The sequence below is a fragment of the Lycorma delicatula genome, chromosome 1, assembly GCF_047948215.1.
Source record: "Lycorma delicatula isolate Av1 chromosome 1, ASM4794821v1, whole genome shotgun sequence".
Lineage (NCBI taxonomy): Eukaryota > Metazoa > Arthropoda > Insecta > Hemiptera > Fulgoridae > Lycorma > Lycorma delicatula.
This window is the reverse complement of record NC_134455.1, coordinates 342,735,007-342,879,185: the sequence shown is the minus strand read 5'-3', so window position 1 is coordinate 342,879,185 and position 144,179 is coordinate 342,735,007. Positions and strand designations below refer to the sequence as shown.

General features: G+C 30.1%; 3 protein-coding genes across 7 annotated transcripts in view; 2 read left to right on the top strand and 1 right to left on the bottom strand.

Annotated features, from left to right (window-relative positions):
* The window catches only part of Sec31 (COPII coat complex component secretory 31), a 147,517-nt gene extending 124,249 nt beyond the window's left edge, over positions 1-23,268 (top strand). For 3 of the 5 annotated variants that reach the window (XM_075382318.1, XM_075382320.1, XM_075382317.1), the window contains 5 exons: positions 384-440; positions 10,430-10,522; positions 18,898-19,167; positions 21,904-21,975; positions 22,841-23,268. In XM_075382318.1, coding sequence (XP_075238433.1) covers positions 384-440; positions 10,430-10,522; positions 18,898-19,167; positions 21,904-21,975; positions 22,841-23,029 — 681 coding nt within the window. In that variant the 3' untranslated portion in view covers positions 23,030-23,268. The remainder of the gene's footprint in view (positions 1-383; positions 441-10,429; positions 10,523-18,897; positions 19,168-21,903; positions 21,976-22,840) is intronic. The other 2 variants (XM_075382321.1, XM_075382319.1) reach the window with 1 other exon arrangement.
* Positions 23,269-32,977: 9,709 nt separating this feature from the next.
* Positions 32,978-131,108, bottom strand: Upf1 (Upf1 RNA helicase). The gene is made up of 18 exons (XM_075382316.1): positions 130,782-131,108; positions 107,739-107,849; positions 106,291-106,440; positions 102,780-102,952; positions 100,878-101,090; positions 98,802-98,974; positions 93,229-93,436; positions 86,200-86,359; positions 81,845-82,039; positions 76,246-76,334; positions 73,313-73,571; positions 68,117-68,330; positions 63,971-64,197; positions 59,689-59,922; positions 58,189-58,609; positions 50,432-50,595; positions 44,681-44,851; positions 32,978-36,400 (listed from the first exon to the last, which is right to left on the bottom strand). The coding sequence occupies exons 1-18, from the start codon at positions 130,956-130,958 to the stop codon at positions 36,392-36,394; spliced, it is 3,348 nt and encodes a 1,115-aa protein (XP_075238431.1). The 5' UTR covers positions 130,959-131,108; the 3' UTR covers positions 32,978-36,391.
* An 11,128-nt stretch (positions 131,109-142,236) lies between these two features.
* mRpL34 (mitochondrial ribosomal protein L34) overlaps positions 142,237-144,179 on the top strand; it is a 3,008-nt gene continuing 1,065 nt past the window's right edge. The window contains exon 1 of the mRNA XM_075382315.1: positions 142,237-142,474. Within this exon, the coding sequence (XP_075238430.1) occupies positions 142,431-142,474 (44 nt within the window). The 5' untranslated portion in view covers positions 142,237-142,430. The remainder of the gene's footprint in view (positions 142,475-144,179) is intronic.

The window sequence follows — 144,179 nt, the reverse complement described above, 5'->3', positions numbered from 1 at the left end:
AAAATTTTTAATTCTTTTTATATTTAGGAAGTTTAGATGAATCATTCTAAATTATTAAGATGAATTTATTGTATTTTATAGCTTTGTTTCTTCACAAAGTATGCCTTCATGGATAACATTCAGGGAAAAAATTATTTAGTGTGGTTTTCTTAACTTTTTTATTCCATATCATAGAATACCATCAGGATTTTGTTACTTACTTTAGAAACTGTTAAGTGAAGTTGATCTCTCAGATATGTGATGTTTAAGTTAATATGTACTTTCCCTTCAAGGTTTATTACAGGAAAGTATAAGAAATGTGACATTTCATGATCTATCGTTTTAAAATATTGACTAATAAATGTCATTGAAATTATTTACATAATTTATTATTTTTCTCACAGTCAGATTATGAGAGCATGTCTGCTGTACATGCTGGAACTCGTTGCTGGAATCAGAAGGTACAATTTCATGCATTGGCATTGGCATTAGTAGCATGCTTAGTAAATTCCTAGCAAATTCACTAAAATTGTTTTGAAACTAGTTCAAATACAGTTGGACTCAATGACAGTACAAAGCCTATGATGTGGGTAGTGAATTTTTTTTTATCAATTAAATTTTCTTGTTTCTTTACTAACAATTAATTTTTTCATTAAAAAAAAATGTTTTTGTTCTCATTTTAATTTTAATTCATTAACATCAAGGTGTATTATATTAAAGATTTGTTTCCCTATAACATGTTCAAAGTAATTGTTGCTATTACTTTAATTAAACGTTTACAATTACCTGGGATTTAATAAATTTTCAAACAATATGTTTTAAAAGATTCAACAGTCATCTAACAGCTGCTTGTTTTAGGGTAATAATGTTAATGTATATGTGCACTACTGTGTGTTTATGTATGTGCGTGTCATATAGTTAATTTTTCAGTTATAACAATATTTGTTTCCTTAAATTCCTTTTTATTTTTCATATTTTTTACTAACCTTTTTTCATTTGTTTTAAATATTAAATAAAGATTCAAAATTTAAGTTAATGTGTGTATATGATGTTTTCTACTAATTTAGCACTTTAAAAATCCTAGATTTTTAAAATAAATATACTGAATATTACCATGATTACTAAATATTACTGATCAGTAATATTTATTTTACTTGTAATTATTATTGTACACACAAAAAAATTAGAAAAATTGATATTAGATTATTTTATTGCTTATATTTTTTATTAGAAATAAATGAAATCAAGTTAAGTATGAATTGTGTTTTTCATTTCTTTGAAAATTAAAAAAAAATTTTTAAATATACATCTAAGAACGTAATTGATTAATGTATTTGTAACCCTTGAACATAATGTGATTTAATGAAAGATCCTATTGACTGTTCAGATCAAATTGTAGAGTGAAGTCGTTCATAAGATATTTGTATGTGCTATGAAAGGTGTAATTAATTATTTCGTTTTTTTTAAAGATACATGGTTCTAAAAGATGTGTTACTTGTATTCTGTTAAATTAAACCGTTTTTACATGTATTAAACTAAATTATAAATCACTATAATAAATTCATTGATTAGTTAATTGAAACGATTTGTACCAATACGTAAATAAAAATTGTTATTTTTATTACCCATCACTATGTATAAGCTACTTATTAAATGGTGTTTACTAAATTTTAAAACTAGAAAACGCTTTAAAACCGATTATAAAAAATTATGTGAAACCTAAACTAAATGGTTTTTGAGAATTTTCTAGTTTATGTAATCATTTCAGTAACTATTTAACTCAGTCCTTTCTTTGTATTTATTATTAACTTATTTTATTTCTTTTAGTTTATGTTTCTTGTCATACCAATTTTTTCAAGCTTTTGTAACCTACTAATTTCAATGAATTTGTTTTTGGGATTTTATCGCCAAAAAATATTACTGGTATTACACCCTGTTAAATTATCCCTTTACTTACCTTCATACTATTTGTTAGATTATTCTGATCGACCAAATCCTGCTTGATAACAGCTTAATCAGCCCAATTAAATTTTGATATTTGATCTTGCTTAGTTCAGGTTAATAGTTCCTGAGAATATTCAACTAATTTAACCTAAACTGATAAGTGCCTTTAATAACAGTTACTTCTAAATGGGATTTGAATCTGGCTCTGTAACATCATAGAATACTACGCTAAAAATGGATTGTCAATATTTTCTGGCTTTTATAAATTTTCTAGTTGTTCAGTCTGCAAGTGAACATGAGGTGTAGTTTAAAAAATCTGTGACATTCATATCTCTTTTTGTTGACCTCCCATCCATTACTTTTTAGACTTAATACTTTTTTATGTGCTTTCTGAATTGAATTTAAGTAGTTTTTACTTTCTTAAAATCACTGCCATTCATTACCTTTATATTTAAAACCCCAGTTCTTTCACACAGCCCTGTTTTCTATGCAATTTGTTTAGTGTGCTGTATAAAGCACTTTTCAAAGTTTTCTCATTATAGTATTAAAGCAGTTTTTATTTATTGATTTTACAACAGCTTTTTTGAACCTTTTTTCTTCTTAGCATCATTTTCCTTGCTTTATAAATTTATTTTGTGTATAATTTAATTTACTAACTAGCACTCTCAGTTTAAATCTTAAAAGCATTATTGATTTCATTTCAAACGTAAAATAATCTTGATATTGTCAACTTACCTTATGTATATATATATAGGGTTTTTAGTTAAGATGTTTGTGATTATTTTATAAACTAATTTATCTTGATATTTCTTTAATACAGAAATTTTTATTGAAGTACTTTGATATCATTATTGATGGACTTTTGTGCACTTACTATTCATAAAAATTCTTTGAACTTGTTTCCTATTTCTTGTTTTGTATTTATTTTCATATTAAGTTGTGATAGAATGTAAGTTAGTTTTATTAATTTCAAGCTCTCCAAATCGTACACTGCTAAGCATGTAAATATTAACAATATTTTAAATAGGGATTAGCAATGTATTCTTGAAGTAGAATTCACAGACCGGCTACATAATTTCTTGTATAATTATAATATTGTTGAATTTCCCCAGAACTTAATGCCATAGTCAGCCTACTTTGGAAGGTAAACATGTATGCCAAATATTGAACCTCATCATTCTCCAGACACTTTTGATGAGAAACATACTGAAAATGGATACGCAATACCTGCTGCTTTTTGTAATTCTTCCATGAAACGGTGTATTCAGAAATTAGGCATAGTAGTTTTCCATGTGGAATTTTATACAATGAACAGTGAAATATTTCTCATTATATAATCTCCTTCTATTGAATAAAATGTATTCAATAGAAGTTCTTTGTCTTTAGTTTCATTTAAACGCATTCCATTTGCACAGAATCTAGTGAGTTTGTTATAAATTGCTCTCTTGCCAATTTGTACCCTCCTATTGGAGAATATAAATTGACATCTGTTTGTAAGAAAGAAACCTCTTATTCCCTAAAAGTAAAAAATTAAAGTAATATTTTCTGAATCAAACATATATAAGAGATTACAAAGTTTGATTAGAACATGATACCTGGGAGTTTCAGAATCTTTAAAATGTTATTTATTACTTTGTGTAGGGGATGCACAGTAATTAAGTTGTTTCTAAAGCAAAATTATTTGTTTGAAATTATGTATAATGAAGTTTATTAATCTTCTTTAAAGTAAACACAAGAATAATATTAAGTAAAATAATGGCTTTAACAACTCTTAAGTTTCATCAAATTAGTCCCATTAGCAATCTCATTTTTTGTATAAAATTATAAAGACTAAATTATGAAAGTGCTTCAGAGAAAGTCGGACATTATAGAAAAACTTAAAATCATTATGAAAACTAAATTAAAACCATTGTGAGGTTATTTTCATAAAAGTGTATATATTCATTTTCACTGCTAGTAACTGAAATCATTTCTGTGACCAAATAAGTTACTAAAAAGTACCCTATGTATATATAGGGTACTTAACAGGAAGATTTTCCCTGTACATTCATGTTTTTAATCCAACGCTCTGACTATAATTTTAATATTTATCTTTGCTCTGATTTTAATATACGTAATGTTTCTGAGGTATTAGGTTTAGTTAGTTATCCTTTCACCTAGAGTACTAAAGATGCACATATTTTCCAGCTAGTACTGTAGTAGATATATCTCTCAAAGTAGTAAGCAATAAATATTGTAAAATCAACTAATTTTTTTTACTTATCTAATATTAATGTAATTTTTATTTTTTGTTATAAATATTTTATTTATGTGGTTGTTAATTTCTTAAGACTTGAATAGTCATTAATAGTGCTTAAGTTGTCAACTTTTTACCTAGGAAAAAATTTGTTTTCTACTCGATCCTCTTAACATTAGCATGCTAAAAATTAGTATCATTAAATTTAAAGGAAACAAAGTTTAAACTTCAATCGACAACTGTATAAATCACAACTTTTAGTAGTTTTAGTATAAAAAGTTTTTTCTGTATTCTTCAAAATGTACAGCTGGTCGTATTATTATACAATGTATCCATAAAATAATAGTGGGGTTTTAAATGGCTATAGCTTTGGAACAAAGCACTGTAGAGAGATGAACTGTACTTAAATGAAAAAGAAACTCAGAGTTTATGTGTGCAAAAGCTAGAGCATGTGCATAGTGTTTCCAGTATTCGCAAACAGCAAGTGCTCATTAGTCATCATGTTTGTGGTGCAGAGGAAGGTTCAATATGTGTTACAGCTTGCTACGTTTTAGTCAGTTACATGTGTTAGGCATGAATATTGTCATGTGTACAGTGAAGACCCTGTATAAAAAATACATTTGGTGATAGGAGAAACAACTGAAAGAAACAGACAGCTTAGTGAAGCAAACATGTTCAGGATAGCCATCAGTTTCTAATGAAACAATTGAAATGAAGCAAACAAAGTTTCTTGCATAGCCTGAAGAAATCCATTTGGAAATGTTCTAGATAGTTCACATTCCTAAAACAACTGTTCACAATGTGTTAAAAAGATGGTTATGTTTCACTCTGAACAAAATTCAGGTGTTATAACAACTTTATCCACGGCAAAGTGAAACGATTTGATTTCACTGTAAACATTCTGGATAGGCTAGAGCAGGTTGATGATTTTTTAAAAAGTTCTTTTTCAGTGGTGAAGCAACACCACTGAAACTTTCTGTTGTACTGCCTTTCTGGACAAGTACATTGGCATAATGGCATAATGACAACTTCCTGAATATGTTAGAAGGGTATGCAGCACCCCAAATACCAGAGAATTCCATTTTCCATTTAGAGCTCCTCCACATTTTGCCTCAATTGTGCAAGATTTTCTTTAAAAAAAAATTTCCTCAGCAATGGGTTGGACGAGAAGGGTGGATTGCCTGGCCCCCACAGTTTCCAGATCTTACCCCCATGAATTTCTATTTTTGGGGTTATGTAAAAACATAAGTGTATTCCATTCAGGTTCAAAATCTGGACCATTTAAAGGAAAGGTTCACCAAAGCTGTTTACCAAAACATCATGCTGGATGTTTTCTGCCATGTATGGCAAGGGATTGAATACGGTCTTGACATCTGCAGGCCAACTAAGGGAGCACACATCAAAATCTGTTGAACAAGAAACTTGGAGTGTTTCTCTTTCATTTAACATATAGTTATCTCTTTAGAATGCTTTGTTCTAAAGCTATAACCATTTAAAACCCCACTATTATTTTACTGACATTCTGTATTACAAGTTATAGAATAACATAAGTTATTTTTTAAGATTTATATATACTTCAAAGTATTTGTTGATCAAAATTTAATTTCTCATGGAATGATTATCTACAGGCTTGTTGTTTACAGACGAAATCTATTGGGAATTACATTTATCATCAGTTGTATAGTGACATATAAATTGATTATTTGGTTACGATATCAACACGATTAACTATATTTTATTATTAATGATATCAACAAGAGATTTTACAGTATTGAAAATCAAACTTTTTTATACCGTATTAGTTGTACAAAATTTATTGAAAAAGAAAATATTTTTAATTTATTAGGTTTATAGTTTTATGAAGACCATCATCCTTTTAAATCTGGAAAAATGTTAACTAAATAATAAATAAATTCAAGAAAATGTTTTTAAAGATTGGTAAATCTTTGAAATTTAATAAAATTGATATCAACATTGCCAGTATGAACTACGGGTTCAGCACCCAAATAACCTACAAAGTTATTTATTTTTGGCCATACACACAGTGATAGCTTCATATTACAAAAAAAAAATTGAGAGATGCTAGTGTCTGAAAAGTGTTTATATATATATATATATATATATATAGTTAACAACATTTATAGTGTATTTGAAATTTTTGCCCATCTTGGATTCACCACATTGAATTTTGCCTCCATTTATGTGAAATAAATTCTTTACATTGATCATACAGATTCTTTGTCAATTCAATATAAAATTCAATGTTCAGAGTCCATACAAAATATTTAATATAATTTTTTCAAGTAAATCACAGTTACCTTCTACCACCAAACTAACTAAAATTCATTATATTGGAAACAAAATAATAGACTGCATTTGTAGATAACATGATTGAAATAACACTTCAAATTTCTTTTCATTTTCATTATATATGTTCATTTCAAAATGTAGGAATTTTTGTTATCAGTTAAATAGAATAATTGCTTTTAGGAAATGTAAGAAGTGAAATTTACTGCCGAGGTTCATGAATAATTTGATAATTACATGATATTTGAATAATTTTCAAGAGCCAGTTTTCTCCTGATTTACAATGTGTAACAATTATGTGTTAACAACAGTAATGATTATTATTCACAACTGCTAATTTGATAAATGCCATAAAGCATAGGATTTTTCCCCATATATTTCTTAGTTATTCAGTAGAGAGTAGTGGTGTTGTATGTTTATATTCTAGTGTTTATATTTCTATATTGTCTTAATTCCCATAGCTTCAAGATCTGATGTTTCTGAAAGTTTCTGTTCTTCAAGGAATACATACATGGAATACATACATGGCAGAAAACTACTTATTATCCCTGTAACAATTTTAACAAGTATTACAACCAAGTAACAAACTTTTTTTTTTCTTATGAATCTTGCTGTTATTTCAGAATATGAATGAAATATCTAGATATTAAATATTGCCTAAATTTTAGAACAAAAGACAGATTTTATGTTGTTAGTTAATCTTAATAATGTACAATTTCTTTTTTTTTTTAAGAACACAAAAATACTGTAGTTTCTCCTTTCACACTGAGAATTCCAAATCATAAATTTTGTTTAGTAATTTGGTGATTGCAACCATGAACTTGTTAGTTTAGCTTGTCTATCCAAAAGTCCATTATTCAGAGTGTTCAACATAAAAGAGGCCCCATCACTCTGTAGTTTACATTAAATGCATATTTTTATTAAACTACATATGCTGGTGTGAGATGGGTAAAATAATGTGGAAGATGTTGGAATGACTGGAGCTGTTGTGGAGAGGACTGTTTTGCCTGCACATTTGAGTATTGCCAGTCTGTGTCAAGCATTGGCTTTTGAACAAGGTTGCTTAATCATATATTGTTATTTGTTAAAATGCGCTTAACCATTGAAAAATGTGTATTCGTGATGGAAACTTATTTAGAGACAAAATCTCATGTTGTGTGTTGGCAAAGGTTAGGGAATCCACCTTTGTGGGTATAGTAATAGTTCAAACCCTGAAAACCCACACATTTTCTTTGAATCTCCCCTTTGAATAGGCATATGGGTTTGCAGTTTCAAGGCGATAAGTAATGGGCTCTAGTTTTCTGAAAAAAACTGTGGATGCTAGTTTCAGCAGGACAGCGGCACTTCCTGTGCTCACTTTACTACAGAGATGCTACAGAGTTTTTTCACTGGAGGAGTCATTTCTAAAGGATTTTGGCCATCACCAAGATCCCCTGATGCATTCTTTTATTTTATGTTGACACGTTTCAGAATAACTCCATTGTCTAAACTTTTTGTACTGGTACTTTCAAATTTCTGTTACTCTTTATACAACATTTAGTTAACATTCCTTTCTTTATTTGACATCATGCCTTATCTGGTCTTCTTGTTTATTTGTTATTAATAGTTATACTTGCCTATTTCCTGTTTTCAGTAAATTGAGGTTCTTAAGAAGGACATCCACTTGATTGCTGGCCTATTCATTTATGATCATTTTATTGTTATTTAATTTCAATTAATATAATTGTGAATTAATGTCATTGATTCTTCCATTTTCATTAGGGTATTATAAGGATGATGTTATCTGTATGATTTTAATCACCCAATAGATAATAATTAGCAGCTTTTAGATACATAATAGATAGACTACATAAATTACCATTAAGGCATGTAAAAAAGAATTAAAAACTATTTTCAAAAACGAATAAAAATAGAAATAAAAGAAATAAAATTAAAACAACAAAGACTTGATTTATGGGAAAAGAGATTCACCCAATTAATTCTTTATTAAATATAATATAAAAATGGCTATAAATACAAATAATAGACTAAAAGATATTTTTAATAGTAATATAATATTGAAGAAAAAATATTTGTAACAGTAATTGTATATACAAAATAAAATGTAAATGCATTGCAACATATACTGGACAAACGGAAAGAAAACTAAAGTTAATTAAGATATAGCGAACACATGACATCTTTTAAAAATCAAAAACAAGATTCTAATTATACATCGCATTTAAATAATAAAAGAAAGACAGACCCCCAATGAAAATGGAAGAATCAGTGAAATTAATTCACGATTGTACTAAAGAAAGAAGAATGAACATTTTAGAAAATTGAGATATTTTCAAATTAAAAAGTAACAATAAAATGAACAGGTCAACAATCAAGTGGATGTTCTTTTCAAGAACCTTAATTGGAAATTAAAATAAGAATTAATTAATTGAAAACAGGAAATAAATAAGTAAAATTAAAAGATAAGTACCATTAATAACAAATAAACAAGAAGAAGGGCAGATAAAGGCGTAACATCAAATGAAGGGACATTGACTATTGTTATATAAGACTAACAGAAATTTAAAAGTACCAGTACAAGTTTTTGACAATGGAGTTATTCTGAAACACGTCAACATATATTAAAAAAATGAAGCTAAGAAAGGTAAACATAGAAATTTTTTCTGTGAAGTTACTTAAAAGAAATTGTTTATAGGAGCAATCCACACACCTGCAGGACAAACATTACCTATACCATTCAAGAAATAGACAGGATACGGATGACGAGTAGCCGGGAACATGGTCAAATCTGTTAAAAAGTACATAAAGTGGATGGATATCATTTTCAATGCCTACTTATTATATAAGTGTTGACCAGTAAACTGTTATTTATAGAATAAACTAAGTGATGGGGCCTCTTAAGTTGAACACTTGTATTTGGGTATGTACTACTCCATTCAGTAAATATAATATTTGAGGCATATTGGAAAGTAAGTATTGTTTTGTTATTAGAAAATAAGCATAACTTTCAACAAAGTAATTTTATTATTACATGAAGGAGCACCAATTAACCTAGTTTTCTACATAATTAACACCATTTTCTTTATCATGTTTGGTAATTAGTTTTTTGTTACTTCTTCAAAGAACAGTTGCCAATGAAAATATAACCATTACTGTAGAGCATTTTTCCTATTGTGTAAGAAAAGAAAATCCTTACTTTAGTTTTAATATTGGATAAGAAAAGACAGTCTAATCACTAGCTTTTGTGAACCCCAACAAGAACAGAGTTTGTTATAGCTTTTTTGTGTCACGATTTTATATAAAACTTTTCATGAAATTTCACAAGATCTCATAATGAAGAAATTGTAAACCATCTATTTTCCTTTAATTTTTTCATCCACTCACATAATCAAATTGTTATTCATGATGGAAGGAAGCTCACTTACTTTGCTCGACATGCACATTTCATTGTCATTGAAGTGCCACACTCACTTTCTAACCATTCCATCCCTTGTAGCTTTTTAAAAATAAACCTCACTAATTTTCTTATGAATATGTGCTGGTTTGCTATTTCTCACATGTAAAAATCAGGTAACTGTCACAGTTGGCAGGATTCTTAATTGATGAACATTTTAGACAATGTTTATTAGACTGTAAACAAGCATTGCTGTACTTGTAATTGCACTTATCGAAAGTCTACGAATGAGACTGTGTGGCCCATACAGCACTGCAGCGATTATAGAAGGAAATGGTATTTACTTTCCAGATATGCCTCATATATTCTATTTGAATGGAAAAAAGTTAAATGATTTAATTTTCTTTATTCTACTTTTCTATGCAAATAATTACATTTTTTAAATCTTCATTAAGAATTTTTTCATTTATTTACAAAGACTTTTTTCTTGAGTGAGTCACATTAACTGTTTACATAATGATTTTTTATCTGTATTGTTTATAATATGATTTTTCCTCTTAATGTTATAGCCAAAGGTTGAAATGCCTCCACAAAATCCAATTACTCACCCGTTATACGGAGCTGTAACAGACACTAGTCAAGTGAACACTTTTCAGTCTCAGGTAAGAATGACTGCTATTCAGGTATTGAATTTTTATTATAAGAAGGATCCATTTTAATGTTACATTATTTAAAGGCTCCTTCAATTAACCAGTGTCGTCTCACAGGCAACTAAGATTGATCTTTATTAAAAAATCAATATAAACAATTTTTTAATATTTTAGATGCATTAATTTTTTTTGTCACTGAGGAAGACTGAAAGCAATTGAAATTACGATAAGCAGAAAAAATTGTTAATGGCCATGTAAACGAAGGAAGGAAAAACTTTAAAGATTTAGCATCAACATATTTTGCGGCCTTCTTCACAATCAGTTGGTTGGACTGTTCATATTAACTGGCCACTTAAATGCTGAGGTCTACTTGTTCTTAAGAAGAATTGCCGCAGCTGCTTCTAGATGTTCCTCTAGCGCTGAGATGTAAAGTATACTTTCAGCACGATGACACGCCCTCCCACTTCTCTTGTGCCTCTTCCACTCACTTAAATCAACCTTTCCTTGAGAAATGGATCAGTCGTTGATATCCACATACATACCTTTCTTTTTCTTTTTCCTGTTTAGCCTCTGGTAACTACCGTTTAGATAATTCTTCAGAGGATGAATGAGGATGATATGTATGAGTGTAAATGAAGTGTATGTAGTCTTGTACATTCTCAGTTCGACCATTCCTGAGATATCCACATACCTGGCCAAGATCACCTGATTTAGCACCTTCAGATTTTTGCGTCTGGGGATGGATGAAAAATATTGCATAGAAAAAAAAATTTGTGAGGAATTAATTATCTCCAGTATGGATGCAGCTGAGCAACTTAAGGACAGCCCTGAAGAACTATAAAGAGCAATAAAAGCAGAACAGAAGTATGCCAAGAATTGTTTTGAAAATGGCAGGCTCATTTTTGAACATTTATTATAAATTGGTATGTATAATGTACTTTGCTCTAAGGTACTGTTTCTAAATAAAATTCTAATTTTTCTTTGTTTTATTCAACTTATCTTACATCATTTTGCTCAGAAATAAATCCGCTACAAGTTTTGTTTAAATTTTTATTTTTATTTAACAGTTATTGTTTGTTAAAAAACAGAGTTTTAATCCAGATTTATTGGTTTTCACCCCAGATTTCTCAAAGAATACTGCAAATGTGGTTCTGGAACCTATTTTATTACATTTTCAGGTCAAAAACCATGAGAAATCACTAATTCTGCTCCTTAATTAACATTCCAAAAATTTCAGTACAACCTCATTTTATATATATATACATACATACATATATACATACATACATACATACATACATACATACATACATACATACATACATACATACACACACACACACACACACACACACACACACACACACACACCAGGTGGTGAAAAAGTATGGAAACAGCTTTATACTGCATATTTGAGAGGTATTTGGAGGCAGAAAGAAATGGGGTTCTACATAGTTACAAATATCTAGATTATGGTAGAGTTTTAATTTTTGTCTGCCATATTGAATTTTTTAAGTAGGAGCTGACACAATATGACACATGATTTCAATTTAAAATTTTACAGAAAATCAGTGGTGAAACTCGTTTTTCTGTTAATGCCTTCATTAATGAGTTTTTTTGTTGTCTTCAGTCATTTGACTGGTTTGATGCAGCTCTCCAAGATTCCCTATCTAGTGGTAGTCGTTTCATTTCAGTATAACCCCCTTCATCCTACATTCCTAACAATTATCAAGTTATAACCATTCAAAGTTTCAATGATGAAAAAATCATATTAACAATAAAACAAAACCGCACTGCACAAAGAATTTTTTTTCTATATTACATTAGTAATGCACATAATTACAAACTTTAAACAGTGCTATAATATTGATAATAATAAACAATAAGTAATAGTTAACAACACAACAAATAAAATGGCTAATCAACTGATATTATTTACTTTAAATACTATTATTTGAGAATAAAGCAAGGTGAAATAGATATTCACGCAATAAGTTATAACTTGTGTTTATTGAAATTATATAACATATATACAGTATATAAAACAGCATGTCGTTTAAGTTTACGTTTAGATTTAAGAAATACGTTTAAATTTACGTTTAGAATACTTTTAGTAACAGCGCTGGACTGTCCGAGTCGGCAACTGGAACGCGACTGGCAATAGACTGCCCCCACTCACTATTGAACAGTTAGCAGAGAGGTCGATCCGATAGAAACACTTAACTAATATAATATTTATTTGTAAATTTTAAATAAATGTTTTTGACCATAAATTACTAATGAAATAAATTTTGAAAACATATCATTGTACAGTAAATGTTCAAAATGCTTCCGCTCTACAGCTTGGCAGTATGCTAACCTCAAATAATATCTGTTTATAATTTGTTGTGTCATGTCTGGTGGTACACAAAAATAATTTTGTTTTTCTTCTTTTCAATTCATCAATGTCTCCAGGTCTTATTTTGTAAACATTATGTTTCAGGTACCCCAAAAAAAAGTAATTTAGAGGGATAGGTCTGGGGACCTGGCAGTCCATTCTATGGCTCCTCTATGACCTATCCAGCGATTTGGAAATTGTTCATTTAAAATTTGTCGTGCCCTTAGATGATAATGAGGTGGTGCGCCATCTTGCTGAAACCAAACTTATTTTTTAATTCTCAACCAACATTTTCCTGGATATTTGGTAAAATCCTACTGATTAACAAGTTGCAGTAAGCATCTCCTGTAAGACTGTCATCTAAAATAAAAGGCCCTGCAATACAGTGACCAACGATTCAGACCCAGATGTTCACTTTCTGAGGGTGCTGTGTTTAAGCTTTCAAGATCCATCTGGGATTATTATCGCTCCAATACCAACAGTTTTGCTTATTCACATGGCCATTTAACATAAAAGTTGCTTCATCAGTAAATATTATTGAATTAGAAAAATTTGCGTTGTCTAATTTTTGCATTATAATATCACAATATTCAACTCTATGATCAAAATCATCTTTTGAAAGTTCTTGTACCAGTTTAGCTTATGAGGGTGAAATTTATTTGTTTTAAGAATTTGTACTGAAAAATAACTGATGTCATATTGGACAACAGCTTTCCAAATCAATGAATGAGGAGGGTCTTCAACAAAGGTCTGCAATACATCGACTGCATGAGTTGTGACAGTTCTTGGTCTATCGGTGCAAAGATAATTCTTTACAATACCAGTTTCTTCATATCACTGTACTTTCTTAATCACAGTTGATTGGTTCTCTGTTTAGAAATCTATTATTAAATAAAACATACACCTCTTGTAAAGGCTGAACTGTGTCGCCATACATCATCAACAGAGTTATTTTTTCGGTTTCTCTAAAGAAGGCATTATTATTTGAAGATTTAATAAAACTAAATAAATGAACAAGGAAACTAATAAAACTTTCACCAAAAATCAAATTTGAACCACTAGGCCTACAACTTATTTTTACTAACACTATCAAATTTTACCATTACAAATGTTGATGTAAAAAGGTGAAATAAGTTACACTGAACTAATAAGGTGAAGTAAGGTTAATAAGTTGCTCTGTTTCAATGTAATACAAATTGTATTGTTGTAAATTAACAGCTGATTACTTATTTTACATGCATTATGAATGTAAGATGCAAAAAATTGTTCATGCAGCACAATTTACCTTGTTTTATTGTTAACAAGATTTTTCCATCATTGCAACTTTCAATGCTAACTTGATAACAAAGGCATTAACAGAAAAAGAGGTTTCACCATTGTTTTTCTGGTAAAATTTTAAATAAAATCATGTGTCATATGTCCATCTTCCTATTTAAAAAAATTAAATTTGATTCAATATGGCAGACAAAAATTAAAAACCCACCGTAATGCAGATTTTTTTTAACTATGTAGAACTACGTTTCTTTCTGCCTTCAAGTACCAGTCAGATGTGCAATATAAAGCTGTTTCCATACTTAAATATCATTCTGTACACTTATATTTTATGCAAATAGGCCAACTTAGAACCATGCAAATATCACTTCTTTTTAGCCTCTTTTCTTTTTTCTATGCATTTCTCATTTGTTTGGCATGGCTTCACTTTTCCTCATCTGTCCACTTCCTGTTTTCATTTTTCGTCATAAGAACCTTGTGTTGCAGATTATTCTTCTGAAGTTATTTCTATTGTTACAGCCCTCTTCTTTTAAGCCAATCCTTAGGAGGTCCTCTTCCATCTATTTAAGGTTATTTGACTTACTTTTCTTGTTCCACAGCTTGTCAAAGATTTGTTTATTTAGCCTGTCTGTATTCATCATGATCATATGTCCCAAGAAATTTAACCTCTTCCTTACTTCTGTTTCCAGGTCTTCTTGATTTTGTTAGATCTCCTTGTTATATTTCAGTCTATCCTTCCTCTGTTACTCTCAGTTCATGAATTTGCCTTAATATGTTTCTTTTGAACCTGAGTAATTTTTTGGGATTGGTTAGGTTTAATGTTTCAGTCCCATACAGGATTACTGCTCTTAGTATAGTTGTATAATGTCTCAGTTTCGTGCCCTTGGATTGATTCTTCTTATTAAATATCTTTGATAAATCTAAGCTTCTCCAGTTTTGATGTTCTATCTTTATTGATTTTTGTATTTATTCCTCTCCTACTTACAACCTCTCCAAAATATTTAAAGTGGTTGGTGACTTATCTTTCCGTACTTAGTCTACTGTCTTGTGTGTGATTGATTTTATGTTTGTCATGATTTCTTTTTTGATAAAGGATAACTGTAGGCTTGCTTTCTGGCTATTTCTGTTAAATGTTCTATTTCTTCTTTCGATTCAGCCAAAAGAGCCAGGTCATCGACAAAAGCTAGGCATCGTATTTTGATTTTTAGATCCAATCTCCACACCCTTATCATTCATTTGCCAAAAGGTTTTCATCATTTTGTCCAAAACCAAGTTAAACAAGATTGGTGATAGTCAATCATCCTGTCTAAACCCCGTTTTGACTAGAAAGGTTTGCTTATTTCTCCCATAAACTTAACTTTAGAGACTGTGTTTGGGAGAGTAAGTTAATCAGGTTCAAATTTTTCTGGTCAACCCCATGTTCTCTCAAAGTTTGGAAAAGCATCTCTCTGTCTACAGAATCATAAGTCTATGAAAGATACAAAGATGGGTTTGTTCCTGGATGCGTAATATTTAAAAATCAATTTCAGACATGATCATCCTTTTCGAAAGTCTCCTTGGTATTTTCTTATTTTATGATCTCTTTGGGGTTCTAATCTATTCAATAGTATTTTCGACTGTATTGTATAAGTTACTGGTAACAATGAAATACTTCTATAGTTGTTGACATCAATCTTAGAGTTTATCTTCTGCAGTGGGTGTATTAGGGCTACCTTCCATTATTTCAGAATTTTTTCCTCTTCCCAAATTTTCTGAAACATTCCTTTAGTCTTTTGTACAAAGTCTTCGTCTACCAACTTCTACAACTCCACAAATACTCCATCTTTATTATTTTATCTGACCACTTCGAAGCTTTATTATTTTTTAATGATTTGAGGGTTTCCAGTGTTTCTTGTTTGGTAGGGGGGCTGGCTAGATTCTGGGTTTTGTGGTTCATTGTTTTGAAACTCTAGTTTTATTAACTGTGTTTCACAGTTGAGGAAATTCTTGAAGTATTCCACAAGTATTTTGCAATTCTCTTTATTATTCAATGCTAAAGTACCATTTTTCCTCTTGAAGCTTATGCTAGGTACTGAGTATGAATTGATTTGAAAGCTTTGTAAAAGGTCCTTGTATTATTTCGTTTAAAGTTCTCTTCCATTTCTGTGACGTGATTTCGAATAAATCCTCTACTTTCCCATCTCAAGATTTTTTGCATTTCGTTCCTTAAATTTTGGTTTATGATCAGTTTTTCTATAGATTTATTGAAGTTGCTGATTTTTCATACATCATGTCTTCTTTTGACCACTTCTTCATGCTTTCCATTCCACCAAGCATGTTTCTTCTTAATGTTGAGGGGGGCTAATTCTTGTACTGTTTCTACCAAATTCTGCATTGTTTCTTCCCAATTTTGTGGCTTCTTTAATTTAGACCAAAATTCTTGTTGTTTCTTTTTTAAAAGTTCTATGTTAACTTTCAAATTTATTTATTTATTTTAATGGTTTTGTTTGATTTTAATCTGTTTGTTTTCTATTTGTTAATGCTTCATTCCCCATCTTATCAAATATTCATAGTTTTTTTTTTTAACTCTTATAAATTACGTTCCTATAAATACTACATAAAAATGGCAACCATGGTTAAGTATGAAAGTAAAGACATAGAGATTCAATCTTAAGACCTCTCGATTATGAGACTGGAACACTTATCACTCTTTAAATTGAGTTTACTCAGAAACAGAGCCAAGTTAGAAGCTTCCATTTTGGATTTAAAGTAGTGACCCCTGCTCTTACCACCCTACAAAGGGTATCAATAAAGTCCGTTGTAAGCTGACTGCCTGCTCTTTTCAGAATTATGTAGACTCTAATCATGCTAGACACAATATGTACTCTTAGCTTTGTTTTTAATCTGTTCCTAAAAATAACAGTGGAATAGTTGCAGATAATAATAATAATAGTAATAATGAATAATTTCTGGAGAACTCGTTATTCCCTTACTGACAACATGTTACAGCATGCCAAACCACTACCTTTTAAGTAATTACGAGGCATATTCATAAAGTAAGAACTGTCTGCTTATATTTAAATGTTAGCAGGTCTGAACACAGTTTCACACATGCAGGGCCACCTATCGGCTATTTACGAAGCCACTGCAGTTGTTTTGATTTTGTAGTTGTTTGCCTGCCGGTGAATGCAGATCGCAATGTCTGCAACAATTGTTTCTCCTGCCAGTTGTGAAGTGCGCACTGTGGTTTGATTTTTGTGTGCAAAAGGATATTCAGCTGCTGAAATTCATTAGAAGTTGTGCCTAGTGTATGGATCTACAGTAATGAGTGAAGGAAAGGGTTAGAGAATGATGTTGAGACTTTAAAAAGTGCCGCACAAATGCGCATGATGAGTGGACTAACAGGTCCAGTATTCAGACCAACAAAATCGTTAAACAAGTGAACCGAATACTGCGATGTGATTGATGATTGACAATTAGTGCTCTGGCCGATGAATTTACACATGTTGGATGCACCTCTGTTTACACAGTTGTCACAGAAAAGCTTGGATTTCACAAATTGTGTGCAAGGTGGGTAGGCGAAAATGCTCACCGACCAACACAAGAGCGAAGAATGTGTAGTAGACAAGCATTTTTGGACCGCTATCGACAAGATGAAGATGATTTGTTTTCCCACATTTTTACGGGCGATGAGATGTGATTATCTTAAACCAACACAACAATAGTCAATGCAGTGGCGCCATTCAAGTTTCCGAAAACCGAAAAAATTTTAGGAATCTCCACACTTGAGTCAAAAAATGTTGCTACCATTTTTTGGGACAAAAATGGCATCATTTTGGTTGATTTCATGGAACATGGATCAACAAACATCTGATATTTACTGCAAAATGCTCACCAAACTGAGACGTGCAATCCAAAATCGACGATGAGAAAACTATCATCCAGCGTAATCCTTTTTCATGACAACACCCATCATCAAACCGCTGCCTTAACCAAGAAGACTCAAGATTTTAGTTGGGAACTTTCTGACCATCCTCCATATAGTCCCGACCTTGCACCTAGCGACTACATCCTCTTCTTGCATTTGAAAAAGTGGCTTGGTGGACAACGATCTGAAAATGACAAGGAACTCAAAACTGTCATTGTCAATTGGTTTAGTTCCCAGGTGGCAAACTACTATACAGAGGAGTTAAAAAAACTGATGCAACATTATGAAAAGTGCTTAGAAGTGAATGACGATTATATGAAAAAGTGAAGTAGATATGTAGGTAAACTGAAACTGTAAGTAAAAACCTTTTCTCACAAGTTAATTGTTTTTAATCACCAAACACCCCTTAACTTTATGAATATGCCTCGTAAAATCTACACATGAAGCATTCATAAGAAAGTTATTTGACATTAATTTTTTCAAAATTGTTAAAAATTTTATATAATCAGTCGAAACATCCATACACTTGAACTCTGCAAAAAGGTTTTTCTTGAGCTTCATATAAATCTGTCATGAAGATTGTGAAATTGCCACTAACTAGAAAATATAATTTTTGAAAAGAAATATGTCAGTGTTCTGTTTTTAGGCACATTTTTAGATGAACGGACAGTTATACTTCAAAATAAAGTCTATATCAATCTTAAAAGAATCATTTGATTTACATAATATTATAAATATTATGTACATCTAATTAAACATAACAGTATATGTACATTTAATATTTGGTTTGTAGACTCAAATTATATAATAATAATTAATTTCATTCATTAGGTAGCAGGTGGTTCGTTTAATGGAAGTTATGGGGATCCTTCAAGTCTACAGCATCAGCAGCAGCAGCAGCAACAGTACCAACATGTGGGTTACAACCAACCACCAAAACCAATGCAGCAGACTATAGCACCAGCTGCTAGTGTAGCACCTGTTTTAACTAAACCATCTGAACCACCACGGCCAAAACTTCCTATACCTGAAGAACATGTCCATTTACAGACTGTGTTTGATGAACTTCGAAATCGATGCACATGTGCAGCCAATAATCCTGTAAGTTTTTATTTGGCAACATATTTTTACACTTTTTGCAAATAGCTTGAAATTCATTGTATTCTAGGTGAAAAGTTATTACAGCCGGAGTAAAGCAATGGTATTGTATTGAATTATTTCACATTATATATCAGTTTGAAAAAATAGTTTGTTTCTTTTTTTTCTTGTTTCTTAAGTTATTATTTGAAATATATATTTCTTTAACTCAGGAATTTTGTCAAAGCCAAGTTGAAAAGAACCTTTAATTTGGAAATCTCAATTTTGAAATCTCAAATCTGAATTCAAAAATGCAGTCAATATTTTTTCATCACCCACAGTTTTTGTGCGATAACATTTTAGAAGTACTGCTTGTACAGAATTCTATTTATTATTTTAGGGATGTACATAAAAAAATATTTTGAATGGTTTCTAAACATACAATGAGATACAAACATAACATTGTGAATGTAATATTATCAATGTACCAAGAAAGTTTATTAATCATCCAGATAACTTTTGTTACATGTGTTAAGGTTTGGTGTTAAAGAACAATAATGAAATTTCACTCCACAAGTTAAAAAAATATTATGAAATTATTTTGGCTGTAAAGTTGGGGATTAGAATAAGAACTAGGGGCCACTCACATCTGCTGTTCGACTTTTGTAAAACATCTGATTAATCAACACATGATCTGAGTAATCAGCACGAGTTTTGTCATACCAGTGGTATGGCATGAACTATAAGACCGTTTGTTGGGCTATTATTATTTATGTTACCGAAATAAAAGGGATAAGTAGTGAAAGGACTTATCTGTACTACATCCTCTAACATAAAAATGAAATGTAATTGGAATATGAGATGCCACTGAAATTCATCATAAGAACTGTAGATGATACCATTTGTCATACAAATTTTGGTATATAATATCTAAAAATTCATTTCTTGGATTCACTCCTGGATATCTTTTTGGACAATCTCGGTGCCAGCTGCACAGGAACCGCTTCCACAAACATATTTCAGTTATGGAAAACCAGTACCAGGAACACGAGTGAAAAAAATGCTCACAGATTATTGTTAAATATTGAAGAGGAATGTTCCAGGTGCCAAACACAAACGGAAAACAATTTTTAGGTAAATTGAATAGTGTCCTGCATGTATGTAAATTCTTACATTTCTTTCATTGTTACATAAAAAAAAAATGGTTGATAGAGAAAATTTATTTAATATTTGAAATCAGCATGAAAAGTTTATTAGGATACATAGGTTCCTGATGTAAAAAAAATTTCATACTTTAGAAAGTTTTTTTATTTTTTTATTGATTTTACAGATTTACATGTATTATCACTTGAAAGTATAAACACTGGAAGGTCTATGCTATAAGGCTCTTGAGTAAACTGACTGTTATAAGCATGCGATATATTTTTGAAACAAAGAAACTTTGTTAGCTTATAAGTGAAATTAATGTACAAAAAATAAAAATTCCACTAATAAGAGAAAATTATATAAAATCATTTAAGCACTGTAAAGAAAAATACTATTACTCTTAGAGCTAGTTTATGATGTTCTTATTGACTATTTTCAGTATTTTTAATTTAATAAATTTGAATTGAATATTTTTTTAATATTAGTTATTGCATGATGATTCTTTAGCAGAAGTACATTGCTTGTAATTAATATATCTGAAGGCATGTTTTATATTTTCTTCAGTCATTGTTTGGTTTCTACTTGTAGTCCTCTTTTTATTTTAAGCAAAGCAAATATGTAATTCTTGCACAAAAATATTAAGTAGATAAGTAATAGTTAATAAGATCACATTCATATTATCCAAAGCACAGTAAAAGTACTACATTGTACAATGTTATTTATATCTTAAGATCATTGTCATATACTTTCTATCTTTCTTACCTGGGGGGATAGCACACTTTAAAATGCACTTTGAATAAGTAATCATCTCCACCATGTCATTCAATATTTACACAATCTTAGATTAACATTACCATCAAGTATGATAGCTCTACTGAGAGCAACAGATACAAAGATCCCAATTTTAGCAGTTCAAGATGAAATAGATGACCAATTAGGTCGATGAGAATCCCAGGTTTAAAACTGCAACCTTCTTGACTGCTGCTCCCTCAGTCTACACTATATCAGCAGTCACATTGGATATAACATGATGTCCACATTTCATTAGAGTCTGTAGTACTTATGGGTAGAGAAGCTTCGAGTAATAAAAAGTGCCAGAAGAAGAGATATAAAATGAACAGAAATTGATAAAAAGAAAAAGCAAAGAAATTCTTTCTAGTTTCTTAGAAGATACAGTTGCGGACAATAGTATCGCTTGAATGAGCAAAAGTATGGGCAGCTGTACTGTGTGTATATTCGAAGTGAGTGTTTAGCAACAAAAAAGTGAAGAATGTGTCATGAAAATTCTACAGTTAAGTATGAGAAGGTGTTTGGTGAGTACATTGTGAACAGGAAACAAAGTGGCATTTAAAGTTTCTACAAATTGTAAACAGTAAAAGTAAATTGTGAAAATTATTATTACCTTGTGTTACCTCTCTTTTAATAATTTTCTATTAATTTATATTAGCTACAGTAAGGTTTATAATAAAATCATTACAATAAAACTGAATTGCTTTTTCTCAATATCCTTGTCGAACTGCAAACACACGACTTTCTAGGAAAATGTTTTTCCTAGAATAGAATAAGTCAGAAATTAATTTTATACTGCTACTTTTTATTTTTTAATGTTCACAGCAATCTAAAAGAAAACTTGAAGAGGTGGCAAGAAAGTTAGAAATGTTGTATGATGCTTTGAGAGAGTCTAAGGTAATTAAACTTAATTTATTTAATTTGTATATTTATTTATATATTAAAAAACCACCATTTCTGTCCACACATCTCATCAGTATTCTCTGCCCTTTTCTGTATTTATTGTTTTAAATATTTTTGAATAAACTGTAAAGTACATAAATATGACTTCTAATATTTGTCTCTATTGTAATTTATGTTTTCATAGAATAGTTTTCATTTTATTTAGTATTAATATTTAAATTGTTTATTTTGTTTAGAAAGTATTTTATTACATAATTAAAGTTATGAAAATTTTTTTGGACTCAACAACAGTTGAGTAAAGTGAAGTTTTTGAAGTTAGTTGCAATATCCAATTTATTAATTATATTAGATTGTTACAAATTTTGGTCAAACTAATAAAAACTGGCAGTAATTCCAGTCCTTCACACGAAAATGTTATCTGTTACAGCAAAGTTGTAAATCAAATCAAATTTGTAAAGAGTTGTATCAAAGTTGTAAATCAAATTGATGAGGCCATTTATCTAATGAAGATATTTGGGAAATGTTTATAATATTGAAATCATTAACGAATTAGTACACAGACTCGGACAGAGATGCCTGATTAATAATATATGTAAATTTAAAAAAATTAACTCTCAAGATAATCCTTGGATCATCATAACATTGATTTTTAGAAAGATCTTTTTTGGTGAATCTGTTATTATCAATTATGAATAAAAAACAGGATGTGATGTAGATCTCATGTTGATAGATGTGATAAACTAAGCAGAATGTAATTTTTTTAAAAACTAATAAACTTCTTTTTGTGTAAAATAAAAATAAAAAAAAATTATTCCCGAGTTAAAAAAACTGATAATTGTTCTGTATTACTTTCTTTCAGTTGTCACCTGGAACTCTTGCTGGTTTACATCAGTTGGTACAACTTGTTCAGACCGGTGATTATACTGGAGGTCTTGCATTACATACTCAGCTCATCTCGGGACCTGATTTTTCTCAAATAGCATCATTCATGCCAGGATTGAAAGTTCTTCTTCAGTCTGCTTTACAGCTTGGTGTTTATTTACAGTGATGTGTGTAAGCAGGTCAAGGAGGAGTTTAAAGAATTTTAATAATTTTATATCAGTAAAAATATTACTAAAAACAAATATATAAACACATGTAAAATACAGTATTGCTTATTAAGAAGTGTATTTTAATATTTAAAAAGAAAAGTATTTTTTGATCTAGTACTGTGATTTTATTTTTATAAATTTACATGTATACTGTTTTAATGGGAAGAAAAGTGGAATAAAAAATACAAGAAGTTTATTTAATTTAGTGATTTAACTTGGTCCTTACAAGTTGAATGTTATAAAACTTATATATTATTATAAAACTTTATATCATAATCTGAAGATTATCACGGAAAACAAACTATTTGTTTATTTGAAATTGAATTATTAAATTGAAAATTTAATTACATAGCTGTGAAATTTAATTATTTAGTCTTGGCATTTTGTACAGAGGTCTCAGTTAAACATAGCATCTTTTCATACACTGCCAATTTCCAACGGGCTAATAACCATAGCTGTTGATGCCTACTCTTTCATAGCAATTATTAATGTATCAAAGATGTTCAGTTTTCTTCTTAAAAATTTTTTTATTAAAAATTGAAAAATTAAAATTTTAAATTTACAGAATTTTTTAACTGTCAACTAGTGTTATTAAACATAACAAAATTTGTCTCTCTCAATTCAAATTCATCCAACATCAGTCTACAGAACCCAACCCTCGTGGTATCAGCTAGAGTTTATTTTTTTATTACTATGTATTATTAAACTGATTGACATATAAAATATAATCTCCAGCTGTAATTTATATATTACTTTTTACAAGTTTGGTTGCAGACATCTTTATTTTCCAAATTATTTTTTTTTAAATCTGATCAACACCTTTTATTACATGAACAAAATCAAAATATGTTGCTTAAAATATTTAAAAAACATATTAACTTTTCTTCACATTAAGTAATCTTTATTAATCTACACTCTGTATTATCTATTTTTTTCCTAGTTCACTACCTTATTTTTATTTATTCATGTACCCATGTCAATATAACCGAATAATATTGTTTTATACTTGCGAATTCGTAATTCATAACTCTTTCATACTCTTAAAAGAAGGAATTCAAACTCTTAAAAGACCGACTCAGTAAGGTTGTGCATAACCTGCTAGTCGAAATAGTGATAAAGCAAAAATGAACATTCAAAATTTTGCGTAAAACTGTTAAGATGTTATTGAGAAAATTGTCTTCCGTATTTGCAAGCAGTTCCTGACAATTTCAACTCAATTCTGTTTCTAGTCAATAGAAAAAACAAAACAAATTTTGCACTGATGCAATGCATTGCAAGTTTATCAGTCAGAATTTATTGGCAAGATCCTACACTTTTAATGCCAATTTCTTCAGCAACCCCACAGACAGTTACGATGATTTTAACGAATTACAATGCACACATTTAAGATACTGGTGTTAAATGTACATGGAAGGTTGTCCAGTTAACCTTGCGTAGTTACTGCGCAGCGGGTGGGGGGGGAGGATTCCCCACTACACCATGGAAGCAGCTTGGTTTTGAAAAAGCCCAGCTAATACTGAGTAACCTTGACTGATATGAACGATATGTTCACATTCAGATGTTGATAAAACTTTTTTTTTTTTAAAACTGTAAAATATTTTTCAGTACTTTAGTTACGCCTCAACCAAGATATTTTGCTAACTAGGGGCCAGCTGTAGCTTTAAAAAAATATATTGCCAACATTAAAAAAATTCTGAATATTTTGAAAAAAGAATAACCAGAATTAATTAGGCTTCAATTTTGGTCATGAGACATTGAGAAAAATTTTGTTGAGTATGGGTCTCAAAACGTGGAAAAGGATAGATGACAGCAAAAAGTTTTAATAGAAAAATCATGATATACACTTTAAACGTACCATCCATTTTAAAAAATACACAAGTACAGAGGGAGGAAGACCGATAATTTTTGCTGATGAATTGTATATTCATTCCAGACATGTGCAAAGCAAAGCATGGACTGATAACTATTGCAGCGGGTATAAAAGAAATATTAATAAAGGGAAGAGACTAATAATCGTTCATGCAGGCAATGAGACTGGTGGTATTCAAATACAGTGGTATTAAAAATAATTTTTAAATCTGATGCCAAGTGGAGGGATTATACAGACAAAATGTACACAGAAAATTATGAAAAATGGGGGGAAATCAATTGATACCAAACCTTCCAGAACGGTCAGTTTAAAAGTTGTACCCAACTCCAAATTCTAATAGTAGAAAGGCAGGTTTGCTGGACTGGTTACAAAAATGAAACATTCCTTATAATGCAATTATGTTCAATTCTGAATTATATCAGCTCGTAAAATTAAACAAGCCTCGTTATGAAGAGTTTACTCTGGATACTTAGAAAATACGGATACAATATGTTGAGATTGCCACCCTATCATCCAGAGTTAAACCCAATCGAATTAATTTGGGCAAAAGTAAAGAATGATATAGCTGCCATTAATACCTGTAATAAAATCAATATCAAAGAAATGGTTCAACATAAATTGAACCATACTATAACTATAGCTGCTGGCAACATAGTGGAAGAAATGCTACAATCACTCATTGCAATTCGAAAACAATTACTTCGAGGCTGAAAGAGCAGTATTACAGAGGCTGATATGGAGCAAAGAAAATAATAGCGACAGGTAATGACAGTGACAACAATGTGGTTGTAGAGGTGTGCAATGAGGGCAGCTAGACTAATGACAGGGATGGAATTGAGCAATTAAAATAGTTATAATTTTTAAATTCTTACATTTGTAAATAAATGTTTTAAAAGTAAAATAAAATACTGTAAATTATAAAAATTTTACAAACTTATGATTTACCCCAAACAAACAAAAAATAAGTTATTTAAAATAAATAAATGAAAAAATGAAATTTTAAACAAATTGTCATTAGCGACGGCTACTTATACTTCTTTCTGTTTAACCTCTGTAACCACCATAATGTATTACTTTAGAGGATGAATAATGATGATATGTATGAATGTAAATTAAGTGTAGTCTTTTACAGTCTCAGGTTGACCATTCCTGAGATGTGTGGATAATTGAAACCAACCACCAAAGAGTACCAGTATCCATGATACAGTATTCAAATCCATATAAAAGTAACTGCCTTTACTAGGAATTGAACCTTAGAACTCTCAACTTTGAAATCAACTGATTTGCGTTAAGTTCACCTCTAGTCAGTGAAATAGACCAACCTGTGGGTTAGTCTACTTCACTGCAAATGTGTTCATGCATGTCAGTTCAGGTTACCCAGTGTTAACCAGGCTTTTTCAACAACCAACCTGCTTACACGGCATAGTGGGGAATCCCCCACCACCTGCTGCGCAGTAACTACGCAAAGTTAACTTTGTTTTTTTATGCAAAGATATGATGACAGCCACAATCTGCAGATGTTGGCATGCAATTTAAAAAGTTTGGTCATTTTTTACACAAAACTCATGTACATACAGGATTCTTAAATATTATTTTACTTACTTAACCATTTTAAGACCATGGTTCAAAATATTAGAAATATTAGACAAAGTGTACCTATCAAAGTTGCTGATCAATGCGTTATATGGCTTAACTACTTTCATGGATTGAGTATTGTTATTGATTTTTTTAATTTAAGTTAAGAGATTGCTGTTGTTTTTTCTAAAATATTTAATTATAGCATTTGTATATTTAGTTAGTTCTACAAGGTTTTAATTATAGAGTTAATCATTGGTTATTTTTTCAGGTCTTAAAATTATTTTCCTAATACAATTCAAATAATCAATATATGAAGCTGTTACTTAAAAATCCATAAAAAAAGAAAGTAGACAGATATGTTGTTTAATTTTCACAAAAAAATCTTTACAGCTGTTTCAGTGCACAGTACTTTTTTCAGATGATACAAACAGAATACTAAAAGTAAAACAACAAAAAGGTAAGTACCAAAAGAGATAAAACACACAAAGATAAAGAACAACAATGAGTGTACACATGTACACTTTATTGAAGTCTTAGTCCGTTAGCTGCTAAAATTTTGTAAATGATTTAGAAAAAAAAATTTGTGTTCATAGTGTCATTAAATATTTCAAATTTTGGTATAGATACAAAGATGGTATTTTTGGTTGTTTTATGGGTAGCTTGAGACTTAGAAATACAGTGTAGTCTCAATAATCCGGTAGTGGTCAAAATCACGGGGATGCCGAATTACTGGATTTTTGCAATTACATCATTATTGGGTATTATATTTAGTACAATACACTTAGCAAAACAAATCTTTAAAAATACATGAAAAACACATTAGAATTATTAATTATAGTACTGGATTCTTTAAAAAATAATATGTAGGCTAAATATTGTAATAACTATACCACAAAAAAATTTGTTGCAACTAGTATTGTGTGATATTTGGTCGATGAACACAACACTTACAAACAAACAAAACAATAACATTGAATAAGCTACACTCTTACAATAAAACAATATAATACAATCATAATTAACATAGTTTTCAGTTACATGGGCTTGAAAAAAGAATTATGGTTTTTTGTCATGAATAATTCTTGAAAAATCTTCACATAATATATTTAATAAAAGATATTCATCTGCGTCAATGTTTCTTTCTTTAGCCTATTTAATGCTTAACGCTGGCACAGCTTCTTCGCATCATATAGTAATTTTTGGCAAAGTTTGCTCCACAGTTGTTAAAAATGCATTGATTGCCACATTGATCTCCATGACTCAATTATAGTACTTGGAGGTGCTTTTCTCCAAGCGTATGCAAAGTTAAAAACAGCATCTTTCATATTGTAGAAAGAACTTTCTTGGATGGCAGAAAGGTTCCTGGGACGGACAGGATACCTGCAGAATTACTACGCAGTACAAGTGAGGAAATGATAGATAGATTTACGAAAAAGGAGAAGTTCTGTCAAAAAAAAGTGTTATTGTCATGATACCAAAGAAAGCAGAAGTAGATAAATTTAAAGAATACAAAACAATTAGCTTAACTATTCATGCATAAAAAATTTTAACTAGAATTCTGTACAGAAGAACTGAGAGGAGAGCAGAAATGTTAGAAGACCAATTTGGTTTCAGGAACAATATTAGGACAAGGCAAGCGATTTTAGTGCTCAGATTAATAGAAGGAAGATTAAAGAAAAACAAACCAACTTATATACTTAGAATAGGCACGATAACGTAGACTAGAATAAAATCTTCAGCATTTTAGAGTTCAGCAAGTATAGAGATAAAAGAACAATTGCTAGCGTTTACAGAAACCAAACTACAACAGTAATAATCGAAGAGCATAAGAAAGAAGCAGTAATAAAAAAAGGGAGTCAGACAAGTATGCTCCCTATCCCAGTTACATTTTAATTTTTACATAGAGCTAGCAGAAATAGATATACTAATTCTAGCTGCGAGTAAAAAATATTTAGAAGTAACAACGAATGGCAAGAACTACCACTTTGAAATAAACAAGAACAAAATGAAACAGTAGAAATAAAGTAGATTAACAACTGAATAAAAATAGCCCAAGAAAAGACTATGTAGGTAAAAGAATTTTGTTATTTGGGAAGTAGAATTACTAAAGATTGATGAAGCAGGAGCGATATAAAATGCTGAATAGCACAGGCGAAACAAGCTTTAGTCAGAAATATAATTTCTGACTAAATATAACATCAAAAATGAATTTAAACATCAGGAAAACATTTTTCTAAGTATATGTTTGGAGTGTAGCTTTATATGGAAGTGAAACTTGGACAATCTGAGTACCTGAGAAGAAAAGATTAGAAGCTTTTGAAATGTGGTGCTATAGGAGAATGTTAAAAATCAGATGGGTGGATAAAGTTACAAATGAAGAGGTGTTGTGGCAAATTGATGAAGAAAGAAGCATTTGGAAGAATATAGGTAAAAGAAGAGACAGACTTATAGGCCCACATAGCATTCAGGAATAGTCGCTTATATAGAAATGTAACGAGTGGCACTAGATAGGGAATCTTGGAAAGCATCAAACCAGTCAAATAAATGAAGACAAAAAAAATTGTCTGTGATCATCAACAGATCATCTCAGTTGCTGTTACATTTAAACAGGCATGCACATATTACTATTTTTACACAATTTTTTCAAAAGAAGTTTTTCACCTTGTGTGTATGCGTCACGATATTTTTTAGTCCCAGATTACTGAGACTCCACTGTAATTCTATTCTGTTTTTAGATTTGAATATTACTAAAAAATCAGTACCAAATTGGATTTTAGTATACATTACAAACCCTCACACTGGTGTTGTCATTCGTAGTACCCACTATCCATCCATGTGCACATAAATTGGCAGCTTTTAATCGTTATAAGACAAATAGGATAAATTATACAACATTGCAATTAGCAAAGTTAAACTTCAAGAATCTGTTGTTTACAAATTTGAATGTGCTTCGTTAAAGTTTATATTGGATAGACTAGTAGATCTTTTGAAAAACATATAAGGGACCACACATCTTGTTTTTTCAATAATAATATGGTTTCTAATTATGCTCGTCATTTGTTTAATTGATCATGTTTTTAATTGTAATTTCAAAGTACATCATGTTGAGAACAAAGATTTGAAACTGAACCTTTAGTCATGAACTGAACTTATGGATGTGAGGTAGGCTTTTTTTGCATTGACAGGGTTGGGGTTTCTAATTTCTCGCTGGCTCACAACTTCTAAAGTAAGGTCATCTGTGAAAAGTTGAAAGCTTCAGAAACAACTTGTTTAGAATGTAAACAGTCTATCTAAAAAAAAACAAAAGAAACTATAGCACAATCGATATAAAACATATGCTCTATGTACATGAGAATTGATATACATGCTCAAATAGTGACGGACGAGGTCCATCTTTTGTAATTACTCGATGAAAAAAAGATGATTAACTGTGTCTGTCTTTCATAATGAAAGGGTCAAACAAAAATGAAAAAGTGAAAATGATTCCATAATTTACAATGCAATTTCTTGTAAAACAGGATTCATCATAAATTAGAATATTACTTGATCACATTCAATATTGCTTCTTCAGCATTTGCATTTATCACAAAACATTCACGATCAGCATCGAACTGTGGTTTGATGTACCACCCATTATACGACTGACCAAACAATTAACACCACAAACTCCGCTCAAATTAATTTTAAATCCTTCATATTTTAGCATTTGTATGTAAATTATTCTGTTGAGAATTATATAACTTATCTGATCCAGTCTGTGTTTAGTTTTTTATTAAATTTGAACTTCTTATATAATAGATGTTATTTACATCAATTTTCTCTACAAAGTTAACCTGAAACTTCTATTTGTTGTATTTTCCGACATAACTTTTTCATATTTTACCTCTTTTTTTTTTTTCTTGCAACCTACGTGAGATAGAGGTCTGAACGATTTATTCAATTTCTTAAATTAAAAACCATAAGAAAACGCTAAAAAATTTACCCCAAGAATTTTAGTACGGTTTAATTTCACAGAAGGAGCAGAAAATAGGGCTAGTTGTTCTGCTAGCCAAAACTCACCAATCTCCTGAGAGATTGCCCTGAAATTTGTAATCACTTGTAGCCCAAGGCCTCCAAGTGCTTACATTTTCATTTCATTGACAGTAACAAAAGGTTTCCCTTCCATCTGCATTTCATAAAAGGAAAAATAAAATTTTCATAGTACAAGGTTGGATAGTGGTGTAGTATTTAATCACTGATGTTCTACATAATTCATCACTTGCTTTATACATTAAGTAAAAAAAGTAAAATAAAAATTTGGTTGTTTTTCCAGAAGGAGCAAATTGTGCAATATTAATCTTAAAAATTCATTAACATGATCTGAACTGGTTCATTTCATGAACATTGGCTTTACACTTCATTTATATACCGGTAGCACATATCATTTCTGGTTATAATTTTGGAAAAATCAGGGTCGCTTAAAACTTTCTCAAATTCATCTTTTTTTATTCTCTCTGAACAAAGTAGATAAAAGTAGCACAAACAAATTAAAATTTTTACCACTGAATTTTGCTGACTGAAACCTAAGAAAACCTCTCTAAATAATCCAATTATGCTGAAACTTGCATAATTTGGGTTTGGTTGAATATCAACCAGATCTTTGCCAATACAAATGAAATGTGAATACTATTCATACATTTTGCCTAATGCTTCTTTAAGTAAGTTTCCTGAAAAATTTCACACACCCTATGTCACCACCTCACTTAACTCCTCAGAAGTTTTGAAAAATGCCACTACAATAACAAAGATATGCTGCAGATCATTGAGAACTGTGATCGACATGAATAACACACACATTTCAAGTTTCATTAACTATAGATTCAAAGTTCAATCAAGTAAAAAAGTATTTATAGATTCAAAGTTTATTTGATTATTATGATAATTAAATCAAAGTTGATATATTTATTGTTGATAAAAAAGATAGTTTTGTTCAGTACAGATATAGAAGTAGTCTGTGTTTATCATCAATTTTTTTTATGTTAAAAGTTTCATCGTGTATACATGTATGTTAATGTCAATGTTCTATTTGATATTTTTACAAGCATTATATAGGGAAGAGGATAAGAGTATAAGTGATCAGACCAATATGAATTTTCGGAAAACCATTTTGTTTTTGGTACTTGATTATTTTGTTACATTATTTTTTTAATTATCTTATTTTATTTTATACAAGGTAGTATTATAATATGTTTATTTTCGTATGTAATCATGAGCACAAATCAAATCAAAATTATTAACTTTAAATATAATTGTTCATTGTATATTAATTTTATTACTATATAATGAACTTGAATGATTTTAAAAACGTTAACCTAAAAACTAGAAAGTAAGAAAAACAAAGAAAAATAATAAAAAAAATTAATAAATATAAACCCCGATTAATCATATACATACACCTTGGTAAATTTTAATATTCACAACATATTTATAAAGAATAAGGAACAAGTACAAAAAATCAGTAATAAATTGTTAAAAGTTCTGGCTGCTCTTGAATGTAAATACTGTACAATATTACATAAGTATCACCACTTTGAAAAATTGACAAAGAATATTTCATATAAATTTTTGATCTGTATGATTTACCGAAAAACAAGGAATGTGTTTTTTAAAAAAAAAGTTCACAAAAAGGAATAAATAAAATTTTGATTAATGTGGCTCTAAGATGCGTAGTTTTAAGGATGTCTTTAAAAATCAATTATAGTTTATCAATTGATTAAATTTTCAAAAACACAAATATTTGTATATTTAATATTTGTGCAACCAAGCATTCTTCAAACATTCAGTTCAGTAAGTGGAAGCACACAGAAAATAATTAATCAATTTAGTATACTTTATTGCTTTCAACTAATAAGTTACAATGATAAAACAAAATTCTAACAAAAATAACACTAACTTAAATCATGCTATTAAATGATTAAAATAACATAATTGTTCCATAAACTATTAAAAAATAAAAATAGTAGTATAATAATAAAATCAAAGTTCTCAGAACTTTGTAACAGGTTACTTCTCATACAATTGCTTTTAATATTTTAGAACTTAAGTACTTAAAGGATTTAAAATAAAAATTTTTAAAAGGATTTAAAATAAAAATTTACTATTTTACTGATAATTCAATTAATTTAAGGGGTTAATTCTTTACTTCAAATGTCTTTTACATTTAGCAGATTTTACTTTAAAATTCAATATGAATTTTTTAATTTTAGCAAAGCTGAAAAAAATTTATTTTAATATTATTTAACCAATAATAGAATTGTATGAAAAACTACATTATTTTCATTCAGTGAAGAAAAAAAAATATATATATATATAATTCTTGGTTACTTTTATAAAAATACATAAAAATTTAACTTTAACATTCTAAAGAAAGTATGAAAGAATGGACTAATATAATAACCGAATAAAAAGACTAATAGTAATAGTATAATAATTTTAACATTTTCCATGCACCGTCTAATAAAAAAACTTAAAATTGAGTTTTTTCTTTTACCAAAAACCAGTTAAAATAAGAATACTTACACTTAACATTAAAAAAATCACTCACAATAAGCCCGAGAACAACAATAATTAAGGATACTTTCTTTTTTTTTCCCAATAATAGTGAAATATTTTATCAATCCCATACATTGATTGATATTAGTAATAAAGCAAGGGACAATTATTGAATAGAAGTTATATAACATGTGAATTTTTTCTTTTACAGAACAAAGTAATAAAAAAATGACAATGCTATACAATCAATTTTTTAATGAAACTTTTCAGAATATTTGTCAAATAACTATTCTATATATTATCAAGTAACCCATAATTAAAACAATTAGTGAAAAATAAAAATAAAAAAGCTTCCTCCTTGGATAGTAAACATATCAAGAGAAATAATTTTGAATTGCTGATCACCAAAATCAAACTTTTATATGTTGTGTTTCATCTCAAGAATTTTTGTAACAAGGTTACTTCTCACACAATTGCTTCCAATATTTTGAACCTAAATACTTAAAGGATTTAAAATAAAATCCGATATACTATATTAAAAAAAATAATAAATAGATTTGATTCTTCTTGTCTCTCCAAATGTTTACTTTAGCTGTCTGATTTTTAAATAAAGAAACTGCTGTTCTACTCGGATAGTCATTTTTCAGACTGCGAAAACAAAGAGTATAAGATTACATCAGCAGCTCACAATATAAATATCATTATTACAAATATGTTATTACAGATACGATTTATCTACTCCTTTTAAAGTAGATGAAGGGATCAGTAACTCAGCAAATTTCAAGAGTTTTATAGTCACATAATCTTACACTGAACTTCAAAAAAAAGAAATAACTCTTCTTGCTCCATCTGTTGGTGCTGAGTGTAAACCATCTATTAATCTACATTGTTTAATTTTTAGGTAAAGTACAATAAATACATATTATGCTTAACCATAAATTGATGAGGTAACTAAAAAGTAAAATAAAATTAACTAACGAATATAAAAATGGAGAAAAATTGAGTTTGGTGGAAACAAGGACAGTTTATATATTACAATCATGAAAAAAAACTATAAACCCAATATTTAAAAAAAAAAAACAGTAATTTGAAGGAAATTTGATTACAAGTGTTGTATGAGCAACTGAAGCTAAATATTTCTTTAATCAATTAACACTAAAATAAAAATTTATTACAAACTTTCAGCTGCTAACAAGAGCATGGGATTAGAGATGAGAAATGAGAAATCGTTATCCATGAAAAAATTTAAGTGCAGTAAATTGGGGGCTGAATACAAATATTTTGCAATGATGGTTTATAATCTAAAAAAAAAACTTGTCAAGATAAGGTTTTTAGGTCACATTTATTGATATTATGCACCTTTAGTACTGCAAGGAGATAATGAGCTTTTGCAAAGACAAATTTTAAAAATTTACAATCAATTATAAGCACAATTACAAATAAATATGATTGATTCCTGTAGTGTAACAATACCATCATATATGTTGAAATCAGCCTCAAAAGGTTGCTAACACTTATATAGTTCCCTGTGATTTCAGATTTAAATATTGGGATCAAAAAAATTACACAAGATTACCTCTGTTTATTTTAAATATTTAGGCAAATATTGACTCCATTAATTTAACCAATGGATTAATAAAGTGTTTGAACATGATTTATGAAGTTGATCTTGATTGAAAGTTCATAAATTTACTGTTATAAAAAACAGAAAAATGCAGCAGAAATTTTACAGATATGCAAGTAAATAATTCAAAATAAATAAAACCAAAGTGAATTTATGTAAGAAGTTCTAAAACTATTGCATCTAACTTACAGGTGATGAAGCAGGTAAATGTTTAAACGAGAATAAAAATTTGCCTGGCCATAAAGTATATGAATGAATGATAAAAAGAACAATTCATTTCTTTGTAAGGTGAACAGAGCATCTGACCAAGATTATAACATAAGAGACCCATCCGTTGTACCCATAAGTATTCCTATGCTTAGTGACCCTATGCAGGGTCACTATTATCTTCAGCATAAACACAACAGTAGTAATCTTCTTGACTAGCTTACACTGAGGAATCTGTAGAGTACAGTTCAAATTAGGGCTAATTAAACTAATTATTGTAATATTTTAATAAATGAAACAATTACATTGTGATAACTGGTTCTCATTATTTAAGTTAAAATTATTTCATTTTTCTTTATTAAAGAAGATATAACGATAAATATTTTATTTTAACAATTATTTAATTTATTAAATAACAAAAAATATTTTTCCTTGTCAATAATATGAAAATCACTGCCCAGTATAAATAAGTTAAAGGGAGTAAGTAAAGAGAAAATATATGAATCTTGCGTGTGTATATACTCACACAAGATATTAAATAAAATAATTCCAAGTAGAAATATATATTTTCACAGATTAAAGTTAGTTAATTCAATCAAAATATTCCATCAAAACATGTTTTAATTAACATCAATATAACTTAATACATATAAATTAAAAAATAAAATAAAGAAAAAACCAAAACATATAATAATAATTTTGATTGTGCACTTTCCAATTGCAACAGAAAAAAATTAAAAATTCCTTTTCTTTTCTTAGACATATAATTAAACAAGCGTAAAAGTAAACAGTGATGAATAAAAGGTTTAAGGAAGCATCATCATATTCTCAAAAAAAAAAAAAGAAGAAGAAGAAAATTTATTCCTAATTAAACTAAAAACATCTTACAAATTTAATTTGAGCAATTCATGAAACTTTATTTTGACTATAGTTAATAATAATGCATTAACAAATAATTAACCACTTATCTGATTTAACTGATTACAAGAACTGGTAAAATAACCAAATAATTTTTTTAACAGTAAATTGCTTTCACTCGTTACAATAATGATGATCATAATTAAAACAACATTCATTTTATGATTTTTATTATTAGTACATAAAAAAAAAAATTTTCACTATCAGAGCTTAATACAAATGAAATCCATTAAAATAAATATTCACACAAAATTACAAATGATTTTAAATAAAAACATTATATTACCTGCTCTGCTTTTATTAAATGGAAGGTATTGTTTACAACAATTTCAAATAAAGTGGTATCAAAATTGTATATGCAATATTATATAGCATGTGTTTATCTGAATGTCAAATAAAACTCAATAATTGCCCTCAAGTTTAATCGCAAAGGTCGATGTTATCCATGTTTAGCCATTTCCCACGATGCGATCGCTTGTGTCGTGACGTGGCATGTAACTGCTTGGAGTGAAGTCTCGCACCAATTGTGCCACTACCGTTTCACTTCGCCATCAAGCTGCTCCCACAGCCCGAAGACATTCTGGCACATGATCAGTACGGCTGAAAGGAAAAAAATCATTAGCGATAAATTATTAGTGACAATTAAATTACTGGCTGCTAACACCAGATACAACTATTTAGTTCTTTTGGTCATTTTTAAGAAGGGAAAATGTATATAATTTTAGAAGAACACTGTCACTATGAGAAATCTTTTTTCAAACTGAGAAAGACTATAGAACATGATAGAAGGGGATGAATATATGAAACATATGCAGAAAAATTGAAGGAGTGGGGAACAGACTCGAAAGAAATCACCAATGTGAAAGTGATATACCTTCTTTTTTTTTAATAAAGAAAAAATCGATTAAGATATGTATTTTAATAGTAAATAATGTATTTTAAGAAAAAAAAGATAGGGAAAAATCCCTTTTGGCATGCCGGAAGGCAGAGAGGTAGATTTCACCAGTGCTAAGTAGGGGATTTTTCACCTTAAAAGTTAAGCATAATTTCAAATTTACTCAATACAACAATGGTTGCATGTGAAAAAAATTTCACATGTTTAGCATACAACCCCCATCTTGTGACAATTCCAGCAACATTTTGGTCATCCCTTACCGTAAGGGTTGGTCATATCAAATTGTTTCACACTAAAGGTAATGTTTAGAGGACTAATGGACCACTTTAAACCAATTCAATACTGTGCCTATTAATGAGGTGATTTTTTTTTATCTTCGAAACGCACATTTTTTCCACCTCCTGGGTCAATGGTTGGTGATATCAAAAGACTTTACTTAGATAAGTTTTAGGCCCTTATCCAAAGAATAGTAGGAACTTTAAACGAATTTGGTATTTTACTTAATAAGAAAGTTATAGTGATATTTTGTTTTTTCAAAAAAGCCCCCATGGTCCGATTTTGCCCATTAACGAACTTGACCGAGATTTTGGGTCATTATATTCTATGTATCACTTTGAAAGTGATTGGCGCAAACCTCCCCAAAACGTAATCTGACGGGACTGAGTAAGAATTCCATTTTTAAGAGGTTTCATCAATCTTGCGGAGTTATTAAAAATCCAGCTAAGTTTTCATGAGGCCTGTGCTATGAATTATACAAATATAAAATGAAGTTAGACAAGAATAAACATTTGGAATAATCTAGAAATTATACTGCATATAGAAACCATTAACCACTAATTTTAAAAAATTGTTCAGTTACACTAAAAGAGGATATTTATTATTTTTACAAGTTAGTAATTTTTCATTTAAAAGTTACGTTTTATTACAAGACATGTAGTTAGCCTGACACACAACATGATCTACCATTAATTCTAAAATAAAACCATTTTCTAAAATAATCAAGTACAATTTTGCTTCAATAACACCCTTCGAACTTTCATTTAAAATAATTACACACTTCACTTCAAGTATACACTTCAGTAATACAATTAAATAGAGAAAAAATTCACTTAGCCTAAAATACAACATGACCTAAATACTAATTCTAAAATAAAATAATTTTCTAAAATAGTCAGGTACAGTTTTATGTTTCAAATTACTCTTGGAATTTTCATTTTCAATAATATTTATAGCAGTTAACATATTCTGTTGCAAATCATCGCTGTTTATACAAATCACAAATTCTTCCAGCTGTGTGACCATATCCAACGCTTCTCAGAAACAGTTAATTTCATTTTCTGTGTCCTCCTTCCTGTTGTCCTTCTTCTGAACTTTGTTAATCTTGCAAGTTTCAGAAAAAATAATTTCATCTACAGTCTGAAAACCTTCAATTATCCACATAGTCCTCAGCACGGACCAATGTTTGACCAACATTAATTCAACTTATAATATTGTTGTATTGCGCAAAGTACACTATCAGGAACATAATCTTTATCAGTTTCCACGCAGTAACCAGCTTCTTTAAATGCATTTTTAACAGTTATTTGTAATTTGTTTGTATGATGAAGAGAGCCACATTAGTGCATCCAGAACAGCAATTTTATGCATCAGTTCTTGAACAAATGAACATGAATCTATATTGGTGACTAGCAACTGCAGAATATGTTTCCGATAATCAATTTTTATATTTTTAATAACCCCCTGATCCATTGGTCGAGTTACACTAGTTGAAATTTGGAGGAAGGAACACAAGTTTTATGTTAGAATAATTTCCATGAGGGTGACACGACGCATTGTTTAAAAACACTAGAATATATTTTCACTAACTATTTTTTCATTTAATTTATATAGCCATTTTTTCATTATCTTAGATGTCATCCAAGACTTTCTATTTGCATACCAGTCCAGTGGTAACTCAATGACATTTTTGTAACAGCGAGACTTCCAAGACCTATCGCCAATAGTTTGTAACATGTCATCCTCAAAACTGCACATCACAACAGTCAGTCTTTCTTTGGATTGTTTGCTTCCAATACACTTTTCATTTTTGAAACACAGTGTTTTGTTTAGTAAAGCTCAAAAAAATAAATCAGTTTCATCGCAATTACTGATATTTTTAGTTCGTACCTGCAGTTATTTCTTTTATTCTTCCAGTGGATAACTATTTCTTGTGTCTACCTCTTTAGCCTCGCCTGAAATTTGATTTTAAGAAATACAATGCCTCACAAGAAATTTTTCTAGCCATCCATTAGAAGCACTAAATGTAGTAACACCTAACTTAGCTGCAATTTATTTCTCCTGTTGTTGCACGACAGGCCACAAAATAGGAAATTTTCTGATTTTGCATGTGTGAACCCTTTAAATAAAATTGAATTTATTTCTTTATTTTTGCTTTTAGTCTGCCTGCCATCTACAATTAGCATTCCTGTCACCCTTCAACCATTCTTTCTTGATTTTATCTTTATTTTTTAAAATGTCTTAAATTTGTATTTTTCACAATTAAACTTTTCATAAAGTTCTTTAGTGTTTGTTTTAGAAATTTTTATTTACAATTTCAAAAAACCTATATTTTGCCCTTTAAACAAAGTATTTATCTCAGCATAATTATGAACATTTTAAAAGAAAATTGCACGTAACTAAAACTAAAGTTACAGTTAGATTAAACTATATTAAATAAGATAGTGTTAGATTAAACTAAACATAAAAGCAAGTATGTACTGTATTTAAACTCGCAACAGATAAACAGAACGCTAAACAATAACAATTCACTTCTACAACAAAATGGAAACTATACTATGCTTACCACGGTGTTCAAGGCACTGAATAGAATGAATTATTCTCAGAACTGTATAAATTTTATTAATGACAGTTTGCTTATATGCTAGAAGTTTAGAGCCAAGAATGTGACTGCTTATAATTAGATAAATAACAGTTACAGTACTGTATTATTATTATTATTATTATTATTATTATTATTATTATAACAATACGTAATGTAGAGAATGTCTTGTTTAGCTAAACGAATAAAAGTTAGGAGTAATTTTAGTGCTCTACATTAGTTAATGGATTTCAAAAAATTGTGCTACTTTAATGTATAAGCAGACAGTAACTGCAGAACACGTATTTAAATCTTTTGCTACAATTTTATTGTTAATGGGTTATAAAAGAGTCGGGAATTTTCACTTTACCGGTTCAATAAAAATAATCTGTCATGTCATGGTTGAATATTGTCAACAACACTGCATTTGTATACAGGTACAATTTAGGTACAGAAATCAAAAGAATAACTACCTTAAACTCACAAGAGGTGTCCAAAATACTAAATTTAATGTTATTATTTAAAAAAAGAATTTGTAAAAATTACTGTATGTTACTACACATTGTATTATGTTAATACAGTATGTTATAATTTCATTTTATGTAGTTTATTTAAATACATAATTTTATATGTAGTTTTATTTAAATGTCACCGTGCAGTAAAAGAATTTGTAAATTGAGGTTGTTGTAATTCTGAGGTTCGTTAAACTCTCTATATAACAAACTATTGAAGGTATATGACTGTTCTATTGAAGGTTAATACTTGTGTGTTTTATTTACATCATACAGGATGATTTGAAAAATCCACCTGGTTGGTCTAGTGGTGATTGTGTCTTCCCAAGTCAGTTGATTTGTTAATCGAGAGTTCCAGTGTTAGTAAAGTCCTAGTAAAGGAAGTTATTTTTATATGAATTTGAATACTAGATCGTGGATACTGGTGTTCTTTGGTGGTTGGGTTTCAATTAACCACACATCTCAGAAATGGTCGAACTGAGATTGTACAAGACTACACTTCATTTACACTCATACATATCATATCCTCTGAAGTAATACCTCAATGGTTATGCCCGGAGGCTAAACAGGAAAAAGAAAAAAAAGGATGATTTGGAAGCGAATAAATACACTTTAAAATAAAAATTGTACAATTCATATTGTATTGAAATATTTTAATAGTAGGAAACCTAAGGAGTTGGAAGTTTATTTAAACCAAAAATACATTCACATAAAAGAAGATTTTAATACTTCATCAAGATGTTTTAAGCATCCTAAAGATGTTTATTTAGATAACACTGAACAATATAACCATTAGCCAACAGAAAAATGTCAGCAGCATTCAGTGAACTTGAAAAGTTATAGCGATATTTTGTTTTTTCAACACCCCCCCCCCCCACAATTACACCCTCATGGTCCAATTTTGCCCATTAACAAACTCTACTGAGATTTTGGATCATTATATTTTATATATCAATTTGAAAGTGATTGGCCCAAACTACGGCAATTATAGAAAGTGAAACATATATTGATACGTATATATAAACTTTTGAACTGACTATGGTTTCGAGGTCATGGGGATGTGAAATGCAAAGCTTGTCAAAATTTTCTAGAGGTTGAATCGTGGTATCCATTATAACAGGTAGCTTTCTTATGAAATTAACTAACACACGAGAGGGATGAGAATCCAAGATGATGTGCTTACTATTCATCACTTCTCTGTAATTTGTGGCAAAGAATGTAACTAAGCTCTTCAATCATGCCGGAACCAGTGAATTTAGTATTTTTAACACATTAATTTATACATAAAAGGTAAAAAAAACATGATTTTCTCTCTGTGCAGCAACTGTGTGAGTTTTTTCAAACCCTAGTATCTGAAGAAAAGATAACGAAATGATTTAAAGTTATCCTAAACCAAAAATTAATTACTTCATGGAAAAAATCAAACTTAAATAAAAACTTTATTCTTAACAAGCAACAGCAAAAGATTTAAATTTTTTTTGCTTGTGCTACCAAACTTCGTATGAACAACAAAGCCCGCAATGATAAAAAATGTTTTGTGCAAGAAGTGCTATCATTGCACAAACTTATATAAACTCTTATGGTCTGAAAGCCACAAAAACTATTTTAAAATTTTTTTTCATTTTTAATGCCAGTCTGTATTTGTTTCCAGCGAATTAGATAAATACTAAAATATAAAACCAATGCAAACATGTTTATAAGAGCATGTTGATAAAATGTTTAAGATTTTAAACATATCAGCAGACATGTTTAAAATCTGCTGACCGGTAACCAAAATTTTTCTTGGCATAAAGCCAAAAAAGTAAGCACACACAGTTGTGATGATGTTTTTGCTGTTTCTAACATTGATTTTTTAACATCATAATTGGTTACTAAGCTAAGTAATCAGTATCACATCCTTTATTTGTAACATAAGATTTATTATCAAAAAAGGATTTTTTTTATAGTTTCACTTTAAAGATGTTTAGGAAGAAAACAATATTGTAGGTCAATATATTCTTAGTTAAATGTATAAAAGAAACCAGATTTTATTTGGGTTAGCATTTGTTAGTACTTTTCGACTACACTCTATCCAGTTAAAAGTAGACATTTGAATGTTAATCATAGTAAATCAGTTTTGTAATAAATCAGAATATGCTAATTTAATTAGGGAATGAAGTATGTTAAACTGAGAAATTTGTTACTATCGGTAGTTTAACACCTTTCTTTATTGTGATGACTAATTAATTCATTTTGTTTAATGAACATAAAAATTCCTAAAAAAAAAAATATATGTGATGCTCAAAACCGTCAAAAATGATCTTATAGACATCAGAGGAGACAGTGAAATAAACTTTCTCATTTTTATAGTAAGGAAATTGAAATAAACCTGCTATATATATGCTGCACAACCACTATTCATGAAACATGTTTACAATTAAATCAGCATTTCTGGATTTCAAATATCTGATTGAAACTTCTAAATCAGTGATTTTTACGTACATGGCTGATGATGGCTTTACAAACACCAATTCATGAGACTATTAAAAGGCTATTCATTGGTCTATTTAAAGGCAATAAATCGAGGTCCTCACTCAAGCAGCTCTAACACATTAACTGATAAATATATTGACAAAAATCAAGCTGAAAAATGAACATGGCTTAAATGCTTTCTGCATATCAGACATTCATGTACTACAATAAATTAATTTAAAGTATTCCATGTTTATACTATACCTACGTATACTCCACTACATCAAATCACATAAAATTATCTATCAGAAAACATCACATTTTGTCTAAAACATAAATGTATAAATATTAAGGCCTGTTTTTGTAAATTTAAGTGCTTAATATTATTTTTTTGTTTTTTTTTGGAATTAATTTTGAATAATCAAATAAAAATAAAATGACATTACTCATGTAACACTGATGCAGCACCACCTCCAATAATTCAAACACATAAATAAAAATTTTCATTGATTGCAATTAATAAGATTGTCAAATGCCAAAGAAAAATTTTTGATGAAAGCTATTTTAAATAACTACTAGCCACCTTCCCCAAGAGTGATACAGTGAAATAAAAGAAAATTTAACGTATATAAATGTAACCTTAGTCTAGCTAGAGTAAATACATTACTCTACAGTTTTTTATAATTTTCTTTGGAAGACGATAAAAATTGCTACTAGTGCGATAGAAAAATAAAATATTTATGATGAGGTGCAATGCAAAAGGGAAAATGAGATCTGACAAAAGGGAGTGACAAAAAATTAGTGTGTCAAGGCACACAGGCCCCCTTTTTTACTCTTAAAATAAACCTTAAAAATGGCATGTCATATATAATGAAGTTACAAATTGTTATGCTTTTTTTTCAAAGCCTTACACACAGTCTTGATTTCCAAGATCTTTGTCACGTGCACTTCTTTTGATATTCCAAGAAACCTGTTCATCCAGATAACACAACAGGGCACACGAACTTCTTCTGACATCTCACACAATATGGGCTGTCAGTAGAGGAATCCTGCTGAAGTGATCTGACCCGAATAATTGGTACAAACTAGTAACATTTCAAATATAGCCCCACAATGTTTCATTAAACAAACCTTCTAAAGTATACATGAGAAGAGTGGAAACAAATGGATGATTGATACCGTTATTTATCAGGTAAATGCCAAAGGGGGATCTGTGAAACTGCCTACATCATAGACGTGTGTGAGCAGGTAAAGGCATCATGATTGCAAATGAACAAAAAAAATTATCATTAAATCTTTTCTTAAGTATGGCATGAGTAATGTCGTTGATGGAAGTGAGGATCATTTTTTTTTTTGTATATGGGTGATTATGAAGATGAGAAAGAAACAAAATGTCAATCATAATGATGATGAGTCGGGGAGAAGATTCCGATGGCTGTGTCATGAATTTTGCAGGTTTCTAAACGGTTAGAAGCACTGTTCAAAAGCTATTATAGCAAATAGCTAATCCATACTGATTATATAGATTATAATAACTGCAAATTCACAACTGGCTTCACTTGGGTATTTAAATCATTTAAAATTATACTCAAATTGGGAGAATGAGGCTTTAGTGTGTGTATGTATAATTTAAAATTTGGCAAACACTTTTTTCTTTGTTATTAAATGCTAATCATTAGCTCCTGCTAATGAAGGTAGAATTTGTCAAATAATATTTTTTTTTGGCAGTTTTTAAACTATATCTAGATTAATATTAGTTTAAACTCTATTCCCCAAGTTACACTATTACATACCACTGTAGTGGTTGACGTGGCAATTACACTTACCAATATAAATAACTTAATATCTTTTCCATTTTACATGTTTAAACTACCTGCTACCTATTACTTTAAAGCTATTTTTATTCTACTTTACAGCACATCTACTTTTAACTTTATAATCTTTATTATTACGTACTGAAATAAACTTTGTTAACATACCTAGTCCAGTTTTATTAGATTAATATTATTTTTAATTTTAGATACTCCTTGAATCCCCTTGAATTTTAAATTAGCAAGATTTCACTTTACACATTCCAAGAAGTAATTTAATTTTTACTGTCCAGAAGTAGCCAAATACGTTTTTAGACAATATAAAGTAACAAATTAAATTATGTTTTTGAATACCTGAGAAAAGTGAGCAGCAGGGCCCGGATATCTATCACCTTGGTATGTAGAATCCTGAGACAACAGTCCATCCATCTGGGACTGAAACTCACCAACGATGTAACTGTCCTGAGATAACTCAGCCTGGCTCAAACCAGGCTGCGACAAACTTAATCCAGGCTGTGACATACCCTTCAAAAACAAAACAAAACAAAACAAATATGAACAATTTTAAGTCATAAGTTGTTACGAATGGCAGTTGAAAGCAAGTGATCCTTGTAATCACACTAACAGATTATGTAAGGCATTTGCAATAAAAAACTAAAATCTTGAAACATTATACCATAATTTGTACGAGTGTATGGGGGAAAGACTTTTGTATGGTGTATGTTTACAATTATTTACTAACAATATTTTACTCATAGAAGATATTGTATGTGCAATAAAAGAATGCAAACATCATAGTTGATAAGTCTAGGGATTCAGTTTTGGAATTCCATGCTGGGAGCTAATTAGTAACTAATGACAAACTAATAACTGATAAGTTTATTAGAATTTGGACAACTGTTCAAAATTCTTTTGCAAGGAGACATATCAAATGCAAATAAAACACAGGAGGAATTGAGCTACAACAATACTTCTTTAATCTTAGCACTCTATTCTACATACATACTCAAATTTTGTGTATGTAGAATAGAAAATTATATTTCTGAATGAAGGCTCATTTCACCTGTGCTATTCAGCATTTTATATTGCTCTTGCTTTGTCCATCTTTAATAATTCTTCCCAAAAAATAAAATTCTTCCTATTTTTATATTCAGTGGTTCATATTCTTCTTCAGCGAGTTATATATACATATACATGAAACATGTTTACAGTAAATCAGCATTTCTGGATTAAATATTTCAAATATCTGATTGAAACTTCTAAATCAATGATTTTTACGTGCATGGCTGATGATGGCTTTACAAAGACCAATTCATGAGACTATTAAAAGGCTATCATTAGTCTAAAAAAAGAAAAATCAAGAAACAATTACAGAGGTTGAAGGAGGAGGAGGAGGTTGTTTTTTTCTGTTTTATATATATATATATATATATATATATATTAATGTTTATAGCTTCCCATATTTAACAAAAAAAAAAAAAAACAACCCTAAATGTCTGAACATGAGATAGATATAGCTAGTGTTCTTAAGAAAGATTAAATTATAAGGTTTTATTTATCTCAAAATTTTCATTTGTATTCACATCTTAACCAATTAATCCAGCTCACAATGCCGCTACCTAAATTTTCTTCTGCAGAGCCACATTTAAAAACAACAATTTTTTTTTTTTTTTTTAACAATTTTGCTACTATAAATTACTACTACTAATATCTTCCACATAAAAATGTTTAAGAATAAATCAATGATACCAGTAGGCTTTTTCTGTATGAAATCTCTCCCAGCTTAGGCCAGTTTGTCTGACGACTTCCTGACTTCATCATCTTTTTGTTAATGTTTTTTATATATATCCCATTATGTTATCGTATATGCGATAACATACAAAAATTTGCATGGTTAAATTTTCATGCAACTTTTGTTAATTATGGTTTTAAATGCTACTGTAAAAAATTTGTAAATAAAAATCTTCTCTTTTTCATAAATCTTTGCTGAGAAAATATGATATCTCTTACATTCCTACAATAACAATCACTTGAGAAAGCTTTTCTTTAATGAAATGTAAAGTCAAATGCTTATGACAAATTTTTTTTCTTTTTTTTGTCATCAGTCATTTGACTGGTTTGATGCATCTCTCCAAAATTCCCTATCTAGTGCCAGTTGTTTCATTTCAGTACAACTCCCAACATCCTACATCCCTAATTGTTTTATATATTCCGAACATTGCCTGCCTGCACAATTTTTCCCTCCTACCTGTCCCTCCAAATATTAAAGCGATTATTCCAGGATGCCTTAATATGTGGCCTATAAGTAAGTCTCTCTTCTTTTAACTATATTTTTCCAAATGCTTCTTTCTTCATCAATTTGCCGCAACACCTCTTCATTCGTCACTTTATCCACACATTTGATTTTTAACATAGTACCACATTTCAAAAGTTCCTAATCTTTTCTTCTCAGGTGCTCAGATCATCCAAGTTTCACTTCCATATAAAGCTACACTCCAAACATATACTTTCAAAAATGTTTTCCTAACATTTAAATTAATTTTTGATGTAAACAAATTATTATATTTCTGAATGAAGGCTCATTTCATCTGTGCTATTTAGCATTTTATATCTCTCCTGCTTTGTCCATCTTTAGTAATTCTACTTCCCAAATAATAAAATTCTTCAACCTCCTTAATCTTTTCTCTTCCTATTTTTACATTCAGTGGTCCATCCATATTATTTCTACTACATTTCATTACTTTCGTTTGGTCTTGTTTATTTTCATGCGATAGTTCTTGCGTAGGATTTCATTCATGTCGTTCATTGTTTCTTCTAAATCTTTTTTGCTCTAAGCTAGAATTACTTTTCTTCCACTCTCCTCTAAATTCTGTACAGAATTCTAGTTAAGATTTTTGATGCATAAGCAGATAAGATAACTGTCCTGTATTCTTTATATTTATCTACTCCTGCTTTCTTTGGTATCATGACAATAACACTCTTTTTGAAGTCTGACAGAAACTTTCCCTTTTTTGTAAATAATAAACACCAGTTTATTGGTGTTTATTGCTGTATCTATCTATCGCTTCCTCACCTGCACTGAGCAGTAATTCTGCAGGTATCCTGTCTATCCCAGGAGCCTTTCTGCCATTCAAATATATTTAATAATCTATTAAATTCAGATCTCAGTAATGTAACTCCCTTTCCATCTCTTTGACTTGCTCTTCTTCCTCCATAACACCAGTTTCTAATTCACTTTCTCCACATAATTCTTCAATATATTCCACCCACCTACCAGCCTTTTCTTTCAAATTATAAATCAGTGTACCATCTTTATTTAACACATTATTACATTTTAATTTGTGTACCACAAAATTCCTTTATGCTCAGTCTATTTTACCAATGATCATTTCTCTTTCCACTTCTGAACACTTCTTTAATCCACTCTTCTTTTGCTAACTTGCACTTCCTGTTTATAGTATTTCTTAATTACTGATAGTTCCTTTTACCTTCTTCATCATTACCATTCTTATACTTTCTGCATTCATCCATCAGCTGCAATATATTCTCCGATATCCAAGAATATTCTAATGAACCTAAAATGTGAATTTCCATGAAGCCCTTCTTGAGGAGTAAAACAAGAAATTACTGAGAAAATCATGTTATGGTTATAGATAGAAGATAATAAAGATGGATCAGGTCAGACAGTAGTCTGTCATTATTAGTTTGCAAAAATAATGAAACTAGTTTAATGTCAAGCACTTTCAATTATGTAAAATAACTTGTGGAAGAAAGAATAAAAGAAATATTTAAATATCATCCAACATACTATGAAAAATAATTAGACACTACTTTAATAAAAGCAGATTATACCATTATGTGATTTGAATACACAGTTTTTCTACGTCATCCATATGTTGAATTGAACAATTTATTTTGTAAATTACGTAAAAATATTACATATAATAAATCTAATTTGTTTTTTTAAACAGGATCAAAGGCTGAACAATTATATATAAACCAGACTTCTGTCTTCATGGTACCTACAGCAGTCTCAACATCTATATCTCTCTGGTCAGTAGTGTCATATTAGAGGAAGAGGTCCATCATTAGTTTAGCTCCATCAATAGTGTGTCCAACACACTATTATGAAGTTTCTCATGATTGAGGGCAACAAACTGCCTGAAAATTTGCAGATATGATGTCACACATCCAAGTCTATAATTGAGCCTCAAATCTAAAGGAGTGAAGTTTTAGAAAATAAGTCGCAACAGACATTCAAGGACAAGATGTTAAAATTGTTTTAGAAGTGGATGCCTATTCAGTTATCTCAAAGCAGCTTGGATTCTGCGAAATCTGCGCTAGATGGGTTCCATACCCAAATCAGAAAAGGCTCAAAGATTCATGAATTGATTTTGATGAAAACAATTGTTTGTAACAAATAATTTTATCGGATGTGGTATGGGTTCATCACTATACTCCCAACTCGAAATCAGGAGAGTTTAGAGTGCAATAGAAGTGTAGAACTTCAGGGAGACTTGCAACCATTTTTTGGGGCTGGGGGTATTCCTTGTTGATTTTCTCCATTAACATTGCATTGTAGATGTTACTACTGCTAATGTTTGAAATTGAAAGCTGCCTGCAGAAACCAACTTTTTATAAAGAAGGATCCACAAGCTTCTCCATGGAGAAAATATGTAGAACTTCAACAAAACTGCACAGAAAAGCAACATGTTTTGTACTTTTATCAAGTGCATATAAATGTTAAAAACAAAAGACCAGTCTATACTTGAATGACCTAGTGTGTATTGAATATACTAATTCTCCCCCACCCACACCCCCCCCCAAAATTTACACTTTTATTAATCCAAATCGTAGTTTGTCTCTTAACTTTCTTGATCAACTAAACCCAATTAAGTGAAAAAATTAAGTAAAAATTACTGTTAACAAATTTGTAATAATCTACGATTAATATAAAATTTTAACAAACTGCTTTACATTGAACCTTTACACTCCACCTTTTTAAGTTCTTGTAAGTATCTTTTAAATATGCAAACTGTTTTTATAATGGAATCTTAAAAAGATCCGTCTACACCTTCATTGTTTCACACCAAAAGTATATACAGTTACAATGAAATATATCGTAAATCACATTGTATTCAGTCAAAAAGAGAATTAAAGTAAGAATTTTATTATACATGCTTACCTCTTATTTTAGAGCTGCTGTCATTCCAACTCATGGAGAATTATATTACATTTAGCAAATTAGTGGTTAACGATGATGTTTCATTTTATTTATTAATATATTATGGCTTTACAGTGGTGTCAAATCCTTTTAACTATAAATGCAGTAAAACATTTGGCAATGAAGGAAAGAAATATGGTGGTGGAGAATGTACAAGATTGACAGAAGTGGAAACAGGCTGAGGTGAAATTGTTTTAGAAATCCGCTTAAGTAAAATAAGTATAACTTGATATACAATTTTTGGTACATACATATTAGCCCGTCGACCAATAAAATGCAAACTTTAGGGTTATTGTTAATATCACCCAATATAACCATTAAATTATCATTTTTATAACCATTTATATTTATTTATGCTTTAAATATAATTTAGCCAAAAACCTACACTCGCTTTGCTCACTAACCTTGACTAATTTACACAGTAATGTTTTGAGTATTTAAATTTGATTCAGTAATTATCAAAATTATTTATTATGTAAAAAATCAAAACATTACTGTTACTTATTCTTAGTCGAGGTTAACAAGCGAAGCAGACATAGGTTAAGTTTGGGTAATTTGTATCTATAATTATAAGCAATAATCCAAATATTTGTTAATGATCCTGTAATTTTGAAAATAATTCAAAGTTACAGCATCATTATGGTTGCAGTCAGCAGAGCAATACGTAAGTACCCAATTTTTTATATAAAATAAAAATTTAGATTTTTGAAAATAAAATTTTTCACAATTTTTAAAAATTGTGAAATGAAACTTATTACCAATACTATCAAATATTTTATACCACCAGGATTTAACCAGTTATTTCTGATTTCATGGATCAGAAAACTTCATTTCAAAATAAAAAAAAACTAACGCTAACAATTTTATACTACTTTACATACCTGAGACATCCCTTGAGTGATTCCTTGACTGTAAGGTTGTGTAACATCTTGACTATTGGTCTGACTCAAGCCAATTCCTGCTTTGTTCTTGCCAGCCATTGAGTTCATCTTATTCCGCATCCGACTGCTTCCAATGTTACGATTGCCTCTCTGATTTTGCCGTGCTGGAGCATACAAATTTAATCACTTTAGCTTAGTAGAATGGATACCACAAAACATTGAAAAGATAAAACATGAGGTCATATTCATATATTAAACAAATATTTATTCACACTTAATTTGTGCTAGTTAATCATACGTTAACTCAACTTTTATAACATTTGGGACTTTCCAGTCAGGTTTGGACATGAAATATAATACAATTTTTTTTTAAACTCTGTATACACATTAAGAAATCCTTTTAAAGATATTTATTTAATGAGATTTCTATATGTTAAGGTCACACAACACATTAAAAATTTTTTATCTTATTTTCAAAAACTTTTTTATCTTTAAAATTAAACAATACTGATTAAAAAAAAAATTGAATTCCAAATACATATTTATCGAGATATAAAGATTATGAATGAAATATGAAAATAAATTTTGAAGAGCAAATGCAAAGTAAACGAGCTGTATACTATATGTAACTGAGGCTTCAGTAATCTGAACGGTCAGGCAGAGGCTAATGACGAACAGTTTTGTCTAATATGTAATTATTTAATATGTAAAGATTTAAAGTTTCATTTTAATTATTTTGATTTAATTATTTAAATTAAACTATATTAATTAACGTTTAATTAGAGGAATTGTTGTAAAAAATATTTAGAGGTACTATGGTAGATAAAAAGGTTTTTCTTATTTTGTTACTTTTAACATAACTTCTGTCTGTTATTTAACTAATTATAAATATCTGCTCAAGTTTTTATGTATGTCTCAACTGTGCTGAACGTTTGTGATTTTTGATTTCTAGCGATTCATTTTTTATCTAGTAAACATAACAAATACGTATATAAATATGTACATAACTCTACATAATTATTGTTTACTAGATGAAAAACGAATCAAATTTCTATAAATATATACATTGTATTAACTCATTCATACTACTAAAATTTAAACAGCTGTAAAATTTTCTTGTTTAAATAGTGTTTTCCAGAAATAAAATTGTAATATTCAACAATAAAATCTTAAATCAATGAATTTTAAGATAAGATGTCATGCTAAAATAAAAATTTTTTAGAGTAGAATTCAATAAAAATTAATACTTTATGAAGCTGTTGTTTTAAAAGAAATTTAATTTAATGAACTCGGCAATAGTAGAGTGTAAAAAATAAACTAGAAAGAAATGTAAAAAATAAATAGATTAAAAAATTGCAAAATCTAATATCTTATCATAAAACAAGAACGTAAACAAATAACTTTGTCAAAATTACATAACTTTGTCAGCAACATCAAAATCACAGGAATTTGTAAACTTTATTCATGGCTCGTCTTCAATAATTTCTATTCAGGATACTCAAAAAAAAAATGCTTGAGGAATAGTAGAGTACATAAACAGTCATAATTTTTTAATGAAAACAGAATTTTTCAAAAGAAATCTTAATGAGCAGAAGTACCCTCCTATTGGACGATATCGTTCACAATTTACTAATATGTTGTACTTTTATGAAATTCTAATGCAATTTTCATGAGTTTAACTTATCAAGGTTAACAATTAAGTTCACACAAAGATTAATTTCAGTTTCAGCCAATATAAACCGCAATCTTCTTTTTTAATTATTTCAATAGACGTTATGACTGAAAAAAGTCACTAATTTTATCAGTTATTAGTTTTGCTTAGTACCAATGAAAGTAAATAAATTCCTAATCAGTAAATCATATATTAAAAAAAAAATTTTAACTAAAAATAAATTTAAAGAAAAAAGCACTCTCAATTTGGATATTACAAACCAATTGCAAGTATGTAAAACTGTATAAAAAAATAATCCTAAAGATTTATATGTACATTAAGATTTATTTATTTAACAGTATTTAAGATAATATGTAGTACAAAAAGTGGTGTAATTTGTGTTTGCTAAAATGTTTTGGAAATGTTTACTCAGAATCTGTTACGATCATTTTATTAATAAAGTATTCAGTGGGCATAATTATTTAGGATCGAGCGTCCACCATGTGCGGCTGGATATATCCCAAAGAAGTAGGAGAAACTTGCCCACTACCACCTGACTAGATCACATCTATAGTTGTAACTCAGGACCTAGTCCCACCACAGGTGGCCCCTTGACAGTCAACCATGAAAAATTATTTAAGGAAACTCCAAGAGATGAACCAAACAACACCAGAGTTCAGAGAAGGCAGAACTTGGATATGGTGCCACTTAGAAGATAACATGTGATCAGAAGCATTGGCACACCCTAACATCGCATACATGAACAATAAACAATCTAATAATTCCATGCACAATGTAAACTCACTCATGTAGGCTGGTAAATTAAAAATAATAACCGATCTAATGGATCAACACAAAATTCTCACCATGGATATCTAGAAAATAAACACTGACGAGGACACCATGGAATCTCAAGGATAGAGGCTGTACTAACGTGATGAAAAGTCCCACAGTTTGGAACAGGTTTTTGGTCAGTCTCAAAATAATAAACTTTGCACAAGAATTCAAGTCACAATCCCCACTCAACCCCAACACTCACCCCAAAAGCATTTAATAAAATCTACGCCATAATAAACGCCCATACCACTAATAATAAAAACATCTCCAAAATTTCATAAAAAAAACAATAACAAAATCACATTGAGCAACTAATCAGAGACTTCAACACTCAACTATGCAGAGAAAGAAGATACTGCAACATCACTGGAAAATGGCCAACCAGAGAGAAAACAAATGAAAGCTAGCAGACTCATTGATCTCTACAGAAACCACAACCTAATCTCAAAATTGACATATTTTAAGAGAAAACCTGAAAAACTTAAAACTGGAAAACCCAGGTTTACACTAAGGTAACTCAGTTTACACTAAAGGAGAATGGCAACTAGATCGTGTCTTCATGGACAAACACCACGACAAAGAGATCTACAACATAAAATTCCTCCAAGGAGTAAACACAGCCTCAGATCACTACATAGTCAGAATTAAATGAAATTCACTCCTCAAAGGAAGCAAGAAAACAAAGCCCCTCTAAAAGAAAAAGAGACCCTGTCCATCCAACTAATCAAGAATTAAAATTACTAAAAAGCATCTGGAAAAATAGCAATCATGGATAAACTTAAAGATCCAGTAAACAACCTTAAACAAACTGCAGCAGAAGAATTGGCCCCAATAAAGCCCTATAAAAAGCTTCAATGGTGGAACTGTGAATGCAACAAAATAGTGGATAAGATATCAAGCATGGCTACTACACAAATACCAAAAATCAGAAATATCCTTCCAAAATCTAATAAAATAAAGAAAAGAAACCTCCAGAAACATAAGGAAAATAAAAAGACATCATAAAAACATACATCAATAGAGGAATTCAACAAAACACAGTCTAGAGAGAACCACAAAAACCTTAAAAAAAACAACTCCAAAAATATGAACCTGAAACCCCACTAATGAAGTATGAAAACCATAATGGCCCTTAACAAAAAAGACCATGCGGAAATCCTAGCTAAATATTTTACAAACTCCTAAAGTGAAAAGAACTAATAGAACTCCTAAACTTTGACATCAGCACCCCAATAACACAGAAAACATCAAACCATCCACCATAAAAGAAGTTTACAAAGCACAGGGTAAGATGAATTACAAAGGAGCAGGAAATCAGACCTTTGAGATCTGGAAACAAGCAAAAAGACCAGAAAAAAATCACTCCTCATCAACACTTGTCAACATCTGGATCAAAGAATAACTACCAGAACAATTGACGGCAACCTTCATCCACCACTACACAAAAAAGAAAAAAAACAGACCCAACAACTACAGGATAATCTCATTCCTAGACACAACATACAATATTTTTTCAAGAATCATCCTCAACAGGATCGGTTTACAACTCAAGAAAGAACTAGAGAATACCAGGGAGGTTTCAGATCCCAGAGGAGCTGTCCAGACCAGATCATGAGTCAAGCTAATAATGGATTACAACAGCAAAAGACGTGGAGACATAGTGATAATGTTTGAAAACTTCAAGAAAGCATATGACTGCATCCGCAGAGAATCCCTACTAAAAATTCTATGATACCTTGAACTACATACCAAATTAATAAACATAATAAAACTGAAAAAACACTAAGTCGAAGGTAAAATTCAGAGGTAAGCTCTCAAAATCATTTGCTGATTGTTTTAAAATTAATCACTACGTTTTTATTTTTTGCTGTATGTAGAAGACAATAGTTGTTTTTAAAGATTTTTTACTATATCTGGGTAGGGTATTTTATTTCCTGGCCATAGAATAGATTACAGTCTTTCCACATCCACCTTACAGCTATTTTTTTCTTCCCAAAATTGGAAGTTATTAAAAACTTGGTACTTCGCCACACTGGAAAACATCCAAAACGTAGTGGGAGGATCTGAACACAATACCCATGAGAAAGTCATGAATACCTATGAAGAATAGCAAAGGCACTGAGAGCATATGTATTCTCGAAGAAACGTTCATTCAAGGGGATATCATTGCTTTGTGAATCGTTCGTTAAGTATTTATATGCAATAATTCTTATTACTTTCTGGACAGTAATTCATTAGACATCTATAATGTCTTAAGATTATTTAATTAGATTACTGTTAATTATTTATAATTGTTACATCTAACTAAACAATTATGCTATTGACATTAAAACAGAAACTCAAAAAAATTAATAACAAACATTATACAAATTTGAATTTCAGAAACTTATTCGTTTAACCTGTAATATGGTTATACACCTTTTCTTTACAAGTTTCAGTAAATTTCAAAATTATGTGACTCTTTATATTGTGAATTTACAATTTACAATTTGTTGGCATAATCACATGTTGCCATGTGATTATGCCAACAAAACCTTTCTTAAATCATTCATTTATTTATTACATGTAAAATACAGCTACTTTAAAAAATATTCATTCAGTAGAGAAACTAAAATTTTAATCAGAAATTTTTATTTATAGTAACTGAGGAACTCTTTTCTACCACAGTACTCATAAACAATACCAAACTACAGATGTACTTAACTTCATCCAGTCCAGTAATTTCTGAAAGTTTATTTGAGTTGAAATATAACTTCAGTATTTTCTGAATTAGTTCTTTGCAAATTGTGCTCACCAATATTGCAGCCCTAAGCATACAGGCTTGTATTCTGTTAATGATTTCTCGGGTATGAATCCTGTGTTTCAATCCCGGTCAGGCACGACATTAAAAGCAGTAACTAAACTATTTTCTAAATTGAAGGGGCAAAGATTTGACACAGATTCAAATGAAATCGCAAGTGGTGCTGAGACCTCACTAAGACCTCAGGATGCATTCCATTCATACTAAAGCTGCTAGGATCAGTGCTTGAGTTCCCAAAGTTACTACTTTGAAGTGACTGTGATAAATTGGATCCTGGTATAATAAGATTGAATATAGTGTTGTATTTCAGTAAAATTTGGTTAGCACCTCAAATTATTTTTATTGCTTCAAATTAAAAAAAAATTTGCAAGAAAAAAAATTAAAAATTCTAATAGATATGTTAGTTTGGTAGTAAAATCTAGTTACATTAATTAGGATACTGGTATCTAATAATAGTGTTCTATATTATTTACCAAAAGGGTATTAATTAATTGTGTAAAAAAGTAACTTTATACCATGGCTAATTTTTAAAAATTATATATACTCTACATAATAGAATTTTTTTTTTTGTTTTACAGTTCCCAAAGATTTTTCATCAGTGTGGCTTTTGCTCTACTGGATATTTTAATAATTAAATTACTTTTTTCTCATAAAAAAGGATGGTGTACACAAGTTTGTTTGTTTGTTTGTCATATGTGATCACATTTTTCTTTCAGCTGCTATTGACGCAGAGGAGACCAATGGTGGTGCACCAGGCGCTTGCACATGGCAACTCTCTCCTGCTAGAAGCAATCCGTTGTAAATTAATTTACAGATTATTTAATGCAATTTCTAAGCTTTGCTTAGAAATAAATAAATATTATTTATAATTTATATTTGTATTTTTATTTATTTATTAATTTTATTAATTATAGAAAGGGATTATTAGTTACTAGCAGTAAAAAAAAAAAGATTCTTTATTTAGCAGGAAGAGTAGTTTGCGCACATCTGGCCGACAGTACATCACATGGTCCGCACTGTGCCAATAGCAGCAACAGCTAGACTGGCAACTAACACAACCTCACACAAGACCAAACAAAGAAGATGGCGTTCCCAAGCCAACTCCCTGTTACTAAAACAGCTAGTGTTAAACATATCATTACTCTCCATAAAAAAGGATGGTACATAGTTTATTTGTTGTGTGCTCACATTTTTATTTTAGCCACTATGGGTGCAGAGCTTACAAACAACTCAACTAACTCTCTTCTACTAGAAGGAATTTGTTGTCAATTAATTTACAGTTATTTAATTTAATTTCTAAGCGTAGATTATTTTTATTTATTATATTTTATTTGTATTTCTATTTACTTATTGTTTATTAGCTTTATTTATTTAATTATGTTAATAAGGGAAAGGGATTATTAGTTAATATTTAACAGTAAAAAAAAAAGGATTCTTTATTTAACAGGAGAGAGTCGGTGCACATCTGGCCGTGCATTACACAGTCTGCTCTGCACCAATAGCAGAAGCTGGACTGGCCAACTAACAACAACCTAACACACAAAAGACTGAACGAAGAGGGTGGGTGTTCCCAAGCCAACTCTCTATTATCAACGTGACTAGCATTAAACATTATACTTCTATTGAAAACTATAAATTCTATATCTCTTCACTCCTTAAGCCCATTTTAAATATAAAAACATAATGTTCAAAAAAATATTCTCTGCACATTACTATTTATTTTGTTAATTTTATTTATTTATTTTATTTTATTATTAAGTATTCCTGTAAAATACTTAATAATTTTATCACAAACATGAGGATATTACTAAGGTTTATTCTTCCTTTCATTTTTTTAATTCCAAACCTGAAAGTATACAATCTTAAACAATATTTTAATTTACCATTCTTCACGTTAAACAAATAAAACCAGATATTAGTTGTCCAACATTACATGCGAATATTTTATGTTTTACACTATTATATTTTGTATTTGTAATTTACACTACACTTGAGAAAAAAATTATTAACTAATTATAAAAATTTTCTTAAATAATGAATAAAACCCCTTTTCTAACACATTATGAAACCATTGATAAATTTTCATTTTTTTCCTATTTCTAGTTTTTTGTCATTTCATGATTTTGATTTTACTCTTCAAATTGGCAGATAACCCTCTGGTAGTACCCTAAGTATGGTAGTTAGGTTCAGTAGAGAATTTGATTTTATTTAAGTTCTTTTTGCTTTTGTTGTCAATTTACAAAATATTTTCTCAGTTATATTCTGGAATAATGTGAAAAGCATAATATTATTGTTGTTAATAAACAGTTAAGAAATGATAAAAATTAAGGCAAAGAAAATCATGGAACCCTTAATTTGCTAAAGATTCAAGTGATATTATTATCTGTTTGAAATTAGATCAACGTAAGCATGATAGTTTCCATAAACTCCTACAAAATTAATACCACTTCAGTAATCTGAATTGCTTACCTTGTAGGGCTTGTTGATGCTGGTTATAGAACCTTGGAGGTATATGTGCCATGTTCATAAACATACCCACTGGTACAGCCATGTTTGAAAGAGCAGCCTGAGCTCTCTCTTGCGAGATGTAACTGATCGGGTCATGAGTCCTTCCAAACATATCAAGCGTAGCACCAGTTCCTGCAGATCTTGGGAAATAATGAGGTGGAGCATTATTGTTACCAGTTCTATCATATATTGAACCAGGTACCATTGCTTCACGAGCATCATAAACAGTCGTTGACATAAAATGTGTTCCTGGATTAGCTGTGTTAACAATTTGTTTCGGTTTAGAGAACTGTATCATAGATTCCTTTAGATTATTTAAAGGCCCTTCTACTAAAACTTTCTGTTCCTTATAAAAGTTCAGTAAATGATTCCACAAAGGTTGCTATAAAAAAAAAGAAGCAAATTAAAAATATAATATTTACTAATAGGATATAACAAGGTCTACAATTGAGCTGGTTTATTTCATTCATAATGGATGAATTCATGAGTATTTCTTACACAAATACAAACTTTACTCTTTTTATTATTTAATATGTTATATATTTCCTCTGCCATTAATATGAAAATCAGTATCGTTATGAAGACAAGTTTTTATATTTTATTTATAAGAATATATGAATCACACTAATTTGAGAAAGTATTCAGGTCTACAATATAGTGTCTGTAAATTTGTTTTCAAAAATCAGCTTTCTGGAAGAAGACAAGAAAGACATTCTTTACCATTCAAAATTTCTGATATTTCTATATCCTATAGCAGGTTTTTGATAATGGTAACTATGAAAACATTAGTAAAATCTGTAACCATTTTGTTGTAATTCTTATTCCAAGTAAAATCAAATTCAACATATTTATTTTCAAATATTCATCTAAGTTTGACAGGGTAAATTTTTCTGAGTCAAGGCATTTTGTGTCAGGTTTGATATATCTTTCTGTCATGTCATTTGACTGGTTGATGCACTTCACCATTAATTTAAATGAAATCAAAATTTAATTACTTTAAATCTATCATATAAAAATGTCATGAAAAAGTACAGACAGATGTTACTTTTTAAAATAATAAATATCTATACAGACAAAACAAGATGTTTAGTTTTCAAACAATCTTGAGACCTACCTTCAAGCAAAAGAAAATTGTATAAGAACAAGATCAACAGAAGACATTTTACTAACAGAAAGTGTTTTCAAAGATGAAATCAAATGAAAAATTCAGCTTATCAAGGCAAAAGAACTTTCACCTTTGTAGAAAGGTTTTCTACAATTAAAAAAATAATTAGTCTGATTTTTTCTTTTTATTTTATTTCTTGAAATGTTGCAACTAATAATACAGCCACAGTAATTTAATAACATTTGACCATAGTAAAATGCTGAGTTCTACTAGTTTTATTACAATTTAAATTAATGTGGACTGAAGCAATAAAAGTTTTAAAGATAATAAAACTATCAAATACATAATTCACTTACCTTAGATAAAACTTTTGGATTTCCAACAATGATAATTCCATACTTTGCTCTAGTTAATGCTACATTAAGACGTCGTGGATCATTTAAGAATCCTATCCCTTGGTGCTCATTGGATCTTACACATGACATTATAATTAGATCTTTTTCTCGACCTTGAAAAGCATCAACACTGGCAACTTCAATCTCTTGATACAATTTAGAATGTAGTGCACCTTGATACTGCATGTACTGAACCTTTTAATCACAAAAAAAGAACAAGAAAAGTAATGTTATTTGTATTCTCAATTACAGGCATATGTCAAATTACAACACCTCTCCTCTATTTTTTATGCAAAATAAATATTGTACTAAACAGTCATGTAAGCTATTAATACATTAAAACGAGAATTTTTTGTTAAATCATGATCTGACAGTAATCTGTAGGCCCAAAACAATGACAATAAGCTAACTTATTCATAACATTACACATTAACCTAACATTTTCAATCAATGATTTCTATAACTTTTATCTGCATACCTCCAGTGAACATTTTTAATTCCCTAAATCCCTATCTAGCTTCTCTTCTAGAGGTTCATCCATCGGGGTCCTCCCAGCATCATCAGAACACGCTCCTCCCTTCTGGACAGCCGACATGTTCCACTGGGGGATTACCCTTTAAAAACTATTCAGATGATTTTTGAAGAATAAACTTTTAAAATTCACATCATCAAAATGACATTATTTTCATTTACTTGGATTCAATAAAAAATGTTATTCTAGTACATTTGACAGCATGTGAATTGGAGTACAGTTTGCAGTTAGCAAAAGAAAATTTGCATCTGTAAATATATTAATTGTTACAACCATAATTGTTGTTAAAAACCCAAATGAGCTGCAAATTGAAGACATCAACCTGAAGAAATCATAGCTACACAGTATGTCTGAAAAGTTCCGTAACTAAATTAAATAAAAATACATATTTAAAGATAACAAATTTACTCTCATCAGCCCTCTACATAGAACTCTTCTCTAGTTGTACACTCGCATCACCAGCAGAGCCTGTCAAACGCTCTGAAGAAATCACTTTGTGGGATCTCCATTAACTGCTTAGTGTTAAGCCCTTTGGATGGCCAGAATGTCATCAAAAAAGCAATCTTTTATCTTCAACTCGAGTTCTGGGAAAAGAAAACATTTTGCTAGAGCCAAGTTGGATGAATAGGGCGAGTGGGATAAGACAGTGATTTGATTTGCAGCATAATAACATGTTAAAACTGTTGCCATGTGTGCCTGGGCATTGTCATGAAGACAGTCCAACTGCCCAAATCCTGATACTTGGGCTGATTCGACGAATGCATCACATCAGGTGTTTCATTATATCCAAATAGAATTTATAATTCACGGTTTGATTAGTTGGGACAAATTCATGATAAATCAGGCCCTTTAAGTCAAAGAATGCAATCAATATAGTTTTCACTCTTGATTTTTGCTGCCTGACTTTCACCAGTCTTTGTGCTCCACGACTCAAACAAGCAGCAGATAGAGGCTTTGTTTACGGACCATACATGAAGCAACGCTTTCATCCCCAGTTACAATTGTTTGCAAGAAATTTGGGTCACTATCAGCAGTTTCAACGAAGTCTTGAGCACAAGACGCACCTGTTTTTGTTCTTTCATCAAGAAGTGTGGAATGAAACGAGTGCACACCTTTCGGCGGTTCATTTTTTCTGTTAGAATTGTACTACATACCACGTCTTTAAAATGTTTAACTGCTATGGCCTAAAGGATAAGATGAGGTTGTTTGAGCAAAAGTGCATGCACTTTTGCAATATTTTCACCATGAAGAGCTGTTGACGGCCTCCCACATCATTCGCCATCATCCACCTCTCTAACGCCTTTAAACTGCTTCACCATGTGTATGTTGTAGTACAAGATGCGGTTTCATCACCGAATGCTTGCTGTATCATAGAATAAGTATCAATGAAAGATTTTTGAACCTGAACACAAAATTTTTTTGCGCTTCTTGTACCATGTCACGAGTTTGCACAAGGTCACATGAATACATGTGACCTTGTACATGGTCGAATATAAACTTGAGACTGGAGTGACTAAACATGATGAAATTTTGTACACACTCATCAGACATCATACTACATAGTTCCTTGGTTGTTTTGAGAGATGGCACTAATTGTATTGACTACAGAAATTTAGTTCCGGAACTTTTCAGACCTACTGTACTGTGTATTCTCAATAAAGAGCAGTCTTAGAGCAGTCTTAGTCTTCCTCATTCAGCTGAAAGTACCATCACACATCCTTACTAGATGAGCTAAAAAATGGGTCTAAACATTAAAAAAATCTGACATTGTGATAAGATTTTTACTATAAAACAAAGACTACTGTCCACAAATAGTGCGGTTTATTTTCGTACCTAAATCTGTAGATTTCTCTTTCTACTAATCTCTTTGACAACAAAGCCACAGAAAGTTCTTAGACATGCATCCTTGAATATGCATATCATAGTTTAAATCTAAAAACTAAGGCATAAAAACATAGTTTTTTTTCTCTTACAAGAATGGTGAAAAGGGTATAATGCCATAATTGTAAATTATGGATTTAAATATTAAAAAAAGAGTACTTTATCATTATATATGCAATCTTATCCTATTATTTAATGCTTCAAATTTGGTTTTATATTAAGTACTTTGTGTAATTATTTTTCTCAATATATCCTAAACTTGGTGGCTTTAAATTATATTAGAGTTCTGTTTCCAGCCTCAAAGGCCTAAGTCCATGTGCTCTTAAATGGATCTGCACTACATATTAAAATTAAACTGGGCAGATAAGATTTTTACAATAAAAGACTACCATTTTCAAATATTCTCTGTTAATAATTAATATTAATGTAACACTGAATTCAGTTTAGATTCTAATTATTCACTTACTGGTGTTCTACATAATGCTACAGATGCATAATAAATAAATTCCACATATTTAGATTGGTATTGTGCGCTTGTTTGCACATGTGTGATATGTGAATGATAACATATACACAAAGTGATACTGATGTGTGTAATTTATTTAGTTTTACAGATGGCCTTAAAGCCAACAGCAATTCAGTTGTTAACTAAAATTTAATTTAATAACTAGAAATTATTTCCAGTAATGGTTTAGAATAAAAATGTATTCATGAGAAATTTTCATGAGATTTTCTAAGAAATAACCAAGTCTCTAGAAATAACCTTTTGCTTTGAAAAAGTACTTCGTAATAAAATAATAATAACAATCTATTTTAGTTTAACACAAATACACCTACACATAGTAAGTTAAAACAGGCTGTAGTATACCTAATTACATCTCTTACTATTTAAAGCATTTCCCTACAAAATTATCCAAAAGTAAAAACTAACATATATAGATATCATACCAAAGTACAGTGATGCCTATATTTTTTTAACTCCTTGGAATACGAAACAATGCATAATGCAGAATTTATTTAATTAGAATGCATTAACAATAATTAAATAAGTAACCTATGATCTTTTTGGATTCCTGATGCCAGGCAAGGTCTGGCAAAAAAATTAGAAAGTGCTATATATTCTAAGAAATAAGTCACAAAAAAGTCACAACAATAACAAGTCACAATTCTATACATGTGTATAGAATTTTTAAATGACATTTATTTCATTCATTTAGAGGGAATAACAGGAAACTGTCAGTCCCTCTAGACATGTAGCCCTCAATGAAAAACCAACCATTTATACAGCTTTAACTGATGGATTCATTTATGGAACCTGCAATAAGTTTAAGATTAACTGTTCCATGTCATGTTTCCTGAGAAGTTATACCTTTGAGTACCCTGCCTGAAGAAAAATTTAATTAAAAGGTTTCTACAATTTCAAGTCACAAATACTAAGATCCACTTTAAGTCAGGTCAGAATATTACTCATTTAGTGTGACAAATACATTTCACATAAGAAATTTTGTTTACCTCCAATAATTAATAAAACTAATAATAAATCTTAAAATAAAAAGTTACATACACGTTAAAAGAATGTGTTTGGCTAGCTTTTTGAATAAAAAAAAAAAGTACTTCTGAAATTGGTTGCAAGAAACATTTTACACTAGTGCAAGTTCAATTAAGAAATAAAAATAATACAATGATTGAAATTATTACAAACATAAAAATAATTATTAATATATGATACCCGGTGACAGATTTATTTACTATTATTTAAATATTTATATACAAAAAACAAAGATTAAAATAAGATTTAAAAAGAATCTTTTAAAATAATCAATAACATACAAGATAAGCTCGTTGCCCTTCATATGGAGTAATTACACCTATCTGCTCTGGTTTCACACCACAACGAAGAAACCTTGTGGTAATTTTTTCAACATTTGCTGCCTCGGTACGATTCAAATAAGATGTACCTGAGCCAGCAATTTCTTCCTGACCCTGGGTAACGTAAAACAGCATTGGTTTATCAGCCACAGGCCATGGGAAATCCATCTTTACAAGCTTCCTTTCATCTAACAAAAAAAAAAAATACATTAGTAGTTATTACAGAGTTCCTATTAGTTTTGTTATTAAATCATCAGCTAATACACAATAGACAAAATTTGTTTCAATGTTGTAAAAGACCCTTCAGTTGTTACTACATTCTAAAGAAATATACTTATATAAAAACAAATTTCCTTCTGTTTTTTCTTCCATTCTTTCCTTTATTCAATAGGAACATTATTTAAAGAAATGACCTATTCCTTCTAAATGAAAATCTTTTTTAAATTGTCTATGTCCATAAGTAGCACACAAAAATCTACCCACAAAGATATCCCACTCAGGCCCAAATGTGTTTTACCCAAGATTCAGTGATTTGTTTTTATGATAGTTCGGTCTTTTTTTTTTTTTTCATAATTGGACTAACTATCTCAGGTAGCCAATTCCTTTTCTAATAAAATATTCTAAACATTACACAATCAAAACTTTTTTTTGTTCGTTAAAATTTTCTTCTCAGGAGTTATGTAGGTGGCTCTAAAAGTTATCTGTTCAGTACTCTCCTCCACAATCAATGTAATTTTTAAAGGTTATAAATAAATATTAATCAAACTTTTAAACAATTCTCAATCTCAAAATATGACAAAACAAAATTTGAAAAAACAGCAAAATTATATTAACTCCTTATACCAACTATGACTGAACATTTCGATGTAGCCAATATGCATGAAAAGGGCCTTTGTCGGAATACTCCGTCAAATTTTTGTCAGATTTTAATTCGCTCTATATCATAATATTCCGGCAATTATTTAAAAATGTAGTTCACGTGTATTTTCACATGTTTATTTCGGGTTGTAGCTGTTGTTTTGTTTTAATTAGCTCAATTAAAAGTAGAACTAGGCACGAGGTTCATGCTTCCATGAACTCTGTTAGCTAATTCAGAGGCCAATGATGTAGGACATTCAACATGTCCAGACGAGGCCTACAGCGAAGGCAAACACTGAATTTAAAAATCACTGATGTAAATGTCTACAGAGGCATTTACATCGGTGGCTTTCCAAGGCCTGACTTATTACTGTGAGATGTAGAAAGTTAGAGGGCAAAAGACGACTCCTGTTGAAGCCCATCAGGGCTATTGACAAGGGGGGGGGGTGGCAGCAACTGAAAGCATCACAAGGTGAGTGTATTCCCTACGGGATTGGAATATTGTTTTGTGATTTAATATTGTGTATACGCTTTATAAATTTATTTACAAACTTTACCGTATATTTATAAGCTGGACCGGTATAGTTTTCACATTTTTTTACAATAGCTTTATGTATGCTGTTTTCTTACATTTGAGATGGCATCTACTTCAAAAAATGAATATTTTGACATTTTAACAATAGTGATATATGATATTTTTAATCTGATAGTGATTCTTTAGATGATATGTGAAGAGATATCTTTATTGTTACTACCCGACAGTGATTATGATTATGCTATTGAGGTCAATGCAGGTGATGCAGATAGGCCTACTCAAAAACACACAAGTAAAATTGAATGGGTAAATTACCATCAGTCTTGATTCCTTTTGTAGGCCCTCCAACTTTACTGGACAATCAGGTATAAATATTGTTATTCCTGATCCAAATGATGTATTTAGTATTTTCAAACTTTTTGTAATCGATGAATTGGTTGATATAATTACAAACTAAACAAATATATGGAATGATTTGGAAGCCCGAAATTGATAAATATTATATAAAAAAATAATTATTTGCAACCCCAGGTTTTTCAGCTAGTATGGCACACAAACGTTTGAAACTTTTACCTACATTTTTACTTCCTTGTACGAAGTAAAGGAAGTAGTATTGTGATCACAAAAAATGTCTGAAATTGATAAATATTATATAAAAAAATAATTATTTGCAACCCCAGGTTTTTCAGCTAGTATGGCACACAAACGTTTGAAACTTTTACCTACATTTTTACTTCCTTGTACGAAGTAAAGGAAGTATCCTTTACTTCGTACAAAATTGTGATCACAAAAAATGTCAGTTTTAGATTTCAATGGAAATATCCATTTAGACCAAACCTGAATCTATTTTGACTAGTTTCGGTATGACGTGTGATGTTGAAATTTTGGTTTAAGACTGTTGTAAAATTGCAATCAACTGGACCAAAAGTGTCCAAAATCCAAAAAAATTTCAATGAGAGCTTTTCAGTGAAAGTTAGTACTTACTTTCATTGGTCCCAGAGTTATAGCCAAATAGTTTTAATTAATGAAATATTTATATCTTACAAGGGGAAGGGGCACATTGGTTCGAATCAGACTTCATCTCCTTTTTTATTTCAATTTAAATATATTGGTTGATTTAATAATTAATAACCTCTGATTGTAAAAAAAATGTACAATAAATAATAATTCAGAAGTTATTAATGAAATAAAATTGTATGTACTTTTCATTTTAAAAAAATGTGTATGTAATTTAATAGGCGTACAAGGAATATGATGTCCACATCAGATTTTTTACATTCTACAAATGTTAGAAATATTACAAATGTTACAATTCTTAGAATACATAAATGACAAATTTTCTTGTTTATAACCAGAGATGGAAATAACTATCAATGAAAGCCTTTTGTTGTGGAAAGGTCAGTAGAGTTTCATCATGTTTATAAATCAAGCAAGCGAGATTTGGAATCAAAACTTATGTTTTAACTGAATCAAAGTCAGAATACATTTATAAGCTACTTGTATATATCGGAAGTGAAACATAACTAATCCATAACGCAAATTATGGGCATGCAACAAATATACTTTGATGCATGACCTGCTTCAAAAGGGATATTGCACGTATTCAAACAATTTCTATTGTAGTCCAGAGTTGGCTATTGTTTTGAAAGATAAAGACACTGACCTGGTGAGAAGAGTAAGGTGTATTAGGTGTCCCTAAGGATTTTGTAAAACAAAAATTGAAGAAAAATGAAATGATAGCATTGAGTGAAAAGTCCAGTCAAATGATGCTATTGAAGTAGTGTGATAAAAGGGATGTGTTATGTTTGTCACCTCAGCACAAAGTTCATCCTGTTGAGGCAAAAAGAAAAGGGCAAAATGTCATCATTCCTTCAATTATAAATGATTACAACATTTGTATGGAGGATGTTGATAAATTTGATTAGATGCTTGGGGCATACCCTCTTTAAAGAAAAAAACAAAATTTGATACAAAAAGGAATTCAAACAGCTCCTAAATATGTGCATATATCTTAATCTGCAATTTAGACAGGCTTTGGTAGAAGCAATTGTTAAAAAACGTTTTGTAGCCAAACCAAAAACAGTAAGACTATCACTAGAAGAGGATCCTCTGATGTTGAAGGGAAGACGACACTTTCCAGAGTACGTACCCACAAACGGAAAAAGAGCAAATGCTTCAAGAAGGTAATGAAGTGTTATGAAGCAATAAAAAACTGTGTGTAGCTCTATGTTTTAAAATATTTCATATGCTAAAAAACTATTAAAAACAATCATGATAGAATAAAACTTTTAGTAGTCAAGACAATTTCAAATACAGTGTAAAATAATTTGTGAAATTAGTGTTTTCAATTACAGTGTAATTCAGTGATATTTATGAGCAGTATGAAAACATCATTAATCATTAACATTAAAGTTAGGTAGGTAGGTTTAAGTAACATCAAAGTTAGGTTACGCAATTAGGTTTTTGTAAATATAATAACATATGTTTTGCATGAAAAATTACTGTTTATTACATTATACTAGGCCAGTCAAAAAAAAAAAATCAAGATAGCATTTTATGTGAAAATACAAAACTGGTAATTGAGTAAGTATAATACGAAACAGATAAAATATATTTATTAACATGTCTGTATTGAAAATATTATCCATGTATATTATATAAGCAATTAACATATCATAAGTAACAATTTTAATAAAAAAGCATGTTTAAAATACCTGCACATACTCCATTTTGCAAAGATCCTTCATAGAAGAAATTTGATGGAAATCTTGATAATTCTGGATGCATCCTATACTGTACTTCTAACCGGAATGGACGAATTCCAAGAACAACCAAACGTTCAAATAGAGATTGTGAAAGACCAGCACGAGATGCCTTTTTACACATCACAACTGGGCCCAATTGACAGTGATCTCCAACCAGAATAAGCTACAAAAAAAATAAATATAAAATCTTGTACTTCATAAAATCAATAAAAATTAACAAGAAAATTCAATTCCAGTGATTAAATAATACATTCACAATATACTATCTCCATCTCTTCATAACAGAAATCTCTCTTAAAAAAAGAATTAGGTTATGACCCAATTATTTGAACTTTTTAATTAGAAAGAAGTTACAGTAGATTGCAAATACTATAAATTTTCCTCCCTTCCTTCTATAAATTTTATAAGAAACTTTCTTCACCTGTTATAACAAAGATGAGTCAAAAACTTGCAGCACAGTACATCTCCCTTTGCTTCACACAGGCCATAAATGATGGCCTATCAGGCAATGTAACAAACCATGAGATGATTTATGTAATATTGTACAGCAGTTCTTATCAAGAAATTATTGACATTTCTGAATACCACATTCTGAGTAAATTTTGATTTATGAGCATATTCTGCTTTAACATGAGTAATCTAGTATTTGGATATAATACATTATACTTTCATATGCGTTAAGACTTCAGTACACTCTGTAATTACATTATAATTGCAACTAGTAAAGGTCAAATTTTTTAAATAAAAGGAAGAAATTTAAATTGTTTGGACATTATAAGAGGGAAACAAGAAAGTTGACGTTTGCCTGATTATTTCAATTTGGCTTCCTCTATAGTAGGAACAATATGATGCAACGGAGAAAAATAATTGAAGGTGTACCTGAAGGGAAGTAAAAAAAAACCTTCAGCAGTAGTTTAAAATCACCTACATGAAGTGGTTTTGCAGTGGTTTAAGCAGCAATGAAGTTCACACCTTCTTGTTGGTTTTCAAAATCAGACAGATTTTGAAAAAGCTAAACTGGAATTCTGAACTAAAATGCTCGATATAGAAAATTTTGAAGGTTCTACACAAATTTAAACAATATCACATCTCTTGTTTGAGAAAATTAATGACACAAAAGATGTTGGGAGTAATGTTACTAGTGTATGGCTTGAAAGTAGAGTGGTTTATGACACAAGGTTTAAGAAGAAAGCCATTTTCATTTTAATAGAGATAAAACAGTAAAGTTTGAAGATAAAAAGTGCACAGGTGGAAGATTGTAAAAAGAAGAGTAACTCTTCTAGCTTGTATCAATATGATGAAACTGAAACATGGTAGATTATTAGTGTAAGCAATATAAAAGGCCTAGATGTTTAAAGGCATTGTTACGTTTGAAATACCAAACAATAAATCTTCACTTCAAAAAAAGAAACTGAATGAAAAAAAATGTATTTACTGATGAATAATTATGCAGCACATCTAGTAGTAGATCTTGTAAGATCCAAGGACGCGCACAAATTATAATTGTCTTTTCTCCTGCCAAACCTACAAACAAGCATCTGCAATTGATGAACCACAGTATTATCATATGTGTTAAAGGTCATAAAAAAAAGTATTTTTGACTCTGAATTAATTAAAAATTAAATAAAATTTAACCTATATCACATCTGCATTCTTTAAAACGCTTGGGATGAGTTGGGTCTTACTATACAGGATGACAGTTTCTGAAGTGATGAAAGTGACAATCTGCTGCGCAGTGTATGGTTCAAACAAATTAATATGCCAGAGTACCTTAACTAATTTATCTGATTAATGAATATCCAAAGGCTGATGATGAGGTAGCAAAGCAGCTAAATTTTACTGATATTATTATTTAAAGCATCCTCACCTGGGTTAACTAAGATAATGAAGAGAACACACAGAGCCAAAGATTTTGTCACCAACTTTCAAACCTGATTTGGATACTATTAGGCTTGTTTTGATGTAATTTAAACGTCAAGATCAATGCTGATCATTACATTAAAATACTTAATATACCAAAATGTGATTTAAGAGTAATCAACACATTGTTATTAATTAATTTATTCAGAATAGACCAATCAATGCACATATTTTGTTGGGCATGCAAGTATTTTCAAAAATAACTTTACAAAAAATGAAAAATAGTCTGCTTACAAAATTTGTTTTTCATTTTCAGCCCCCTTCAGAATGGTAGAAAAAAAATATTAACACAATATCAACTAGTCCACTAAAAGGAAAAATATGTTTTTTACCTATACACAACTTTTCAGTTTGAAACATAATGAAGTAAATTTTTTTTAATTTTTAAAAATCTTAGTGTTTAATAACTGTCTACAAAAATGGTTTTCTGCAAATATACTGGTAAGATTACATTTCTAAATCTTTTTTAATTTTGTTTTTTATTTTAATTTTTTATGAAGTTTATTTAATTTTTAGACAGGATGATTTTCAGGAATAAACAATATTTTAAAAACCTATCATCATATAATCTCCGTTTAATGAAATTTCTCTTTACAGCAAAATGCCATAGCCCCATCAAGATATTTGTTCAAGAGAGTAGTTATCTGTTATAGGATAACAATTCGTTATAGGAAAAATTTACTGAATGTATACAATACATACTCTTTACATAAATCACTGACAAACTATTTAAGACATACAAACTGGGCCAAATAGCTTAACAACAAAAAATTATCATTAATGTAGGGAAAAATTAAAACATAAATCTCCAAATAAACTATAAACAGTGATGAATAATCAGATTAGAAACACACTATATAGAAATAACTAACTGAAATGAAACAAAGCTTATAAATAATGAACATCTAACAAGAGAATACAAAACACGCAGAAATGATGCGTGCTGCCTCCTTGTATATACATTATTTCACTACAAACAAACCAAATCACACTTAAGTTGAGTGTGCCTGTCAAGTCAAAATGTTTAACATACTGGACAATGGTTAATTTTTTACAGCTGAAAAAATGAACCCTAATGGCATTCTTCATTTATTAGCCATTTATAGTGACGAAATTGTTGACCAAACTATTTATTGTAAATAGGTGGGTAATAAAATGTTGTGCATAATAAAGCGAATACTGAGGATGATCCTTACAATGGTAAACCAGTTTCTGAGACGAGAAGCATTAAAAGAAGCTGGACAAATTGATTCGAGCAACCATCACACTACAGAAAAACCTTAAGGCATATAAAAAGAAAGAATAAGACATTACTGAGCAACTGAATTACTGTAAAATCTGTTTGCAGTGGGCATCACAAAATCTCACAAATAACTAACAGAAACTGCAACACTATAACATCTGCAGTATTACCTTGAAAGTTCTGTGCAATATTGTGACAAGAGATGATAGTTGGGTACATCATTACGAACAAAAAAGGACCGACTAAAAGAAAGACAAAGAACTGAATACAAACACTTTGGACCACTGCAATCTATGTAATTCAGGAAGCAACCCCAAAAAAAAAAATAAATTTTTGAAGTGTTCTGAGATGCCAAACACTTCCATGCTGATAGGGCGTGGAATGATTGAACACTACATGGTTCGTAGATGTTAAAACACCTGGGAAGATATTGTAAACGTTGTATTGGAAAATCCACTGAGCTGATGATCACAATAATGTTCAAACTCACTTCACATGCTACTGCTGAAATTCTAGTAAGTTGAAATTTGAACATCTTCTAAACTCACTGGATTTGAATTCCTATGATTTTCACTTCATCCTAAATTTAGAGACATTTTATCCCACGATTATTTTAGCATGGATAAAATCCTTGGTCCCAGTGAAGGAATGTGAAGGATGTGTAATGAGATCACGGATCAAGGAATGATTACTTTAATTCTTCATTGAAAGAATAAAAAACTGGTTAACCACTGGGAGAAACATATAACTGTAAATGGTGACTACATTGTAAAGTAAATGGAATCTCTTTTAACCAATAAAATGTCACTTCATACTTTTTATGTTTCATTCAAATGTCTCTTTCAATTTGCCAATTAATAGGTGTGCATTACTTTCAGCCATTCTTTATGAATTCCTTTATAAAATATTTTTCTTTTTTTGACAAAGAAGACTTTCAAAAATCCTCCTATATTATAAAACAAAGAATTCTGAAAATATTAAAATTGCAATAACTCAAGACCCCAACTATCTACTGAAGCATTATTATTTATCTTCTTAATTTTTTTGCCCCATTGTAGTGGGGTTGTGCCATGTAGTGGCCAGGAGGCACAGTCTCCTAGTATAAGTAAAGATTAAATTTAAAAAATTAAAGTTCCAAAATACTTTCTTTAGGCTTACAATGAAGTAAATTAAGTGTTTATATTACTATAATACTTTTCGTTGAAAAATTGTAACTTAATTTTTTTGTTATTTCTATTATTGCTGCTACTTATCCAGAGATAAACAGCTTAATTTACAAGTTTCTACTGCTTTAAATTAAATTATAGTAAGAGATTTTTGTTCATTTCAACTAATTCATAAGAGAAAAAATAGGTAATCCTATAGATGTAATACCATTGATATGAAGTTTTCAGGATTAGATTCAGTTGACAAGTCAACTAAATGTTTTACAAGCATTGAAAAAAGATTTTCCTGGTTGGCTGATGATGTGAATAATTTTATACTAATAAAATGAAGGAATCAAGATATATGACCGACACAACAAATACAATTTAGGAAATATTTGCTAAACTAGTTGAAATGAATAAAACTTTCTTGCTATAATTTAGAGCAGCAAAAACAAGTAAATTAAGCTGTTGTATAAAAAAGACCAGGAGTTGGAAGAAAGCTGGCAATCAATAGAAAAAAAAAACTGATATAAAATAAGTAGCAACAGGTAAAAAAATTAATTAAAAATGGAACAAATGCAGCAGCTTTTTATCCTTCAGATAAAAACCAGGACTTCTTCCAGAAGTGTTATACAAAACATGTAAATAAGTTAAGAAGAATCTTAATTTTCATTATAACAAATAAAATTAAAATAATAAGAGAAGGAGTAGTAGATGGTACTTAAAAAAAGAAAGGGTAAGATGTCAGACAAAATTGTAACTTTATAACTTTATACAATTTCTCTAATTGTGCCTGAGGAAAAGTTAAAAGACTAAGGGTTAATTGTAACTAACCTGTTTGGCACCAAGTATCACAGGCACCATACATTCTGGTTCAGTAGCCTGCATACTTTCATCAATCAGTATAGAATGAAATTTGAGTCTGGCCAATCTTGGATCTCCAGCACCAACACATGTACAACATATAACATCAGCTGCATCTAACAGCTCTTTCTCTGCAGCTTTTTTCAATATCCTGTAACGTTTTTCATCAGCTGATGACAATTCACCAGTTTCATCTTTCAACTGCTGAAGCTTTTGTAGCTCAGTATTACTGTAAAAATAACCCAATAATAAGTCATCATTCTCTTAAATCAAGATAACTTTCAATGAGAACTATAAGAAAATTTTATTTACAATAAAAATGAGCACTTAGATCAGAACATTTTTTTTAATAACACACATATTACATTACTATTAAGTTTATTTCATACTTCACCAATGGACTAGAGAATTCTCTTGAACTGTAGATATCTACAGTACTTAAAATACTTAAATGTACAGACATCATAAGTAACAAGTAAATCCATGAAAGTAACTAACCATACAGGCAAATTTATTCCAAAAATGCATTAACTAAGCACACGAAACAGGTATTAACTGATTATACAGCATTTACTTTGTTGAACAGCCATTGTATTAACTTTTCACAACCATCAGACAAGAACAAAATAATATTTAACAAATTTAAAAAATTTAATTATTGCAGATTTTGATCTTGCAGTTAATTTGTTTTAATAATAAAGAGTAAATTATATTTCAGTGTCTAAATGTTCAAAAATTCTATTCATGTAAACTTAACAATAATGATCAAAATTGTTAACGACAAGGCAACAGTAATTTTTAAGTACTTAATCTGATTAAAACTGAAATACAACGAAATATCAATACAATGTAAATGTTGTTAACAGAGTAGTTGGCGTTATAAAAAGAATTTACAGAAAAGATACACAAAAATGTTAGATTTTCTCCTTTTGTTAGTTGGATGCCATAAAAAGTTAATACAAAATATAATTGCATATTTTACATATACATCAGTTAATAATAACAAAGACCACTCATTACGTATAAAGAAAAAAGTTTGTCATTTTTTTGTAAAGGTTTCTGCTAATATGATGAAAAGGGTCTGTGCGTGTATAACCGCAAGGGGTGGGCATTATGAGCATATTTTTTAACAATTACGTAAGTAATAGCTTTTTATTAAATCTCTTTTGTAAGTAACAAATACATTTTTTTTATTCTACCTAAATTTCCCTTTCTTTACATTTAAAATTGGTTAACAGGACTAAAAAATCACTCTGTAATACACATATTTATCGATATAAATAATATACACAAATAAATGCACGCATGTGCAATTCTTTAACTTGATTTTTTTTTAGTGAATTTTTCTCTAAGTTGTATTAAAATTTTCCTTTAAGAATCCATTGACAATTTTCTGGGTTAATAAATCTTAGATCATGTTTCAAAACATCACATCAAAAAGACTAATAAAACATTTTCCTCAGTCAGCATTTCTATAAATTATTACTAAGGGATGACACTGTACTTGAATCTGAGGTCCATTGATAGTCCCTAAACCCTCCTAATTCCTGTATTTTCAAGGAATCTCAAACAGTACTGAAACTAATGCAACATGAGTAGGTAATTTTCTTTTTGAGTTCTTGTACCTAAGAGTGTTGAAAGAGTTTTTCTGTTGACCTCATGAACTGTACATAAACAAAATTATCAAAATTCATCACTTGGTACAATCTAGAAGTACTCATTAGCATAATATTCTTCAAATTTTAATTCTCAGAATATGAAAAGGAATTCCTTTAGGTTTGGTGCAACTTGTCTGAACATAGACTCCCCTTTTTTCATAACAAAGCAGCAATCTCCGATGATGCTTGTTAACCGTTTTCCAACTTTCGTAGCATGAATTAGTAATTCATGTGACATTTATATTAATTATATAATAAACATTTACAAGATCTCGGCATAAAATAATTGTTATAAAAAGTAAAGTGTTGCATAATAAAATGTAATAGTTATGCCTGTAATTGTGCAAGCATAATGCCTGTTATTGTAATATAGAAGTTCCACTCTAAATAAATAAATATTCATAAAGGTCTAAAAACCATTCAACATTCTTTAACAGACATTTTGTCATTGTATTCAAGAACAGAAATATTTCTACAACTATTCATGAAAAGCCAATATTTTTCTAAGCAGTGAAAAAGTCATTAACTGATTACTGTAATGTGACATTTTTGAACATATCTTTCCCTTACCTTACCTTAAGAGTATTCAGGCACTTTTTCTGAAATCCTCTTCCCTCATCCTTTGATTGTAAAATGATTTAGTCCCTTTAAGACTAAATGATTAAATTTTTCTCCAAAAGTGATTTTTTTTAAAACCTTTATTTTTGGCTGAATTAACATCATGGATAACCCCACAGTTAATAATCACGGTCATTACTTTTTTAGTCAAATTAATGCACACATTTAAAATACATTTTCTTAATTAGTAAATAAGAACTGGTGTATAGTTTAAAGTACAGAAGTAAGTACTTTTGTACTGGTGTACAGTGTAAAGAAGTAGCAACTGATTTGCTTTCAAAAAAGTTTGTCATTTTCAGAAAATTCAATGTAGAAATATAAAAAAATGTACATGTTTTTTAAATTACAGGTTTTTTCTATACTTGAAACAAAATATTCCCCTTTTCTCTGTGTACATGGTTCAAATAATTCAGATATAGCTCTAATACAAGTATACTAGATTGATAATATAAATGGTAAAAAAATAAACTGTACATTTCAAAAAGACAAAACATGTATTTAGAATATTGTATGAAAATTTTAATAAGAATACACTGTAATTCTACTTCAAGTATTAATTCATTAGCATTAATAAAAAATTTACCATCTATTGCATTACTAAACTAATGTTCAAGCTTGTAAACTTACCAATCCATGTTCCTTATCTGATTGTGGAGAGCTAGAAATGAGACAGGAGAATCAATTGCTTCTCTTGACTTGGCACAAACTCTGACCACCTTTTAAAAGAGAAAAATCTAAATAAATTTATGTCAGCCAATATAAGTTTATATAAAAAAGAATAAGTTATAAAATTTAACAAATTTAATCTACGAAATATTCATTAAAATATTTTAATACATACCTAACACAAATTCTATAAATAAAAAAACAAAAAAAATAACTTCATCTAAAACAACAACCCTTAGTTGAATATATTTAAACAAATAAATCTAACAGTTTTTATTTAAAAAATAAATAAAGTCCTTTTTTGTTGTCTAATTTTTGTATTTGGAGATCTAAACATGCAGTTTTTCCTTTTATGGAGCAAAGTATATCTCAATCTACATGAGTGTAAGCTGCCAGTTTAGTTTCTGGAAGTTCTACAAGCTATTTTCTGAATTAAAATAAATATTACCATTTGTAATAATTGTATTATTTGTCAAATAATGAATATGATCAGTTCCTTCATTTACATTATTTATTTATTTTTTTAATTATTGTGTAACCATGCTCTCTCACTGTTTGTGACTCATCTAAATGACACTGAGGTAACATGAATTAAGACATCAATATTCAGTTCAACGCGTGCGTAATAATTGTATTATTATGATCAGTTCCTTCAATTATATTATTTATTTATTTATTGTATAACCATGCCCTCTCACTGTTTGTGACTCATCGAAATGAAATTGAGGTAACATGAATTAAGACATCAATATTCAGTTCACTGTGTCCGAGTCATGCAGGATTTTGATGGTTTAACAACTACTTATGTGTACCTACACAATAAAAAACTGAAATGATGTAAAACCTCAGCTATAACTTGCAAATATAAAATCTTACTACCAAAATAAATTCTAAACAATTTACTTAACTTTTAAAGTATTCATAACAATATTATTAATTTTACTTTACTTTTGTTTACTGTGTCGTTTGTCAATAGTTTACTTATTAAATTTAACCTTAATATTTTATAACCTATCTTACAAGAGCTTGTAAGATAAAAAAAGCCTGAATAAGACAAAAGCTAATTCAATTAGACCTAAAGTTCTGTGTTGAAGCCTGATATTTTCTTCAGGAAAACAATTTATGCTTTTGATATGTAAAGTTTACATGTGCAACTGCAAAGTCATTCAATGGGATCAAATGATTTTTAATTAGTTTTATATTTTTGAATTTGCTGATTTTTAAACGCAGCAGTTTTAATTTTCAAATATTTTTTATTAACATGTCGACTGCCAACTGACTCCCAGCAGAGATTTTAGTTACTAATTTATTTGTTAAATGGTTTTTTTATTAGTGTGTAATAATTAGAAACAAGATTTTTTTTAGTTTACTTTATTTAAATAATTAAAAAATGAACTTAGATTGGAATGATTGGCACATCCAGTATCAGCATTTTCTTCTTGTTTATTTTCTTCATATAGTTTTTTTTCTTTTGTCTAAGCTCTTACACTCTTCAATTCTTTTCTTCTCTGGTGCTGGTTTTTTTTTTCAATTTTACTGATGCAGTGGAAACAATTTTCTGAAGGTTTGGTAACTGGTCAAATAGTTAATGCTATATGGGGTAATAACCAGCTATTATCTCTTTTCTTTTTATTAAGTGAAAATCATAAAAAGAACCACACTCAACGTACATAGAATATAAAAAAAATATCCATTTAACAGATTTTGTAGCAAAATGTGTACAAGAAGTTTTTTGTTATACCAAAAGGTTTTTCTACTACAAGGGCAGTATGCCATCATTTGATCTTTTCAATCGATTCCAGACAAAAAATTATAATTTAAGGTTATAGTGCCTATTTAATTTGTGAAAAGCCCCATTCAATTCCAAAGTTCAGTAGTAATGTAATACACAGTGCACTTGTCACATGAACACAATTACAAAACGCAGATTTCTTTTGTTTTTTTTTTTTTAATTTTTCAGCTGCTCTGAGAGTACCAGTACAGTATGTATCTTGGTCAAGTAATTTGGTGCCAAGACCAACGTTGTATTAAAAATTATCAAGGTATACTGCATGGCCATTGCCAAACTTTTCTTTTAATAAATGCATCACTACTTTTTATTTATGACCAATACCAACTAAAATAAGTATAAGTACTGAACCATTTGATTCAGTTAGTATAAATATAATTTCACGCCATACTTATGACATTTGTTTTTTATGTATTATCAAAATATTAATGACCACGCTATAGAACTATAGACTCATCTAGAAACAATTCATTGCCTGGATAATAAATTTGATTATTTTACTGAAAAAATGTATTACTAGCCTTATCTTTTGTAGGTAGTCATCAGTATTATTGCTGACTGATGAGAAATGTTAACATCTTAAAATTAAAAGAAATCTGTTTCGGGACAAGCACTTTCTGAATATTGGTATATTGAAAAGATGATCAATAATCACAGAGACGATGCAATGAAATAATACCATTGAGAAGTAATAAGACTAAAAATATTTTTAATTCTTCTAGTGTAACATCCTTCCAATCTGCAATATGAGATTTCACCTTTGTGGGCAACACAAAACTTCAATGGCATACTCATTAAATTTGGCAATAGTTTACAAAAAATTATCAACATTTGAAACATGCCTATTGGCAAGGCGTCTACCAGAATAGAATAGCATTCCTTGTTTTTTAAAGATAAGTTACTTTATATCTGTACCTTTCCAATAGTTCCTAACTTTCTTCATTCACAAACTCAGTTTCATCATGACTACCTCAGCTTCAGCTTCAGTTCTGGAACTCAGAAGTTTCAGAACCCAGAAAGTACTCATTGCTGCTATTTCTCTTAAACTATTCTCACTGTCTTCCAAATATCACAGTAGTTCTTTATTACATAGTGCTTTATTTCTGCATTCACACTGGAGTCTAGACGGATCTGGTCTGTGGCAATTTTCAGCTAAGACTGCACAGTGTTGAAGACCAAAAAAATATGCAACCAACGTTACTACATATCAATGATGCCACATCAGTAAAACAATCCTTTTATCTATGCCACACTCACAACACAGCTAGAGAAATAATCAATTGAACACTACTCCAATCACAGTGGGCAGCAAATCACTATTCCAATCACAGTGGGTTACCACCAAAGGAAGCTGAGTCTCACCACAATTGATGTGGTCAGCAGTCAATGTGTTAAAAGCTACTGAGTACTCTTGTACCTTCCCAAAACATCCCCAAAAGTCTGCGGATGTCACAATCAGGTACAATTCCTTACCTTATCACAACAGTCTGTGAATTACAATTTAGTAAATCACACTTGGGCCTAACAGATCCAACCCAGCCATTCTCATTACTAATTTTAGTCTGTGTAAAATATTCTCTTAATGTTGAATGTGCAATTTTAGTCACATGTTTAATGTTCTATTATCAGTGTAAACGCCTTGATGTTTTGATAAACTTTGAAAATAAAATGGCATGGGGACAAGTTTCTAATAATGAAACATAGAATTTTATACGACAATTTAAAGTGCATGATTCTGACACTGATCTGGACATTATTTATTGACAATGATAGCAATTGTGAATGTAAACAAACTTAGCGATGGAAAAACAGAAACTGTAAAACCGAAGTGCCTTCCGTTTCTAGTGGTCCCATGACCAATTCTGCCAGTGCTGCTGATGCAGATTCAGGTACAATGCCAACACACTTCTATTTGGGTAGAGATAAAAAACAAATGGAGAAAAGAAATTCTCAGAAAATGTTGCAACTAGGCGGCACAATATGTGTTAAGGTTTTTTCGATTCCTTAAAAATATTTAAAACCTTTTCAACGTAAAATAATATATTATGAAATCTTGTATCTTGCTTGATATTAATCATTTTTTTAATTAAATAATTTAATACTGAGATACTGTGTTTTATTTCTTGGTTCCAACAGACCCAGCCTGATCATTCTTATAACTTTTTACCACCTGGCCACCCGAGAAATAATACATATGTTCATAAACACAGGATTGAGACTGGTTTGTTATTTACATTACATTTATCTTCTTGACTTAAATCCTCTTATAAACTGTTAAAAGATAAAGCTGTGAAATTCAGAAATCATGAAAAACAACTAGTAACCATAAATCTCTTTAGTTCATGTTTAACCTTTTTTTTATTGTTTACTTTGACAGTATATATATACAATTCCTGCAGAACACATTCATTTTATTTTCTACGATTACAAAAATTTTGCAACAAATTTTTAAAGGTCTAAAAACAAATTTTTAATTTAAAAAATAAATTTATCATATTTTAAAGTATGAAGGTTACAACTCAAAAAGATTTAAAATAGACCAATCTACATAAAAAGAAATCCAATGTTCAAACTCAGTTTACTGTAATAAAATGAAATATTTTTTAAAAGACATTACTGAATTTAAAGTGATGTGTCCAAATAATACACATATCTCTGACAGAATAACTTGTTACCCATTTTAGTTAAAATGTTTGAATTCAACTGTACTTTTTTCTAATAGCTATATTAAACAGAAAGTCTGTTATATAGGCATTTTTAAATAAGATTAAAGGAATTTTGTTAAAATTTGTAGTGTAACCACACAACGGCAATTCAATTATTACATACACAGTAGACTATCAACTATCCAGCCTCTGTCTTATCCAGCCCAAAATAATTATGTACAGTACATAAAAAAATACGTAAATAAAAAATAAAATCACAGTTCTGAACGAAAACAACTTGTTGCAACAACTGTAAGTGAATGAGAATAGAAAAGAAAGTAGCTTCTCTTATTATTTTTCCTTGTACTGTACTGTTACACAAAGAGCATGTATTGACTGACATACATCATCTTGTTGCTGCCTCAGACTTTACTACTTCCAAAACAAATGACAATAACTTGACGATGAACAAGTAAGAAAGCAACAGACAAGGTTGGAAAATTAAAGCAATATTTCTTACAATAAGGATCACTCAAAGGTGTTATTTTAATATCAGAAGTGCAGTCGCTTATTTAAATACATTTTTACATTTTTATTGTACAATTGTTTTGATTAATATTTTTGTAGGATACATTGTTTTTTATTCCATTTTAGTATAGTGTAGTAATTTTATTGGTTGATAACAATACCGCAGCATTATTTTTTCTTTATTCTAGATAAAACATAGAGGATGGTGTTTTCCAAAAAAACAGCTTTAAAATCTTGAATTTTTAGTGATTTTAATCAGAAACTAATATTTTTCTGATCTCTGAATAATTTATGTGAAAATTGTTGCCAGGAATTTGGAAAAATTGATTTTCTATTACTAGACAACTTTATTTTCATATTCTACAAATTAAAATTTACAAAATTCTAAAATGAGGGTAGGATTATTTTGTAGTGTGTATGAAGCCAATAAATCCAAAAAATTTTATATTCTACAGTTTCAATATACACTTGCTAGTGTTTTTTTTTTTAATTCCAGTGAAAAACAAATATAAAATTTTTCTGCGTCATCATTAACATTAAGGTAACAATAATTTGCCACCCTTCAAACTTTACAAAAAAAAATTATATTAAAACTAACCTTCAATGATGTACGATGGATCTTTTCAGTAAGTTGATCAACAGCAATATTAGAAGGAGCACACACCAGTACAGGTCCACCATTCTGCTTGACAAGCTGATACACAATAGTGGCAGATGTCACAGTTTTACCTGTACCTGGAGGACCTTGAATCAATGAAAGAGGACGTTGAACAGCATGTTTTACTGCATAAACCTAAAAAAAGAAAAACCTATTAAAGTAAAAATTACTCAGAAATTATTTTAAAAAAAATTAATTGCTTCATAACTTTAAGCAATTCAGCCTCATATCATAAGAACATTGATTTAATTACAACTGTGAGATACATTAAAAGCAATAAGAATAATTTAAAATTGGAAGACTGTTTTATGCCTTTTATACATTTAGCACGCAATGAATTTATTATATATTTTTACGAAACTGAAATAGAAAAATCATTCAATTATCAAAAAAGTATTTTGAAATTTTGTTGATGAAACTCTGTTTAATGAATAACATTAACATAATATTACTAAAACACTTAGTGCTAGTGTCTCTGTCTTTCTTTCATCTGAAAGTCCTGGATTCACATCTCAGTCAGGCAAGGCATTTTTCAAACACTACAAAATTTCCTTTTTTGTTTTGTTACCACAAGCTTCGAGCTTATATGGTAAATTACAACTCAAGAAAAAAACAAATAAACATTAATATTGAATTTAACTTTCCACGCTTTACTGACATTTTTTAAAATCTTTCTTCCTCTGACATTTCTTTTAATTTTTCACTTATTTTATGGGTAAAAATTTTTTCCTCTCATTCACTTAATTTTGTAAGAATAAATTTGCCTTATTATTCCTCTCTTTTACAGCATAATTTTTTCTCTGTTTTAACTACGTTCCTGGCAAAAGATAATCCTTGTCTAAGACAGTACATTATTATTTCACAAGAAATCTTAATATATAAAATATAACTTCACCAAAAATATTATCACACTATAAATAATAATATAATATTATATCACACTATCTCTCCTCTATCTTATCACGAGTCAATAAAAGTGTAGAATTATAACGGAATGAAATCAACTGGACAACAGCCACTACATCTCTGCTGATGCTGGCTGGCAAACAATATCATAGTTATCTTGTTTGTATATAATTTTGTGTAAATTAATTAATTTACCTGGAAAGAGTTTCAGGATAATGGTAGAACATCTGAGCATTATTTATAAACTGAGTAATTAATTTAATAAAAATGTTTAATCCAGCTGTAAAATGATTAAAAAACATAATTACAGAATTAAGTATGATATCAGTTTTGAATTCTTGATAAGTGAAATTAATTAAATATATAAACAACAGTAACATGTGGCTGCAATCATATGTGAAGAAGTGATGGTAAACAATAATTGATAAGAATGAAGTTCAATTAAATTAAATTACAAGCTATTGATTTACAAAGAATTAAAAAGATTAAATTTAAAAACCAACACAGGATTGACTATCAGCACTGTATGATTGTAAAGAAATGTTTTCAATAAAATAGACTAAACTCACAAGGCAATATCTGGCATATTAATAAAACAAATCACTGAACCATTAAGATAACTTTTCTATTCCACTGATTTAACAGTCTCGTGCCATTACATCAAATCTAGACTGTTCATCTAACTCAGCAGTTTAAATTAACACCAAGAAAAATATCATCTCAATTGGTGGCAGGAGTCAAGAAACTGTTAACAGTTAGAAAATTGTTAAGAAATTTGAATAAGAAGTAAATGAAAAACTGCACAAATTAGATAGTGCTTAAAAAAAAGTTGTGCAGCTTACACAAATACTTAGATGACAGTTTCTGTTTCTGTTACTTATATCATGATAAAGTAGTATACTGAAGTGCATTCACTCACTTTGAAGTGGGTGAGAATAATTATAAAATAAGTAATACCTACTGATACATAATAATCTGGGCAGTCAATGTAGGAAAAATTCCAAAATACCAGGTGTGTAAATATGAAACCAGAATTTGCCCATAGATGGCCCTAACTGTCAATTTAGTTACCATCAAACCGCATCATTGGCACAATTTTCTTTCTTTGAGCTGACAAAGATTTTCAACTCCCAATAAAATTTTCATAACAGCATAGTTTTAATTAGCGTTGAACGCGTCAAGTTTTGTACCTACAAACTACGATTTGCAAAGAGCATTGATTTTTTGTTATCATTTAAAGAAAACTGCTGCAGAATTGTATCAAATACTTGTCGAAGCTCTTGGTAGTGATTTTGATTAATGATAATGCCCCATCACAGACAGCAAAACTGGTCATTGAAATGATTGAGGAGTTCAGTTGAGAAATACTTTCGTATGCGACTTACTCACTAGACTTGGCTCTATCCAACTACTATTTATTTGCATCGATGGGACATGCACTTGCTGAGCAGCGCTTCACTTCTTATGAAAATATACAAAAATGGCTCGACTGGTTTGCCTCAAAAGAGTAATAGTTTTTTGGCATGGCATTCATAAATTGTCACAGAGATAGGAAAATGTACAGCTAGCAAATATTGTAGGAAAATGATAAATATTTTATTTGAAATATTGTCCATCATTTTCATACAATAAATATGCATTTTCTAAACAAAAATTCCGGTTTCTTATTTACACACCTGGTACAGATACTTTTATAGTTGTGTAAAGGTGCAAGTGAAATGTATTGTTAACTATAATATAATAAAATAAAATAATAGTGGAAATTTTTAAATGTTTAAAATATTATTTGTTTTTATATTATCTTATAGAACAGTATTGTATACATTTTTTTTAATGGAGATTTTAATTTTAATTTTACTGAAGATTGTTATATGTAATGTTTCAATATAAATATCATTAGATTGGATATAAAATATAATTATATCAATAGATATAATCATTACTTCTTTAAGTAAAAATATAAATTGTTTTAATGTAAACTTTACTGCAATAGGAGACAACAACTTATTGGCCTCTAATGCTTTACTCTGCTTTTGCGATACCTTTCACCCCTATTTTCAGTGCTTTTATAAAAATTATCCTTAAAATTTTGAAAAGAAATAAATCTTAACAAATCTCTGTATCAAGATTCATTTATCTTCAAGATCTAAAGAGGAGATTTATTGTATTTATAAAAATATTGTAATTAAATCTTTAAAGAAGAAATTAAAGAACCAGTAAAGAAGTCTATTTCTGATTCAGTGAAAGAAAAAGGAATACTTCATTAACTTAACAACTAAAATAGTAAATCTAAACGCACCTGGAAAAAGTTTCATGAGGCTAACAACAGTTCCAAAACAACAAATATTGAAGATTTACAAATAAATCACACATAAAAATCAAATGACAAATCCTTATGATACAGTTGATGTTTATACTGATTATTCTGCAATTGTTAAATAATTTAAGTAATGTTAATAAAACCTGCTTCCCATGGATTATTTACTAGAAATACGAATGAGTATAAATGTAATTTTAAAATACAAAGCTAGAAAAGATTTATAATCCTGTCATTCCTGGCACCCACAAGAGATTGTGAAGATCTGTAAATATTCAGAAATAGCATTTCCTTACGCTTAGATGAAATTCTATTTATAAAATAGTTAAAAAGCTTTCCTTTCAAAATAAAACCCGTAGTTCATCATTATAATGTTAGTTATTACACTCTAAAGATAATTTTCCAGCACTGCTCTAAATCAGTACAACAAAACCAATTACTAAAATTAACCCAACTGCTTAAGATTTATTTTAGGTGTTTTTATATAGATTTATTTTATTTTATTTTAGGTCTAATATAAAAATGGAATATCTTCAAATTGGAATATAAAGAATAACTTCAGTAATTAACATCTTGTCTACCAAGCAGTATTTAGTACATATTGATAAAACACTAGTGTGATCTATACATCGGTCTAAACATTACTTCTCTAAAATCAAAAACTATTCAACTATTCTTGTAATTATACTGTAGACTTAATTCTTTAATATACAAAGAAACACATTAACATTCACATACATTCTTCCTGCAAAATTTATCTTTATCCTCTCAGTAACATATTCAATAGGTAATCATTACATCTACTAAAAAAATATTTTTGAACTCACTCATCTGAGTATCTCTAGAAGTGTGATTTTTCAATAGCTCAATTTTTATAATAGAATTAATTAGCTTTGTACAATACTTACAATTAACTCATGACTATAAGTTTCCAAATAAAAAGAAGTTGAAACACTATTTACAAAAACACATTGTAGTAAAACAGTCTGTAAAATACTTTTTGTTACACATATAGCTCCCACATATCTTAAACTTTTAATACTAGAAAATTAAAAACTTAACAAAAACTAACCTGCGATCTATTGAGGTCTGGTAAATTTGGGGCAGAAAAATGCTTTGGTAAGTGGCACCTAAACAAGACTTCATCCACATCATGACCGAGCAAACGATGATAAATATAACCAGATACGGAGTTGTCATCAACAGCAAATTTACGTAATGCCAACTGCATTCTGTAAATATTATTTACATTCCGTCATTCTATCACTTAACACAAATTTATAAAAACAAAGCAGTAAATACAATAATACCTATTCAAAATAATTTAAAAAAGAAAAAGAAGACTTAAATTATAATAAAGCTATTTTCATATGCATTTTTATATTTCTTCACATTTATTGATTATCTTCTTTTTAAGTGATAATACTCGACGATGGATCATTCTATTCTTACTATTGCAGGCTTTAACCTAGACTAAAACATAACTAATTATAATATATCTTATAATATATTTCTACAGAGTTCTGTAAATAAATCATATCTTAAAAGAAGTTTATACAGTAGAATTTTTTTATAATGGAAAAATCTTCTTCTAGGTTATTATAGGTGATTTTTGTTTGAAAATTACACCTTGTCAAGATTAAAAGTTAATTTTCTATGAAGAAAATTACTGTAAAAAATACTGTATTGTACTTCAGGGCAGCAGCAGTACCTAAAAACAGTACATCTTTAAGAGTTCACTGCTAATATTTGATAAACAGGACGTGATGTTTAGGACCAAACTTTGTAACTTTTCCCACGAACAACTTTAACAAAAGTCTGATTAAGCCTCCATAAAGTGCGCCTGGATATATCAGAAACAAATAGGAGAAATTAATCCAGTGAACGGAATCTAAACAAACTTCACAGCTTCATTTATCACCAAATTACACGTCACTAGATCAACATGAGTTGTAACTCGAGACCTAGTCCCACCAAAGGTGACCCCTTGACAGTCAATCATGAAAGGTCTTTTAAGAATACTTCACTAGCTGAACCAAGCAACACCAGAGTTCAGAGAAAGCAGCATTCGGATACAGTGACCTGCCACTGTTGGAATGCTCCAACACTACAGACATGAACAAGAAAAATGCAAAGTCCAAAATCAAACCAAATCACTTACATTTCCACACACAATAAAAAAATCACTCAAGCAGACTGGTAAACTAAAAATAATAATTGGTCTTACGGACCAAAACAATACTCTTATCATAGGTCTGCAGGAATTAAGAAAAAATGACTAGGACACTCCACGGGATCTCAAGGATGTAGGGTCTACAAAGGTATACCTGGGAAGAGTGATGAAAAACATCCAACAGTTTGAAACAGGCATTTTAATCAGACTCAAAATAATAAATTCCATGAGAATTCAAGACACAATCCCCAAGAATCTCAACACTCACCCTAAAAGCATCTAATTAAATCTGCACAATAATAAACACACATGCACCCACTAAAAAAAAAAAATAACTCTAAAAAGACCTTAAAGAAACAGAAGTTCTGGGATCTATTCGACCTGACTATAAATAACATCTCCAAAAGCCACATTAAACAATCAGAATAGGCAAAGAAAGAAGATATCGTGACATCAGAAGATACCATGGACAGAGACTAATCAACCGCTGCAGAAACCACAACCTATTCTCGAAATTCACATATTTCAAGAGGAAAGCTCAAAAACTCATAACCTGGAAACACCGCACCTGCACTAAAGGAGAATGGCAACTAGACCATGTTTTCATGGACAAATACCACCACGGGGAGATCAACAATGCAGTCTTCCAAGGAGTAGACACAGGCTCAGATCACTCAGTAGTCAAAATTACAATTAGATTTACTACACAAAGAAAGCAACACAAAATCAAGCCCCTAAAACTACAAGAAAAATGGACCACCCTACCCAACTAATCGAGAATGAAAATTACCAAAAAACAACCGAAAAAATAACAATCACTGATAAATTCAGAGATCTAGTTCAACAACCTTAAACAAATTGCAGAAAAATTAGCCCCAATAAAATTCAAAAAACACCAATGGCGGAACAGCGAATGTGACGAAACAGTGGAGAAAAAATATCAAGCATGGCTATTTCACCAATCCAAAAAATCAATAACATCCTTCCAAAATTTAGTAAAACAAGGAAAAGAAAACATCCAAACCCTAAAGAGAATAAAACAATTACACCATAATGACACACTGAAGTCAACAGAAGGAAAATTCAATAAAACAGTTGAAAGAACTATAAAACCTTTCAAAAATGAGCTCCAAAAATACGAACCCCCAACAACCCCACTTATAAAGAACAAAAACTGTAAACTAGCCCAAAATAATAGGGTCAACCCCCTTGAAGTGCCCCAAAAATCAAAGTTGGTTGCTTGACCAGTGCAAAATACTGCAACTTACTCACTTGTTTCCTACATCTTTCAGGACCTTGAAACCATTTTTTTTTTAATTAAGCAGTTTACCTCCGGCAGCTATTTTTGTCATGGTGTGCACACCTATTTTTGTGATTGTAAGGATTTACAGAAATATCATAATCAAAAACCATCGGTCCTGTAAGGATGAAACATAAAGCAATTTTGTAAATTAAACACTCATATTTTCTAAAGGTTGAAGATTGGTCCTCCAGTGATTTATTTACCTATCTCTCTTCTTTCTATGAGAAAATTACCAATGAAGTTGAACATGAAAACTGTGAGATTTCACTTTTGGTAATTTTTTTCAAGAGGCAGGTATGGCATACAAAGTTTGAATTATTTTTTTATATGTAGGTATATGTTAATAATTTTCAAAATACTCATCTTTGGTCTGAAGAATAGTTAATCATCTCTGCCCTATCAGCTGTTACCCTGTGATACATTATTGTATCTGGCAAAACCATACTCCTAGGAAAAGTTGAGCATGTCAAACACTGCCTGCTTACCTGGACATTTGGTTAACACATTCATTATCATACGCTGTAGTTATCATTGTCATAAACAAAGATATCTACGAAGTCCTTACAATCAACATTAAGTTTGGAATCAAATCTTGAGTTTGATGTTCTGGTGGCACAGGCAGACACAAACTGTATGAGTCCCAGATGCTCAGCCATGATACAACATTTTGGACGGAATTCACACAACTTTGGTCTTCCAATTTTTTCCTCAGGATTTTCACTTTTAAAGGAGACATACAATCTATTTAAGTTTATCAGAACAAGGTGGTTTTTGCTTATGTAATTTGACACCATCAACACACATGCTAACACGTGTTTGTATTGTCCTTTTTACCAGGACACAGCCTGCTACTATTATCACAAAATAACACAACCTTTTTAATTATGTTGTTACTAATTCCTATTACTAATGCCTTGCTCATTAACTAATACTATAGTAAGTCTAACCAAACGCACAGACAAACTGAACTTTGATATAACTTTACATCTGGTCCAAGATTGGGGAAGTAAACTGATAATTTTAACCGTATCTTCTTTAGAACCAAGAACACAGTTTTCTTTTAGTTTTAAAATAAAATATTCACGTGAAGATTGAGCTAGATTTTCATTTTCAGAAACTTTTGAGTCAAAACACAATTAAAGATTCGTTTTTAATTTTTCAGATACCTTATTTATTTTTAATTTTAATGCTGATGGCCTTTGAACTGTGCTTAATTTTTTCAATTTTGATGAAGGCAATATACCCAAAATGCTACAAGCAGCATCCAGTTGTTGAATATTGTGATGTGGGGCAATGTATTGCTCTTGACCTTCGCATTTATATAGTTCTTTGTTCTGCTGAGAAAATATACTGAATTTTGACAAAAACCCTTTTTCATGATATTTACAAACATCAGTGACATCTGAATTAACACTTAAAAAAATAAGTTGTTGGTTTTCATAACTAAATTCACAAAATTTTAATGAGTTCTTTTGGCAGTGTACCAGAAACTTTTTATTCACATAAATTCCTAATAGAACATTGTTCTTCATTGTTTTATGTGAAATTACTTGAAAATATTGTAAAAATTTAACAGTTTTAAAAATTGCAAATATAATATTAAGTAAAACTTATTTATTTAATAAACACTTCTAAACAGGATGAAATTTGAGATTCTGTAAAGATCTGAACAGGTCACTGACTAATGTCAGCCTGACCAGTCTGTATAACTGCAAAGCTAAATGATGCAACATGCATAAATGAGTATGTTGCAATATGGATTTTCCTGACGACTGGAAATGACTTCAAGTGCCTGTTTTAACATGAACACTCCAATTGAATAGTTCAAAAAGTTTATTTCAACTATAGTAATAAGTATAAAAATATTAAAGTGCCAAGAAGACAAGAAACCCCTTTGGAGCACTTATTATTGAATCAAAATAGTTCCCTTTTAACAGGTTTTTCATGATTTTTGAGAGGTTATAACTTTTTTTATTAGTACAACATACAAGAAGAAACTTTTTTATTTGTCATAACATCTACAAAAACAATCAAAGTTGTGCAAATTTGAGATTTTTATCACCATCCCCATCAGTCTTGAAGCCAAAATTTGAATTTTTTTAAATTAGTTTCCAAAAATTCGTAAACATTTAGGGGTAAGTATATCACCATTAATATTTATGATAAAACTACTAACATATACCTCCTACAAATAAAAGCAATTCAATCTGTGTATGCCAGCCATCCCTCCCCACCTCTTGAAAATTTACCAAAACTAAGATTTATTGTTTTTCATGTTCAACTTTATTGGTAATTGTCTCATAGAAAGAAGATAGATAAATAAACCACTGGCTCCATCTTTTACCTTGAGAAAATATGAATAAATTACTTTTGTTTCATCCTTCCAGGACCAGTAGTAGTTTTTTAGTTGATTTTTTACATAAACCCTTACAATCACAAAAATAGGTGTGCACTCAATAACAAAAATGACTGCCACAGGTAATCTGCTTAAATAAAAAATTTTAAAAATAGTTTATGGTCCTGAGACATGTAGGAAACAAATGGGTAAGTTTCAATTTTTTTTAATAGGTCAGGCAACCACCCTTGGGTCACTTCAATGGACTGACCCTAAAAGACAACGCAGAAATCCTAGCTAAATATTTCAACAAACTCCTAAATTGTGAAGAACCAACAGAACTCCTAAACTCAACACCAACACCACCAGATAATGTCAAGCCTCCCACAATAAAAGAAGTAAACCAAGCACCAGGTGAGATGAAGAATATGAAGAATTACAAAGCAACAGGAGAAGCAAAAATTGCCCTTCAACAGCTTGACAACATCTGGATTAAAGATGACTACTAGAACACAGGAAAACAGCCCTTATCCACCTGCTACACAAAAGGGCACAAAGCAGATCCTAACAATTATAGGGGAATCTCACTCCTAGACACAATATACAAAATTCTTCGAAGAATCATCCTCAACAAAATTGGTTTACAACTTGAGAAAGAACTAAGAGAATACCACGGAGAATAATGGTTGTAATCCATTATTAGGTTGAGACATGATCTGGTCTGGACAACAAGAAAAGACATGGTGAAACATTTGTAGACTTCAAGAAAGCTTATGACTGCACCCACAAAGAATCCCTACTAAAAATTCTAAGATACCTTAGACTACATACAAAATTAACAAACATGATAAAACTGACCCTCACAAACACTAAGTTAAAGATAAAATACAGAGGCGAGCTCTTAGTACCATTTGAGATCAAAACAGGACTGCGCCAAGGTGATGGGCTCTCACCACTGTTATTCAACTGCTCACTAGAAAAGGTAATAAGGGAATGGCTCAAAAAATAGCTCCCAAAAGTAAAAAAAAGCTGAAAAATCATAACTATACTTGTTCCACAGACGACTTGGCACTGCTAGGAGACAACATCGATGAAGCTAAAACAGATATTAGAACTTCAAAACATTGCAAATAAAACTGGCTTCAAAATATCATTATAAAGACAAAAATTATGCCCCCAAAACAAACGATTAAAAGAAGTAAACATAAACAATAATAAAATCAAAATATTAACCAATTTAAATACCTCTGAAAAATAATAACAAACAAGCTAAACAAAAACCCTTGATCCAAATAAGGATAACTAGCTAAAGCCAAACATTAACCTGGTAGGTACACTGACAATATAAACTGCCTATCAGTTAATGCAAAAATAAGACACTTCAATACAGTTAAAGCCAGAAGCCACTTACGCAGCAGAAACACTCTTTCCCCCCCTGAACGAACAATCAAAGACAGACTCCAGAAAATCAAAGAAGAATTGGAAGAACCTGCATCAATTAAAAGTACCAGAAAGGCGGGCAGTGGTGGATTGTGCCTAACAAAGTCGTATTTAAAGTGTTAGAACCCATCACTGATACCATGCGCAAGAGGAGACTAGGATTCTTTGGACATATCATGAAGATGCTAGAGTCAAGACTTCTGAAACGGCTAGTGTTTATCTCAACTCAATAAACACCATGACAGGATGCAGCAAATGGATCATAGAAATAAGAGAGAATCTGAAGTAAATTGACCTTAACATCAAAGATAAGATAAAATTAGACAAGAAAATCAAAAACAATAACACTTTATTAACACTCACAAGAAAAAACACACAATACAAACATTTTCAACACTAGAAAGAGAACAAAGATGGGAGATGTAATTGAATTTCCAATCTTTCTGAGTATCCAACAGATATTAATTTTTCAATGAAAAAGTAAATTTATATAACTATAATTTTATCCAGCATGAACAAATAAACATTTACATCTGAAATAAATCTAACCTGACTACAGTGATAATGTAAAATAAAATATTCTAAAAATGTATAACATTGATGGGTAAGATTTGTTACCTTAGGAAAACAAAACTTTTTTTTTTAACATCTCATAACTAGTTTTTGAGATATTCTTAATTTTATTTCATGAAGCAAAATACATACTGTTGAGTACATATTCTTCTTGAAAATAATGAATTAAAGAAAAACTATATCTCAGTTCTAAGATCAATAGCTTAATGGGAAATAAATTCCATTCTCAATCTATCTAAATCCTTTAAGCAATTATAAATGAAAGGAAGAAACTCACCTATCAAAAGAAGTTGACTTCCATATAAAATCAACAACAAAGTGTGAAGTACATGAAGTAGGAGCGCCACTTGAGCTTTTCAGTTCAATACCAACTTCTTCTCCAAAGTTATCAGGAATTTTAATAACATGACCAACTCCAGACCAAGGTTTATGCATCTCTCCCAGGTAACGCAAACGAAGTTCATCACCATGCATCAATTTCATGTCTGCAACATAACACAATTCAAATAACAAATTCAACAATCCCAAGCAAATTATTGGGAATATTTGCTAGGTAAACTGTCAGTAGGAAAACTTCAGCATCACAGAAAAAAGATAGCAATGACTAGAAGAGATGGCTTCTTACAAATAGAGTAAGAAGACTAATAAGTAAGATAAGTAAGATAGACCAACAAAAAAAATAAGTAAGATAGACTAACAAAATCAACAATACTAATTTACATGATATAATTAAGCATCAATGTATTTAATGATTTTATATGTTCGCACGCTCGCACGCGCACACACACACACAATTCTTATTACAACCAACTAAAAGCTATAAAAAAAAGTTAGTAAAAATTTTTCAACAGCTACTTTAACTACTGCAGAGAAGAAAAAGTACAGCAACAATAATGAAGATTGCTCATATTGCAAAACATATTTTCAAATATCATTTCTTATTTGATACAATAATTAATGATTGGTTCTCATTAATAAACACATTTCTTACCAAATATCCAAACCAGTTTTTTAATTTTTTTAAATATCCATTTCAGATTGCAGCAGCTGCTTCTTGTAAATTGGTCAATAATAACAGAGTTTGATACCAGTTATCAGAAATGTACAAATTATTTAAGAAAAACGAGAAGGTATTTATTGCATGTTTACATGGCACACACGGGTACACAGAAATTAAAAGAGGTTGGTGGTATCAAAAAACTTTATTTTGATAAGTTTTAAGCCCTTATCAAATAACAGTAGGAACTTTAAACATTCGATATTTTACTTGAGAAATTTATAATTTTTTTTTGTTTTGGTCATCTCCTGCCATAATGGTTGGTGGTCATATCAAAAATTGTTTCAAATAAAAGTTTTAGGAAATATTTAGAGGACTAACGCAACCACTTTAAACAGATTCTCGATACTGTTCCTATTAAGAAAAGTATATTTTTTTTTGTCTTCAAAACCCATTTTTCCATCCTCTAGGTCAATGGTTGGTGATATCAAAAAACTTTACTTATAAGTTTTGGGCCCTTATCCAAAGAACAGTAGGAATTTTAAAGAAATTTGATATTTTAATTAATAATAAAGTTATAGTGATATTTTGTTTTTTTTTAAAAAAGTCACCCCATTTCCACCCCCATGGTCCAATTTTGACCGTTAATGTACTTGACCAAGATTTTGGGTCTAGTTGTTTTTAGGGAACAATTTGAAAGTGATTGGCGCAAAATTACAGCAGTTATCCTGTAAACAAGAAAGTGAAATATATATATATTTTTTTGCCGAATGGCTTTCGATGGCATGCGGCACTTAATAACCTTGTAGTAGCCCCGAGAAAAGCTGTTGTTGTTGTCGAATGGCTTCAACAGCTCATAATTTATAACCTTACGGTAGCCCTGAAAAGGGATGTTTTTTACATCAGCTCTGAGAAGAGCTGGTTTAGAAGCTGGTCCCTATTGAAATCAGGGAGTTGCAGCTCATCCACTGAAATCAGACCGAGCTTCCCCCCCCCCCCCAGCACGAGCTGGGTCCCCACTACAGTGTGGTGTGGTGGTGGCCCCCACAGCCCCAGTGTCGGGTCAGTGTCAGTCTTTCACCGGCATGGCTGAGGCGGTTCTCCCCCAGCGATCCCACGCTGGGCCAGCTCCTGCTGCTGAGTCCACCAACCAGAGTGACTCAAGCCCGGCTAGCTGAAACAGGAAAGTAGCATCCACATCCAGCAGATCCCTTGGCGGGCTGGCCAGGCCTGCTACCAGGAAACTTCTTCTTCTACTTGGTCTTCTCCAGGTGGTGGTTGACGAATTAAAAATTCACTCATGCATGCTTTTATTGGAGCCTGAGAGTGGTGAAGCCACAGGGCTGCTGTGGTGGGAGAACCGCATGGTCTCTGCACAGTAGTAGTGACACTTGTACCAGCACGTACGTATCCTGTGTTTCTGACATCTGAACTGCGACCGCTGATATTAAATTAGGCATATATGTGGTAATATCAACTTTTGAGCTGACAATGGTTTTGGGTATGGGGGATGTGAAACGCAAAGATACATAAAAATTTTCCGGAAGCCGAATCATGGTACCAATTAAAGGAGGTAGATTTCTTATGAAATCTAACTAAAAGTTCATTTTTGCGACATTAACACAATCGATGAATGTTTGTACCTCTAGTTTTTAGAAAACATAGTGAACGCGCACCTTTGTTGGGTCCAGTTATACAAGCTCAAGCCCTAACCTTTCAATCACAAATCAACAGCAGTGATAACTTTAATGCATCTAGTGTATGGTTATCACAATGGAAAATTCATCACAGCATAGGCCAAATAAACATTATAAGAAAATCTCATTCAGCAGATGCCCCGGCAGCAATGGGATTTTCTAAAATCCTAAACAGGATTATAGCTGAAAATAATTACAGTGATGGACACATTTACAAACTGTGATGAAACTGGTTTTTATTATAAATTGCTACCAAAAAAATCATTAGATGTAAAGTGTGCTTCAAATAAGTAGGTATGAAAATTAATAAAGAAAGGATTACTTTTCAATTGTGTGCTAATAAATCTGGAAATGATAAATTAAAACTGCTATGTATTGGTAAATATGGTCCACATTGTTTCAAATATGTAAACATGAAATAATTACCAACAATTTACAAAAACAATGAGTTCCCAGTTCAAAATGAGCATGAGTTTCCATTTGAACAGTAAAAATTCTTGGATGACAACAAATATTTTTTTAATGTGGTTTAACAAGGAATTTGTGCCATCTGTCAAGAGTTATTTGTGCCTACAGAAGATGGAAGAGAAAGCTTTACTACTTCTTGATAATTGTCTGGCCCATTCACCATCAACTTATTAAAATCAAAGATAATAAAATTACAGCTAGTTTTACTTAAAAATACATCATTAATCCAGCCATTTAGGCTGGAATTAATATCAGCAGCAGTAAATGACGAAGATTTATTGAAAACCCTTCATTAAAAAATTTATGTACAGTGCTGGAATTGCATGGAACAACATAGCAGTATGACAATGGTAAATTGCTGTTCAAAATGTACAAATGACCACAAAATTGAGGATATTCATATTTTCACCAACAATACTGAAGAATATTCTGCACGTACTGGCCAAAAATTATCAGTTACTGATCTAGAATAATGTGTGAAGAAGAGGACAACAATACTCCCGTAGTGTATTACATAACCGATTATGAACTGTACAGTCTGTTACTACTGCACCTGGGAATGATGTCGGACAAAAAAAGTGAATGCCTATCAGAGGTTGTTACAATTACTGCACCCAAAGTAAGTTCTCAACATCATAAATCACTTAATGACATGGATGAAACAACAGAGTGATTGTGATCCTCTTATTAGTTAAATCTGCATTTAACTTGTAAATTTGTATTTCCTTTCTTACAGCCAGCAGAGATCATGTTTTCTCCTCTATTATACATCTCTCAAAATCAGACATTTTAATTCTTTTTAAATAAAGTTTTTAAATAGACAATAACCCCCCCCCCCACATGCTACAAATTCATTAATAGAGGACAAAATAAAATCAGTACATAACACACACAAGCCATGTTTTTGAAGTAGTTTTGATATAAAAAATAAACTTTTTTTTTTCAAATTTATATTCACCTGAAAGTTTGATATTAATCTACAATTCTATATAATTTCCACCTACATTAAAAGGCACTTGCTACATATGTAATCAGCTTCTGCATTCCATCTTCAAAGAAATCTGCTGTCTTTTCATTACTGAAAAGCTGTTTGAACGTTATTATCATAGGGCACTGGCTACCAAGGTGCTAATACTTTAAATGCAAGACAAGTGGTAGTCACTAGGTGCCAGTATGCAATTAATTAGTTACCAGCCAAATGATGCAATGAGATCTTGGATACGATAAGCCGCATGTGACCAAGCACTATCACGAAGCAGCATGATTCCCACACTGAACATGCCACTCCTTCTGTTTTGGAGTGCGTGATGCAATCATGTCTTGACATTTATAGTTCCCTCCCCAAGGGAAAAAACCAACAAACTACTCAAAACACCCCCTGTCTATGTCTATCCCAAAACACAGTTGCAGATGATTTTCCAGGCTGACATTTTTTTCTTGAACTTCACTTTCTTTGGAGACATTGTGTGTCTCCATTCCATGAACTATTATTTTGATTCTGGTGTATGTGAGATAACCATGTACGCCTTCATTGTTATATCTCATGAGATAATTCAAAGCACTGACTAAATGTTTGTTTTTGTGCAACTAAAGTCAACATTTTTAGTACTTAACATGAGCACAACTTCTGACAAATTAAGTGTACAGAAACAATCTCGTTGAGAACACTTTGTGAAAAAAAAAGAAAAATTCATTAAATAAGTGATGAAATCATAAACAATCTATTCTCAGACTTTTCCATTAACTTTCTCCACCAAATCATTGATGATAACACAAACTGTCACCCATTCCGTACCATATTGTGTACGTTGTATGACCCTCTTTAAATCCCCTAACCCATTTTCTCACTATTCCATCAGATATAGAGCATTATCCCTGTACAATTCACTAATCTGTCAATAAATTTCAGCTCATTTCTTACCTCTTGCATTTACAAACAAATTACAGCATAAATTTCACAATTGGTGGCACTGTCTGTAGTCATAGGCATTTTAAACAGGCACAGGAAACTGTAAACAAAGACTATCAACCACATAATGGCATCTGTAGAAGGCCATTAGATGTAGTTAGTGCACAAGCACAAAACTGCAACAGTTGCACTGCAGTGGACATATATCAGTGGTACTTATTTAAAAAACATACCTTTTACATTTTATTAGTGTGAAACAAAACATACCTTTACATTTTTATTAGTGTGAAACATCAAATACGAAATGAAAAAAAAATCATAATTTTGATTTTTTGCCTATTTATCATTAATTAAAGCAAAAAATTTTAAAGATACCATATTCATTAAAAGCAACCACACTTTCACAAAATCTGTTTTCATTACGATTCTAGAATGATCAAACATACTGGATATAGATTTAATAAAGACAGCACATGCAATTAAAATAAAATTAAACTTTTCAGTTTTAAATGAATAATGAATGTATTAAAAATCTTTCATGAAAATTGCTATATTTTGCCTACATACTGCAAGTTTGTATCATTAGAATCAGTGGCCAAAAAAATTTCAATTTTATATTCACTTGTAGCCTAATAAATCTAAAAAAAACCTGATTTTATTAGAATTTACACACATTTCTACAAACCTTAATATTAAAAAAAAAACTTTAAAGTTTACAGCAAAGTTGTGTGAATGATTATTATAATCTACAAAAATTAGAATTTATTCTCTTAACTTGCCTCCATCAGATTTTGCAAGATTGAAATAAGCAATGGTTTTTTTGTTTAACCCAACATCCCAACGAACATCAACATTCTCCTGCGTCTGTGATTCTTTAAGGCGTTTATCGTAGTCTGCTTCAAGTTTTACAAGAGGCCCAAATATATTCTGATACTGATATCCATCTTCATATCTATAAAGAACATAATAAATTTAAATAAAACCATACGTAAATTAAGATTATCTGCTAACGCTAAATTCAGCTCAAATGAATCTCAAAAAATAATTTGCTAAAAATTTACCTCAACATAAAAGACACTGTCTGTGCTTCAAAAGACATTACACTTAACAAAAAATTGTTTGAACACTACTGATATTCATTCTATTCTGTTGATTACCATCAACTAAAAAAAAAGCTTATTTTACATTCTCAGATCAGTTGACTGAAAAACATTACATTTTATTACTTCAGTATATTATTTTAATTTATATTATACATAATATTATTTTAATATAATATCTAAAGATTTATATTTTTAAAAAAGTGAACGCCAAAAAATACAGTTAAATTTTTTAGATATATGTGTAATGTAATCAATAGTATTCATGTTGTGAGAATTCCTTGTTCTTTCCTTACAGAGATTAGTGATAATTAGAAAATTCTTTTCCTTCACAATACAAAAGCTTCAAATTTTATTACATTTCAATTCATTTCTCTATTAGGTTCACAGTATTTCTACTATTTATTTCTTAATTTTGTGAAGAAACCTAGTTTTTCAATCAGAATTTTTGCTTTGTTTTCTAATAGGATAGTTATCCCACTTTTTTTAAATACAAAATCTCATAATGAAATTAACAATGCAACAAGTGAGCATTATTACAACTGTATATCTACACGTGTTACAACTTTATATATAATTTTAAAATTAAATCTGGTATGTCTGAAATACAAGACACTGATATATTCATACAGATTTACTTCTGCATTTGTTTTAAATCAAGGTCATACTTTTCTACAAAATAGCTTCTCATTTTATTGATTTGACACGGTTTTCCTATGGAAATCTTTTATGATTTCTATTGTCAAGAAGATTATTTAATTATGTGGCTACTGCCAGTCTCTTGATCATTTGATAACATTCACAGTACCCACTTTTATGTAAAGATAAGGGTGTATGGACTTCTTTTTACTTCATCCATTGAGAACCTTTCTAGCCAAAATTGTATTAATTTTAGGTAACAGAAATCATTTCATATTTCCGTATTTATAAAATATCAATGAATCAGAAATAAAAAATAACAAAAGGAATTACAAAAAAAAATTTATTCATCAAATAAATACATTGCTGAAAATGAGCATATTATGTTGTTTTACCAAGTAAAAAACTTTAACTTAGTAAAAAAAAAAACTCTAGGCAGCAAAAGTTTTTATGGATAATTACAATAATTTCAATTTATTTTTACTACCACTTATACTTTTCAAACATTTCTTTTAAATGTCAGGTGTAAAAAATTTCAGTTTTTGAAACCTACAAGTTGTGCACTATTCATATTTGAAAAGAGAATAAATTATTTAGTGTGTAACACACATTTTCAATTTTTTTTTTTTTTTTTAATTTCTGTAGAATAAACAAGTGGCAAGCAGAGTAACCACTCAATAGACTTAATCACACAATTTAAAATACATAATATAAAAAGATTTTATCCTGAGATACAACACACACGATGTGCGCGCACGCGCTCCCTCCCTCACACTCTCACTGTCTCTCTGTAACGTAATAAGAGAGCCAGTTTATTACATTTTCAGTCATTGAAAAAGTTTTAAGGAACCACCAAGTTCTACAACTGAATCTGAATACCTACAAGAAATCCCAGTTTCAGAAAACTGTTGTGGAGCATGTCACCGTAATTGTTAATTTTTGGAATTAACTCTTTGTTAAAAATATTAGATACACATTAAGCTTAAACCTTTTAGGGTGAGGTGCCCGGACTGAGAGCCCATTCCATTTATTAACAGATCTTGTCGAGACACAAAAGTATATAGTTTAAATTTATAATAAAATTATTATTAAAGTTATAGCTTTATTATGTTATACCTTAGCAGCACTTGCTGTGGTTCTTCATCTATGCCAGGTTTTTCCAAATCTGAAAACGTGGCGTCTGCATTATCACGCCACAGTTCTTCAAGTTTAGCAATCTGTGTGGATGTTACTTGCCGTGCTCTCAACTGGTCCTGTTCAGCTGGAATCTTGACAAGCCAAGAAAGGAAACAACGATCAGCTATCAACGGCTTCCACTGTTCTTGATCCCTAATGCAAAAAATAAACAAATATACCCTTTACTAGAGTGAAAATATTACAGATAAAGAAGAGTAATAAAGGAATTTTATGTTTTTCTTAAAAGTTATTTTCAATTTTTTTATAATAAAGTGAAATCACAGTCACATTTTCTAAGTCTAGAAACAGTATTTACACAAATATTTTGATTTACTTTGTCCATCTTTTTATCAAATAAAAATAACTGATCTATACATTTTTTGGCTCATTTAGTTAATAATATTTTATTATAGTTTTATTTGTTTGAGATTCAACTGTATGTTACAAAATCTAACACAGTTTAATACGAGTCATGGTCTTCAAAAATCTTTTACAATAGAATAGTGAAATTTTAAAATGCATCCATGCAGTTTATTTACACTTTACATTCTTTCACAAGAATTTGTCATTAGTAAGTACTCTAAAAAAAAATAAAAAGCAAAACCAATATAAATTAAAAGTGTTTTTAATTCATGAACAAAAGTTACAAGATTGTACTGAACATGTCCCATTTGATTTGAACAGAAATCTGTTAAAGTAAAGGAGGCTTTAAAGAGTGAGAAATTGTCACAGGCTTTTAACTAAACAATAGACAAAATCTAAAATTGTAAAAATGTAATTTCTGTGTTCATTGTTCTGGTTAGGTTTAATTAATAACAATCAGTTATCAAAAAATAAAAATAATTAGCTACATTAAAAGGGCAAGGGAATTTACAAAGCTCATACAGATCTTGTCAAGTTAACAGTTAACAGTTTTTGATCTGTAATCTCAAAATTGTACATGAAAATAAATAATATTACATTGATATGTTAACAGTACATAAATTACAATCTTACAAAAAAACATATAATTGTACAATAATAAATATTAATCATGTTATTACAAAATAAATAAATAGTAATTGCACATTAGGGTCATTGTAATACAAATGAATGCTAGACCAATTCAAACAATAATAACATATTGTATGAACATACATAATATTTTATTAATAAAAAATAATTTCTACTATCAAGCAGATCATTGAAAATGCTATAGTAATGTTGCCAATCTTATACACTGCCCTTAAATAAGAAATGATTTGACTAACCTAAAAAATTGCAACAGCTACATTCTTCTTTAAAGGCTGATGCGTTTGTAGTTGCGTCAGAATTTGCCCATTACAAATGATGATTATAGCATAATCGTTTTAAAAAAACAAATTTTAAAATGAAATTCTTTAAAGGGAGAATCTTTGGACCTGTCCAGATTTATTATTGAAGTCTCTTCTTATGTAAATGCTTTAGAAATATTGCAGATTCAAGTTAAAATATAAGAATTCATTATAATTCAATTCTTAACTACAAAATTAGATTACAACACTTCTAAAAAATGTAAAGAGAAACTATTAACTCAAGTCTCCTACCTTTCGATTTAATAAAAATAAATATAAAATAAATTTATATTCAAGTATTTCACTTTTTATCTTCTCTAATAACATTCTACTTAATAAGCTGTTCCATTTCTTCAATGAATTCAGTTATATCTAATTATCTACTTTAAATTTTATTCATTATGGATCTATATTTATTTTAATAAACATTTTAAAAATTCTCTAGGTCCAAAAGAAAAATATCAAACATGTTATCAATAACTTAAATATACTAAAACAGAAAATATGATTACTTAAAATAAAACAATACCAATTCATATCCTTTAGAGAGCTCTGAGCTGCACAAGGTTGACGACATAACAGCACAACAACAGAATCTGCTTTTGCAGGTATGAAACCTAATACAAAAACATTACGCACACCACAAGAGTAACATTCCAGAACAGTTTCCCCAAGAGGACCATCCTTGTGCAATGTAACTTCCTATTTAACAAGAAATACCATTAAAAATAGAAAAAGAACTATAAACATTATTTTTAAAGATTACTGTAAATTAAGCATAATTTACATTATTACAAAATTAATTAAATCAGCTAGTTCTTAATTAAATTAAAAGTACTTTATCGTAATTATTCTGGTTCAATACTACCATACAAAATCTAGAAAAATCCTGTTTAGATTGACAGATAAAAGAATTACTAGGTCAGTACTCAGGAAAATGCAGATTCTAAAACAAACATTATAAGGTGATGTACTGCTTTGGACAAGTAAAACTGTATATTGTTTTATTAAAGAAACTAGAAGAAATGTAATTTGTTATACTGGGTGTCTCACAAATTTAACAGAAATAATTTAGTAATATTACTTTTTAAGTACTTATTACTAAATAAACAGTAAACACTATTAATTAAGTACTAATGACCAAAACGGCTTTGTTTTCTAGTTAAAGCTAGCAAAGTATTTTCCCGCCTGATTTCTGCTCAAAGGGTAAAATCAAACCATACTAAAATTCTTGGAACTTAAATGAGTAAATTTGAGGGCTTCATATGGTTTTTGATCTGAAAAAATGAATGGAACAAATCCCAGAATATGTCTCTAATAGTTTTTGAGAAGATTGTAAAAATGAATTGATGTATCAAACCAAATTTTTTAGGTTTGATGTACAAAATAGACAAATGCCAGTAAACAAAACTGTCAAATTTGTAGAAAATTTAATTCTGAGAAAAATCTGTGTAAGAAATGTCAACTGAATATGAAGAGTTTAATCCACTTGATTTATACTAAAATAAAAAAAAACTCAAAACAACTAAGATCAAAACTGAGAGAAGGTACTATGTATTATAAATTTAAACCAAAAACATGACATCAGTCACTTCAATATTGATAAATATCTGGAAACAAATCAGTTATTAAATATAAATAATAAAAAAATTAATGATAATACAGCATCATATAGAACAGTGTGTCTAATGTACAACGATATTACTAATGTAAAGAATGAGTATTATTGTTCACCTTCAATAATTCATATTACACACCAATAGAACAGAATGGAAAGATTTTATTCTTGATATGTTCTGCAATACTTTGTTTTCCACAAACTGTTCCAGTATCAAGAATTATACATCTGAGGTCTTCCTTTAGGTGTATCATTTATCAGTAAGCTACAATTAAGGCCAAAATCTACATTTAGAAAAATGTAGAATATGGAAAAATTTTGTAAATTCCTATCAAATATGGTAAAATACATCCAATTGTTAGTCACAGACTTTTAAACCCATCCACCAGTCAGACTTAAGTGAGATATGATTAAGTGAAGATTCTGTGCAAAATATTCATTACTTTTGGAAATTCACATACAAATAGTAAGAATTTTTTGTTACTGATAAAACTCACAGAGGTAAAAATAACTAGATTTGATATATACTCTCACACAGAAATTAGATTTAAGATTTAATCTTTATATTTATAACTTCCAGACAGCATGTAGAAATCACTAAAAAAAATGTCTTCTGCAATACTACTGTGATGTCGGCCTAAATGTTATTCAGAATATTGGGAAAGTAAAACACAATCAAATTACTATAAATGAAATATTACCAATTCATAATTATTAATTTTTTAACCAGAAAGGAAAGTTCCTGGAAAAATTAAAACATTTTTTTAAAGAATAAAAATTGATTGAAGTTAACAGAGTCCACCCTATCAGGAGTCTAATAATGAAAATAATTTAATTTTTTACTATTTCATTTAAAGTAATGTGACTGTTTCACCTTCCCAATATTCTGAATAACATTTGAGCTGACATCAAAGTTGTATTGCAAAAGACATTTCTTTTTCTTTTAATGGTTTCTACATGCTTAGTCTGGATGTTACAATACAAAGAGTAAATCTAATTTCTCTGCTAACGTATACATCAAATCTGGTTATTTTTGCCTCTGTGAGTTTATCAGTAACAAAAAATTCATACCACTTGTATATGAATTTCCAAATTAGAACCAATCACTGATAATCAGGTTTTTTAAAAGGATTTCTTATAAGTTTTCCAAAAAAAACTGAGCAAGAAAAAAAGGAAGAAAAACATTTTCTGATCAATTCTTTTTTAAGATTAAAGCATGTTAAAGCAGAAAGAAAACTTAAAAATAAAACACTATTTAAAATGTTATTCCATCTTGCTTCTCTTCACAGGGAAAACAAAATAAAACTTTATTCAGATCTTTTCCATTATCTGTCACCAGCATATTAATTAACCTACAAGTAATTAATTTTAAATAAAGATTTTTTTTTTTGTTACCTTTAACTCAGTTGGTCAGTAGGATACATCTTTCAAAATCTTTTTTGTCTCCTTCATGCTGTTAATGCCAGTAAACTTGCACAAGTAACTCAATCATAGACAAATGCGTACCGCATTATGCTTTGTTACACTCACTGGTTTGAGCTGCCACGTACTCTTTATTGTGTGAGTATGCATGTAGCATTGGGGGCCTACAAAATGATATTTATGACGGACATCTCCAATCACCACCGTTGTGATAATACACAGCCGACATTTGTTCTTATGCTGTGAAAATAGGCTTTCACCAATTTCTACATTTTTCCAGGACTGCTTATTTGTATTTAATATATCAGGTCATTTCATTAACTCATACTTCACGCGTGTAACTATTAATCAGTCAGCCATGGTATTATGGCTGATTTCCAATTCCTGCTCACAAAACTGTATTCTTATTACTAATTGATGAAAATTAATTTTTTTTCAGAAAGGCAATTTAGAGCCTCATCAAGTACAAATTTTGTCATAACTATATGTATTCTCATGGCCATGAATATACACTTCCTTGCAATCTTGTAATTCAAAACAAATATGAAAACAAGATTAACCAGGCAGCAAACTAACCAGGTTTTCTTATTGCTAGCTTGCTATTTCAGTATTGTTACATTGGCTTGTGTGAACATGAAAAATTTAATTTTTATTTTGTAGACTTAACAGATTAATAAGAGAATTTCAGAGCAACATTTCCTTAATAATGTGTGGTCGACAAGTAACAGATAAGATCCCCTTTATTCTCTATAAAGCCAATTTGGACCAGCAAAACCAGGACCTCCTGCCTCTCCTCGCCCGCCCCCCCACACCAATAAAATCTTTTCTCTTCTGCTTTTATATTTTATGGTTGTATAACACACGCTGCAATGTAACAGCTACAGGTAATATAAGAAATATGTAAACATCAATGTAATTTCAAATAAGAACCAAAATGACTTGAGTAATAAATTATGAACACCTAATATAAGATAACCAATAGTTAGAAATTAAAACTAACCTTATGTTTGGCTCTCACAAGATGATTGATAATGTGGGAGCCAGATGTATTTCCTCTTCCATTGCAGAACCACTTTTTGCACACATTACACATTACAACACAACTTGGATCATGGATTGCGCAATATTTACAAGCATAAAGAGGAAGTTCCTAGAAAAGTTAAAACATATTTTATAACAGAACAAATATCGATTTAAATATCAATATAATCCTATGTCAATACTATTAATCCATAGCAGGGACTATGATAATGAAATTATTTTCAGGGGTGTACGAAGAGGCATAGCCAACTGTTAGCAGAGACAACTTCTACCAAAATTATTAGTAAATATTCTGTTATTTGTTAGGTGTCATAACCAGGTATCCCAGTATAAGAATATCCTAAAAATAGCACTCATCTCTCTCTCTCTCTCTTTCTTTCTTTCTTTAATAACAAGCATCCCTGGGCAAATCTGCCAGAGAAAGTAAGGCATGAAGTGGATTCCTTCACCTTAAGAAAATATTCTATAGCACAATGTTGATGAGGAAATTCAGCCACAGAAATCATATCCTCACTACTCCCCAAAAAATGTGCAGTTAACATGATTACCCTTATATAATCCATACTATCAGGGACTGATAATGAAATTATTTTTAAGCTCATGTGATACCATAAGTGTATCACAGCCTGGGAAAGACAGGGGACAAAACTGTGTAACTTATAATGAAGAAAGATGGTGCATCTTTCTTCATTATATTCCTTTTCTTCAGGATTCTTCAACATTCCTTTTATTTTAGTGGGTGCCACTAAAATAAAAGGAATGTTTAATGAAGAAACATTTTTTTTTACTACCAAGCAAGGAAAAGTTTTCAGATAATCAGTGAATAAATGAGAAAACAGATTTGACCCAGGTTATATTAATACTACTCGTACTAACTAGATTTAAGAGCCAAACATTTCTACATGGTTAGAAACACACTAGAAATTGATGCATGTATTACAGCTCCCTGACAGCTGTGTTAACCTGTCATCAAGATGACATCATGAAGATGACATCACAATTCACAAGAACATCCATCTGTGACATAATAAGTCATGAGTATAACACATAACTTAGCAGTACACTGTATAAATGTTATTTGTTTATCTTTATTTTATGTAGCAGCAAGTCAATGAATACATTATACCAATTACTAACTTCCAACAGGAAACAAAGTGTAAATTGTAATAGTTGTGCAGGATCAATCACAAGAATGATTAAAACACTTGATTAAAGTAAGAAACTTTCCATTTATCATGAAAAGAGTTGATAGTTTTGTCTAATCTTCACTACCAAGTTACATGGATAGCCAGTGCTATTATACTTCTGCAAACTAGTTGTGCGTTTACACTTCTAAGGCAGATAAAAAAAAAATAAGTAGAAAATTCTGTTAGTATAAAATAAACAGTAATATAATGGCAACTGTACCTTATTGTAGAATGCTTCTTCATCATCTTCTTCAAATTGCAATTCACCAAGCTTCTGCGTCGTAGATACAACACTGTTTTCTAAAACATCTCCATTTATTTTACCATTGACCTAAAACAGAATTAAAAAACGAAAATAAGAATTTCTATTGCTCAACATTTCTGGTGCCAGATGACCAATGAAAGATGACCTTCTCACACCAGTTGAATTAGTAGTCATCACACAATCTTCTTTGATTCATTATTACATATAGTAAAAAGTTTATATACTGCCACTAAAATTCTAACTTTAAATATTACAGTTATCTCTAAAAAGGGCTAAACTTTATTTTTATAATTAAACTTTTTCAGAGTTCATCAAATATTTTGGGACTAAAAAATCTTGGCTGCATAATGAAAATATGTTTAGAACTGCGCTGACTGGTTTCTTTCATCTAGATTGAGTTTTTTACACAAGTGGTTTTTGTAATCCATTAATTGCAGTTGTATGTTAAAGGATACTGAAGGGAATCAGTCTTTGTCCATAGAAAGTACACTAACACATGTCCACATTAACCTTAAGTATAAAATAAAATTTTTTAAAACATTTTCTGGGACTTTCAGAAAATATTACAGTATTTCTTTATATTTAATCAATTTTGTAAAAAGATAAAAAAATAAAAAGCATAAAATCAGTAATTATTATTATACTTATTTAGTTTAAAATAATTTATTTATTTCAAACATGTTAAAACAATTATATGGACTCAAAATAAGGAAGATAAAGTGTTAAAGATAAAATACAGAAGATAAAAGATAAAAATAAAGGAACAAAGATAAATAAGGCAGATAAAGAAGTGAAGCCAAGAAGAAGCAGTGTGACAGTTGCTTCCTCCATCTTAACACACTCATTAAAATAATTGGTTAATTATATATATATATACACACATTTTTTTTAATGATCTACCATAATGTGACTAAGTACAGCAACTTTTTAATTTGTACTATTTTCTATAACTTTACCTAACATTACAACTAACAAAGCTTTTACAAAACTTACATGGACAAGTAAAATCTACACCCTACAAAGTACAGGGTTCAACACGTACATAATTTTTCTGCATAGTAACCTCTCTTGTCAATGCTCTTGGTCCAGCCATCACGGGCTTGAGTATTCCTTCCAAAAAGGTTTTCGGTTGATCGCAAAGCCACTTTTGCACTACTTCCTGCACGTCTAAGACTATGGAAAATCAACAACCTCAAAGCATCCATGAGCAACCCAAACAAATTAAAATCAGAGGGAGCAAGATCTGGGCTGTTGGGAGAGGTTTCAGTACTGCAAAACTAAAGCTATTGATGGTTTAAATGGTGTGGCAAGCCTGTGTGGGGGGTGTTGCTATGCAACATTTTCTTTGACAATAGACCTTTGCATTCATTGCAAACTGCTGGCTCAGCTTGTTTTCACTGAAACTTGTGCTGTTGATCTTAGTCCCCTTTTCCATGAAGTCTTCCAGTATAGATCCTTTTGCGCCCAAAAAAATCCCGTTTGCATAACCTTACCCATCATGACTTAGTCTTGAATTTTTTCTTCATTGGGGAATTCAGTGTGTTTCCCCTCCATATTCTGGTGTTTCAATTCTGGCTGACAGTGATGAACCCACATTTCATTACTGGTGACTATTCTGCTCAAAAATGAGTCACCTTCCTTGTTGAACTAATCAAGTAAGCATTGTCAACGTGTTTGAGCATGTGTCCTGCAATAAGCTGTCTTGTTACCAATCAAGTTCAGACTTTACAGAAGCCCATCAAATCATTGATGTTGATTTGATAGGCTTTGATATTTGAAAAAATATCTTTATCATTTGATCTGATATTCAAAAAAAGATGCTACCTCATCAATGGTAAGTCACCTATTCACCACACCATTTCTGAGTTTGCTGAATCTTGTCATCCTTGGTGAAGGTTATGGGTATCCTGCTCCCTCTTCATGTGTCACACACTTTTCCAACCACTTTTAAACTTCTCAACCCACAAAGTATACTTCTATGAGAAAACACTGTCCCCATATTGTAATAAAAGTCTACAATGAACTTCAATCCCTTTCACACCTTCCGACTAGAGAAATCGGTGAAAAGGACAAACAGTGATCACTGCTCACTGTTTGTCCTTTGTGCAAACTGCTGGCAAAGGGAACATTTTCACACTGTAATAGCTGGAAGGCAAATTAACCAATCAGGATCAAAATTCGCACACGTGACCACAGTCATACCAACTTTTAAGCACACAATGTAAGTAAAGTGTGACAACCTTGAAGGTGTGTTAAGGCAAGTGTTGATAAATTTTTACTCTCCCTCGACATTACATTGTCTTTTTCCCCCAATTGAGAAGTACATTTATAATAGTACTTAAACATTCTTATTTCATGAAGACAAAGAATACACATTGTGAGCATTATTATGTGAATAGTAGTATTATTTCTTCAGTTTAGTTTACTTTTTTAATCAATTTAATTTTTTTAAGTTTATTTTAAATACCTAAAACAAATGTAAGCCTTTTAAAAAATTATTACTACATACAAAAAAATGACTTGCAAGAAATGCAAAGGGCAAGCAGCTAGAATCTTAAGAAGAAAAACAGAATGCAGTAAAACACTGTTAAGCATTAGCAAAGACAGTTTGAAATGTTTTACCTCTAACTTTCCAAATAACTTTCTTGAAATGTTGCATAAAAATGCTTTGAATATCAGCATAACTTAAAGTTATATATCTTTACACTATAATTCAATGTAGTAATAATGAGAAACGAAAAATACCATCTCTATGTGTTTAATAATTTTCCACTGATGTTATCCAGAGGAGATTAAGACTACCTACAGAACATCCTTTATAAAAAGAATCATTTGGTCATAAAAAAAATTTAATTTTGTTTTAAAAAAATGATATTCCATTATATTACATTAAGTAATAATTTCCTACAAGGCAAACCTATTACAAAATCCACATTGCATTATTTCTAATAAAATTTTGAGGAAATTCGTAATTGGTAAACAAAGTTACAAAGTAGAATAATAATTTTTTTTTTTACTGAGATAACTCTACCAAGAACTTTCAAAATTTAAAAATCCATTCTAGCATCTTTGATGTCAACCATCCTGGACGAAAATCCAATTTCTAGAAAACAGATTGTGTTTGGTACAACTGCAAAAATCTGTTAACATGGTCACTGCGGTGGTAGAGTGTAACTATCTGGTTCAGTTCAACAAAACATTTTATATAATTGACTTATTATATTTTACAGGACACGAGCTATTGCCCCTTTATTTTAAATATATCTTTTTTTCTCTTAAATAAAACTTTTTTCTAAATAATCTTGTTCTTTTCCTATTTACTAACTCTTTTTGTATAAAACTAATTTCAACTTTCTGCAATGCTAATTGCAATGGTCTGAAAGAAAATAAAGAAAAATTAATCTTGCCTCAGCTTAATAATCACATAATATTCATTTTTCAATTTGAAAAACAGTTTTTTAATTTTTATGCTTCTGCTAAATATTTTATGAAAAAATGTAATCTTGAGTCATAAAGTGGATCTGAATACAGAATAATATCAACCACATTTTATGTTCTTAACTAATCAAAATCTTCAACAAATTATGGTACCACTTAAAAAAAATGTACAGTATTAAAAAAAAGTGATCAATTCTTACTGGCACAATGTATGTATATTTAATACTTTGCATTTACACTAAAACAAACACAAATTCTTAATGCAATTTTACTATAGTTAAACATGCATCAAGGTAACAGTAAAAAGTTCATACTAACAGGAAAATGTTACAAGACAAAATTTTTAAAACAGGGCATATTAGTACATTTTAAATCAGAACTAATTTCATACATTAAATTCATATTATTTTTTAATATTATAGAGCAGCCTACATTTTTATAAAAATAAAAAAGAGCTAATGTGAATGCAATATATAAGTTTGTCCTTTCTGATCAGAGCTGATGTTCACTTCATAAAATCAGGAACAATTGTTAATTAACTTATAATATTACCAGTGAGTATTAAAATGAATTCAAAGTTATTAAAGAATTATTTTTAGCAGTTTACTAATTATTTCTCTATAATATCAGTAACACACTGAAAACTTGGCCCTTCAAACTTTAGCTTATTTGCACATCCATTAATATACTAACATTATCTAAATGTAGAAACTTAGAGCTAAGCTCAAAATTGAATAAAAATAATACAAGAGGTTATAAAGAAAAAACTAAATATGTAATATCCAACAGTTTCAGAGACTACATATGATCATTTTGTCATCGTGTAGTGATCTGAGCAGAATGCAGCCAGTTCCTGTTTGAATAAAATTTATCTGACATTCCAATTTATAAAATAGTAGCTTCCTGACGCAACTTCGCCCACGCTATATGGTTACTTGTGTTTCCCATAGCAGTCAATCTTTTTATTTATGTTTTTTAATAAAGTAACTGGAAGACGTAGATGCAGCCAATCACACATACAGCAACTGTAGCAGTGGCTGTATTGATTGGAGCCACAGCACCGTTTACCTTTGCACCTCTTTAAAAAAATCAAATTCAAAAAAAAACCTTACATGGTTTTTAAATATTTAACTGAAGAGTATTTGTAAACTCAAACCTACTGAATATCTTGTTTAGTATAGTGGGGATTGGGAAAATTTACAATCACTGTTAAGAATTTTTTTTACCTTTTCTTCACCCCCCCCCCCCTTTCAAGGTCAAATTTAAAAAACTGTGGAATTTTTTTTAGATATTCACATGAATATCACACACACACACACACACACACACACACACACACACACACACACGCACGCACGCACACACACACACACACACACACACACACACACACACACACACACACACACACACACACACACACACACACAAAATCAATATCTATTTGTTTTACAGAGAAATTAAAAAAATTGTAAATTTCATTGTTATTCCACTTTACCCCTTCAAACTCTGTATTTCAAAAAATCCTTGGTGTGCGTTACACCATAAGAAGAACATTTATATAAATTTTCATCAATTTATCTTCAGTAGTTTTTGCTTGGCGTTGATTACGAATCACTCATGATATGTTGTCTTCAATTTCAAATTGAAAATATCTCTACTGAAAAATATCTTGGGAGCATGAGAGTTTAGCAGTTTGCCACCTAGCGACCCAAATGAGAAGTGCGGCACTGTAAATAATTTATTATTTACACAATTCAATAAATATTTTTTTATTTTTAGATAACATTTACAAATAACCGTTATCTTTTAGATAGAGAATGTACCTCTGATGCACACAAAAGTTAGCCTTCAACCTACTAACAAATACCCCATTTAAATTTTGAAAATCAGACAACTGTTTGCAGATATATAAGACCTGTTTTTACATAATAGTATAGACTGAGGTTCTTTCAAGTAGCAGGGAAACAATCACCTCAGTCCCCCCAACGCAGCGCAAGCTTGCCAAATCTCCATCCCCACACAATAACAAATAAACAAACATAGTAGCTATCAATTTCTTACAATGTTATAAATATACCTTTCAACATTTAAAGAAAAACATTATTACAACCAGAGTTAATGATACAATTGAACAAAACTAAAATCAATAATCAGAAAAAATTCACAGTAGAATGAAAGCACACATGGAATAAGAAATATATTGGTACTATTCCCATGTCCAGTGGAAATAAAACCTTTCAACTGAAAATCTGTGATACCAGTAAAATTAGAGCCAAACATAATTTGTGGTACAATAAACAAAAAAAAAAGAAGAGTAATGTATTGTAAAAGTTTTGGTAACTATATTAAATCATATGTAATATTGTTCTTTTAAAAGTTCAGGGAAATCTTTTACAAAAAAAAAAATTCCAATAACATAACATGTTTAAAGGAAGTATAACTCATATACTTAAGTTACACAAAACCAAAGAAGAGTAGGCAACTTGCCATTCTCATAATTAGAGCAATTCAATCTGAGAAATATTGAACTGAGCTAGACTCATTTGTCAGTGGATGACTAGGTAGAAACATGTCAAGTGTTTAGTGGTTTATTAATTATCAAGGAAATATAAAAACAAGAAAAAGATAATGCTGAACCAGTCCAAAAGATACTGAACCAAAAGACATTGATATTGATTTGAAAGGATATTGATTGAGGTTGATGCCAGAACGTTATTAGTCAGATGCTGGGAAAGAAAATGAGAAGCCAATGAAATCTTTTCAAATAAAATATTTATACATTTTAAAGTTCTTGGGTTTTACTGATTGAAGTAAAATGTAACTTTCTATTATTAATTTAGTAATTTAATCACAAATATCATGCAACACAGCTTTTGCTGATTTGTTCTTTCAGATCAGCTATTAAATATGTGGTCCCTTCATGATGCTAAAACAAAGTTCCAATGTATTAACAAACTTGATTCATAAAATAGTAATTTTATTAATTCATATTTTGCGATAACAGAAAATAGGTAAATAAAAAATTTATAACTATACAAAGTGTAAGGTTATATTAAATGTAATCTCATAGAGTGGGGGAAAATGACATTTTAATAGACAAAAATCACTAATTATAATAAAATTATCTCTGTTCTCAGTGATACCTTTAAATGAGTTTATATCTATTAAAAATAATCGGAATTATCATGTTAATCGGGAGGCCACTCAATTTGTGCTGTTTTTAAGTACCGCTAAAAAAAATCACAAATCATTATAACAAAATAATCTCTGTCCTCAGTGACACATAATAACTAAATAAATTATGAGTTACACCTGTTAAAAATAATCATAACTATTATGTTAATGGGAGACCCATTCAATTTGTGCTGATTTAAGTACCACTGTTTTTTGAAGTTTTCAGTTGCTATTTTGTATGTTAATTACTGTATTTGGTTAAAATATCACTTTTTTAATAAGTTGTACATATTTTATATATTTAATGTTAATTAGACAAAGTTAGAAAGCAAAGCAAGCATTGGTTATGTTTGGTTAGGTAAGTTGATTATATATATATATACACACGATTCAACAGTACACAGAATCAAGATAATCAAACAAAACTTATGCTCGCTCCACTTGCTAACCTCATCTAATTAACTAATTTTTACATTTAACAACTTAACTTAAATATAATAATTAACAGTACTTAAAAACATTGCAAATCGATCCCCCAATCCCGCATTGACACACAAATACCTAATAATCTTTAAATATCATCATCATCAACTGAATTAGGTAAAAATGTTTAAAGCGTCAATTTTCATTTTTTTCTTTTAATAAATTTTATTTCCATTATTAAAGTTTTTTCTTGTTTTAAACCTTTAGATTTTTGATGCCTTAAACAAAAGGTGATTACACAGCTGGACAACCTAAAATATCAGTTGTAATATTTTCGTCTCTTGGGCAGGCAAATTATTGCTCCTTCCTCATATTCAACACTCTTTTCAATGCTTCCTTCTTCCCCAGGATCTTATATGGATTTTAGCTAGAAACCTATTGGATCAATGGTAAAATATTGGGGACTTCTAGTTACATTATCCTTGTTTTTATCTGGCTTGACAAACTCGCATATATATTCAGCCTACAGGCCTGTCCATGACAGTACAAAAAGCTCAATCAAGACGAAACAAATAAGGAAAATACAAATAATTCATGAGTGAAGTCCTGAGATGCACATTAAAGGACCATTGTTTCAAAAATTTCCAATGTTATATCCTGTCAAATTTAATGCAACCTGTTCAATTTTGAATTATCAAAGTTTAACTGAAAAATGCTAGTGAGCAAGCACTCATCATTTGTAACTCACTTCACTAGTTCATTTTGCACCAAACCAAAATAAAATATATCAAACTTACATTAATAGTTCCACTAAAATTCATATTGAAATCATCACTAATAGAAATCCACTATTGTTAACAGAAATCCATTCAATTATTTACTTCTACAACTTTATTCACATTAATAATCCACCAGTGAAACAGTTTTTTTGCATAATAATACTAGCAACATTAGTGTTTTTTCCAATTTTTTTTTTATTGTAGATTATCATAAAGAGATTACAAGTTTCAATTAAAACATAATTAAAATCAAGATTTAAATTAAAACAGTGCAATTCATAGAAATTCACTAATTAAAAATATAGATTTTTAAAAATAAATAAATAAATATTCACAGAACATAAACAGCTGATGCTACCAACAACAAAGACAAAAAAAAAATGAATGGAAAAAAGAAAAATAAACTCAGCAAAAGACTGCATACAAAGAGGAAAGTTTCACCAATGCAATGAAAAGCTGTTACTTTCTGTAAATCTGAAGTTAGTTTTTATTGTCTATATTTTTTAAATATAAAAATACACTTCTTCGATGCAAAATATTAAATACTTTGCTCAAAAACAGTTCTTTTGTAAATAGCTAAGTTCAATTACATTTTTTTTTTTACTCTTGAAATTAATTACTTTACTAAACAAATTTAAACTTTACAAAATCTGCTGAATTTTATAATGACCTTTCAGTATTATTGAACTTAATGGAAAAATGCCACTACCTACATGAAGCAGTCATACTGTTTTAAAGTTTATTTAGATCCTTAGCTGAACTGAAAAAAAATCTTTGCACTTAATTACTCAGTCTTGTGAGTGGCACATTTGAAATTGTGATGTCTTACACAAAAAATTGTAAATTAATTTAAAAGATCGTATAAAATAAATAATACCAAAAATTATTAATTTACAATTCTAAAAAAAAATTACTTTTTTTAACACATAAAAATTTACTATAGTAGCTTCTGCAGCAAATTTAATCTGTTTCACTGAAATTACCTTTTTAGTTTTCAGATATACAACATTGCCATAGGTCAGCACAATTTTATTTCCATAGGCTGTTTAAGAAATATGTGTTGGGTGTTTTTTTTTTTTATTTTACTTTTAACTATTACAATTCTACAATCAAAATAATTATTGCTCCAATGCTGATTATTACCTTAAGTATGTTAAAACACTTCTATTAGTACACTGCAACTTACAACAGCATAATGTACTTTGGAATTGTGTTAAAAGTTACTGGATGACTGGTTTTTTCATATGCCATGTAAGAATATTTGTGTTTAGTAATGAAATTAAACTGAGCTATGAAAATAATGTATATTTACTGGAAAAGAAGTGCAGACATATAGACTAAAATTAACGCTATTCAATAGTTTGTTGTTTTATCTTGATATATGGTCAAATCCGTACACTATTTTTGTAACTTGTGTTCTCATGTAAGAAACACCTTTATTATTAATGAAAGAAAGTTTTGTTTCTTGCATTGTTAAATTTTAGCACAATTTTTGCAAAATAATATTTTACTGATTATTGATAACATTATTGATAGTCTTGTTTTTATGGAATGATGAATAATGAAAGGAACTGGTATTAAATTAAGCAACAATTCAATAGTAAACTTAAAAATTATTGTTACAAAGCTGATAACAAACTTATTTTGTTAATATTTATTCTTCCTTATCAGCAGTAAGATAATTCCAATAATAAATGAATTATTTAAATGATTAATGGACTGAACAAAGTATATTTTTTTTTTTAGAAATAATAAAAATAAAAATTTGAATATAGTAAAGGTTATAATAATATCATTACTATTATTTTATTAAATTATTTTAGTACAGTACTTGTAAAATCTGCAAAAATAAAAATAAACTACTACTACTACTAACTACTACTACTTGTAAAATCAACTGTAAAAATAATAAAATAATATATAAATTAAATTTTAGTTAATAGTCTTCAGAGGCTTATGTACTGATTATAAACTATAATTTTATAGTTTGTTAATAATCAATTGTTAAACAGGGAAAGTTACTCCTCCAAAAGATTTATTAAGGAATTTTTTTAAGGGGCATAATTTCATTTAAATAACATCATATTATGCACATTAAAAATCTTTCAAAATAGCATACATTTTCTCAACAATTTTTTTAGGATATCATATTGCTTTCTAAAAATGTCACGAATCGAAGATAAATTAAGTCAAAATCTTTACAAAGCTAAACTCAATTCTATGGTAAGTAAGTGGAAATATTTGACACAATTTCAGGCTATCTAAAATATATGAAAACACAAATCACTGAAGTAGGAATCTAGAAAAGAGACCATCAACTTGGAAAGGAAGCAAAAACTAAATCTGTTTTTTGGCATCAAGAAAAGTATTCATACACAACATCTACAGAAAATTAATGAGGTTACTAAATTTAAAGCTTAACAACAAATCCTATATTAAAGCTGCACAGATGAGCAACAAAAACAAAGCTGTTTCATCAAATGTAATGAAGTTAAAATCAGTTCACATAAAAAATGACGTTATGAGAAATAAGCTGTCTAACATCAATCAATTTACACAAATTCAAATAAAATAAGACTTATCTTTAAAGACTAGAGGAGTAAGGAGAGAATTATTTTTGTATTTACCTAGTTTCAATAGAAAAGAGATATAATAAGATATGACAAATTGCTGGTTAATAGCAGAATCTATACTTTGAGGACGAAGCAGAAATCTAACAAAGAGCTTGCAGTGAAGAGCAATCCCCAAATACGAAAGACTGCAAAAAATGGAGAAGGGACAAGAAATAGAAAATACTGGTTTGACAAGCAGGAAAAAGTTAAGGATTTTTAGTGAGAGGAAATAGTAATAATAATGGTCCAGAAAGAGAACTGAATGACAGAAAGGTACAATTGATGGAGAGAGAATGGGAAGAAAATGGGATGGCAAAGGGGGAAGGTAACAATTACATAAAGAGTAACTAGTAGATTAGGAGGATGGTCTTAATGAAAGCAGAAATGACTAGTAGATTAGGAGGATGGTCTTAATGAAAGCAGAAATGAACGTAAAAGTATTCTACTTTCAAATGGAAACTAGGTTACATTGCTACCTTACATACAACAACATTATTAGGGCAGGAAAGTCATCAAGTTGGAAGCAGTGAGAAAAAACATAAAAGGGGTATTTTATGATTAGAAGAAATTGGGAAAAATTACAAGTTAAATGAAATTAAAAGAAGTTTAACATTCAACACCACTTAAAAGACAATGGGTTTATTACAACCCCATTAGTTGGCTTTAGGAGGTAGTTTATTGACTTAAGGAGTTATCAGAAATATGGCATCATTGAAAATCTAATGGAGGGAAAATAAATTATTTATAATTCCAGTGCATGTGTAACTTCTGATAGCACAGAGAAAGATATCAGTGTTCTATGAAGCCGTGGAAAAGGAGTTTGTCATTGTAATGTAGATTTTAATGGAAAAATGTCAACAGGCAAGGAAGTTACTATATGACAATATGGGTCAGGAATAGTGTCATCAAAATAAGTTGATTTATGTTCATTACTATACTTCCTTGTTAATAGATAGCATTCACATTCCTGACACATGTGCAGCAATTCTCAGAACCCAATTAACTACCACAACCTCAAATGCCTAAATTTTCACAACTATATAAAGGTTTTTATTTTCATCAGTACACAATACTCATAATGTATTATATAGGTCAAATTGTTATAAAATAGATTACAGATATAAAAACAACAATTATACAACAAAAAAATTTTATTAAAATCCATATTATTTATTATTTCAAATATAAATATATAAAATAGTTTTAAATAAATTAAATGCAACAAATAAAAAAACCATACAATAAATCAACAAGGTATTAATAAGGTTATTATATAGAATTGCATGACAAGTCTAACATTTCATTTTTTTCTTTCACAGTTTGTTTATTGGCATTTATATGTTGATCTGACCAGATATAGCTAAAGGAAAAATTTCCCATACTAATTCTGAAACTGACACTGTAGGAAAGTATTTTGTTACTTAAATTTTGGGGACATATTGATAACGTGTTGAATAGGATGCAAAAATCAGGGGTTTTTAATGTTTTTTTAATAAGTATTAAAAATTAAATGAAATAATATTGTGTACTAAGGCATCCTGGAATAGTCGCTTTAATATTGGAAGGACAGGTAGAAGGGAAAAATTGTGTAGGCAGGCCACGTTTGGAGTATGTAAAACAAATTGTTGGGGATGTAGGATGTAGAGGGTATACTGAAATGAAACGACTAGCACTAGATAGGGAATCTTGGAGAGCTGCATCAAACCAGTCAAATGACTGAAGACAAAAAAAAAAAAAATATTGTGTGTGTAAAATAGTATCTTTTAATTAATTGTATTTTAAATAAACTAGTGGTAAGATTTTTTAAAGTTAAGGTGATTTATTAGAAATGGCAACAGAAATGTAATAAGACCCTTTCTTGTAAGCCAAAGTATTGTGAATTTTATGAAAACAGTTCCACTGTCTGATTTCATAAGGATGATAGTGTTATTTTTTAACAATAAGTGACCCTTTTTAGTAAAGATTGAAAACACAGATTCTGAAGATAAAACTCTGATAAAATAAAAATACTTGTAGTAAACATTTACAAGAAAGCAACAAAAACAATACATTTTATACCAAAAAAAAATACCCTAACAATTTAAAATTGAAATCTACAATTTATAACACAGTGGTTCCAAACTTTTTTTGATAGACTACACATCATAGAACGTTTATGATATTGGAACAAACTTATTTGTCTTCAGTTAATAATAATAAATATGTAGTATCTAATTCTAAATATCAGACATCCAGAGTACATAGGCCAATAACACACAAGCAGGCACATTCTTCTAAATACAAGCAGCATGTTGAGCAGCATCACCGAAAGATAAAGGTAAATGCCTGTAACAACAACCAATCCATACCAGAAGCACCAATTAAAAATACATATATTAGTTTTTTTTTAGATTCGCCATTAAAATTAACGATGTCTGTGCTCTATGTGTTTCATAGAGTTATCACGTGTGGCCTTATGGTTGGACATGCCGACATGCAAATCATCTTCAAGATGTACCTGTCTGTCCCTCTATTCAGATTTCACTATTTTCATTGTAGAAATTGACGATACATTCAAGCAATGACGTTTAACTCAGTAGTAAAACTTGAATGGCGCTCTTTGCGAGTACAAAATATTAATATCACGCATAAATCCAAAAGGACTGTTCTGAAGCGCCTAAAAATTTTGTTTTCATGGTAGAATTGCATGACAAGTCTAACATTTCATTTTTTTGTTTCACAGTATGGTTAGTAGCATTTGTATGTTGATCTGACCAGATATAGCTAAAGGAGAAATTTCCCATACTAATTCTGAAACTGACACTATAGGAAAGTATTTTGTTACTTAAGTTTGTAACTCAATCAGGTGTTCTTCTGATTTATAATTCAAAAAGAATGGTTGATAGGTGGGTGAAATATATTGAAAAGTTATATGAAGGAAATGAATTAGAAAATGGTGTTATAGAGGAAGAAGAGGATGAAACGAGAGAACCAATACTGAGATCTGAATTTAAGAGAGCATTAAAAGATTTGAATGGTAGAAAGATTCCCAGAATAGACGGAATACCTGTAGAATTATTGCGCAGTGCAGGTGAGGAAGCGATTGATAGACTATACAAACTGGTGTGTAATATTTATGAAAAAGTGGAAATTCCATCAGACTTTGTGTTAGTCATGATACCAAAGAAAGCAGGAGCAGATAAATGTGAAGAATACAGAACATTAGCATAACCAGTCATGCATCAAAAATTTTAACTAGAATTCTGTACAGAAGAATTCACAGAAAAGTGGAAGAAGTGTTAGAAGACCAATTTGGTTTCAGGAAAAGTATAGAGAAAGGGAAGATATTTTAGCACTCAGATTAATAGTAGAAGGAAGATGGCATTTGGCCAGAAAATAGGCATTTATAGACCCAGAAAAGCTAACGGCTTTTCTAGGTCTATAAATTTTATTTATGCTGAACATAAATAAAATGTTCAGCATTTTAAAAATGTTATGGTTCAAGTACAGAGATAGAAAAAATTTACAGGAACCAAACAGCAACAGTAATAATTGAGGAATATAAGAAAGAAGCTGTAATAAAAAAGGGAGTCGGATAAGGATGTTCCCTACTCCCGTTACTTTTTAATCTTTACATAGAACTAGCAGTTAATGATGTTAAAGAACAATTTAGACTCGGAATAACAGTACAAGATGAAAAGATAAAGATAAAGAAGCTATGATTTGCTGATGATATAGTAATTCTAGCTGAGAGTATAAAAGATTTAGAAGAAACAATGGATGAAACAGCATGGATGAAGTCCTATGCAAGAACTACTGCATGAAAAAACAAAACGAAAGTAATGAAATGTAGTAGAAATAATGTAGATGAACCACTGAATATAAAAATGGGAAAACATTACAGAGGTAGAACAATTTTGTTATTTGGGAAGTAGAACTACTAAAGATGGACGCAGCAGGAGCGATATAAAATGCTGAATAGCACAGGCGTAACGAGACTTCATTCAGAAATATAATTTTTTATACATAAAAAATTAATTTAAACATTAGGAAAAGATTTTTGAAAGTACATGTTTTTACAGCGTAGCTTTATATAGAAGTGATACTTGGATGATGGAGTACCTGAGAAGAAAAGATTAGAAGCTTTTGAAATGCAGTGCTGTAGGAGAGTGTTAAAAATCAGATGGGTGGATAGAAAAGGCATTCGATAACGTAGACTGGAATATAATGTTCAGCATTTTAAAAAAATTAGGGTTCAAATACAGAGATAGAAGAACAATTGCTAACATGTACAGGAACCAAACAGCAGCAGTAACAATTGAAGAACATAAGAAAGAAGCCGTAATAAGAAAGGGAGTCCGACAAGGAAGTTCCCTATCTCTGTTACTTTTTAATCTATACATGGAACTAGCAGTTAATGATGTTAAAGAACAATTTAGATTCAGAGTAACAGTACAAGGTGAAAAGATAAAGATGCTACAATTTGCTGATGATATAGTAATTCTAGCCGAGAGTAAAAAGGATTTAGAAGAAACAATGAACGGCATAGATGAAGTTCTACACAAGAGCATCGCATGAAAATAAACAAGAACAAAACAAAAGTAATGAAATGAAGTAGAAATAACAAAGATGGACCACTGAATGTGAAAATAGGAGGAGAAAAGATTATGGAGGTAGAAGAATTTTGTTATTTGGGAAGTAGAATTACTAAAGATGGACGAAGCAGGAGCGATATAAAATGCCGAATAGCACAAGTGAAACGAGCCTTCAGTAAGAAATATAATTTGTTTACATCAAAAATTAATTTAAATGTCAGGAAAAGATTTTTGAAAGTATATGTTTGGAGTGTCGCTTTATATGGAAGTGAAACTTGGACAATCAGAGTATCTGAGAAGAAAAGATTAGAAGCTTTTGAAATGTGGTGCTATAGGAGAATGTTAAAAATCAGATTTCTTTTTAAATATTTTCTAAGTTTATTTGGCACCATAGACTGATTTGACAAGACCACTTCTGCATGTAAGGTACTCTGGTATCTGCTTACATTCATCGCTTACATTCTCGCCATGTAAATCCATATTGAATATATTTGTCACTGTATTTATGAAGTAGAGCTCATTATTGAGAATCCTAGATGAAATCATAATTTCTGCTCATATTACTTGAATCAGCACTGCCTTGATTGCTGTCACAATCCCAGAATTTGATTCAGCTTGCCTTTTTCAACTGAGAAATATCTATCCATGATAAAACTGATATAAAAATACTTTTGTAAAATAGTTACAATACTACCTACTTATGCCAAGTATAACTGAAACTGGTTAATATGTTCTAATGCCTCTAATAAACAGTCTAATCCGCAGTGCTGCCAAGATTTTTCAGCCGAAAATCCCTGTCTTGAAAAATTCCTACACTGAAGGATAAAAACTCAACATGACAACACTTCTTCTTCTTTTTCCTGTTTAGCCTCCGGTAACTACCGTTTAGATAATTCTTCAGAGGATGAATGAGGATGATATGTATGAGTGTAAATGAAGTGTTAGTCTTGTACATTCTCAGTTCGAACATTCCTGAGATGTGTGGTTAATTGAAACCCAACCACCAAAAAACACCGGTATCCACGATCTAGTATTCAAATCCATGTAAAAATATCTGGCTTTACTAGGACTTGAACGCTGTAACTTTCGACTTCCAAATCAGCTGATTTGGGAAGACACGTTAACCACTAGACCAACCCGGTGGGTTAACATGACAACACTGAATACTCGGTTTATTACATAATGGGAAGAGTAAACTAAGCATTGTTACAGTTCACTGTCACTCAAAATTATTAGCAAGCAGAAAAATTAAACTTAGTATTGTTGTGGGTGTTGAATGGTATATACAGTCTGTCTCAAAATAATTTTTACTGTGTTAAAGGTTGGTAAGTATAAATTACATTGAACAAACTTTCTGAAAGACATAAAATTTATTTTTAAATTCTAACATTTTGGGACACCCTACGAGACTAGTGACACACCAGTGCGTCACGAACACTATCTGGGAACCACTGATTTAACACATATTTATAGCAAATTCATGATGACAAACTTCAACAGATTGTTTATGAATAAACCATGTACTTCATAACTGAAACTTACATAAATTATCAAAAGAATTTAAAGTAATGCCAATTCAGCTAAACTAACTTTACAATTTAAAGCAAAAAGAAAAGAAATTAATTACTGAAAGAACTAAATAGCAATTTTTTTATTAGAAAATAGATACATTCATTCTGGTTAAAAATACATGTCATTCAGATTAAGAATTAAGACACAACTTCAAATCTCAACATATTAATTGGCAACGTACCAACCATGCACCAATAAATAAGTTTACGTGTTATAAAACCTGAAAAACAAATGTTTAATTTCATAAAGAAATTGACCTATTTCACCAGAATTAATTTACATAGAATTAACATATCAGTGATCAGTATCATGTTATAGACCAACGGGAAAGTTTGGCAAGTTATTTAAACTGTAGTAGTTATAAACAACTTCAACTCTGGTTAGGCTAATACACACAGCCAATAGTCAAATCTACTAGATTGTGAATAGAATATCTAACACTTTTCTGCTCACAATCAAGTAAACTCAATAACATGGTCAAAAACTCACTTTTCCATATAAATAAATAATTTGGTAACATTTATACATATAAAAGTTACATTAAATTACAACAGAATGTACCTATTGTCTACAGTTTTACGAGTCCCCAAGTGTGTTCAGACATTCTCTTCAATGTTGAAGGATAGAAGCTGTAAAAATGGTCTCCAGCAGCTGTTTTCAGCTCATTAACATTCCTTAATTGCAAGTGGAAGAGTTATTTTTATAATGCCCCTAAAGGAATTGTCACAGGTTGTGTAAAATTCCAAGCAGCTACTAAAATAAAAAAGTCCCTTACTGACTCAGCTCCTCGTGGCATAAAATAACAGTTAATTCTATAGCAATCAATCAAAGCTGAGAAACAAAATAATGTTCAATGGATCAATCCATTTTAAGTGACCCAAGGGTGGTTGCTTGACCAATTCAAAAAAATCTTAACTTACCCACTTGTTTCCTACATGTTTCAGGACCTTATTTAACTATTTTTTTTTTAATTTATTATTTAAACAGTTCACCTGTGGTGGCCATTATTGTTACGGTGTGCACACCTATTTTTGTGATTGTAAGGGTTTATGGAAAAAAATCATAACTAAAAAACTATTGGTGTTGGAAGAAAAAAATCATAACTGAAAAACTATTGGTGTTGGAAGGATGAAATGAAACAAAAAGCAATTTAATCATATTTTTCAAGGTAAAAGATTGGTCCAGTGGTTTATTTGCCTATCTCTCTCTTCTTCCTATGAGAAAATTACCAATTAAGTTGAACATGAAAAACTGCGGCATTTCACTTTAAGAGGCAGGGGTGGCGTAAACAGTTTGAATTATTTTTTTACAAGTAGGTATGTATTAGTAGTTGTACCATAAACAATATTAATGGTGATTTACTTACCTCTAAATTTTTATGAATTTTTATCAAACTAATTTTTTTTAAATTTAAATTTTGGCCTCAAATAATTCAAGGCTTAATAAATTTAGAGGCCTTAATAATTAAAGATTGGTCCTCCAGTGATTTATTTACCTATCTCTCTTCTTTCTATGAGAAAATTACCAATAAAGTTGAACATGAAAAATTGTGACATTGCACTTTTGGTAATTTTTTACAAGAGGCAGGGGTGGCATACACAGTTTGAATTATTTTTTTACATGTAGGTATATGTTAGTAGTAGTACCATAAATAATATTAATGGTGATTTACTTACCCCTAAAGTTTTATGAATTTTTGAAAACTAATTTTTTTTTTAAATCAAATTTTAGCTTCAAATAACTCTGATGGGGCTGGTGATAAAAGTATCAAATGTACAAAACTTAGTGTTTTTGTAGATGTTTATGGCAAACTAAAACGTTTCTTGTGTTTTGTACTAATAAAAAAGTTATAACATCTCAAACATCATGAAAAAACTGTTAAAAGCGATACCATTTTGACTCACTAAAGTGCTCCAAGGTGGTTTCTTGTCTTCTGGGCACTTTGATATTTTTATACTTACTATAGTTGAAAAAAACTTTTTGAACCATTCAACTGCAGTGTTGATGTTATAACAGATGCTTGAATTCATTTCCAGTTGTCAGGAAAATTCATGTTGCAACATGTTCATTTATGCTTGTTGCATTTACAGACTGGTCAGTGACCTGTTCACATCTTTAGTGTCTCAAATTTCATCCTATGCTTGGAAGTGTTTATTAAATAATTAAGTTTTACATAAATATTATATAAACTTATAAATATTATATTTGCAAACTTTAAATCTGTGAAATTTTTACATTATTTTCAAGTAATTTCACATAAAACAATGGAAGAACTCCATAGGAATCTATGTGAATAAAGAGTGTCATAAAAATCAATGTATGGTACAGTGCCAAAAGAACTCAATAAAATTTGTGAATTTAGTAATGAAAACCAACAACTTATTTTTTTAAGTGTTAATTCAGATGTCACAGTGTTTGTAAACATCATGAAAAAGGTTTTTGTCAAAATTCAGTCACCTGTATGGATATTTCTGTTGTGATCCTTTGAGAACTCATATAAAAACAGTTAAGAAAAACTTAAAACAAATAACATTAGAGCAAGCTCTTGCAGAACACAATTTTCCAAATTTAAATTTAGTTCCTGGAACGTCTCTTTGTGTTAACTGTTTCACAAATTTTTTTTCTCAGCAGAACACAGAGTTATATGAATGCAAAGACCAAGAACAATACATTGTCCCACATCACAATATTGAACAATTGGATGCTGCTTGTAGCATTTTGGGTGTATCACCCCCTCCGTCAACTAATTAACTAACAGTGACAGGTTATTCTCACACAGTTTAAAGAGAATTACCAGAAGAAATATCACAGCTGCTGGTTAACCACACTAAATAATAAAATTTCATTGCTACAAAAACAGGCTATTTCTCTGAAGAATAATTAAAATTTTGCTACAATTTATTTTTCCTTTCATAGTATTTACAAAAATAAAAATGAATTCTTGAATCTAAGTTTGGGTAAGTTTTACAAGCATTTTTGAATAAAAATTGTATTAAGTTACTGGTATTGGTTAAGTTATTAAATTAAGACCTACCATTAATTTAAAAAAAATTATTTTAAAAATATTGAAAACTTCAACTTCAACAATATAGGGGCTAAATAAATAATTAAATAGTGATACTATTTAAAAAAATGTAAAGTGCAAAAAAGTCAAGAAACCCCCTTGGAGTACTTGCTTAGAAAGTCAAAATAGTATCACTTTTAACAGTTTTTTCATGATGTTTGAGATGTTATAACTTTTTTATTAGTACAAAACACAAGAAACATTTTAGTTTGCCATAAACATCTACAAAAACACTAAGTTTTGTACATTTGACACTTTTATCATCAGCCCCATCAGAGTTATTTGAAGCTAAAATTTGATTTTAAAAAAAAAATTAGTTTTCAAAAATTCATAAAACTTTAGGGGTAAGTAAATCACCATTAATATTATTTATGGTACTACTACTAACATATACCTACATGTAAAAAAATAATTCAAACTGTGTATGCCACCCCTGCCTCTTGTAAAAAATTACCAAAAGTGCAATGTCACAATTTTTCATGTTCAACTTTATTGGTAATTTTCTCATACAAAGAAGAGAGATAGGTAAATAAATCACTGGAGGACCAATCTTTAATTATTAAGGCCTCTAAATTTATTAAGCCTTGAATTATTTGAGGCCAAAATTTAAATTTAAAAAAAATTAGTTTGATAAAAATTCATAAAGATTTAGGGGTAAGTAAATCACCATTAATATTGTTTATGGTACAACTACTAATACATACCTACTTGTAAAAAAATAATTCAAACTGTTTACGCCACCCCTGCCTCTTAAAGTGAAATGCTGCAGTTTTTCATGTTCAACTTAATTGGTAATTTTCTCATAGAAAGAAGAGAGAGATAGGCAAATAAACCACTGGACCAATCTTTTACCTTGAAAAATATGATTAAATTGCTTTTTGTTTCATCCTTCCAACACCAATAGTTTTTCAGTTATGATTTTTTTCTTCCAACACCAATAGTTTTTTAGTTATGATTTTTTTCCATAAACCCTTACAATCACAAAAATAGGTGTGCACACCATAACAATAATGGCCACCACAGGTGAACTGCTTAAATAATAAATTTTAAAAAAATAGTTAAATAAGGTCCTGAAACATGTAGGAAACAAGTGGGCAAGTTTCAATTTTTTTGGAATTGGTTAAGCAACCAACTTAATTTTTTTGGGACACTTCAAATGGATTGACCTGCATGTTGTTGTGAAATGCTGTTAAAACTTCTTTCAAAAAAGTAGTCTTATCAAGTGTGTTTCAGATATTGCTGCCCATATCATTACATGTCTGTAATTTTCTCATAAAAAAGGGCATTTCCTTTACATCAAAAATAAACTTCCTGAGATCTATTATTTAGATAAATCGCACAATTATCAAAGAAGAAAAAATTCACCATGATTGAGCATTGGCAAAACACCTTACAAGAGCTTTGCAACAAATTTCCCTTAAATCAATGTCCTGGTCAAAAAGCTCAGTAATGAAGCAGGCTTGAAAGATTTACGCCCAAAAAAATCTTAAAGTAATAAATGGGAGAATATTTAGTTCTTAAGACCTTTTCCAGTTGTAATAAGAGAGATCATGGTACTTACGTATTACGCCACCGCAGCTACAGCTTTATTTAAAAACAAAATCAGATTTCGGTGGAAAATGGGCCGATATAGAGTTTAACATAGATTCAAAACAGTCTCTTTATTAATTTTAATAAATGGTTAATATTTATTTATTTTATAAATATATAACCAAACTTAACCTGCGCTCGCTATAACAGGAGTGTTTTGATTATTTAAATAATAAATAATTGCAATAATTACTGAATTTATTAAATAACTACTCAAAAAATTACGGTGTTAATTAGTCAAGGTTAGCGAGCGAAGCAAGTGTAGGTTAAGTTTGGTTAAATTATATTTATAAAATGAATAACCATTTATTAAAATTAATAGAGACTTTTCATTTTCCACCGAAATCCGATTGACTACTTTGATTTTAAATAAAGCTGTTGCTTTATTTAGGTGGTGGCAACCGCAGCAAAAAAGCTGTGGTACCAAGATCATAAACAGGAATCAACAATATCAGAACAATTCAATTGAGTGGAAGGACATCTGGAAAGTTTCAGAACTCGGGACTGATTCAGTGGAAAAGGCTTTTTTCCACACTTTTGAAGTGTTATTACTGATGAAGCTACCTTACCAAAACAATGAACAAATCTGCCTCTTACTATTTTATATTTTTCATTTATGTTTCCTCTCGTATCCAAACACTAGCAAAAAGTCCTTAAACTGAATGCTTGCATCTACAATTTTAATTTAACACTATACAAATCAAAATTCTCACGAACACGTAAAAATAACATCAATTTTTAACAAACTAGGCACTTTTGAGTAGATGAAGAAAGTTCTGATAATATTTACAATCATCTAATGACAAAATGTATGTTAGTAACAAATACCAACCTACATATCACAGAAAGGGACTTTATGGCCAGTCTGTAGTATATAGTATATACACTTTAGAGTAAATTACAAATAATAGATATGATTATGTAAAATCTTATACCATACTGAAAATTCAACCCAAATATGAAAACAAAATACACAAAAACTCAGATATGCTCATTGAATAGGCAAACCAATGATAATATAATAGAATAACAATCCAGTTCCAAAACTATCAAATGGTATTCTTTCAATTAAAATTTTGAAATCATGTCATATACATTTTCAAAACAATATACCAACAAATACTAGACTATTAAACCAAATAATTACAGCAGACGACCATTAATATGAGTTTGTGCTTTTGTTATTTAGTTATCTTGCTTAACTGTGGCTAACCAAAAAAAAAAATTATTCTGAGATTATTAATACACTTTTATTCAATTTAAAACAAAACCAAAGAATCACATTGCTAACACCAGAAACATAGATGTACATCACAATAAACTATGAGAGTCAGGGCATACAAAGATAACGAAGACGAGCCTGACAACATATGAACGGACTTTACGATAACACCAACCAAAAGATAAAATTAAAACTCTTAAAACAGTCTATAAGATAACCTACCTTTTTTTAATTAAAACACAGTATCTCTATTTCTTAGCAAAAACATACACCAACCCCAAAAAATAACCAGCCGTTTATCACATTAACTTTCCCGCTCGTAATAAGAGTATAAATTAAACTGTCTTCACATCCCTTTTTAAGTACTCTTAATTGTTTACAGCACACAGCTATAAACTAATTACCACTAAATCGTAAATACAAAGAATATACTGTTGAACATCTCATACTTATTTGGGCTATCATTTCAAGGCTAAACCTGCTGGCAAGTTACATTCAGCAGTAATCTTTTAACAAATAAAACAACTGTAACAAAAGCTGTCATTACCTGATTTTGTGTCTGCACTGAATCTAGCTGAGATGCCTGAGTTTGACTCTGAGAAGGCAAAGTAAAATCAGTAAAATCAAATTCTGATCCCTGAGTATCCGCGCCAATTAAATCACCTTCTTCTGTATCCAAAAAGGTTAGCGTTTGAGAACTAGGACCGTACGCATCAACACTCATTTTTACATATATCTCTTAAAACTTCATAAGTAAATAAATATATATTCTTACAACAAAACAGAAACAAAGATTAAAAAAATAAAATTAGCATTCAATACCACACGTTGTGGGCATTATTGGTCGCCATGTTTTTCTAAACCTCCTGTTACGTCAGCACAGAAAGCTGACTGTATGCAATTTATCATGAAGAAAGCAGTGGCAGAAAAAAATGTCATGTGATTCTCATATTTCGAACATGAATAATATTAATTCTCAAAGTATGTTTTGTTGTTTTAAAAATATCTTTAAGGTAGTGAAGTATTTCAAAAATTCTTAGTTATTGAATTTAAGGATGAATTTAAAACATTATTCTTTCTCAGAAGTTTCTAATAAAAATTTTTAAATGTTCATAAAAAGCAGTAACTGATGTTTAATTAATTTTTAATGTCCTAATTTTATAATCTTTTAGGGAAAAAATTAAACCGTTTTGTAAACAATTTTTTGTGGTAAGTTGTAGCAAGACCTGTCGGTTCGAAGTGAAAACTACACTTTGTGAGCATCTGACTGTTTAGCGAATTAAGTATGTAAATAACGTTAGTGGGTTAGACACAAATTAGCAATTTCATTCTGTGTAGTTTAGCACACAACGAAAAAACAAAACTTAAATTACTGATTTTTCTTCCTACAATACCTAGTATTTTTCTATATTAGATACTCAATATATATAATTAACAGGTAGTCAATACTAGACAGGTCAGGTCAGTATTGTGTATACTGAACAGGTAGAATAAAGCCTAATGATAAATTTCGACAATTTTTAAATCGTTTTGAAAAAAAGTTAAAACTTGAATAAAAAAAAAGTATGCCGGCTTATAGAAAATATTAAACAAAATTTGAATTCACAGTTCATTGAAATGGATAATTGCATATTATTCGTTATTCATAAATTTCTACAATGGCGTGTTAGTAATTTTAAAATTACTGTTTCTTCCTTTGAGAAATAAACACTGAATACATGAAAATGTCAGTAAATTATATATTCATTATAAATAATATGCCAAGATGAAAGTTAAGAAATGTTTAACAATAATTTTATAATTTGTTTCCAATTGAAACTTCACAAAAAAATTAGTTACAAGAAAAAATAATCAAATAAATTACTAATTTTTTTTTGTCTTCCGTCATTTGACTGGTTTGATGTAGCTCTCCAAGATTCCCTATCCAGTGCCAGTCGTTTCATTTCGGTATACCCCCACATCCTACATCCCTAACAATATGTTTTACATATTCCAAACGTTGCCTGCCTGTACAATTTTTTCCTTCTACCTGACCCTCTAATATAAAAACGACTATTCCAGGATGCCTTAATATGTGGCCTATAAGTCTGTCTTTTCGTTTAACTATATTTTTCAAAATGCTTCTTTCTTCATCTATTTGCTGCAATACCCCTTCATCTGTCGCTTTATCCACCCACCTGATTTTTAACATTCTCCTACAGCACCGCATTTCAAAAGCTTCTAATCTTTTCTTGTCAGGTACTACAGTCATCCAAGTTTCACTTCCATATAAAGCGATGCTCCAAACATATACTTTCAAAAATCTTTTCCTGATATTTAAATTAATTTTTTATGTAAACAAATTATATTTCTGACTGAAAGCTCATTTCACCTGTGCTATTTGGCATTTTATGTCATTCCTGCTTCATCCATCTTTAGTAATTCTTCCCAAATAACAAAATTCTTCTACCTCCTTAATCTTTACTCTTCCTATTTTCACATTCAGTGGTCCATCTTCATTATTTCTACACCATTTCATAATTTTCATTTTGTTCTTGTTTATTTACCTGCAGCAGTTCTTGCGTAGGACTTCATCCATACCATTCATTGTTTCTTTTAAATCATTTTACTCTCGGCTAGAATTACTATATCATTAGCAAATCACAGCATCTTTGTCTTTTCACCTTGTACTGTTACTCCAGGTCTAAATTTTTCTTTAACATCATTAATTGCTAGTTCTATGTAAAGATTAAAAAGTAATTGGGATAGGGAACATCCTTCTCAGACTCTCTTTCTTATTACGGCTTATTTCTTATTTTCTTCCATTATTACTGTTGCTGTTTGGTTCCTGTAAATGTAAGCAATTTTTCTTCTATTTCTGTATTTGAACCCTAATTTTTTTAAAATGCTGAACATTTTATTCCAGTCTTCGTTATCGAATGCCTTTTCTAGGTCTATAAATGCCAAGTAGTTGGTTTGTTTTTCTTCAATCTTCCTTCTACTATTAATCTGAGTGCCAAAATTGCTTATGACTATAACACTTTTTGAAGTCTGACGGAACTTCTCCTTTTTCGTAAATATCATACACCAGTTTGTATAATCTATCAATCGCTTCCTCACCTGCACTGCGCAATAATTCTACAGGTATTCCGTCTATTCCTGGATCCTTCCTGCCACTCAAATTTTTTAATGCTCTCTTAAATTCAGATCTCAGTATTGTTTCTCCCGTTTCATCCTCTTCCAATTCCTCTTTCTTCTTCCCCTATAACACCATTTTCTAATTCATTTCCTCCGTATAACTCTTCAATATATTCTACCCACATATTGACTTTGCCATTGTATTATAAATCGGTGTACCATCTTTATTTAACACAGTATTAGATTTTAATTTATGTACCCCAAAATTTTCCTTAACTTTCCTGTATGCTCTGTCTATTTTACCAATGTTCATTACTCCTCCACTTCTGAACACTTTTGCTTTAATCCACTCTTCTTTCGCTAATTTGCACTTCCTTTTTATAGTATTTCTTAATTGTCTATAGTTCCTTTTACTTTCTTCATCACTAGCATTCTTATACTCTACGTTCATGCATCATCTGCAATATATCATGTGAAATCCAAAGTTTTCTACCAGTTCTCTTTGTTCCGCCTAAGTTCGCTTCTGCGGATTTAACAATTTCCTTTTTAACATTTTCCCATTCTTCTTCTACATTTTCTACCTTATCTTTTTTACTCAGACCTCTTGTGATGTCCTCCTCAAAAATTTTCTTTGCCTCCTCTTCATCAAGCTTCTCTAAATTCCACCGATTTATCTGACACCTTTTCTTCAGGTTTTTAACCCCAATCTACATTTCATTATCACTAAATTATGGTCGCTATCAATATCTGCTCCAGGATAAGTTTTGCAGTCGACGAGTTGATTTCTAAATCTTTGCTTAACCATGATATAATCGATCTGATACCTTGCAGTATTGCCTGGCTTTTTCCATGCGTATATTCTTTTATTATGATTCTTAAACTGGGTGTTGGCAATTACTAAACTGTACTTCGTGCAAAACTCTATAAGTCGGTCCCTTCTTTCATTCCTTTTGCCCAGCCCATATTCACCCACTATATTTCCTTCTTTGCCTTTTCCAATGCTTGCATTCCAATCTCCAACTATTATTAAATTTTTATCTCCTTTTATGTGTTTAATTACTTTGTCGTTTGGTTCGTATACACGCTCTACCTTATTTTCATCATGGGCACTTGTAGGCATGTAGATGTTAACAATCGTTATCGGTTTAGGTTTTGATTTTATCCTTATTACAATGATTCTATTGCTATGCATTTTGAAATACTCTACTCTCTTCCCTATCTTCTAGTTCATTACGAAACCTACTCCTGCCTGCCCATTATTTAAAACTGAGTTAATTATTCTAAAATCACCTGACCAAAAGTCGTTTTCCTCTTCTCACAGAACTTCGCTAATTCCTACTACATCTACGTTTATCCTGTCCATTTCCCTCATTAAATTTTCTAACCTATCAACCTTTTTTAGACTTCTAACATTCCACACCTCAACCCGTAGAATGTTATTTTTTAATGTTCTGGTGACCCGTTCCTTAATAGTCCCCACCCAGATCCGAATGGGGGACTAGTTTACCTTCGGAATATTTTACCAAGGAAGGCGCCTCCATCATTGCTATATGAGAATGCAGAGAGCTACAATTTCTTGGAAAAAAACCAGCTGTAGTTTTCCATTGCTTTATTGCTTTCAGCTGCGCAGTACTCAGAGGACTGAGTGATGTTGATATGGCAGTTTAAGTCATTCTGACCTACGCCCTTAACAACTACTAAAAGAGCTGCTGCCTCTTTCAGGAATCATTCCTTAGTCTGGCTCTCAACAGATACCTCTCTGATATGGCTGCACCTTCGGTCCCGCTACTCTGTATCACTGAGCCCTCATGCTCCCTCACCAACGGCAAGGTCTCATGATTCATAGAGGGAAACACTACTAATAAAGCATTATAAAGTATTCTTAAAAATAAACGCTCATGTGGTAACTAATTTTAAAGCTTTTCAAAAATTAAAATGGTATAACGTAAAACTAGATGTAATGCCAAATAGCAGAGAGACAAAGTTCAGATTTTGATGATTTTTTTTAAAGTGTTCAAAGTTCAATTGAATAATGATTTAGTTAGAATGTAGAATAGGGATAATTTAGAATATAATATTTTATTTTTAATAGTCTAAAGAGTGGGAAATGTTAGCTGCAATGCTAACATCTTAATAGAGCTATACAGGGCTTACTAAGTTCCTAATATAAGACTATTGAGAAGATGGAAGCAATTGTTTGTTCAAATGTACTGAAGTATTGCTAAGATTATCCCACACTAGGATAATATTGAGAATGAGTGGTTGATATCTAAAATATTTTAGCCCTATTTATTTCTGGATCACCCTACTGTTAACTCATGAATTTTTGGCCCTTTTCAAAGTTTTGAAAACTTTTTTCAAGAGTTTTACGGGATTGTCTCTTGATAACAGAAATCTCCACAGCTCGCTTGAGAATGTTGAACACGGTTAAGTTGCAGGAGTTTCTGTAAGTTGTCAAACCGATGCAAGTTCGTGCGATTTGAATATGACTTCTACCAATGGTTCCAATTAGGAATTTGGAGAAGCAACATTTATGGCAGTAGCTTTACTGTCATCAAGGAAAAGAAGATGGCGAAGAGCTACTAAGGCTTTCTTTTGCTGGGACTCTCACTACGTTTGGAGTCTCACTACCATATGACTTAGGTGGTTAAACCAGGAAGGGAAAATTTGTTTGCCTTTTGTACTTGAGGCAGAGGATCTAACGATCTTCTCTAGGCAATCGTGTAGTCATCATCTGGAGTATTAATGTCACAGGTGTCTGCTGGCACAGCCCCCAAATGTTACAATTAAGATTGGGAGGTTGATATATACAAATATGTAATACACTGACATCTTCACCGATTCAACATTATGATGTTTGAAGCAACTCAAAGCAAAGTGAATGATTGCATGAATAGATATATTGGTACAATGTCATGTTGTTTCTTTATGAACTCAAGGGTCGTTCTTATGCACTGTATGTACGCAGGTTACATTTAAATACAGATATCAGAGCAATTTTAGATGAAGCTCTGTCATCAGAAATTCTGAGGAAGAATTTTTTATAAATGATGGAAGATAACCTTTTTCTGTATGATTCCACTCTTCAAAAGCATTCCATGACATAATTACATCTATCTCTAACATAATAATTAATATTAAAAACACTAAAAATACATTACATTTTAAGAATATTAACTGCAACACTTGTCAGTCAACTTGATCCTAATCTTCTTAAAATGTCAAACTGATTCTTCAGTCTCAAAAAACTTTAATTACAGTAACATTAAGATTTTACACATAAATATTCAATCTACAAGAAACCATAGTTTTATATAGAACTGTACGTAAAAACAGGATAGTTTTAATTTTTGTTAAAAGTACCTTTTAATAAAGTTGAACTCTACCATATATTAACATTTGAAAATAATTTTGAATGCTGTCAAATTGAATCTAAAATTTATATTAATGGTAATTTGCAGATTTCCTTCTAGTTTTTTAACCCTTTTTGTGCAAACTACCAGAAACTCTTTTTTCAATTCCTAACAAATTCACTGTCATAATATGTAGTGTCCTAGACAATCCTCTGTAAGTGTCAAATTCTAGACAATCCTAGTCTTGTGACAAATTAACTATTAACTCAGTTTGTGATATCAGAACTTAATATTTCTATCTCTCAACTAAACTAGAATTACAAGAACTTTGGCCACCTATACAGATAATACATTTTTATAAATTACTGAAAGATAATTTTTTATTGTGTTGTGCTGATTACAGTCTTGCAGATGACAACAGTTAAATTGTAACAGTATTATCATAAACAAAAAATCATGTAATCAGGTAGTGATTACTATTTTTGTTTTTAAAGGGGCAGCAATAAAGCTTCAATTAGAAATTTAAAAATCTTATTGTTCGGAAAAGAATTGTGAATGTAATAATAGAATTAGGTGCTTTGGTGAAAAATTAAAAAAAATTGTTTAGAACTTTTCAGAAGGCTTTCTAGCTTGCCATTTAATAAAAAAAGGAAACAGTTTAAATATAAAAAGAAAATGTGTGAATTACAAAAAAAGTTATAAAATCTAGCCCTTAGCTAAAAAATCTCTGTGAAATGTCTATATATAATTTGTCCAGTAACTTGCACAATTATTTAAAGAATTATAAATTAATTTATTATGCTAATATAATGCTAAAGATTATATTATGATCATTTGTTATCTAATTCAAACAATAAATTTGAAAGTATGTGGGTAGTTACCAAAAATGAAAGCAAATTTAAAAATGAACAGGTCACATAACTTCAAAAATAAAGAGGGGTCAACTTCCTTCATCTTATCACTAGTCAGATAGCAGAGAACTTTAAAATATTCTTTCCAAATACTCTTTCCAAAAAAGTCATTCACCTGTTGTTGATGTATGAATATTTTTAGTTCCCACTGATACTCAGGAAATTAAAACTTGTATTTTAAATATAAGGACTAAAAATCAGTGGGTACTAATGAAATTCCTGCTACTATTTTAAAAAGAAATTGTCAGTCTTAAAAATTTAATTAATGTATCTTTCAACAACACTGATTTAAAATTTCCATTGTTTTTCTTCTCATTAAGAAAGGTTCACTACTCAATTTAACAAATTATAGACCAATTTTATTTTCTGAATTTTCTTAAGTATTTGAAAAAATTATGAAAAATAGATTTTTAACATTTCTTGGAAACCATAATGTTTTAAAAATTTTCAATGTTTTAAGGAAATAAAATTGTCTACCTTCTTTCAGTTTTTATAAAATATTTTAAATTGCATAAGAAACTAAAAAATTAAATTTTTAATTTATTGCATTCTCATTATACATTTTAGTTCCACATTTTTAAGTGATAGAAAATATTTAGGAGCTATAGTGTCAGAGGAGCTGTTTACAACTAGTTTGTCATATTTAAAAACTGTAAACAGGTAGTTGAAATTTCATCTCTTAATATACATCTAAAAGTAATTATAAAAGTTTTATAAGTAATATACATATAAAATCTAGTAGGTTCTCATTTAAAAATGTAGAATATGGAGGGTCACTTTACTGTGACCCTCCAAAGTTTATTTTTTAAAATTATTATTAATGATCTGCTCAAAATCTTGAAACCATTTTTGTTATCCTTTTCGCATATGATACAACCTATGTATATTTGAAGATAATTATTTAAAAAGAACTGAAAATTCTATAATAACAGTTTAAAAAATTATTCAGTGGCTGGATCATAATCATCCAACTTTAAATATGGATACAACTATTGCATATTGTTTCTTGGGAAGATGTAACACTGCTGATCATGTAGGTAAAGAATTTCCATTAATTGATAATGATAGTATATCTGTTGCTCATGAAGCAAAATTTCTGGCCGATTTATTAGTTACAAGTTCCCTTTGGATAATGACACTGATTTTATTTGCAGCAAAATCAAATTGTGTTGATTTGCCCTGAAGCAACTTAGTAAAATGTTAAATTTGTCAATGTTATTAAATACAAATTATGCTAACATATATTTCTCTTTACAGTATAATTTTATCTTTAAGGACTTCCTCAAAAACTAAGAAAAGGTTTCAAGATACAAACAATGGGATATCAGATCATTGTTTGGCGCCCATAGCATGAATCACGTCAATTGATATTTAGGAAATTAAAAATTTTAACTTATCCTGGTGTTTATATTTTTGAATATGCAATCTACTAAAAGGAATAGTCACTTAAAAAATTAAGTTCATTTAAATAGATTTTACCACCAATTTATTTAAAGTAAAGATAGAAGATTTTCTTGTTCTTGCACTGAAACAAGGTTACTATGTTGATGAATTTTTAAACAACATTAATAAAAAATTGAAAAAAATTATATTTTCTGCATTGTGTTCAAAGTGTATACAACATGTAATTTCATTAACGCCTTCTAAATTGAATTATTTTATAGTTATTTTTCATATTTAATATCTTTATGTATTAACATCTAATGTTTTATATCCTAAATAATTAATATGCACTTCAATCACATCAGTTCTTACTTTATAATTAATTGTGTGTTTTTTGATGCTGCTCTGAGCAAGGTTTTACCATGGTTTCTCTTGAACCATCCAGGCAAATGTAGGTCCAGTTCCTTTTCTATCTGTAGAATATCTATTCATTCTTGATGGATATATACTTATTATTATGTAATGCTCACTATAAAATGTTTATGTATTATATAGTAAGATGGAGTTAGATTTCTGATGAAAGATCTTGTAAAATGTTATGTTCGGTAGTGTATTTCTGCAGATGTGAAACATAGTTACTAAGAAAAAGAGAAGAAAGAAAGGCTTGAGGCATGGGGGAAATTGGAGAAGTTAAAATAGATGACAATATAATAACATTAATATCTAATGAAGAGAGTGAATGAAAGTAAGTGAAGTGCTGTACCAGAAGGCTATCCATGGTATTCAAACCATGATAATGTTAATGTGATGAGGAATCAAATCCTTACTTACTTATAGCCTCTGTCTCATAAAGCACAAAAGGAAGAAGAGCCCTGGTATCACCAGCAAGTTATTCAGTCATCAATTCCAAATGTGCTGCATAAAATTGACTATGTTTTTAACGTGGTTGTCACCAAGGAAAAGATATTCACCAGGCTTTTCAGCCATTTGCCATCTTGTTACTTTGATTTAATGATAGTGAATCTGTCGCAAAGGTTTTTTCTCCTAATTTGGAATTGGAACTCAACAGAAGAAATGGTCAAAACCAAATCAAGAAAACTTGCATTGATTTGACAATTAGTGACAACTCTCTCAAACAAGCAGGTTTGGTGACATTCAAGAGAGCATGGTAATTTTAGGAAGCATCTCTTTGGAGATTCCATTTCCTCTCTCGATTCGTCACACACCAAGACTGTACTTGTGCATAAAAGGCTTGCACTCATGCGATTATAATTAATCCAAATAATTTGTTCTTTAATTTCAATCTTAAAAAACAGTAAAACAAGAAACTAAGTATATACGGATTTATTTATTTAGTGTATGGCACAAGACACAACACCAATTACAGTCAAAAATTACAAACAAACATCTAACAAATTAATATAAGCTACTGATTCTGAAGTCATGATCACAAAATCTTCAGGAGTCCCTTCATAAGCTGTTCTAGAGCAAACTTCTGTGATGTGTTTAACAGTTTGATTTTCACCACACTTGCAAAGGGGTGTTGGTGTTTTACCCAATTTATACAGGAAATAGGTGCACCTATCATGCTGAGTTCGTCTTCTGTTTAATGTTGACCATGTATTAAATGGCAAGTAAAAAGCTAGTGGCTTTTGAGTAATACATGGAATTTGGTTATTCTATTTGTGGTCCATTCTTGATGCCAGGTGTCAGTGAGATTGAATCCTTCCTCTGTGGCAGCAATTGCTGTTTTGATAGATAGCTTTCTAGATTGAAGGCGAAAATAATTGGCATCCTCAATGTCCTCATGTATTGGTAGGTTTTGATTGTCCATAATCTTCTTATGGACACTCTTATAAGAGTGTCTCATAATATGTATCTGAGAGTGTCTTATAAGAGTGTATCTCATAATATGGTGCAGATTTGGGGATGGTGTGTGGCTCAATACTGAGAGACATTCCACAGCAGTAGATCTGATAACCCCGGCAATCATTCTCATAGTGTTATTAAGTTGAGCATCAATTCTATGAACATAAGGGCTGTTAAGCCACAGTGGTGCACAATATTCCACAGCCAAGAAGACAAGGTTCAGAGCCGATGTGCGCAAAGTGGAAGCCGATGCTCCCCATGTTGTTCCACAGAGCTTATGTATAATGTTGTTTCTCACTTTCAATTTCTCTGCAGTTTTCATAGGTGCTCCTTAAATGAAAGCGTTCTATAAAGTGTCATAGGTATTTTGGTGTCTTATTGTGAAAGATCCATATATTATCGAATAGAATTTTTAGCTCCCTAATAGCGAACTTGTTATTTAGATTGTAGCATGACACCTCTGTTTTACTAGCATTTGGTTGGAGGCGCCATCTTCGGAAGTACCTTACCATTTTCTCCAGGTCGGCCATCAGGACCTTCTCCGACTCTTCAAATTTTCTACATTTTGTTGTTAGCACCCAGTCATCGGCGTAGCCATACTTTTTAGATGTTGTCTCTGGCATGTCTCAACATAGAGGCTGAAAAGTAGAGGCGCAAGTACCGACCCTTGTGGTAGGTCATTCTTGAGTTTCCTTTGTGAACTTATTACGGATCCTATGATAACTTGGGACATTCTGTCGTTCAACATGTTATTAAGCAGGGCGAGAGATGTTAATTTGCATGGGATTACACGGAGGACCTTACAAATCATACCTTATCTCCAGATAGTGTCGTAAGCGGCTGATAAATCAATGAATGTAGCAGAGGTTTTAAGATTTCTTTGGAACCAATGTACGTTGTGGACGAGAGAACTTGATCTGTGCAACTTCATTTTGGCCTAAAGCTTGCTTATTCAATCGGTATAACATCAAATATTCTCTGACAAATTCTGTTGTAGATAAGCCTTTCTAGTAATTTACATGTCACTGATAGCAATGCTATAAGCCTGTAGCTCTTAGGAAAGTTTGCTGGTTTCTCTGATTTTTATATGGCTACTTACTATCTTCGATTGTTTGAACTCTCGGTACGCTACTGATCTGCATTATGTCAGTGAAGAATCTGGCCAGCCAAATTTTATTTACGGATTCTAAGTTTATATTAGTGTTTTTTCATGTGGAAGTGTAGAGTACGGTATTGAAATGTTGAACGAGCTCTTTGATACCTAGTACTGTGGTCTACATATTACTACATAAAAATGTGTAGTTTACTATATGAAAAAACAGTTTTCTCATTTCTTCAAATTCTTAAAAATTTGCGCTTGTGTCGATTCTGTATGTAATTGTCTTTTCCATTTAGAACTGCTAAATGTACTGTACTTCTTTGAACATACCGATTCTGGCATTAGATTCGATTTACCTGAAACGAATTTATTTTAACCCGGGCCCAGTTGAAACTGAATTACAGGACAAGTGTGGTTTGTGGATTATCGTGATAATTGTTCGTGGATGTAGATAATCCTTAAAAATGTTGTATGCTACAGTTTCTCGATTAATTCAAAGGCTTAATCCGTAAGTGTTTATAAATTTTTAGGTAAATTTAGGAGTTAAATAATTGTGTTATTTTCTACGTATAATTGTAGGTTAAGGTTTTTTGTGATTGAACTTGTTTATTTATTAAGTTTTGGGATTTTATTTGCAGATGTCTGTATTGACATCCATGTTACAATTATTGAATCAGGTTATTAACTTACATGATAATAGGTAAGTCACAGGAATCTTACAATGCCATTGTTGCTGCCGTTTGCAATATGTCTTTAGTTTACTCTTACGTAGTATTCAGTCAAAAATTTAATTGGGATCGTTTTCTTTGACTCTATATGAATTTTGATTCATCGTATTCTGTGGCAATATGTTCTTTAAGTGATCACTTTCTGATCGTAAATTAAAAAATCTGCACAATATGAACTTGTAAATTTTGATGTTTGTGACTAAATGCCTTTATTTTTCATAATATGGTGTATTATGCTTCATAAAATTCTACAAAAAATTGTGGTCTTTATGATAGTAAGTTTAGGCTAATTACCATATTAAAAAAAAATAATAAAAATGAAACGTTATTTTTTGCAGGGTCATATCAGGTTTATTGATTTGAGTTATACGTGGAAGTGTGTAATTAGTTTAGTTGATGAGACATTTAAGTATTTAGATGTAAGGGATAATTCTTCTACCATTATATTGCATCCGTGATATTTATTTAATGCTTGCACATGCCAAATTTATTTGCATGTTACAAATGGTAATTGAAAGTCTTGTGGATTACCAGGATTTGGGGTATCAAAAAAAGAATTTAATAAGTAGGTGTGGCAATTTTGCTATTAATGTTGTCTTGACTAATGAATTATACAATTGTGTTAACAATAATTATTATCTTTTTTGTGACAACTATATTGTAATTGTTTACTACCGATATTCACTTGTATTCATAATATATTTTTTTTTGGTATTTTCCATTTATAATGCAACATTTTAATATTTAATTTTTTCTTGTGTAGGTGTATTATAATTCATTACCAACAAATTAAAACTACGAATATAACCTTAATCTAACAAACATTATTTATTTTATGTATATCTTATTGATGTGCAATTATTGTTATTATAACCTGTTTTGTTCATACCAATATAATTATTAAAGGCACTTATTGTTTGTCTATTGGGTTTGCTAAGTTCCTCATATGCTTTAACCTGTGTTTGTTGAAATAAATTATTCTTTAAAATGAGAATCTGAGTTCTACTGACGAAGCAGCAATGAAATTTCTTCAAGACACTAGTATTAAAAGGATGTATCTGAATGAAATGTAAACGATCATGGTTGTATCTCCATGTAAACAAGCCTGACATTACACAATCAGAGTTTATGTATGCAATTTGAATTCCTCATCACTTATTCTCAATTTCCCAAATAGACAAAGCTGAAATTTGGTTAGACAAAGGTCTAGCCAAATTTCAGCTTTGTCTATTTGGATAGTTTTTCAACTAAAGAGTTGAAAAACTGTTTAAGAAAAACTATTTTAATTAACTAAGATGTTAAAATAGGACTGACAAAAGATGTTGCGATTGGAAGAACTACTTACTGAAACCTGGCAAGGATGTTTCCTTTGATTATTAGCCATTATTAAGAAGGTATTATTTCCTCATTAATTCCTAACAAGAGTGCAAACTTTTTAGTATTTGAATAATGCCATCCCTGATCAGGATTTGAACCCAGGATCTT

What these genes read in the sequence shown, in the direction of transcription:
- Upf1 (XM_075382316.1), bottom strand. Translation starts at nt 130,958, where the DNA reads ATGAGTGTTGATGCGTACGGTCCTAGTTCTCAAACGCTAACCTTTTTG. An exon ending in TCCATCGTACATCATTGAAG is followed by an intron (nt 76,335 to 81,844) that starts GTTAGTTTTAAT and finishes CTCTTTTAAAAG; the next exon opens with GTGGTCAGAGTTTGTGCCAA. An exon ending in CAGATAAGGAACATGGATTG is followed by an intron (nt 73,572 to 76,245) that starts GTAAGTTTACAA and finishes TTATTTTTACAG; the next exon opens with TAATACTGAGCTACAAAAGC.